Source organism: Cibotium barometz, chromosome 51, assembly GCF_041138505.1.
Source record: "Cibotium barometz isolate CiBa-2024 chromosome 51, ASM4113850v1, whole genome shotgun sequence".
Classification (NCBI taxonomy): Eukaryota; Viridiplantae; Streptophyta; class Polypodiopsida; order Cyatheales; family Cibotiaceae; genus Cibotium; species Cibotium barometz.
In genome coordinates this window covers 31,971,902-32,116,080 of record NC_141096.1, presented here as the reverse complement: position 1 = coordinate 32,116,080, position 144,179 = coordinate 31,971,902, and the positions used below count along the sequence as shown (strand labels likewise).

General features: G+C 44.3%; 1 protein-coding gene across 5 annotated transcripts; it reads left to right on the top strand.

Annotated features, from left to right (window-relative positions):
- Window positions 1–26,770: 26,770 nt before the first annotated feature.
- Window positions 26,771–125,384, top strand: LOC147609539 (Inositol monophosphatase family protein). Of its 5 annotated transcripts, none has more exons than XR_015264214.1 (9): window positions 26,771–27,014; window positions 56,397–56,496; window positions 91,711–91,813; window positions 118,446–118,699; window positions 121,658–121,717; window positions 121,904–122,316; window positions 122,402–122,477; window positions 123,318–123,407; window positions 124,740–124,781. XR_015264214.1 is itself a non-coding variant. In XM_086787399.1 (9 exons), exons 1-9 carry the CDS (start codon window positions 26,890–26,892, stop codon window positions 125,149–125,151), a joined length of 1,323 nt encoding a protein of 440 aa, XP_086643525.1. In that variant the 5' UTR covers window positions 26,771–26,889; the 3' UTR covers window positions 125,152–125,381. The 5 variants fall into 5 exon arrangements, 4 of the variants coding, with proteins under 4 accessions (XP_086643525.1, XP_086643527.1, XP_086643528.1 ...); XM_086787399.1 differs by lacking the exon at window positions 123,318–123,407 and adding an exon at window positions 125,011–125,381 and having other exon boundaries at window positions 124,740–124,790; XM_086787401.1 differs by lacking the exons at window positions 118,446–118,699; window positions 123,318–123,407 and adding an exon at window positions 125,011–125,384 and having other exon boundaries at window positions 26,796–27,014; window positions 121,658–121,722; window positions 124,740–124,790.
- Window positions 125,385–144,179: the final 18,795 nt, after the last annotated feature.

The following is a 144,179-nucleotide window of genomic DNA, read 5'->3' as shown; positions in this document are numbered from 1 at the left end:
AAAATCTCATCCACTTATACCATCCATGCAATTGAGGTCAATTGCAACCCAAGCAAGAGAGAATGTTAGTCACGACATATTTTATTTTGGATGCATCTTTTATTTATCTCATCTACCAAGACTAATGTGTTTAATCAACTATGTGCGCTGGTATGATATAGTATCATTTTTCAGGATTAATGTGTTTAATCATCTATGTGCACTGGTATGATATAGTCAGAATTAATGTGTTTAATTGGCTATGTAATTGACTAATACATGCACATGATATTGATACACACGAACATGATGCTGATATTGACACACGTGCACATGATGATGATAGTGATACATGCACATGATATTGACACACGTGCACATGATAGTGATGATGATAGTGATACATGCACATGATATTGACACACGTGCACATGATGATCATATTCATACATGCACATGATGATGATGTATGTGGCATTGATGTGTGCTAATCAAGTGGACATGATCTCAGGGGTAGGCATGACACTGAGTATCGTGGGCGATGATATGACCATTATGCTACTTATCTTCCTAGGGATCATTTGGATCCATTATATGATCATTAGGGTCTATTAGAGGATCATGATAATTTGATTGATGATGCATCGGATGCGTAATATGAGTATGTGATTAGTGATGCATCAATTTTGATGATACTCCACATGAGGTTTCAGGGGATACCTATGAGCATATGATGTACCATGAGAAGCATAGGCCTAGAAGGTTCAAAGGGCTTCAATTGTTGGTAATACACCAAAATACCATGTGACATTGGGGATACGGGCATCCGGACATTATGTTTATAGCCAACTTGGTGTGAACACTCTAAGTGTAAATAACCTCTTAGTTAGAGTCAAAAGATAGGTTTTAATGCCTATAAAGAGTATTGTACTTGGTGGTTCATTCATATCTCATTCTAAGCCATAATACAATCACCTTGTGTTGTGCCCAACTTGCGCTCTCTTGCTCTCTCTTTTCTCTCTTCTTCTCCCTCCTCCGCCATAGAGAGATTCCATCCTCCATAGCTCCATGGTTGGACCTATTAGAGACACGACGAGTCCTCATGATTAAGAGCCCACCAGCATCTTCATTAATCCATGATTATCCTCTTCCCTTCTTCTTGCACTCACAAAACCATGTCATTGTTCTTCTCCATGCACTATGCGCACCTCTTAGTCCAAGTGGCTTGTTGAGCCTCCGTTTTTGGTTTCTTTCTCATATTAAGCGTCTCCGTCATCTCTCTGTTTGTGTGAACCCATTATCTTTGCATTTTTTGCACCTTGCATTTTTAGCCCTAGACGCCATAACATCAAGATCGTTGTTGCTAGCGTTAACCTACAGGTGCTCAGTCAGTCGCCTCTTTTGCAAGGCGCTCCAAATAGTTTTGCTTGTGCCGCTGCTCGTCGACTAGTTGCTATGCGACCTTGCTCATAGCTAAAACCAAAGACTGAAGGAGTTCTGCAAATGGCGCCAGAAGACCTTCATGTGCCCAGCTTTTGAGCCCTTCTACACACAAAATGAGATCCAAGGCATTACATCCTATTCTTCTCCAATTGTGCTTCTTACATGGGGTCTTGAGAAGTTTCTCTGATGCTTGTTCCAAAGTTTATGTATTCTGCATCAACAACTTCTTCATCGATAAGAAGTGCATCACCGATTATTACTTCTTCATCAAACTCATCTACCTCAGAAGAACCATGCTCAAACCTCAAGTCTCATTAGCATGGAAATGACGCCACAAAAGAGTCTTCACCAGCATCAAGGGGAAATTCTTCCCAAGCTTTTGATCTATTTTCTATTTCATGTTGAGACAAGGGTTCTCTGCCTATCGGAATCTTTTAGAATTTTTTGGGTTTGTTATATAGCCTTGATGTTATCAAAGGTATAAGTGGCTTTCTAAACCAGCCAAGGCTAGCCCACATGTGGTCACCCCTCTATCCTAAGTGAAAAGTAATCATAACTAGATGTCTAACATCTGTCATCATAACTCGAATTGTAAACCTAATTGGAGTAAGACCTACGAGCAATAACTTGGTCATCATAACCAGTATTATAAACATTAACTATAGCTAGCATTGACATCATAGTAGCCATGGATATTTTGTTAAGGGAGGGTGTTGGAAATACACCAAAATATCATGTGACATTGGAGATATGGGCATCCGGTCATTAGGTTTATAGCCAATATGGTGTGAACAAGCTCTTAGTTAGAGTCAAAAGATAGGGTTTAATGCCTATAAAAGAATATTGTACTTGGTGGTTTATTCATATCTCATTCTCACTCATAATACAATCACCTTGTGTTATGCCCAACTTGCTCTCTCTCTTTTCTCTCTTCTTCTTCCATCCTCCATAGCTCCATGGTTGGACCTGTGATTACCAACATTAATGCCCTCTAAAGGCTTCAGATTTCAGCATTGGTGGTGGACAGATCCAAGTGTGGCACTCAATGATTGCCTATATATATGCTAAAGTTTTTGGAGAAGGCTAATGAGATCATTCCTTAGCATTTTTGAAGCTTCTTTGTGTCAAAAACAACTGGAGCTATTCTCATACAAGCAAGAGTTGGGTGGCTGCTGCGATTTTCAGCTACTAGAAGGGACCATGAATTAGTGCCAAATATGTCATAAGCTTTGGTGGTTGTCATTTTCATGACACCTTGGATGATCATAAGCATGACCCGTATGTTGGCACTTATATGAATGATGAATTTGCTTATGAGGATGAAACCTTGGATGATCATAATCTTTATTGGATGGTTGTGATCCATATACATCCAATGATGATGCTTTTCCTTTTGACCCCGCTGGTACATGTTGAGACCTATATATGTAGGAGGAGACATTATTTGTGGAGTTTCATTTTCTTGCGATTGGTTTTATTGGGGTTATCTTTTCCTTAACATAGGAGGATACCTTGCCAAGATGGCTGAGTAGATGTCAAAAATGATATTGGGTATGAGCTTGACATGAGTCCTTGATGATATTCTCCATTCATGTGAGTACACATACCTCTATGGTCTCGAGAACAAAACCTCATGGGTGGGGATGGTTTGTATAACAAAGTGAAAGAGTCTCATGTCTATTTGTGCCCAAGGCAAAGAATAAAGTGTATGTAAAAGGGGTCAAGGGCTAGGGGATAAGGTGGCCGTGCTACCCATGGACACTTTTAAGTGGGTGTGAGAAAGGGTTGTCATGTATATAAGTGAAAAAGGGGAATAATGATGTAACTAATCAGTATGCTAATCACAACTAGAGTTTTTTTCCTAATCTTAGCTATGGTGGCTTCTCCCACTCGAGAAAAAGAGTGCGCCCTTCTCTATTGATTGAAACCATGCAAACTCCAGTTAATGAGTGTTCCCCTTTCTTTCAGGGCTAGTAGATGTCATGGACGATGAGTCATAGAAACTATTAAGGCCTATGCGAAAACCACTGTGATAGCAACATATGTGTAAGCATGTACCACACGTGTCCTCAAAGGATACCTAATCTTGTCACGTTAGGCCTCACAGAATGCTCCCCATGAGTGAAAATCATGATCCTTGTATGCCATGTCGCCATGCACATCAAAAACACCAAGATCATGATCATGCATCATCCAACCATCCCAAGACTCCTGATAAGTCATGCCCATGGTTGGTGATACATGTGGCAACATCACCCACATCCTGAAACACCCCCACAATGCATAAAAGTCCTTGCTCTCGACCAAATATCCCATCACACACCAAAAATATCCCTGATGATGGAAATCGATGGGTGTGACCAATCCAAAAAAAAAAGCTCGGTATCAATGCCGATGTGTGAACAATATCCACAAATAAAGACAAGTATAGTTGTATGTGATCCTCACCTTCGATCACCACTCAGAACACTCTCTTGCATCTCCTTCCACTTTCAACTCTGAGGCTCTATATGATATTTGCTTCCCAACTTTGAGGCTTGTGACTCCAACATTTTGTGACCTTAACCGCCTCATTTTTGCCACCATGAGTGAGGTTCCCATCCCTTTTCCATGCCTTGACCTCTCGTCGCTCTCAAAAGTACATGGCTTTGACTGTGCTTGAGCTCACTCGGCAAACAAGGATGCCTATGTACCTGCTCTCACGATCTTAGTTATATCATTATCTGTCATGATTCGTCTTGACCTAAAGGTGAGAAATAATTATATCAAACAAATTAATCATGAGGAGGGATTGAAACATAAAATCTAATTATGTTTACATTGTATAGCATAAAAATTAACAAATCAAGTGCTTTGGCACCCGGATTTGAATTTTCCCTTCATAGTATCGGTGTGCTTTGAGCAAGCTCTTTGCTATCCAGATTTCTTGCATGGGCCTTCTTGAATAAAGATACGTCGAGATTCCAAACCATTGGTGAATCCCTTTGTTGAGAGAACCCCTTCGTAATTTACTCTTTAGGAACCCATTTATGAAGCGGCTTCTTTTTGGTTTTTGGATTTTCTTTTCCTTTTCTTTTGGTGAGACTCATAATTATCAATTGGGGATTGTTGACTAGAATCAACAATCGAAAAAGAAGTTGTTCTCTTCTTGTTGGTGATGCATCTCGTGTAGCAAGAATTGCAGTCTCTAGTACAAGAAGTGTTGTTTTTCCCATCGGCAACTCAAGAGTTGCATTGTTTGTTTCTTACAAATTAACGTGGCAGTTGTTTTGCACAATCCATCTTCTCCCAAGGATAACTCTATCTTGCATTGGTGGTGGATCAATGAATACTTGATTATATCTAGAGAATCCATCTAAGAAGTTGTAAGCCTCTTTTGCTACTACTCTTTCCAACACAAGCCCCGTATATGGAAGTGGGTAGTGGTCTCGAACTTTGGCAACATTCACCTTACTAAGGTTAACACACAGACTCTAAGTTTGCCATTTTTCTTTAGGCACAATTATAATTGGTGAGACCCACTTCGTATGCTTTATCTCATAAATGAATCTTACATGAATGAGTTTTTGTAGCTCATCCTTGGCCATTTTTGCACATTTGGATTCATTGGATAAGATCGTTGCTTAACTGGTTTTGCACCTTTCATGATTAGAATGGTGTGTCTGACCACTTTAAGAGGAATACCTTTCATGTTAATATACTTCCTAGAAAATATATACTCATATTTTGTGATTAAATCAAGAAACTCTCTATCTTCTTGGGGTGAGAGGTCTTTTGCAATAAACATAAGTCTTGGTTCTTCTTTGAGACCAACAAGATTAACCTCTTTCACTTTTGCAAGGCCATCATATGAAGCATTAATACCTTCCCCTGCTATGCACGAGCTTTTTTGTAGTGAACAATGTGATCTCCAATGTTATAGGACTTGAAATAGTCTGACATAGGGTGTAGATCCTTCTCTTTCAATGCAGTTTTAAGCTCCTTGATCTTTTCCTTTATCTCTTTATTGGTTTTGTCTAAAGCTTTGTTTTTGTATCTCCTAGCCAAACATAAGAGTCTAGTTTTTGTGGTATCAATTCTGTTGATGTCTCCCTTTAGTGTCATTGTGTTGACTCGTATGGAGACCTAGCTAAGCTCATCTTCCTACCACTATTTTGCAAAGGTAATTTGGGATTTGATAGCTTGGACACATCTTATCCAATGTTCGTATGTGTCCTTGAGTATAACACTAGCTATGTCCTTGAATATAACACTAGTTGTCCTTTTCTTTTTTGGTTTTGTTTATCACTGTGGATTTTTTACTTGAGCACGTATCTCGACTATTAATGAATTATCATCGCTATCCGATGTGGAGTCATGAATAGACAAGTCACTCAAAATAGTGGCTGTGTTTATTATATATAACAACATGATTTATGTGCCACATCAAGATGCCCAAACCATGTTCTCATTTTTTGGGTTAGAGTGTCCATAGTTGCCAATATGTGCATCCAATTTTCTGAATCATGAGGTTCGGGAGTAGGTGCAAATTTTCTAACTCACATGAACTCTCATCCCATCGTACATTTATTACGTGTTTGAAAAATGTTGATTATAGTGGATCTTGTCATTGTATTCAACTCATCTAAAAGAATATTTCGTGTGAGGGGATGTGTATTCAAATGTTGATTATAGTGGATCTTGTTGTTATGTTCGACTCATCCAAAAGAATATTTCATGTGAGGGGATGTGTATTCAAATGTTGATTATAGTGGATCTTGTTGTGTTCGACTCATCTAAAAGAATATTTCGTGTGAGGGGATGTGTATTCAAATGTTGATTATAGTGGATCTTGTCATTGTATTCGACTCATCTAAAAGAATATTTCGTGTGAGGGGATGTGTATTCAAATGTTGATTATAGTGGATCTTGTTGTTGTGTTCGACTCATCCAAAAGAATATTTCATGTGAGGGGATGTGTCTTCCATGTCTTGACATCCATTTTGACTGTGTGATTCACCCTTATGTCAATAGATCTGATCGATGTCCCAATCATGTGTAATAATCACGCTTGTTGCATGTAAAGACATCTAAGAATCATGTTATATAATCTTAAGCTTTCAAAATTCATGACTATAAGTGTGTATTTGAAGCCCATTACCCAAGGTTTTGATTTTAACATCAGTGAGAATTTCAATGGGTTTGGAAGTGTTCCCGTCTGTAAGATTCACTATTAGGTTTGTGTGGCCGTCGGGGGTGGGGGGGGGGAGTGGGCGGGGGGAGTGGGGGTGTTCCCCAAGACTCCCATGGGTTTGGAAGTGTTCCCATCTACAAGTTTCACTATTAGGTTTGTGTAGTCAAGGAGTGGTTTTACCAAAGACTCCCAACATAATGTTGACACTAATGCCATCATCCAGGATTGATGTTTCTTGTTTTCCTTTGTACACGATTGATAAAATTGCATTTAGTTCATCACTTTCAAAGTATTGGCATAATTTATTCATTGGTACTTTTGCAACTGAGCTTGTCCCATCCTCATGATCATCATCTTGCTCATCCACTTTAGCTTACAATTTAACATCTGTCCAATCTTTTAAATCCTTCCATAGATGCACATTTCCTTGTAAGAGTGATCCTAATAGAACTTTTATTTGCAAAGATAAGAATGATGTCAATGCCGCAATATCACAGGGTCTTTATCCTAACTTGCTAGGGGATGGGTTGGATAAGAATAATGTCAACCCTGTAGTATCACGAGGTCTATATCCCAACTCATTAGGAGATGGGCTAGATTTGGTAATTGCATATGGAAATGTTATGGATCTTTGATTTTTTTGATGGTTCTCAATATGTGGACCTTCAAGTTCACTGAAGAAATTGTCTCCTATTACTAAAAAGAGTGTCTTATCCCATAGGCAGTTTGTCCAAGCCTTCTTTTGTATCCTCAACTCTTGCATCTAAAAGAGATTTGAGTGGGTTCAAGGGGTCCTAAGTTGGTAAATTAAGGGCCTCTTGTCCAATCCATTCCGATATTTAAGGTGGATTCACTTCTTGGAAATGCTTTGGATCATGGATCTCCTCATTCTCTTCGAGTATAAGTGCCTCATACTCAATCACTTGTTCAAGTAAGGATTCAATTTCTTGTTGCAATTGTTTGACCAAAAATTGTGCTAGTTTGATCTACTGCTTGGAGTCTAGTAACAACATTCAATGGAATTGCTTGGATGACTCCATTGTTGACACTCAAAATGTTCAAACTCGTAGAGATAGGAGATTTAGTCATCAATGCAACAGTTATCTTAAGCGGGCAATCTTTGTAAAGATGAGTGACTCCACACTCATTGCGCATAGGTGCATGGTTCATAGCATTTTTACAGCGGCTGGTATTGGGTTATTTGAGAACCTAGGAGGTCTGGTGGGACACACAACAATCGTGTGGACCTTGACAATGGTAACATTATAAGGGTTATCTTCATATGTGTGTTTGCAACCTTAGTTGACTTTCCTTCTTGATAATAGATTGAAATTGGATTTGAGTACTTGTCATGTACCATGAAGTAGCTTCGTTTAGGAGTTTCTACACATACTTGACTTTCTCATGCTTAGAAACCTCATATTCTAGATGCTCTTTAATTTGCCTTATCAATGTTACTCTTAGAATAGGTGGTTGTGGAGGTAGGATAGGAAGTGGTGGGAGAGGTGCATCAAGAATATAGATTACTCCCCTTTGGTTAGCCACATTGGTGCTGATTGGACAATGTTTGTAGCTTAAGGTGCATCAAGAAGGAATCTTCATTTCTAAGCAAAAGTATGCAGGAAAAATTCTAAAGTCATTTGGCATGGTTGAGTGCAAGTCATCACTAGCTACAACCATGGAGGGTTAATGCAAAGCTTTATGTGGAAGATTCTTCTCCACTTGTGGATATGAAGGAGTATATGAGGTGGAGCTTAATATTTTTGTGAAATACACGGCCTAACATCAGCTTTGCAATTAGTGGGGAGTTTGATCTTTCTGGTAAACAATACACGGCCTAACATCAGCTTTACAATTGGTGGGGAGTTTGATCTTTCTATCCACCCAATACATAGCATGGCTGAGTGCAAGTGAGTTAAACCATGAAGGTTGATACAAAGCTTTCTAAGGAATATTCTTCTCCACTTGTGGGTAAGGAGGAGTATAGGAGGTTGGTGGGGGAGTTTGATCTCTCTGTGCAATATATGGCCTAACATTAGCTTTACAGGCAGCTGTAGTGAGGAGTTTGATCTTTCTATGCAATATATGGCATGATATCAGTTGTGCAATTGGTTATTAAATAAGCCTCGAATTAACCATTGGGAAGAAGCTAGGGATGCTAGTGTTGAAATACATCAAAGATACCATTGGGTATGGAATCACTTATTTCAAAACAGATAGTTCTTTGACTGGATTTTGTGACTTAGATTGCATAAGATATTGTGATAGCATGAAATTTATTTCCGGTTATTATTTTCTTATTAGGTTTGAAATCACATCCTCAATCAATGGCACTTTTTTCTATAGAGATTGGGTACAAGGTAGCATGCTTTGCTTCATGTGAAGCAGTTTTGTTGAGAAGGATATGGGTTTTGCTCTCAAAAGGGAGTAATAGTGTTGTTGTATAACAATCACAGTTGCATGGAAATTGCCAAGAACCCCGGTGTTTCATGCTTGCACGAGGCACATTAAGATATCATTATGTGCGTGGATGGAGAGCATGAGCTTGTCTACTGGTCCGACAATTGAGAAATGTACATACATTTTCACAAAGGCTCTATGGAGATTTGCTAGAGTGCCATCTTCATCGACTCGGTATTCGACTGAAGAGATAGTTCATGGTGGCAATTGCCAAGAACTTGGTGTTTGATGCTTGCACAAAGCAAATTAAGATACAGTATCATTATGTGCATGGATGGAGAGATGGAGCTTATCTACTACTCGACAATAGAGAAATGTACATACATTTTCACAAAGGCTCTATAGAGATTTGCTAGTGTGCCATCTTCATCGACTCAGTGTTGGACCACAGAGGTAGTTCACCTTTATAGGGGTGGACATTGAGGGGCGGGGTGTTGGAAAAGCATTTGCTCAATGCTCCACCCTTAATGTTGTTTCTATGGATGGATGTGCCCTATTATGTAAGGCCCATTTTATGAGGAGTAGCCATTGTGGTGAGCACCTCGTCATTCCCAATTTAGACACTCATTTCAGCAACAAATTCAAGAAGCAATACGGAGACTTAGGAGCACATCAAGAACAGAATAACAATGCTCTTGTCACCCCTCTGGAAGTAAGAAATGAGCGCATAAGAAGTTGTTGCTTGCAAATCATGACCTAGATGACCCATAAAATATATTAAAAAAGAGGATCAAAATTGACAAATTCACGGAATTCCATCTCACAGAATTCCAATTCAAGGAGTTCCATCTCTTACGGCTTAAGAACCTGCACTTTCACGATTTAAGCCTCATCACCTCACGGATTAAGCCATATCACATAATAGCCATTGTTAAGCTTATTGCTTACTATTCATTTGGCTAAATTAATGTAGCAGCTGCTCCATGAGTATCCATACTCATGCACTGGAGAACATTTGCACCAAAGCCTCACCATCGACAATTTCTAGATACATCTCTTGATGGGGGGGGCCATGGTGGGCGAAAGCCTAGTCAATGGTACAACCCATCACCTTGAATTTTCCTTCAAATTACAAACCTCTCCAAATGACACCACCAACTTCACAAATCAATAATCTTCAATCCTTAGTGAAGATATCTATATTAGCCTCGCAAGTCGATGTAATTCTTTCAATCTTCACCAACAAGTGACTACTTCAACATAGAGCAGTTCAATAAGAGTCTATATGACTCAATTCTCGTACTTCATGTAAATTTGCTTCATAAGAGCACTTAAATATGCATAAAAACATAAAAAGCACATGGACAAAAGAAGACAAGATCAGGTCCTACTCAACAACATTTGACAATATCGTGCCACACAAAGGGACATCATCACAAGCCAATTACTTCAAATGATGAATGTCGCTTCAATGAATCAAATGAGGAACTGAGAATCATTATCTCATTCTGATGATTAAGTCTACGTTCCTCCGGATCCTTCTCTCTCTTCTCTCCCATTATTAACATTACTTAGTGTCCCCACACTAACAAAAATCACATGTAACCTTGCCGATGATTGCCAAAAACAAAGTGAGCCAAAGAAAAGAAAAAAAAAGAAAAAAGGGCTTATACAAATATAAAAATACAATCATTCACAAAATCCCCCCACCTCGTTAGGAATTCCCAATACACCACTAACCTCTTCATTCATTAACTAGCTTTTCTTATTCCTTCCGGAGGAACAAAGACCATTGAACGTCATTCAACATCAAAGCCATCGACAAAGCTTGTTCATTCAACGCGATCACGCGGACACAATCGTCAAGGGGGAATGTTAATCCAATTCTAGGATTACGCCATTATCTTACATCAAGGAGTAACGGCGGTAGATACACCAAAGGGTCATACATTCATGATATGAAGCAATAGTATCCAAAACTACAACTTGGATGGGCGCCTGCCGTAATGGTGTGTGATGGAGTATTTATGGCGATTCCCACTTTAAGAGCATGTGGTAACAAGTTAGGGTGAAGTCCTAAGTGATGTACTTCATGGATATATTATGAGAGTAGTCATTGTAATAGCATTAGGCCTCTTATGAGCCTAAAGTGCTCGACCGACCACACAGTTTAAGTGAGTGTGAACACTTATGGCCATGTATACAAGTGAATTTCTCTCATTATACAACATACTCTCCCATTGTGCAATTGAGTCTTGCTCTTGCTAATCTCTCTCCCTAATGCATGCTAGTGAGTGTGTGTGAGTGAAGTGAGGTGAGAGGAGGGACGAGGACCCGTAGTGCAACACGGCGGTGTGACAATGCTCGTGGGAGACGCGGTGGAATTGCTTCTCAAGGAGTTGTAGAGCTTGGAGACCTCAAGGGTTATGAGCTCATTGGAAAGATTCTCTGACAATTGTGGTTCACCAGGTAATCTCTTTTTGGATGTGTTTCAAGGAGGGTTAGGGTGAGCCATAACAAATGCTAAGGCTAAAATGTAAGAAAATACACCAAGAGGAACTTGATCATAGAAATAAAGAACTTGAAGCAAGAGATATGGAGAATAATTCTAAACCAACGTTACAAACTGATGGCGTCTACCCAACCATGTATTTTGAGAAGAAGCTTTGATGGCGTCTACCCAACCATGTATTTTGACAAGAAGATTTGATTGCAATCTGGGTAGATTCTATGGCCAAAATGTAAGAGAATACACTAAGCAAAACTTGATTGCAAGAAACAAAAAACTTGAAGCAAGAGATATAAAGAATAATGCTAAAACCAAAGTTACAAACTGATGGCGTCTACCTACCCATGCATTTCGGCAAGAAACTTTGATGGTGATCTAGGTAGATTCTAGGCAGAGAGGATATGCACATATAAGGGTGCACTAATGCAATGAAGATAGATCTAAATTGAATGATCTCAATATGAAATAAGGATTATGGAACTATGCCAAATGGACCAAACTAACCACATCACCCAAATGGAACCATATTAGACTATAACTTAGACCTATGTTATGAGTACATCTTCCAAACCCATCTAAGGTGGTATGGGCACATCCAAATAGAAACCTAAGGACAAGGTGTCTAAGAAAGGTCTCCTTCTACCCAAGGATCGGCCAATCTACCCATACTGGCATGCATCCTACTTGGCATGATAGCAAGTCTACACATTCGCTATCTCCTAACCATCTGGCCACACATGGACAACATCCACCAGTTGGCAGATAGCATAACACAATGTCTACTCCTTATATTGGGGGCCTTACAAAATAGAGCAACCCGCCACTTGCATAGTGTCACTGCTATAGGTTGCTTCTTATTGATCCAAGAGGTAACTTTAAACCCAAGCGAGAAACAATAATTAGAAAATGACTTCGTGTTATCACAATCTCCTACCCAATCTGAGTCACAAAATCGAGTCAAGGTCTTGCCCGTTGTGTAAATGATATCATACCCAAGAAGATCAAACTCCCCACTGACTTCATGTAATCTAGAAGTGGAGAAGTGGCTTTGTGCCCGAGGTGTAAGTGACATCATACCCAAGAAGATTAAACTCCCCACTCATGTAATCTAGAAGTGGAGAAATGTCTTCTAGAAAACAACTTTGCCCAAGATGTAAGTGGTATCGTACCCAAGAAGATCAAACTCCCCACCAACTTCATGTAATCAAGAAGTGGAGAAGTGCCTTTCTTCTAGACAACTTTACATCAACCTCCATACTTGGCCATATAAAATGCCTTCAATATTTCTCCTAGATACTTCTACTAAGAAATGAAAATGTAATCTAGACTCAATCCCCAAACAAAAATGCCCAATCTGTCATTTCAAACTTTGAATTGAACATCTACTTGGATCTTATCTTCATTGTTCCCTATCAAAATGAGGTTGTCCATATAAAGGATTGTGATAATTTACATTTGATGGAATTTTAGAAAGTCCAATACTCACAAAATATGTATTTTTTTTGCTCGTACCAAGCTCGAGGGACTTGTTTCATCCCGTACAATGCCTTGCAACTCTACATACTTTGCCCTCTAAATTGAGTATCACAAATCCTAGGGCTACTCATTCACAATACAATTCGTCCTTAACATGTCTATTTAGAAAGAAAAACTTCACATCCATGAGCATTATATGCCACTTCATGAGCAACCAAATCTAATAGTGGGGGCGAATGTCTCTTGAAAGTTGAACCCATAGGCCTTGTGTCATCAAGATCTACCTTGTCCTTCCAAACCCACTTGGTTCCAAAACCCTTGCATCTCTCTCAACAATGCACTAGATCCCAAGTGCCGCTCATCATGATGGAATCATACTTCACATGATGGAATCATACTTCATGGCCCCATTCCAATTTGGTTCTGCCTCTACTTCCTCCAAATTTACTGGTGCATGCACTTTCATTATCTCGGCCCTCAAGGCTATATTAATAATGTGTGCTTGTGGCCTCTTCTTCTCCTCGACTATTTTTGATCGGTGAATAGCTATTGGCTCATCATCAAGAGCTACAAAGCTTTCCCATTAAAAACCTACTCCACCCTCTTTGGAACTCGCCTTGCCCCACACCCCCGGCCGCCGTTTCCACTTATTTGATCCATTTGTGTGTCTTCACACGGCTCAGGGGGGTCACTCATAAATATGTAAGCGCAACACATGGGTTCAACAGAAGGGATTTCTGAAATCTCTTTTTAACACATTTTTTACATACAAAAAGGTACCATTTAAAAATAAAAGCAGGGTATGTTTTATTTACTAGTTGAATAGAAACAGGGTATGTTTTATTCATGAAAAATTCACAAATAAAGGACTTTTAAAATAGACCTTGAACGCACGTGACACAGAGGGTTTACTTATAGTGAACCCCCCCGAGTCACGAATGCACGTGATACAGAGGGTTTACTTATAGTGAACCCTTCGAGTCATGAACGCACGTGATATAGAGGGTTTACTTATAGTGAACCCCCCTCTGAGTCACACGGTGTGCCCATTCCATTGGGCCACCCTCGTGGGCCACTTCCATTCATTCATCTGCCGCTCGCCTCACCTCCTCACTCACTCCATCATTATGTTTTGTTGTGCTAGGTCACCATTGTGCCTTCCTTGCCGCTCCACCAACCTCCACCATCTCTGTCATTCATTGAGCTCCATCGTCCATCTTCCCATCCCTACCTTGATATCATCATCAATGAGCTCCACCGTCCATCTTCCCATCCCTGGACTTTGATTCACCCTTCATCTCAACCTTGTTGTCCTCGTCATTGACCATCCTCACCTTCACCTCTCTCAAGGAGTTGTTAGGTGGCCAATCATTGGGGCTACCAATCTTCTCCGAGCCACCTTTCCGTGCTACCCCAGTTCCTCTCTAAGAGACACTCCTCACACCGTTACACCCATCCTCATCGTGTAGTATGAGTCTGCTCTGTCATTTTTGAGGCGGTGGGAGGCTGACCTATTGGCCAAGCTAGAGGAGGAGCATCATGAGGATATTGATACTCTATGCCATGGACATGAGGCAAAGATATATCGGGTTCAGGCAGAGTATGATTAGGTGATAGTGGAACTCACTACACACCATGAGCAGCCCAGGACATAGAGGCAGGGCATGACTTGGTAGAGAGGCACCAAGTGGCCACTCTCCTCGTCGATCCATAGGGCATGTTAGTGCTTCCACTACTAGTTCCACATTAGCGAGGGCCGGGGAATCCTCCGAGCACAGAGCTACTTCTTTGTAGGATTGTAGTTTAGTTTTGTGATGCCTCGATGAAGGCTGGTTGTTGCTCCTTGAAGCATGTTCTTTCACTGTGTTTTTTATGATTTGGTTGGCCATGTGAGGGCCTGCATTCATTATTTAGTTCTTAGTTCAAAAAGGTGTCTTTAATATTTTGTTCTTGGGCTTGCCGGGATCCTTGATCCCAGTGGTGCTTCCTTCTTCATCTTCACCAACTTTCCTCGCCATTATGTTATCTTCTGCATGCATTCACCGAGATGGTGAATGACATAGTGGTGGCAAACTGTAGATAGCTCCACCAAGCTCCACTCGATTAGAGTACTATGGGGCGGTCAGATTAGTGTGGGCAAGCAAGTCACTACATATAGCCCGGTGGGTTGGGTGCATACTCATTCTTGTTCTACAGCTAGGAGGTGAACACAAGCCATTTCTCTGTTGCATTTGAAAGCAAGAAGCTTGACCGTGCCCTATGTAACTACTTGGTCTATGAGCAAGAGTTACTAGCTATAAACCATGCTCTAAAAAAGTGGCGACATTATTTGTATGGCGTTACCTTTGAGGTCCACATGGGCCATAAAAGTTTGAAATGGATTTCTAGTCAAAATTAGTTAAGTAGAAAAACTCGACGGGACAGAGATCCTACAAGAATTTGACCTACAGCTCCGTTACCAGAGAGGTAAATTTAACGTAGTAGCAAATGCACTGAGTCGCATGCTGATGGTGAACAAGTTGAGTTTCACCACAATCAAGAGTAAATTCTTAGAGTCACTACATGGTGTGTGCAAGCATGATCTAGTCTTTTCATAGGTATGGCTTGTTATATGTGGCCACACTTGTTAGTAGCCTACACCTTCCTTGTTGGAAAGGAGTGCTAATCCGGAGCGTTTAGCTGAGGTTTCCACAAAAAGAAGAGCGAGCAATAGTCTGGAGTGACTATGTGAGTCTCTTGGGTTATGTATCGAGACAAAGAGCTCGGGGTGGACCCTTCACAACCACTTGACATTGGTTCATTTGGGGGTGATAAGGTTCATCAGGGAGAAAAGTATGATATTATTCCATTGACGATGAGTACCTACTCTATATAGGTAGAGTTTGTGTACCAGCTATTGGTGATTTCGGTGCCAAATTCTTATTGAAAGCCACAATAGCCCGAGTGCTGTAGAACTTAAATAAGAAACCTGACTTGTCACTCTGAAGTCATCAAGATCTCCTTATAAACAATATTGTTTGTTGTAGGTGTATAAGTTTGAAGATCATCAAATGAACACTCCACATTAGCGTTATCCTCAAGTAACACCTTCACAGCATGAGGAGACCGTGCTCGTGACAACGCGACATACAATTGCCCATGAGTAAACACTGGAGTCACCAAATACAACCCTAAGACATTTAGGGTTTGGCCTTGTGATTTGTTTATTGACATGCCAAATGCCAGCCGCACAGGAAACTGTCTCCGCCTCATGGTGAATGGTAGTTGGGCCTCGCTGCATATAAAGGTAATGCATGGAAGAAATACTCTTTCACCAACTTTAGTACCAGTGATGATTTTAGTCTCCAAGACTTTAGAGTGAAAGGTCTTACATATCATCCGTGTACCATTACAGAGTCCACGTCTTGGATCCAAGTTACGAAGCAAAATAACACGAGCTTCTAACTTTAAAACCAAGCAGTGAGGTGGATATCCGTCCCAAAGGTCGATTGTGTTCAAAAATTATGTGGAATATAGGAATGAATTTTCATCATTTTCAAGAATTGAATCTGCACTGAAATATTGCTTAGGCTCACTAGGCATTGCATCCAAAGCTGTCTTATTCACAATATCCACTTGACTGTTTATCGGAGCAAGAATAGCACGCTCACTAAAGTATGAAGCATATGTCGTAGTGATAGCCAATTCAGAGTATACCCAATGTACCAAGTCTTTAAGAGTCGATCTTTGCAAGACCATATTACTTGGTAGTGTCACCATCGTATTATTATCGCTTCAATCCACTCCATTCCCAATATTCATGACCCACTGTTTAAACTCATTGCATCCATTAGTATTGCTTGATTGAATACGCATATTTCCAGTTAACTTTAGAACTTTGATAGAGTTCCATAGAAAGGAACGACACAATGCTGCATTAACAATATCCTCACGTCTTCCCTTCATAATAACAGGCAAGATTTGTCTAAAATCTCCCCCCATTAATACAACCTTTCCACCAAATGGCTTATCTGAGAATAATACATTTTGTAAGCTCCTATCCAATGCTTCAAAAGCATAATGATGAATCATTGGAGCCTCATCCCAAATAATGAGCTTACAAACTCTCAAAACCTCCTACGTAGAAATTATCTGCCTCTCTCACTCTCTCTCTCTCTCTCTCTCTCACACACACACACACACACACACACACACACACACATGTACACACCGCACATACATTAATGAAAACACACACTATCTCCTCCCACACAAACTATCTCCTACATAGAAATTCTCAGCCTCTCTCTCTCTCTCTGTCTCTCTCTCATGCACACACACACACACTCTCTCTCTCTTCACACACACTCTCAAATGTCAGAACTCTCTCTCTCTCTCACACACACACACACACACACATGCACATGTACTAATGCAAACACACACTCTTTCCCCTACACACTCTCACACATAGACTTCCATGTCTCTGTCTCTCTCTGTGTTTCTCTCTCTCTCTCTCCCTTCCACTCACACACACACACACACACACACATGCTATCTCTCTTCTCACACACACTCCCACATATAGAAACTCTCTCTCTCTCTCTCTCTCTCTCACACACACACACACACACACACACACACACACACACATACATTCATGCACACACACAAACACACACACACAGATACATTCATGCACACACACAAACACACTTCTTTCTCATGCACACGTGCACACACACACACACACACTCTCTCTCTCTCTCTGACTCACAAAAACACACCCACATGTAAATATATATTATCTATAATATTATATTTTATTATATTTAGAGACGTATACCTATATATACATGTGCATTTATAAAATAAATAAACACATATACACATATATTATTAATATTAAATTTTAACACGTGGGGATGCATGATGAGGTGTGTTCACTTTTAAATAAGTGTATCTTATATACAATGTCTTTTGTCTTCTCTTTTGCATACATATGTATGTGATTGTGTGTGCACATACACATGTATGTGTGAATCAAGAGTAAATTCTTAGAGTCACTACATGGTGTGTGCAAGCATGATCTAGTCTTTTCAGAGGTATGGCTTGTTATATGTGGCCACACTTGTTAGTAGCCTACACCTTCCTTGTTGGAAAGGAGTGCTAATCCGGAGCGTTTAGCTGAGGTTTCCACAAAAAGAAGAGCGAGCAATAGTCTGGAGTGACTATGTGAGTCTCTTGGGTTATGTATCGAGACAAAGAGCTCGGGGTGGACCCTTCACAACCACTTGACATTGGTTCATTTGGGGGTGATAAGGTTCATCAGGGAGAAAAGTATGATATTATTCCATTGACGATGAGTACCTACTCTATATAGGTAGAGTTTGTGTACCAGCTATTGGTGATTTCGGTGCCAAATTCTTATTGAAAGCCACAATAGCCCGAGTGCTGGTCATCCCGAGATACAGAAGACCTATGCTCTCGTTAAAAGATAGTTTTATTGGCCTAGTTTGTTTAAGGACATCCAGGACTTTGTTTAAACATGAACGCCTCAAGGTTGGTAGTTTAAACATGAACGCCTCAAGGTTGGTAGTTTGCTACATCCATTGGATATTCCCAAAGGGAAATGGGAGAGTATTTCCATGGATTTTATCATTGGTTCACCTAAAAGGAATTGAGGGAATGATTCGGTTTGGGTAGTGGTTGATAAGTTGACCACAATAGTCAAGTTTATACCTTACTAAAAAGGAGGTGAAAACTCCTAATTTAACTAGATTTTTTATCGAACATCTCTACAAGCTATATGGCCTGCCCCCACAAATATAGTTTTGGATAGGGATAGAAAGTTCGATAGTCACTTTTGGAGGGAAGTCTTCAAAAAGTTAGACACTAATCTAAGTATGAGTATGGCTGATCATCCGCCATAATTTGACCAAGAGAGTAAACCAAATGTTAGAGGACATGCTTCGAGCATATGTTAGTAAAAAGCAATCCAATTGGGAGGAGTACTTGCCACATTTGGAGTTTGCTTATAATAGTTCGAAACATTTTCATGTTAATGTATGGTTTCCAGTCGAGATTTTATGTGGCCGTAGGGTACAAAAGAAGATGTAGTCTGTCAAGGATTTCCTTAAAGACATGCAAGATATGCTAAAAGCAGCAAGAGATAACATTTGTAGTGCACAAGGTCATGCAAAAACGTATGTTGACAAGAGCCGCAAAGAAGTGACATTTGAAGAAGGTGACTTTGTTTTCTTGAAAGTCCCTGCGAAGTCGGAGACTCTCAAGATGGGAAAGTGTCAAAAGCTTTCTCCTAGATATTGCGGTCTGTTTAAAATCCTTAAGAATATTCGTAGCATAGCATATAAACTTGAGTTGCCAGAGAGCTCTCGAGTACATCTTGTTTTTCATGTCAGTAAACTTCAAAAAACCCTTAACCATAAGGAGAACGTAGTTTCTCTTACTGTTCTGGTAGAATTTCTTGAACCAACGAACTTGAAAAGATTCTAGAATTTAGGGATTAGAACACAAGGCATACTGTGTACCGAGAGGCACTTGTTAAATGGAAAGATAGGGAACAAGAAGTATTTACATGGGAACATTCAAGTACCTTAACCAAGAACTATCCAAAGTTTGTTTTCACGAACAAAAACTCTTCTTAAGGGGGAGGTAATGTCATGTAGCGTGTAATGCACATGAGGCTCAACCGAGCTTCGAGTACGCACGCAAGAGTGTGGGCGGCGAGTAAGTCTAGGGTTCAGGGGTGAGTCATCCGGGTCGGAGTACCGTAGGCAATTGGGCTGGGCAGGGAGGCCACTACATATAGCCTGACGAGATGGGTGCATACTTATTCTTACTCTACGGCTAGGAGGTGAACATGAGCCATTCCTCTCTCATTCCACGTAACTGGAGTGTGTCCGCAGGAGTTCGTAGTGACCGGAACATCACAAGAAGACTTAGCAAATCCAAGACCTGTGTGCACTTAGAATTGTCCTTTTGACGGCGAGTATACTTCCCATAGTGTAACCCACTAGTTCTCTCATTACTTTATCGTAGGTGTAGAGTGAGGGGTCCCAATAGTTCATCTATAGTGGCCAAGTGTATCCAGACAGCTTATGTAGGCTTGACACTTTTCCAAGTAGGATGTATGCTTGTGCAGGCTATGTGACTGCATTAGTGAGTGTTGGACAACAAACCGAGGACACACTATTCTTGGGTTACTGGTCCTGTTTGAGGGTCTAAGATATGGTCAGTTAGTCATTTTGGACCAAGTCTTGGGTTGGTCAACGACGTGACAGACCCACGTCTATGATGCCGACCCCCTGGGTATTATATATTGACTAGTTCGGCAACCTTAGTTCATCATTGAGTTCAAGTACTTTCATAAGCAAGACATCCTATGTCCAAAGTTTGTCAAAAGAAGAGGAAGAGACATAACAACATGCCCCTCACGCTCCACCCCTACTTGCCGTTTCAAACTAGTTGGCATCAAAAGAGAGGGAGAGAGAGGGAGAGAGAGAGAGAGCAATGATAGTATGCCCACGTGCACATAAAAAACATCAAAATATTGCATGGCTGATTTTATGATTCTCTCTCACAGTATTGTTAATTATTTACTGAAACCTAAACGAAACATTTTGAAAGTTGCTTAGGAATCAATTAAATTAATGGCCAAGATAACAATTTGGGTGAATAAATAATAACTAGTATTGGACCCGCGCGTTGCTGCGGTAGAGTTCCAGAAAAAATAGGCTCAGTTTCTCCAATTTAGGTCATGTTTTAAGTAAACACAATACATTATTTCAAGTGACTTCATATATACATATCTCAAAATAACATCCATGTCTCGTAGATTTATAGCGAAAACAAAAATATCATAGTAATGTAGCATACAAAGATGCAAAAAAGGACCAATATTACATATTCTCAAAATGCACCACAAAATACGTATTCTCAGTCACAGTAATGTCAGAATCAACAAATTGAATTCTTCTCTTATGAGAAGGATCATTCATTTGTCTCCTCACAATACGCTCTCTATTGTAAAGCGGTGATCCATCCTGCACATGCTCTACTATCGATGAATGCAAAGGACCTACACAAACAAAACAACGATAAATCAAATCTCAAAAGGACCTGCACATAACGACACATAAAATCTCAAAAAAATCTTATAATAGAAAAACATAATCAAAATTACCTCGTACAACAATAGAACATCGAGTGGATGGTACATGAGGAGCTCTAGTATAAAACCCATAAAGAATACCAATGGTCATGATGGATGTAAGAAACAACCAGTCATCGGGTATTGAATACTCCTCAAATGATGCAAAGCATCTATTCATCTCTCTCCAAAACAAATAGACACCCCACCATAAACGTATCAATGTCATGCAATATCCTAAAATCAAAGCATAACAAATAGGTTATACAATTATTTATATATAGGTTCAAAAAATATTTATACAATGCCTAACAATTACACTTATACTTACCCATCCCTATAAGCATCAATCATAATCCCTGCTACGTAGTAATAGGAGCTGACCATAACGGTGGCTCTATACAGATAGACATCAGTATAGAATGTCATGTTCCATACTTTGTAATCAAGAAAAGTTATGCAAATATAGAGAATAACTCATCTACTATCCTCGACAAAGGCATGTCCAATGTAAAGGTAATCTTAGACATGTCTGTCAAAACATAAACAACAAAAATAGGTACTTTTACCATGGACAAATATGTATGAAAAAAAATCACAACAAAATTAATCAAATTGTAGAACTTAAATAAGAAACCTGACTTGTCACTCTGAAGTCATCAAGATCTCCTTATAAACAATATTGTTTGTTGTAGGTGTATAAGTTTGAAGATCATCAAATGAACACTCCACATTAGCGTTATCCTCAAGTAACACCTTCACAGCATGAGGAGACCGTGCTCGTGACAACGCGACATACAATTGCCCATGAGTAAACACTGGAGTCACCAAATACAACCCTAAGACATTTAGGGTTTGGCCTTGTGATTTGTTTATTGACATGCCAAATGCCAGCCGCACAGGAAACTGTCTCCGCCTCATGGTGAATGGTAGTTGGGCCTCGCTGCATATAAAAGTAATGCATGGAAGAAATACTCTTTCACCAACTTTAGTACTAGTGATGATTTTAGTCTCCAAGACTTTAGAGTGAAAGGTCTTACATATCATCCGTGTACCATTACAGAGTCCACGTCTTGGATCCAAGTTACGAAGCAAAATAACACGAGCTTCTAACTTTAAAACCAAGCAGTGAGGTGGATATCCGTCCCAAAGGTCGATTGTGTTCAAAAATTATGTGGAATATAGGAATGAATTTTCATCATTTTCAAGAATTGAATCTGCACTGAAATATTGCTTAGGCTCACTAGGCATTGCATCCAAAGCTGTCTTATTCACAATATCCACTTGACTGTTTATCGGAGCAAGAATAGCACGCTCACTAAAGTATGAAGCATATGTCGTAGTGATAGCCAATTCAGAGTATACCCAATGTACCAAGTCTTTAAGAGTCGATCTTTGCAAGACCATATTACTTGGTAGTGTCACCATCGTATTATTATCGCTTCAATCCACTCCATTCCCAATATTCATGACCCACTGTTTAAACTCATTGCATCCATTAGTATTGCTTGATTGAATACGCATATTTCCAGTTAACTTTAGAACTTTGATAGAGTTCCATAGAAAGGAACGACACAATGCTGCATTAACAATATCCTCACGTCTTCCCTTCATAATAACAGGCAAGATTTGTCTAAAATCTCCCCCCATTAATACAACCTTTCCACCAAATGGCTTATCTGAGAATAATACATTTTGTAAGCTCCTATCCAATGCTTCAAAAGCATAATGATGAATCATTGGAGCCTCATCCCAAATAATGAGCTTACAAACTCTCAAAACCTCCTACGTAGAAATTATCTGCCTCTCTCACTCTCTCTCTCTCTCTCTCTCTCTCTCACACACACACACACACACACACACACACACCGCACATACACTAATGAAAACACACACTATCTCCTCCCACACAAACTATCTCCTACATAGAAATTCTCAGCCTCTCTCTCTCTCTCTCTCTGTCTCTCTCTCATGCACACACACACACACTCTCTCTCTCTTCACACACACTCTCAAATGTCGGAACTCTCTCTCTCTCTCTCACACACACACACACACACATGCACATGTACTAATGCAAACACACACTCTTTCCCCTACACACTCTCACACATAGACTTCCATGTCTCTGTCTCTCTCTGTGTTTCTCTCTCTCTCTCTCCCTTCCACTCACACACACACACACACACACACATGCTATCTCTCTTCTCACACACACTCCCACATATAGAAACTCTCTCTCTCTCTCTCTCTCTCTCTCTCACACACACACACACACACACACACATACATTCATGCACACACACAAACACACACACACAGATACATTCATGCACACACACAAACACACTTCTTTCTCATGCACACGTGCACACACACACACACACACTCTCTCTCTCTCTCTGACTCACAAAAACACACCCACATGTAAATATATATTATCTATAATATTATATTTTATTATATTTAGAGACGTATACCTATATATACATGTGCATTTATAAAATAAATAAACACATATACACATATATTATTAATATTAAATTTTAACACGTGGGGATGCATGATGAGGTGTGTTCACTTTTAAATAAGTGTATCTTATATACAATGTCTTTTGTCTTCTCTTTTGCATACATATGTATGTGATTGTGTGTGCACATACACATGTATGTGTGATTGTGTAATGTCTTCATGCGTGCATGTGTTGTGCAAGTGTCTTGATTGTGTGTATGTGTTAGTATGTATTTGTTGTGTGTGTGTGTGTGCGTGTACATGGTGTGTATGTTTTTATATATGTGTATCCATAGCGAGTGTTTGCATGTACGTGTGTGTGAGCATATGAATATACTCGTGTGTACATCTATGTGTGTGCACGTGCAGGTGCATATGTGTGTGTGTGAGTGTGTGCATGTCCATGTGTGTGCACATGTACTTGTGTATGTGTGTATTTATGTGCTTGTGTGCATGTATAAACATGTGTGTATGTGCAAGCTTGAGTATGTGTGCAAGTGTGCATATCTCTATATGTTGCATGTGTGTCCATGTGTGCGAGTGTGTGTATGTGTGTTTGTATGCGTGTGTGCATGTATCATGTGCTTGTGTTTGTGTGTTATGTGTGTGTGTGTATGCATGAACATACATGTGTGTGTCGATATACATATAAATCTATTTATATATACATGCTTACATACCTATAGATACACATACATACATAATATATATACGTGTGTGTGTATGTATATTCTCTCTCTTACACATGCACATAATATATATGTTTGTGTGTGTATGTGCAAGCTTGAGTATGTGTGCAAGTGTGCATATCTCTATATGTTGCACGTGTGTTTGTGTGTTATGTGTGTGTGTGTATGCATGAACATACATGTGTGCGTCGATATACATATAAATCTATTTATATATACATACTTACATACCTATAGATACACATACATACATAATATATATACGTGTGTGTGTATATATATTCTCTCTCTTACACATGCACATAATATATATGTTTGTGTGTGTATGTGCAAGCTTGAGTATGTGTGCAAGTGTGCATATCTCTATATGTTGCACGTGTGTCCATGCATGCGAGTGTGTGTATATGTGTTTGTATGCGTGTGTGTACGTACGTATCATGTGCTGGTGTCTGTGTGTTGTGTGTGTGTGTGCATGAACATACATGTGTGTGTGTGTGTGCATGAACACACTCTTTCCCCTACACACTCTCACACATAGACTTCCATGTCTTTGTCTCTCTCTGTGTTTCTCTCTCTCTCTCTCCCTTCCACTCACACACACACACACACACACACATGCTATCTCTCTTCTCACACACACTCCCACATATAGAAACTCTCTCTCTCTCTCTCTCTCTCTCTCTCTCACACACACACACACACACACACACACACATATACATTCATGCACACACACAAACACACACACACAGATACATTCATGCACACACACAAACACACTTCTTTCTCATGCACACGTGCACACACACACACACACATACTCTCTCTCTCTCTGACTCACAAAAACACACCCACATGTAAATATATATTATCTATAATATTATATTTTATTATATTTAGAGACGTATACCTATATATACATGTGCATTTATAAAATAAATAAACACATATACACATATATTATTAATATTAAATTTTAACACGTGGGGATACATGATGAGGTGTGTTCACTTTTAAATAAGTGTATCTTATATACAATGTCTTTTGTCTTCTCTTTTGCATACATATGTATGTGATTGTGTGTGCACATACACATGTATGTGTGATTGTGTAATGTCTTCATGCGTGCATGTGTTGTGCAAGTGTCTTGATTGTGTGTATGTGTTAGTATGTATTTGTTGTGTGTGTGTGTGTGTGCGTGTACATGGTGTGTATATTTTTATATATGTGTATCCATAGCGAGTGTTTGCATGTACGTGTGTGTGAGCATGTGAATATACTCGTGTGTACATCTATGTGTGTGCACGTGCAGGTGTGCACATGTACTTGTGTATGTGTGTATTTATGTGCTTGTGTGCATGTATACACATGTCTGTATGTGCAAGCTTGAGTATGTGTGCAAGTGTGCATATCTCTATATGTTGCATGTGTGTCCATGTGTGCGAGTGTGTGTATGTGTGTTTGTATGCGTGTGTGCATGTATCATGTGCTTGTGTTTGTGTGTTATGTGTGTGTGTGTATGCATGAACATACATGTGTGCGTCGATATACATATAAATCTATTTATATATACATACTTACATACCTATAGATACACATACATACATAATATATATACGTGTGTGTGTGTATGTATATTCTCTCTCTTACACATGCACATAATATATATGTTTGTGTGTGTATGTGCAAGCTTGAGTATGTGTGCAAGTGTGCATATCTCTATATGTTGCACGTGTGTTTGTGTGTTATGTGTGTGTGTGTATGCATGAACATACATGTGTGCGTCGATATACATATAAATCTATTTATATATACATACTTCCATACCTATAGATACACATACATACATAATATATATACGTATGTGTGTGTATGTATATTCTCTCTCTTACACATGCACATAATATATATGTTTGTGTGTGTATGTGCAAGCTTGAGTATGTGTGCAAGTGTGCATATCTCTATATGTTGCACGTGTGTCCATGCGTGCGAGTGTGTGTATATGTGTTTATATGTGTGTGTGTACGTACGTATCATGTGCTGGTGTCTGTGTGTTGTGTGTGTGTGTGCATGAACATACATGTGTGTGCGTCGACATACATATAAATCTATTTATATATACATGCTTACATACCTATAGATACACATACATACATAATATATATAAGTGTGTGTATCTATAGGTATGTAAGCATGTATACAAAGATTTCATTGAAAGATGTGAGATGAGATCTTCTTAGATTCAAATTCAAAATTGCATTCGAAGATGTGAGATTTGGCTCCTCCTCACGCTTGAAGAAGGAGTGGTTATTTTGAATTAGCCCCACCTCCCTTGAAGAAGGAGTGGTTATTTTGAATTAGCCCCACCTCCTTTGCCCACGTGGAGGGAGGTGGGGTTGTCCTTAATCCTATATATAGATATATAGATATAGATATAGATATTATTAGAAAGTTGCTCGAGAATTAATTAATGCCCAAGGTAGCAAATCGGGTGATATGATTTAGCTAACTAGTAGCGATCTTCTGTGTTTATTTGCAAATTTGTTATTACCGATAAATGTTTACTAATCGACACGGAAGCCTGCCGACGAATTTGACTGATTGTATGGCGTTCTCTCAGCTTCTTCAGACGTCATTCTCGCTTTTCGGGGCTGTGCAAGTTAACTGCTATGCCTCATCTAGGTATCTGAAGGCTAAATCATGCCTTTAATTCCTTTTTATTTGTGGTTTATTCCTTTACAAACTCTCCTTATGTAGTTGAAAAGGGATGTGATTCAGACAAGCAATTGATTTTTCTATCTCCAATGTAGCATAACAACGACTTTCCATGCCTTGTGTTCTGACATAGAAGGTCTAAATTCCCTTGCCTTACAAGAGAAGGGAGAATTGAATGGCAGGTTGGATACCAAGGTCCCAATCTTGTCATATCAAAGCTTCAATTCTTTGGAGCACTCCCAGTCTAATCAATTTGCAAATTGAAGGGAGCATTGAAGGGTTCACTTTGTCTCTCTCGCTGATTACATAAGCAATGGGTGGGAAAAGCAATGTCAAGCATATGATAGCGCTAGAGTCGAAGAGGAGCACTCTCATCCACACCCGGAGGAATGCCTTTTGGTGCTCTTTGATGACCTCTGATGACCTCTCTGGAGTCCCTTTGGATCTACTCCCAGCCCATTTGAAGGGCATAGATAATACCGTCCAAATAGCACTCACTGACTTTGTTAGTGGACTTCTGAGCTTCCATGCATCGGGCATGCTAGGTTTGCCTTGCTGCAAAGTTCCCAACTGGCTCCTTCCAATGCCCTCAATACAAATAGCTGTTTCAATCTTTATTTCTATGCATTAGATCCCTACGGGATGAACTGTAAATCCTCATGTCTGTTTGTTGCCATATCTGGGCAATCATAATGAGAGTGACACTGTGTCTTCATGGTGGGGACATGGTGCCATTGGTTCCGAGTCCTTGCAATCTATTTCCCAACTTCAAGTCTATAAACGACTCTAAACCATACAAATCAGGAAATCTTCTGGGGTGGATGGGTGTTGACTTGCATGTTTGTAATTTCTGTACTATCTTGTTGGTCATGCCTTCAGCTTCCCAATGTTGCACTTCTTTCAGGTACTCTTAGTAAGCAATTGATCTTTTCCTTGCTTAAGAAAGGGCAGCAAGAGAATGAAAGGAATTACTTGCATTACATATTGTATCATGGCTGCAGAGGCTGCAAGAGTTGATTGGTTAGCCAACTGTGACAATTGTGCATGACTAGATACAAAGCTGCCCACACTGCCTTATCCTTGACTGCAGTATCCAGCAGCCCAAAATTGCAGTTCATCAGCCCAAACATGGCCTTTGATCTTGTGTAAAAGGTAGTTGCATGGGTAGGACATGCCCATGGGCATCCGTGAATGGTGGGTATGCACATGACATTCCCTTTTGCTAAACTTGGAGGATTGGGGAAAATCTTGCACCTTTTCTCCACTTTTAATTTTGTCCATTTGAAGGCTGTGCTCTATATCCTTACTGGCTCTGTCTCCAGTAGTACCTCTACTAGAGCTACTGCCTTGGTGTTGGTGTTGGACTCACACACTCACACACACAAACCTGCACATTAGGGTTAGGTGGAGGATAGAGAAGCTCGCACAGAAATGAGAGAGAGAGAGAGAGAGAGCCAAAAGTGTGGTATCCACAAAATGCAAGTCAACCCTTGCATGTGTGCCACATCCATATAATATAGAAGTACAAAATATATTATGTTAGAGTGTCCTTTCACACTTGATATCCAAGGGGAAAAACCACATGGGAAAAAGTGCCCTTGGTTAAGCCCTGTTCACACATAGCACTACCATAAGTGAGCATATGCCTACAAATCCCCCCTGTAGAGTGGAAGTGTGAACCTGTACAAGGTAGCAGATCACTCTCTGTATGAGAGTAAGCCCAAAGCTTTGCGGAAAGCTTCATACTTTTCTTGAGGTAAAGCCTTTGTGAATAGATCTGCAACATTATCCTGTGTAGGGCAGTAAGATAAACTGATCTCCCCTGCATGTAGCCTCTCTCTGACATAGTGATAATGAATCTCAATGTGCTTGGTACGTGCATGAAATACTGGATTTCGTGCCACGGCCATAGCACTCTGGCTATCAGTGAGAATGGTGGTGGGTTTCTGCTGACAACGAAGATCAGCCAATAGTCTCCTCAACCATACACAATCTACTGTAGCTGTGAAGACTGCCCTGTACTCAGCCTCACAAGTAGATGTGGCAACAGTGGGTTGCTTTTTACTCAACCAAGATATGCATGAACTGCCAAGAAAAAAACAATTCCCACTGGTGGATTGCCTGGTATCATAATCACCAGCCCAATATGAATCACTGTATGCATAAAGCTGCAAGCTGCCCCCCCTGGGATAGAACAAACCAAGATCCAGGGTACCCTTAAGACAACAAAAAATGCGTTTGACTGCTTGCCAATGCTTTATGCCTGGGCTGTGCATGAATTTTCTCAACAAAGACACCCCAAAAGATATGTCTGGCCTCGTGTTACACAAGTAAATGAGGCATCCCACTGCCTGGCTGTAAATGCCGGCCTCAAAAGGTTCTCCAATATCATGCATAGTAGGCCGTACACGTGGTTCTACCGGAGTAGAAATGGGCTTACATTCATCCATGTGAAACCTTTTTAGCAAACTTTTTATGTGCTTAGTTTGCTGCATAACAATGCCATCATCTGTATGCATAAACTGTATGCCGAGATAGTAGTGTAAAGGCCCCAAATCTGACAAATCAAATTCAGCTTTCAAATCAGCTTTGAAATCTGAAATTTGTGCTTTGCTAGTACCTGTAATGAGCATGTCATCTACATACAAGATGACTATGAGAATATCGGCATCGGTTTTCTTCACATACAATGTGCTTTCAGCTGGACTATTCACATAACCTTGGCTGGTTAGATGAGCATGTATCTTATCATACCAAGCTCTTGGAGCTTGCTTTAACCCATACAATGCTTTGTGTAACCTGCATACTTTATGTTCCTCACCAGGAACTACAAAACCAATGGGCTGATTTACATATACTTCCTCCTGTAATTCCCCATTTAAGAATGCAGTTTTGATGTCCAATTGATGCACTATCCATCCTTTATGTGCAGCCAATGCAATCACTGATCTTATTGTGGTCATTCTCGAAGTAGGAGCAAAAGTCTCTTCATAATCTATTCCCTTTTTCTGGGAGTAGCCTTTAGCCACAAGTCTTGCTTTGTACCTGTCAATAGTACCATCAGACTTTCTTTTGACTTTGTACACCCACTTTGTTCCAATGACATGCTTGCCTTTAGGCAATTCCACAAGATCCCATGTATTGTTCTTCATGATAGAAGAAATTTCAGCTTGCATAGCTTGCAACCAATGCTCATTCTCATGTGCTTCTTCATAAGAAGAAGGCTCTTCTGAATCAAAGAGACCACCCATTGCTAATGCAGACTCCCCACGATGTATATTCAAAGCATAACTAGCCCTTGTTCTACCTGTGAGTGGAGCTGCAAGTTTGCTTTCTTGCAAAGTTTTCAGCAACCATCTTGGCACTGACTTGGCTGTGTCTATGGCTGTTTGCTCTTCCCTTACAAGATCTTCCACTTCTTCCATAGAAGGGCGCTGAATGGCTGGCTGTTCCACATGTTCTACATGAGGATTTTCTTGTGTAGGGGCTGGCTCATCTGAATCCCCCCTAATTGCAATGGGTAAAAGTCCATCAAACATGTCCTGTATGTCTGTATCATTGCTTTTATACAAGGTGTACATGGGCTGTTCTGAATTTTCAGCAAATACCACATCTCTACTGACAAAAATGCTTCGTGTAGTTGGATTATAAAGACGGTATCCTTGTTGGAAAAATGGGGGAGAGACAAAGCTAAAAACTGAAACTGAAATGAGAGCAAGACTAAAAAGAAACACAAAGCTTAAACATACCTTGAGATGAGTGTAGACAAGACACAAGATTGATACTTTTATTGATGTGACACCTACAATATATAGGTGAGAAGTACAAGATAGAGCATGAGTGCATATGGGATAAATCCCTGAGTGCCACGTGGCATACACTGAGATGACCAAGACTAAAAGTACTCCTAGTGAGCACTTATTTCCAACAATCCTTTGCTCTCATTGCTGTAGCCCACAAAAATGCATTTCATTGCTTTGTCATCTAGCTTTGTTCGGAGTTGTTCTGGCACATGTGCATATGCCAAACACCCAAATGTACGCATATAATCCACTATTGGCTTTCGGCTATACCAAGTGTATCGTGTTCCAGAAGTGACTATTTCATAATCCTTTGATGGGTCTTTTACCAAACACTTCCCATCTTCAAATTCAACCTTAAAACCTTGGTTGTTTATGGCTGAGATGGAGAGCAGATTTTTCTTTATCCCTGGAACATACAATACATTTTTCATACATATATTGACACCATTGGCTGCAATAAGTATGACATTGCCAATTCCCTTTACTGGATATGTGGTATGATCTACACATGATACAGTGCGGCCATTTGAAGCATAAACCAAGTGCTGAAATACATCTTTGCATGAAGTGATGTGGCTCGAAGCACCACTATCAAAATACCATGATGCATTCTGTCAGTCAGATGCAATGCAAGACATATCATTGTCTGAAGCACTTGGTGTGCCACTAGTGCATGTGACCAAAAAAGTGTACTCTTCCTGGATTACATTAGCTGATTGCTGTGCTTTGTCATCAGAAGAGTCTGCTACTGCATTGCCTGCTTCTTTCCTTTTCTCTTTTGCAATCCGCTTCCTACATTCACTGATGTAGTGTCAAGGCTTATGGCAGTAGTGACATTTGCCCTTCTTTTTGGGCTTGTTTGCATCTCCTTTGTCAGACTTTTCACCACCAGAAGAGGGTTGTCCATGACCAGCCTTGCTAGACTGTTGTCCCCCATGCTTAAAGCTCTTTGCTTTACCCTTATCCTTGGCTGTAAATGCCTTGTCTCCACCACGGTTGCTCGATAAGTTTGCTCTTGTTTGCTCTTCCTGCAAGAGTAAACCCACCAGCTCTTCAAAAGTGACGGGATCACCACCTCCTCTCATTGAGAGGTTGAGAGGTGTGAAAGCCCAAGTAGGAAGGTGGTAAAGAATGAAGAGTGTTGGTGACCATCTGTCTGTTTGGGATAACCTCATCAATGTTGAGCAATTGTTCCTGCAAATCTTTCACTTTGGTGAGATGATCTGCCATGGAGTCACCCTCATCCCTGGTTCCTCTCCATCTCTCCCTCTCTCTCTCTCTCTATTTTCTGCGCATCTCCTTTCAGTTTGTGTGTTAATTTCCGTCGCGAAAAGAGTGCTGAATTCTGAGTATTGAAGTTACCGATTCTTCTCCGAAGCTTCCGCATATTACATTCACTGTGCGTTTTCCTTTGCTAGTCCAGGCCGCCATCTGGAGGACTCATATAAACCAACCATCAGGCCTACATCAGCACACATCAGCATTACATCTCAATATATGCCAGCGCCTACTTCAGAGCACTTATCAGCGTTTATACATCAACTCACACCAGCATTTTGCTCCAGCAGACACCTGCGTTTTGCTGCAGCTCACATCAGTGCTTGTCATCAGCCTGTCCTCCATTTTACATCTGCGTTTACATCAGCGCTTATCATCTGAGCCTTACATCGCTTACATCAGCCTGTCTCAGGCTTACATCTGCGTTTACATCAAGCACCACCTCAGCGTTTATACCTGGGCTGACATCAGCCTCACTTCAGCCTGTCTTCAGTGCTTACATCTAGGCTGACATCAGCCCTACTTTGGGACGCAACCCTCTCTGCTACTTCGGGACGCAGCCCTCTGTGCTACATCGGGACGCAACCCTCTCTGCTACTTCGGGACGCAGCCCTCTCTGCTACATCGGGACGCAGCTCTCTCTGCTACATCGGGACGCAGCCCCCTCTGCTACTTCGGGATGGAGCCCTCTCTCCTTCAGGTATGCAGCACCCGTGTCACCAGAGCGTGCACCACTTGGGACAACAGCCCTCTTTGCTTCAGGTACGCAGCACCCGTGTCATCAGAGATTGCACCGCCATCTTCGTCATCGATGTTACCTTTTTTCCGCTGCCACTATCACCTCGGAGTGCTTTGCCTCACATCGACGCATGAGCCCTCGTCATCGACCGTGCTTCATCTCCGACGTCATTCTCTGCTTCTGCACTAGTCTTCTTTTTGCTCAGAGTCACCTCTCATATGACGGCTCTTGTACATATCTGCACTCACCTTTTTATATATATTCAGTCACATATTTCATGCTCTGTGGTTTTACTCTGATCTCTCGTATATCTGGTCCTTCCGTCCTTTTGCCTTGACATGGTATCTGAGCGTTTTGCTGCAGCTCACATCAGTGCTTGTCATCAGCCTGTCCTCCATTTTACATCTGCGTTTACATCAGGTGTACATCAGCGCTCATCTGAGCCTTACATCGCTTACATCAGCCTGTCCTCAGGCTTACATCTGCGTTTACATCAGGCACCACCTCAGCGTTTATATCTGGGCTGACATCAGCCTCACTTCAGCCTGTCTTCAGCGGCTTACATCTAGGCTGACATCAGCCCTACTTTGGGACGCAACCCTCTCTGCTACTTCGGGACGCAGCCCTCTGTGCTACATCGGGACGCAACCCTCTCTGCTACTTCGGGACGCAGCCCTCTCTGCTACATCGGGACGCAGCTCTCTCTGCTACATCGGGACGCAGCCCTCTCTGCTACTTCGGGATGGAGCCCTCTCTCCTTCAGGTACGCAGCACCCGTGTCACCAGAGCGTGCACCACTTGGGACAACAGCCCTCTTTGCTTCAGGTACGCAGCACCCGTGTCATCAGAGATTGCACCACCATCTTCGTCATCGATGTTACCTTTTTTCCGCTGCCACTATCACCTCGGAGTGCTTTGCCTCACATCGACGCGTGAGCCTTCGTCATCGACCGTGCTTCATCTCCGACGTCATTCTCTGCTTCTGCACTAGTCTTCTTTTTGCTCAGAGTCACCTCTCATATGACGGCTCTTGTACATATCTGCACTCACCTTTTTATATATATTCAATCACATATTTCATGCTCTGTGGTTTTACTCTGATCTCTCGTATATCTGGTCCTTCTGTCCTTTTGCCTTGACATGGTATCTGAGCAATCGTGCGCAAAGGGATTGAAGACCTCGAGAGCACACAGCATGGATCGTCTGCCCGCACTCCCGGAGGACCGATTCTTCTTACCAGAAGATGCTTCTCCAAACTCTGATCTGGACCACATAGGGAATGGGATTGCTTACTCAGTGGAGGATCCTGTTCAAGATCATACTTTGGGAGACGATCAACCCATGCACATCACCTCTTCCACACCTCCTTTGCCTTCACAATCGCCCTCTCCGACTTCATTAGATTTTGTTTCCAGAGGGGGATACATTCTTTCTGCCATTGTGTTTGTGTGGGACCCTGGCATACTTCATCTTCTTTCATCTTCTCTCATGGTCCCCTTTTTGGCCTGAGAGGGGGTGTGAAGAAACATCACTTTTCCAGCCCTAAAAAGGGATTTTCTAGAATATTTATATTTTATATTTTTGAGGTTTTTTCTTGTCTTGGTTGCTGGCCGACTCCTGTATGGTGACCGACCAGCACCCCTCTATGCTATAAATAGCACTGCCTGATGCCTCATCACAGTGTACCACTTCATTGCCATATTAGGTACCACCGGCCACCTCCACTAGGGGTTCACTGTGCGTTTTCCTCTGCTGGTCCAGGCCACCATTTGGAGGACTCATATCAGCCAACGTTCGGCTGTTTTCTGGCACTTGCATCAGGCCTACATCAGCACACATCAGCGTTACATCTCAATATATGCCAGCGCCTACTTCAAAGCACTTATCAGCGTTTATAAATCAGCTCACACCAGCGTTTTGCTCCAGCAGACACCTGCGTTTTGCTCCAGCAGACACTTGCGTTTGTCATCAGCCTGTCCTCCATTTTACATCTGCGTTTACATCAGGTGTACATTAGCGCTTATCATCTGAGCCTTACATTGCTTACATCAGCCTGTCCTCAGGCTTACATTTGCGTTTACAATCAGGCACCACCTCAGCGTTTATCTGGGCTGACATCAGCCTCACTTCAACCTACAGGGCCACACTCCTAAAATTTAGGAGAGTTGCTATTTTTGGCCCGACTCCGATGGAAATTCTGTTCGCGTCATTACATCTGGGATTGAGCAGATACGAAGAGTTGGCAAAGTGCCTATGACATAATGTCTATTAGTTGGGATATTTTTAGAGGTAAAGATTATGGAAGGACCCATCTCTTAAATTGGGACATGTGGCAAGAAAGTGGACCAAAGTGAGACAAGTGGCCTGACACTTGTTAGAAAAAGGATCAAAGTGAGACAAGTGGCCTCACACTTGTCACTTCAGCTATTGTGTGGCTCTCCACTTGTCATCGTAACCTTCTGCCATTTTAGCTCATGGGAGGCCCAAATCTATAAATTGGAGCCCTCTCTCTTCATTAAAAAAGGCTCTCTTGCTCCACACTAGCCTCTACCACCGTTACAGGTTGCCCTAATGATGGCTACTCTCTTTCTCTCTCACTTGAAGGCTGCCCATGAAGAATACCGGCTGTTGGGGACTGTTTTGGAGGCTTCCATCGCGAAGAAATATTGCAGGCAAGGGTATTTAATCATTTATTATGATTTCTAGCCATTGTACTTGTTGTACCAGTATTTGTACTTGTTGTACAAGCCATACCAGCCCTTGTACTGGATGTACCAGCTTCTGTACTTGCTATACCACCCATTGTACCGGCTGTACCAGCTTTTGTACTTGCTGTACCTGCTGTACCAGCCACCATACCGGCTGTACCAGCCACTGTACCTACTGTACCAGCCCTTGTACTGACTGTACCAGCTTTTGTACTTGCTGTACCACCCATTGTACCGGCTGTACCAACTTTTGTACTTGTTGTACTTGCTGTACCTACTGTACCAGCCACCGTACCGGTTGTACCAGCCACTGTACCTGCTGTACCGGCTGAATGGAGAGTTGTACTTGCTGTACCCTGTCTATTTTGCATGAAGACCCGTGGTTTTTGGGGAAGAATCAGTACCCACACGGAGGTATATGGATTATATTGCTGGCTCAGCATTTCTATAGCCTATGTTCCGGCTTGGTTGCCTCGTGTTGGGCTGTGTTATGGCATTTGTATATGGATAATCCAGCATCTCCCTTGGGGAGAGTAAGGCCCTCAAAGCTTGTACATGATATTATTCTCCTTGGGTAATAAAATACTCCAAGGGGGGGGTCGGCCCATTCCGGCCTCTATGCGGTGTCACACGTGCAAGCTCCATTTTCAGCATTTGTGGATGTTTTGTCCAGCTTTATGTTTTATGCAAAGTGATGATGGATATGTGTTAAGGCTGTGGCTATGTTTAAATGTTTTAATATGCATTGATGGTATCAACAAGTGTGTCAAAGGCCCTAGTCCCCCGGGCACCCGCTGCGAGTTTCATTGGTATCAGAGCATAGGCTTTCTTGGAAGCGGAGGCTTCCTTCTATCAATAAGGAAGAGAAAAGATCTCAAGTGGGGACCACACTTACCATCATTGCTGTTAAGCATGGCCAGCCGCTTCATAGCTTATGAAGCAAGGGCATGAGCAGTAGACAGCTTGTTGATCTAAGGATTTATGAATTCACAAAATCTTATCGTGGAAGTGTGAAGTTGGCTTTATGTGCACACATTTAGCACTCTTTCCATATGGATATTGTGGATTATATTATCAAGCTTACAGACAAGCTATATGGAGATATATCTCAGGATATGTTAAGGATATGGTGACGAGATATTTCTTTTGGCTTCATGACCAACCTGGCAAAGAAAAGCTAAGTATACTTTGAGTTTGCAAAGTTGGTGCTTTTGCTATTTACTATGAAGTGTTTTTGATGTTCACTAACCCTTGTATAGCTATGCAAGGAGAAAGGTGTTGTTGTTTGCCTTGAGATGGTTTCAGGGAAACATTGTTCATGGCTCCCTTTAATGGGATGAATTCTTTTCATGGCTCTCTTTATTGGGATGGAATATATCTATGGAGATTTCTTTCTTGGACGAGATTTATATAGATATTGGGCTTCACAAGCAATTTCTACGGACGAATCTGTCCGAGTTTATAGAAAAGAAATCTTTGGTTATCTCATGGATATGATGCTTTTATGGATAAAGTCCACCTCTACTCCAAGGTGTGTGGTTAGCACGGAGTATGTGGTAAGAGTTATGGTATACAAGGATTATGGTATACAGGTCTATGGATTCGTGGACTTCTTTTCTAGGAATTTGGATCCATCCTAAGGTTTAGAATGTCACAAATCCCTATATTCTAGGGACATGCGGATGCGTGTCAGGCCTAGAAACATGCAGATACATGTATGTATTATACCTGGGCATGTGTATGGATCATATGAGTGGATGCATATGAGTCCAAGGACATGGCAGGACATTTGTGTTCTCTTGTCCTACGTGCTCTCTTGAAGATTGTTTCTACCATGTGTGGGTGGAACAATAGAGAGCAGATGGAAGGGAACATGGGCACTTCAAAGGGTAGTGACAAGCACAACATACCCTGTGTAGTGTTCTCTTGTCCTACGTGCTCTCTTGAAGATTGTTTCTACCATGTGTGGGTGGAACAATAGAGAGCAGATGGAAGGGAACATGGGCACTTGAGAGGGTAGTGTGAGTTGGTGGCCGAAATGCCTACAAACTATTGGTGGCCGAAATGCCTATAAACTATGTGTAGCAGAAATGCTTATGGAACACCAGGTTATCTATGCCTGCGAGTGATTGTTTTATCTTGTTACTTGAGCCCACCTCTCATCCAAGGTGTGTGGTCAGAGTACCAACATGGAGTGCAAGTGGTAAAGTGGACATGACGGGACTTATGTCTATGCCAAGGGTCATGTGGACCGATGTCTTGTTGGCAAGAGACTTATTTTGTCTCGCCCATTTACTTGGGACATGGATTATGATATCTGGACTTATGGGACTGTTTTGTCTCGCCCATTTACTTGGGACAAGGATTATGATATCTGGACTTATGGGACTGTTTTGTCTCGCCCATTTATTTGGGACATGATTATGATATCTGGACTTATGGGACTGTTTTTTGTCTCGCCCATTTATCTTGGGACATGATTTTGATATTGGTATTATGGAGACTTATTTAGTCTCGCCCATTTCTTTGGGACATGGATTCTTCAATTATATTGGATTTTTGAGACTGTCTCGTCTCGCCCAATCGATGGGACATGATTATATCTTGAATATATGGCTTGAAGCTTAAAGTTGCGGACAACTTTTAAGAAGCTGGGGAGGATGTCACCAGCCTGGACATTTCCCAGTCTGAAAGGGGTCTGGTGGACTCCAGGATGTCTGAATATTTGGAAAGTACAAGCTTTGGGAATGGGGGATTATCCTAGAATACAAAGGGCCACACTCCTAAAATTTAGGAGAGTTGCTATTTTTGGCTCCGATGGAAATTCTGTTCGCGTCATTACATCTGGGATTGAGCAGATACCAAGAGTTGGCAAAGTGCCTATGACATAATGTCTATTAGTTGGGATATTTTTAGAGGTAAAGATTATGGAAGGACCCATCTCTTAAATTGGGACATGTGGCAAGAAAGTGGACCAAAGTGAGACAAGTGGCCTGACACTTGTTAGAAAAAGGATCAAAGTGAGACAAGTGGCCTCACACTTGTCACTTCAGCTATTGTGTGGCTCTCCACTTGTCATCGTAACCTTCTGCCATTTTAGCTCATGGGAGGCCCAAATCTATAAATTGGAGCCCTCTCTCTTTATTAAAAAAGGCTCTCTTGCTCCACACTAGCCTCTACCACCGTTACAGGTTGCCCTAATGATGGCTACTCTCTTTCTCTCTCACTTGAAGGCTGCCCATGAAGAATACCGGCTGTTGGGGACTGTTTTGGAGGCTTCCATCGCGAAGAAATATTGCAGGCAAGGGTATTTAATCATTTATTATGATTTCTAGCCATTGTACTTGTTGTACCAGCATTTGTACTTGTTGTACAAGCCGTACCAACCCTTGTACTGGCTGTACCAGCTTCTGTACTTGCTATACCATCCATTGTACCGGCTGTACTAGCTTCAGTACTTGCTGTACCTGTTGTACCAGCCACCATACCGGCTGTACCAGCCACTGTACCTACTGTACCAGCCCTTGTACTGACTGTACCAGCTTTTGTACTTGCTGTACCACCCATTGTACCGGCTGTACCAACTTCTGTACTTGTTGTACTTGCTGTACCAGCCACCGTACCGGTTGTACCAGCCACCGTACCGGTTGTACCAGCCACTGTACCTGCTGTACCGGCTGAATGGAGAGTTGTACTTGCTGTACCCTCTCTATTGCATGAAGACCCGTGGTTTTTGGGGAAGAATTAGTACCCACACGGAGGTATATGGATTATATTGATGGCTCAGCATTTCTACAGCCTATGTTCCGGCTTGGTTGCCTCGTGTTGGGCTGTGTTATGGCATTTGTATATGGACCCGTTCACGAACATAGTGATACTGAATCTCAATGTGTTTCGTACGAGCATGAAACACAGGGTTCTTGGCGATGTGATGCAACTCTAATTGTCACACCAAAGAAGAGTAGATCCGGTAGGAGGACAGCCGAGCTCCTCCAATAATCTCCCCAACCATATCGCCTCACATGCAGCATAACAAACTGCACGGTACTCTGCCTCGGTAGAGGAACGCGCCACAGTAGGCTGCTTTTTATTGCTCCAAGAAATGGCTCCAGACCCAAGTGAAAAAATACAACCAGTGGTCGAACGCCGTGTATCTGGATCTCCAACCCAGTCTGAGTCAGACCATCCAACAAGAGTGCGTCCTTGGCCAAAATCCAGAGTGCCATGCAAGTACCGAAGAACTCTGAGAGCACACAGCCAATGCTGCTGATGGGGTTTGGATGAGAAGGAACTCAATAAACTGACTGCGAAGCATATGTCCAATCGGGAGTTACCAAACAACCGACGAGAACCCGATACTGTCCCTGATCAGTCCCTGGAGAAGCATCAAGTGAAGAAAGCTTCTCACCAATATCCATAGGAGAAGATACTGGTTTGCACCCAGTCATCTGAAATTTGTCGAGAATCTCCGGAGTGTACTTCTGCTGAGAGAAGAAAATGTCCTTTCAAGGTCTGCCAAATCTCAAAGCCAAGAAAATAATGCAAGAGGCCAAGATCCGTCATCTCAAACTCTGTCTCCAAAGCATCCATAACAGAACGGATCCGCACAGAATAAGAACCTGTAAAGATGAGGTCATCAACATAGACCACAATGATAACAATCAACCCCCTCTCAAGGAGGATATAAAGATTCGAATATGCGTGAGAACGGCGCAGGCTAAGCTTCTGAAAGAACTCATCAATCCGCTGGTACCAAGCCCGCGGAGCTTGCTTTATACCATATAAACCCTTCTTCAGCCGGTACACATGATCCTGTTTGCCCGGAACAACAAATCTTGGCGGGCTGATCAATATAGACCTCCTATGTAAGCTCTCCACTCAGGAAAGTCGACTTGACGTCCATCTGGAAAACGGGCCATCTATGATGTCCTGCAAGTGCAAGAACGGTGCGAATGGTAGTCATCTGGGCCGTCGGAGCGAAGGTCTCATCGAAGTCGACTCCAGGGCGCTGAGTGTAACCCTTGGCAACCAACCTCGCCTTGTGCTTGTCCAAGCTGCCATCAGCTCGGAACTTTGATTTGAAGATCCAACGCACACCAATCACCTTACGGTGCAGTGGCAGAGGCACCAAAATCCAAGTGCCATTCCGTTCGATAGCATCCAGCTCTGCCTGCATAGCACGATGCCAAGGCTCATGTGAAAGAGCCTCGTCTACAGAAGTGGGATGAGAAGGACCATTAATGATAGTAGACATAAGAGCATAATCAACAAACATGTTGCCCTCATGAATTTGTTTCCCTGTAACTCTGGAAGAACGCCGAAGAGAACCAGGCAGAGGAGCAGGAGGAAGCTCACGTAACCCAGAATCACGAACTGCCTGATAATATCACCCAGGTACAGATCTGCTCGAACTCGCCGGAGGAGGAGCAGGGTCATCATCATCTGACTGAGCATCCTCAGCTGGAGGTGTAACAGAAGCAGCGGGAGCAGGAGGAGGAGAAGGAGGCGGAGATGGAGCTGAAGGAAGAAGAAGCTCACCACCCCCCTCTGAAGATGTAGGAGTCTCGTCGAACACCACATCACGGCTCACAACAACTTTACCGGCCCGAGGATCATAAAGACGATATGCCTTGGACACAATGCTGTATCCGAGAAAAGTCATGCGCTGAGACTTCGAGTCCAACTTGGAGCGATGCTCCTTAGGCACATGAACATACGCCGTACACCCAAATATCCGGAAATGAACAACAAAGGGCTTCTCACCATGGAAAGCCTCATATGGAGTTTTATCGGGAAGAGCAGCAGTAGGAGACTTGTTCTGAATGTAGATAGCAATGGAAGCCGCCTCAGCCCAGAAACGTCGAGGTAGTGAAGAATGCTCAAGCATAGCACGGGCCATCTCCATAATGGTCCTATTCTTCCTCTCTGCAACTCCATTCTGTGATGGAGTATATGATGTACTAAGCTGTCTCCGAATGCCATGTGTCTTGCAATATTGCTTAAACTCCTGGGATGTGAACTCACCCCCTCCATTGGTCCTGAGAGCCTTGACCGAGTGACGGGTCTCTTTTTCCACCTCAGCTCTCCAATCACAGAAGTGCTGAAAAGTCTCATCCTTGGTCTTCAGAAAGAAAACCCAAGTATATCTGGTAAAATCATCCACCATCATGAGCATGTACAACGCCTTACTCAAAGATGCGGTACTCATAGGACCACATAAGTCTGCATGAATGAGAGCAAGTGATGTCGAAGATCTGTGTGTTGCCTTCTTTGGAAAGGCGGCTCGGTGTTGCTTCCCCTGTAAACAAGAGGAACAAGGAGTAGACGGAGCCTTGATGGTTGGTAATCCCTCAACCAACCCATCCTTCGAAGCTCGCTGCAGAAGCTGATAGCTCTAATGGCCAAACCGAGCATGCCAAAGAGCAGAAGAAGCACCAGAAGAAAGCAGAGCGGTCAACTTGTAGAGACCACTATCTTGGACTCCCTGAGCAAAGATGCTACCAGGCGCCTTATCACGAAAGGTAATCTCATAACGAGAAAAGATCACCTCCGCACCCTGAGCTGTAAGAGCACTCACTGACAAAAGGTTAAAAGCCAAATCTGGAATATATAGAACGTCAGAGAAGTACCTCTTGTCCTTGTCAAAACGGAAGATGGGGATAGTGCCATGACCATGCACTGGCACAGAAGAAGAATCACTCAGAGTGATCTCGCCTGATCTGGCAGTGAAGTCCTTGAACCAATCTCGATGGGGTGTCATATGAGCAGTAGCACCGCTATCAACAATCCAAGACCGTGACTGAGAAGTCACAAGAGCAAGTATACGCCGAGTACCTGCTAAGAGAAGAATGCCATCATCTTTCTTGGGTTGAGACACCGCCATTAAGGAAGAGTTCTTTGTTGCTTCATCACGCTTCTTCTTGTGACATTGGGGTGACTTGTGACCCTTCTTGCCACAATACTGACATTCAATGTCCTTATTCTTTGAAGATTTGTTGTCTTTATCCTTGTCGGAATCCTTGGAGTTCTTGTCAGAACCCCCTTTTCCTTTCTTTTGTTGATTCTTCCCTTTATCTTGTGCTGCCAAAGCTCCATCAGGGCCACCAGAGGTGCCAGTCCCCTCCTCAAAGCGAGACTCACTGCATAACGGAGGGGAGAATTTCCTCCCAAGTAACTGGAACAGGACGAGGAGAAGAAACAAGAGACGGAAAGTATGCATCAAACCTATCTGGAAGTTTGGAGAGCAGCCAAATAGCCATGTCCTCTGTGGAGATGTCCTTGCCACAAATAGCAAGCTCGTCCCGGAGATCTTTCATCTTCGAGATGAAAGCAGATAAAGATGGAAAGGCAGAAACTGATAAGTTCATAAGTTGCTTTTCCAACGCCAAAATCCGACCTGGAGACTTAATCTCATAGAGATCTGCAAAAGCCTTCCAAACTTCATGTGCAGCATCTGCTGTACGCACATGAGAGAGAACAGAATCCTGACAGTTCAACATCAGAAACGAGGAAACGCGTGGATCATTCGACTGCCAAATATCAATCTGTGCGTGAGTCGCACCACCAGAAGCAAGGGTGGGAGGGGTGGCATTGGCCGGTGTAACAAGCCAATCCCAAAGATCCACGCCACGCAAGGCCGATTTCACCTTCACCTTCCATAGGGTGTAGTTGAAACCATCCAACTTGGCAGACTCAGCAAACATATGAAGAGAAGTCGGTGCAGCCATCACAAAAGCTTGGGCTCAATCTCAAGAAAAAAATGCACAAACTCTGAAGTAGAAGTGTCCTCCACAGGTACCAAAAGTGCCACTAAAGCCTGAAACACCACAGACCCCCTCTGCAAAGGGGAAAGCCCACTGGAGAGGAAAACGCAGCACGCAGAAGGCTGCTGTCCTGAAAAAACAGGCCGCCTATGTCCAATCTCCACGTGGAAAAGAAAACACTGATCAAAGAGTACCTGATGGCTGTGTCGGTGAAGCCAAACTGTAGGCGAAAAGACCAGCAGGTGCTGTCCAGAAAACGCAGCAGCAAAGGGTTGCAAATCTGAGAGAAAATGCAGAGGAGAGGGTGCTGAAAACAGTGCTGAATCTGGGGCAGCAAAGAGGTTGCTAAACCTGGAGCTCTGATACCATGAAAGAGTGCACAGAGCGGAAGCAGAGTGGCACTAGAATGTGCTGAAAAGAGAGTGCAAGAGAGAGAGAGAGATGGAGAAAACTATGCTGAATATACTGAAGCAAAACAGTCCCAAGCAAGAGACACTACAAGTCTCATAAGTGAGGGAGCAAAATATGTACAAGACTGAATGAACAATGAGAGGCCAGCACCCACTATTTATAGTAGGGGTAAGCTGGCCGACTGGAGTTGCAAAACAGGCCGACTGGAGCTACTGGACAGGCCGATTGGAAAATGCCAGAAAAGCTGGGAAAAATCCCAAAAAAATACTAGAAAAAGGGGTGGCCAGCCCCCACAAGCAAGGGCCATGCAAAAGGGACCAAATGGGCACCATAAAAGAGCAGAATCTGGGGATGAATGTGCTAACACATGGACACTATGTACACCTCATTTTGGTCTCATAGACCCCTAGGGTCTTTTGAAGACGTTAATATGACTTTCTTTCTTTCTTTCTTTCTCGATGGCGTTGATGTGTCGGGGAGACCTGCCTCTGTAGCCCATCCGAACACACCACCGTGAGGAGGGAACTACCACCTAGCACCACAACCCAACGCAAACACCGAATGAATTCACCAGTACACTCGGCTGACGTCTCCTAACCTTCAGCTGACACAAGCAGATACCTGAACACACTCCAAACCCTTCAAAATAACCCAACTGACTACTGCAAATGTCCTCCCAGGTCAGCTCGGATTTCCAATGGCTTCAATCTTCACTTAAAACCTCTTAGCTGCTGACCCCAGTCAGAAATGAGTCTTCCAAGCTTCCACAGAGTTCTTCCGGTATCAGCTTTCTACGAAGACTTTCTTCTGGACTCTACTGAGCTTGTCACAGCACTCCCCTGCTGACCTCCTGGTGATAGGGAACTCACCTACCTATTTGCTTTAGTTGACTTCGTCCTGAGTCAAATCTCAACCCTCCAGTGCCTGTTGACACTTCCAATCCCTCAAACACTTCAAATCCCACCAGGACTCAACTCCCTACACTCATAGAAGCAAAAATAAGTACCATTCTTATATATATGTACAATCTTGAAGCGACCCTCCCACTTGATTTGGAACTTGGTCTGAAAAGTGTTGTCCAGCTTGTTGTTGTATATGAGCACCAGATTCCCTTCTTTGATACCTTTGTCCTTGACAGTCTCATTGAAATGCTCAGCTCTTCGATTTCTTATTTGAATATAATGATCCAAGGCTTCCTCTCTAGCTAACTGCAACTCTTGCAGATCCAACCTCTCTTTATACGCATCCAAACCACTATCTTGATGCTTGAGAAGAAACTATAAACTGGGAATGTCAACTTCAATGGTCATCATAGCCTCTGACCCAAAAACAAGATGGTAGGGTGAAAAGTCAGTAGCTGATTTGACAGTTGTTCTGTAAGCCCACAGAGCTGAGGAAACATGCAAGTCCCACTGCTTGGGATGTTCTTCCAGACACTTAGTCAGCATAGTGCACAACTCTCCATTGAATCTTTCTACTAGACCATTGCACTGTGGATAGTAAGGAGTAGAGTACCTATGTGTGATACGTAATTTCTGTATGAGCTCCTGTACAACCTCTCCTTTGAATAATCCAGGCCCCTGGTTTGTCAACAGCTCTAAAGGCATGCCAAATCTAGCACATATGTCTTCAAATACAAATTTGGTCATCTCTTTAGGCAGTTATATTCTTCACACATCTAGCTTCAGTCCATCTGGTTAGATAGTCTACTCTAGTCAAAATATAGGTCTTCCCCCTAGTAGTAGTCGGCAGAGGACCAATTACATCCAATCCTCACTTTTCAAAAGCCCCATTTGATACAATACTCTTCCTCAATTCATATTGCAAAACCTTTCGGCCTTGTTTGTGACAAGACACAGCTCCTGCACCAATGATAAACATGTTTTCGCAAACTAGGCCATACATACCCATCAGTCAAAATCTTCCTTAGTGCCGGCTTTAGGGCAAAATGCCCTCCACAGACCCCTTCATGGCAGGAGGCCATGATGGCAAAGATCTCTCCCTGTTTGGAACTCTCCTCAAAATCAAGTTGTCTTTTATATACAGTTGATCATTTAAAATAGTGTACTGTAGAGCATTCCTTATAAAACCATATTTCTGCCTTTTGGATAAAGTTGCAGGTGCATGACCTACGTAAAGAAAATCTTCAATTTCCTGTAAATTCTCTCTTCCAACATAACTGGGATAGGCCATAGTGATTGCATGCACTTCCAAATCCTTGCCCAACCCCTCTTGCTAATGCAGCTGCAGCTTGATTTTGCTCCCTCTTCACATGCTGTATCTGCATTTTCTGAAATCTATGCAACATCCTCCTTATATGAAAGTTCCACTCTTTCAATTTAGGGTTCTTGGCTTCCAAACAGCTTGAAGCTATCTAATGACCAACAAGCTATCTAATGGCCACTCCTGAGCTTCTCTTGAAAGCCCTATCAAAGAACAGTGTAAAAGCATTTGATAGCCCTGTTTTAGGATCTTTCCATCTGGGCATCTTCTTCTTTGCCATTGTTTCCTCCTTCAACACCACTGGATTTTGCCTATATGTTAGAATATCAGCTAGTGTAGCCCTAGTGTTGTCCTCCACCATGCAGGTAAATTGAAACTCTTGCAGTTTAATCAACCACTTGGACAATCTTTTAGAAGGAATGTGTGACACGATCAGATGAGGAAGCAGAGAATAATGGGTAAGAATAGTAAATGGCTTTGGGAGTAAATAGGACCTAAATTTCCTTAGAGCAAACACCATAGCCACCATCACCTGCTCTGCCTCAGAATATGTCCTCGCCCCTTGTGTCTTTGTTCTGCTGACAAAATATATAGGCCTCACATAAGAATGTTCTTTCCCGGATGTTTTGTCTAGCTTTATGTTTTATGCAAAGTGATGATGGATATATGTTAAGGTTGTGGCCATGTTTAAATATTTTAATATGCATTGATGGTATCAACAAGTGTGTCAAAGACCCTAGTCCCCCAGGCACCCGCCGCGAAGGTTGTGGCCATGTTTCAATGTTTTAATATGCATTGATGGTATCAACAAGTGTGTCAAAGGCCCTAGTCCCCCGGGCACCGCCGCGTGTTTCATTGGTATCAGAGCATAGGCTTCCTTGGAAGCGGAGGCTTCCTTTTATCAATAAGAAAGAGAAAAGATATCGAGTGGGGACCTTAGTTTCTATCATTGCTGTTAAGCATGGCCAGCCGCTTCATAGCTTATGAAGCAAGAGCATGAGCAGTAGACAGCTTGTTGATCTAAGGATTTATGAATTCACAAAATTTTATCTTGGAAGTATGGAGTTGGTTTTATGTCCACACGTTCAGCACTCTTTCCATATGGATATTGTGGATTATATTATCAAGCTTACAAGCAAGCTATATGGAGATATATCTCGGGATATCTTAAGGATATGGTGAGGAGATATTTCTTTTGGCCAACCTGGCAAAGAAAAGCTAAGTATACTTTGAGTTTGCAAAGTTGGTGTCTTGGCTATTTACTATGAAGTGTTTTTGATGTTCACTAACCCTTGTATAGCCATGCAAGGAGAAAGGTGGTGTTGTTTGCCTTGAGATGGTTTCAGGGAAACATTGTTTATGGCTCCTTTTATTGGGATGGATTATATCTATGGACATTTCTTTCTTGGACAAGATTTATATAGATATTGGGCTTCACAAGCAATTTCTATGAACGAATCTGTCCGAGTTTATAGAGAAGAAATCTTTGGATATCTCATGGATATGATGCTTTTATGAATAAAGTCCATCTCTACTCCAAGGTGTGTGGTTAGCACGGAGTATGTGGTAAGAGTTATGGTATACAAGGATTATGGTATACAGGTCTATGGATTCGTGGACTTCTTTTCTAGGAATTTGGATCCAAAGTAGGGAACGGGGACGGGGGAGGGAACGGCACTCAAAAAATACTTTTTTTTAAAATTTTTCTACTCTACACTTATTCGACTTTGGAAGTACATCAAAATGAGCACAAATTTACACTAAAATGGTAAGCTTTTGAGTCATATTAATAATTAAGTAGATACAAAATGAGTCATGACTCAAGAGTCGGGACTCGGGAGTCAGGACTAAGCCTTAAGGAGGCAAAATACATGGATGGACTCAAATGAGTCAATGACAAAAAAGTGCTGAAGACTAGAGGCTAGAGGCTAGAGCTAAGTAGTAAGGCCCATGAATCATGATCCATGAATGATCATCCACGTGAAGTGCTCGCCTCATGGTCATGGGTAGCTTGTGCCAAAGAAGCATCAAGCTCATCCTCAGTCTCATCTCATTGGCATGCTGCTCCTGCACCTCATCCTCTTGTTGCTCTTCTTGTTGACTCATCTCCCACTCGGTGAAGGAATCTGCCTTCTTGGTCACGCTCTTGCAAAGCATTCGCAAGTTCGCGTTGACGAAGACAAGGTCATTGGCACGCTCTACCCCGAGTCGGTTCCTCTTCATAGAGGCAATGTGGCTGTAGGTACTCCAAAGTTGCTCCAAGCAAGAGGAGCTAACGGCCTGGCTAAGTATCCGTGCTCTTCCCAGTGCCGGATGCATCATGAGATGAGATGAAGTACATCTCTCCGCGGGAATATGCAACCATGCCGTGATTACTCCTCTTGCGGGTGTCACTCCATCCATCCACAATGAGGGAGACTCCGTTCCTCTCCCATTGCCGCTTTGTGTTGTCGGCCGCTTGCTCTATAATGCGCTTCTCCTTGTCGAGCAATGTAGTGCGCAAGCTCTCGGATGAGGGGGGCGTATAGGTTGAGCCATACTCCCCAATCTTCTTAACCATGACCTTGAAGTATTCCGACCTATTCAAGAAAGTAATTTACTAATGAGAAGGGGACTAGGATGATGAAAACATGAATGATGAATTGGCAATGATCGATTGCACTTACCTAGCCGCTTGAAAGGCAATGTGGTCGTGGAAGAAGAAGCGGGCCACCACCATATCCACCTCCTCCTTCAACTTGGGGTTCCAATTCTCCCTAAGTGTAGATTGTCGCCGTGGGCCACGTAATGATTGAGAGGCCGTGGAGATGGAGGGTGCCGGTGTCGTGGATGGAGTAACATTCCGACTTGATGGTGAAGGTGATGGTGTGCATGATCCCGATCCACCACATGACTCCATTGTAGAGGCTTGAGTTCCTCTCCCCATCGTCGCGGGATCCACGGCCACTCGTGGTGTCCTTCTTGTCGCTTCGACCGCTTCGTAGACGCTAAGCTTGTCAAGAAGTTCCTGTCTCTTCTCGGGCGTGACATTCGTGCAAAACCTCACCTCATGCCCACTCTCATGCAAGAGGTGGGCTCGCACTTTGTCGGCGCCACCCGTTCGCCGGTACGGGCAAAGCTTGCGTACCCATGGCCGAGAACCGCCTCCATGAACGGATGTGGTGTAGTTAACCTCCTCCCACCATGTCCATCCCGTTGTCCTTCTACGAGAAGCCCCGGCATGTGAGGAGGATGCCATGGTTGAAGATGGCTTGACTCTTGAGCCTTGAGGAATGAGAGAGAGAGAGAGAGAGAGAGAGAGAGAGAGAGAGAGCCTAGAGGCTTGGAAGTTGGAAGAGTCAAGACTCAAGAGGCTTGAGGGACAGGTGAGAGCCTAGGCCCTAGAGCTTGGAACTTGGAAGTTGGAAGAGAGAAGATTCAAGAAGCTTGAGCCTTGAAAGCTTGAGCCTTGAGAGTTGTGAACTTGTGTGTGCTTGTAGCCTTGTAGAGGCTTATTCTTATATAGATAGGCAAGAGAGAGAGAGGAAAGCCTCAAGGGCAAGAGAGAGAGAGAGGGCCAAGCCTCAAAGAGCCAAGGCCCAACAGCCATAAACGGCTAGAAACGGGCAGGCAGGCGCAACGGGTTGCGATTATGGAGTGAGTGTTTCATTGTTTCCACACCATGCTTGCTGATCAGAGTTGGGATTGTATGGGAGAACATGGAAACTGTTGGGATTGGGAGAAAGGATTGCTAGAACTATGGAGAACCAGCTTTTCTGTCACCATGGTTTGTGCTCTTGAATGGCACCAGTTTGTGTGCATAGCACATGTTTCTGTGCGAGGCACTAGTTTCTTGTGCATGGCACTTTTTTAAGTGTCTTAGCACCTAGTTGGTGATTTTTATTGGCATATGATTATCTCATTGATATTGGTGATTGAGACACAATTGGCTCTTGTGCCTGTGTCTAGCATATCTTCCATGGAATTCTCACCCATTTATTTTGGGACATGATTTTGATATTGGTATTATGGAGACTTATTTAGTCTCACCCATTTCTTTGGGACATGGATTCTTCAGTTATATTGGATTTTTGAGACTGTCTCGTCTCGCCTACTCGATGGGACATGATTATATCTTGAATATATGGCTTGAAGCTTAAAGTTGTGGACAACTTTTAAGAAGCTGGGGAGGATGTCACCAGCTTGGACATTTCCGAGTATGAAAGGGGTCTGGTGGACTCCAGGATGTCTAAATATTTGGAAAGTACAAGCTTTGGGAATGGGGGATTATCCTAGAATACAAAGGACCACACTCCTAAAATTTAAGAGAGTTGCTATTTTTGGCCCGCCGACTCCGATGGAAATTCTGTTCGCGTCATTACATCCGGAATTGAGCAGATACCAAGAGTTGGCAAAGTGCCTATGACAGAATGTCTACTAGTTGGGATATTTTTAGAGGTAAAGATTATGGAAGGACCCATCTTTTAGATTGGGACATGTGGCAAGAAAGTGGACCAAAGTGAGACAAGTGGCCTGACACTTGTTAGAAAATGGATCAAAGTGAGACAAGTGGCCTCACACTTGTCACTTCAGCTATTGTGTGGCTCTCCACTTGTCATTGTTGCCTTCTCTTGCCATTTTAGCTCATGGGAGGCCCAAAATCTATAAATTGGAGCCCTCTCTCTTCATTAATAGAGGCTCTCTTGCTGCACACTAGCCTCTACCACCGTTACAGGCTGCCCTAATGATGGCTACTCTCTTTCTCTCTCTCTTGAAGGCTGCCCATGAAGGCTGTTGGGGATTGTTTTGGAGGCTTCCATCGCGAAGAAATACTGAAGGCAAGGGTATTCAATCATTTATTATGATTTCTAGCCATTGTACTTGTTGTACCAGCCTTTGTACCTGTTGTACCAGCTTCTGTACTTGATGTACCACCCATTGTACCGGTTGTACTAGCTTTTGTACTTGCTGTACCAGCCACTATACCTGCTGTACTAGTCACTGTACATGCTCTACCAACATTTGTACTTGCTACACTTGCCACCGTACCGGCTGTACCAGCCACTGTACCTCCTGTACCAGCCATTGTACCGGTTGTACCAGCCATTGTACCTGCTTTACCGGCTGAATGGAGAGTTGTACTTACTGTACCAGCTCTATTGCATGAAGACCCATGGTTTTTGGGGAAGAATCAATACCCACACGGAGGTATATGGATTATGTTGTTGGCTCGGCATTTCTACAGCTTGTGTTCCGGCTCGGTTGCCTCGTGTTGGGCTGTGTTATGGTATTTGTATATGGATAATCCGGCATCTCCCGTGGGGAGAGTAAGGCCCTCAAAGCTTGTACATGATATTATTCTCCTTGGGTAATAAAATACTCCAAGGGGGGGGTCGGCCCATTCCGGCCTCTATGCGGTGTCACACGTGCAAGCTCCATTTTCAGCATTTGTGGATGTTTTGTCCAGCTTTATGTTTTATGCAAAGTGATGATGGATATATGTTAAGGTTGTGGCCATGTTTAAATGTTTTAATATGCATTGATGGTATCAACAAGTGTGTCAAAGACCCTAGTCCCCCAGGCACCCGCCGCGAAGGTTGTGGCCATGTTTCAATGTTTTAATATGCATTGATGGTATCAACAAGTGTGTCAAAGGCCCTAGTCCCCCGGGCACCGCCACGAGTTTCAGCACCTGCCGATTAGGCATCTCCTCTACCCTCGACATCCTGCCTTTCCTCCCTCCTGGCTGCCAACGGATAAACATCCTCTCCCATTCTCTAGAGATAAGGGCACTGAGGAGATATACGACCCCTCTCCATACAATTAAAACACTGAACATTCATGTTTAGGCCTTCTCTTCCCCTGCCTCTCATAACATATCTATCTCCTACCCTAGGGGCCTCCCTGCAACAGAGTTAAGTTCAAATTCTCCATCTGCCGAGTTAGATGATTAATACCCTGCATCAGCTAATCAGAAACCATTAGGAGTACTGGAGCAGCTCCTGCTGCTATTCTCTCCCCAAGCACAACTAGCCTTCCTTCCGCCTGAACTTCCCTTTGTTTTTGAGCCAACCTCTGGAGTTTCCATTCCTTCTCTCTAGCAATTCTCAAGGCCTCTTCAAAGGTCTTGAGCCTCTTCAACTCCACTTTCTCCTTCAGGCATGAAGGGACTGGATAAACATATCTTTCTTAAGGAGACCAGGTGGGTGCTCTTTTCCCAAAGAAGTGTCCCATCTTCCCCTTAGGTCTTCAAAATGGCCCACAAATCTATCAAACACATTAGACAGGTTATGCTGTAACTTCTGAATTTCCTGCTACAAAGCATATGGGGATTCACCCTGCTTATAATGTTGCACCAAAGCCACTTTGATGTCTTCATAGGCCTGACCTTGATTTAACTGAGCTCTCCATGTTTGCAAACACCTTTTGGCATCTCCCTTCAGCAACATAGACAATAATGTCAACTTGTCCTCATCTCTATCCTTCCCAAAGGTGAATGCTGCCAATTCCATCCCTGCCGAAAGCTCCTTTGGATCCTCTCCAACGTGCCCATGGAACACCGGATATGTCATCATGGCTGCCATGTGTTCTACTGAAAACTCTCAGACCTGCAAACAAACTGAAAGGTGCTTCAAAGCCCTCCTTAGTGGGGCACCAAAACAGTGATGTGTCGGGGAGACCTGCCTCTATAGCCCGTTTGAACACACCATCGTGAAGAGGAGGGAACTACCACCTAGCACCACAACCCAGCACAAACACCAAATGAAAGTAGCAGTACACTTGGCTGACGTCTCCTGACCTTCAGCTGACACAAGCGAATACCTGAACAATCTCCAAACCCTTCAAAATAACCCAACTGACTACTCCAAATGTCCTCCCAGGTCAACTTTGACTTCAAATGGCTTCAATCTTCACTTAAAACCCCTTAGCTGACTCCAATTGGTCAGCAGCACTCTTAGCTGACACAAACGAACCAAATTTTACCTATATATTGAATTGGACAAGTGTGATCCCAGTTAGAAATGAGTCTTCCAAGATTCCTTTCTTGTATCAACTATCTTCGAAAACTTAGTTCTGGACTCTACTGAGCCTCTTAGCACTCCCCTGCTGACTCCTACTGACTGGGAACTCACCCACCTATCTGCTTCAGTTGACTTCGTCCTGAGTCAGATCTCAACCCTCCAGTGCCTACTGACACCTCCAATCCCTGAAACACTTCAAATCCCACCAGGACTCAACTCCCTACACTCACAGCTGATAGTCTCCTGACCCTGGAACACTTTTCCCTTCAATTCTGCTTGACTCCTTACAACTAACTTCTGACAGCCCTCTGATTGTCAGACGACCTGACTCAAAATCTCTTCTCTCCAACCCAGAAAAACTTATCTAATATCCTCTACTGATTCCTTCTAGGACTCAGCTGATCCTAGCTGACTCCTTTCTGACCCGATTCAGTCCTCAGCTGACACCTAGACCACTAGCTGTGCCCAACCTATCAGACTGACTTCTGACTGGTTCTGACTGCTAGCCCAGACCTCACAAGTGTTAAGCAAAACCAGACCAACGCTTCAACAATATCAGATGACCTATCTTGACACACAGTTGACTCCAACGGCCTCTGTCAGAACCTGCTAACCCAAACACAAGCTAACTGACATAGTTCTGATTCAACACAAGTCAGCTCTTCACTCAGAGTTGGTTCTTTTCAACAAACTCTATCAAAACAAGATAGATAAAACCAAAGCATAGGAATTCATCAATCCAACACAATCAGACTTCCCTGTGTATATAGAAAACTGAGCCAATCTCAACAACCCTAAGATTTTGGGATTTAACAGATAAGAGAGAATATCCTGGAACCAAGGGACCTCCACACATTTATCCCCAACAAAAATCCCATATTTTCAACTCCCCAAGACCAACAACTACAGCAAGAGCTGCAGCTATACCCTGCAAACTTCCATCAACCAGCACTGCAGAGGATTGTTGAGTAAAGCTTTGAGCTGGTCCAAGGTGCAATAGAGTTGCAGCTTGAGAGGTCCTAGGGAACCCAGCTCCTACAAGACCCTCTCTCACCTTTACAATCTCTGCTCTGGGCAGACCCAAATCTCCTCCAACAAACCCCACGTCGCCTTCTTCTCAAAATAAACAGAATTCAATAGCAAGCTATCTCTGAGCTGCTTCACAACCAAACACCTTGGCTCTCCCACGACTCTCTTCTCTGCAACCAGGCTCACACACCATGCAATTCTTCTCTCTACCCACTTCCCGCAACTATGCGCTCTCTTCGCAATCTCTCCTCCTCTGCTGTGCATGCAAGTACTCTTTCCTCTCTTGGCTGGGGTGACAACAGGTAGTTGTAATTAGCAGGTGGCCACCAACAGTTTTCTTCTAAGGTTTCTAACCATGTATCGACGATTTATTTCATTTTCTTGGGGTTGGGGTGGGCATATCTATTGGGCATTTTCTTTCGGCACAAAAAATCCTATCAGCGTGAGCACCTTCACGCCCCTCCCTTGTGCGGGTGGCCACCCTGCTGTTTGTGCTGCCCCCTGTGCACGTACATGCTGTTCACGCCCTCACCTCTGTTCATGCTGTGTGCTGCATACGTCCTGCTGGTCGCGCTGCGTGCTTCCTGCTATTCATGCTGCGAGCACACCTTTGTGTGTGCCCTAGCAGAGCTGTCCCCTGCATGTGTACCTCTGTGCGTGCTCTCCGCCTCGTTTATGCTACCCACCCTGCTCATGCCCCCAAGGGAGCAACTAGGGGGGAATAGCCAAGATGAACCTAGAGGAGCTGGAGGCATACATCAAGACTGGAAGACAACGTCAAGGAAGCAGCAGGTGTTGGACACGGTCCTGAACCAACACGAAAAACAGTTGGATGGTCTCAACAAGGAGATACAGGGCAAGAATAATAAGATTGAAGATCTGGAGGCAAAGCTGAACCCAGATGCAACAACAGGCAATGCCAGAGCCTGCCCTGATGATAGGGGAACTGCGTGGAGAAATGGTAGTCCTAAAGGCTACTGTCAAAGACCATACAATGGAGGAAGAGGAACTGAATATACAGGAGGGTCTCAGGACAGACCTGGAGGAGCTAAAGGCTGTGAGTGATAAGTTGCGGGAAGAACTGTAGACCACCAAGAAAGATTGGGTGGAGGTGGTGAAGAAGCACAAACCCCTACATAGTATCATACATGAAACTCTGGAGGAGGAGAAATACAGGAAGGATAGGGCCCTCCACGTGCGAGTGTGGGGGCCATAGGTGGGGGCTTCCCTAAGGTAGAGGCCATGACGCTTTGCCAGATGATAAGAGCCCCCCCGCCCCGCCCCGCCCCGCCTTTCCCCTTTGGAAATACATGGAGGGCAGGGAAGGATATGACACTGGAGCAGCCCCTTATCATGAGATTCCATGATGCCACTGGCAAACTGGCCTTCTTAGACAAACGGGCTGCCCTCAGGGGCACCAGGTGTACATGGGAGATGATCTCACCCCAGCACAGGTGGCACATTGGCGTGAGGCAATGGTGACAGTGCATGAGGCCCGTAGAGCGGTCAAGTGGGCTGTTTACAGAGATGGCATTGTGCGCTGTCCCAAATAGGGACGCTGGGTCTATGAGACCAAACAACTGAGGTAGCAATAGGAACTGCAATGGCACCTTGTGGTCGAATCCAAGAGGTTTGAGTGAGATTCTCACAGGCAGGGATGCCATTTTCTATACAGAGACTCATCAAAACCTTGACAGGGGTTCACCATACATAGCCGGGTTTGAGTGGGAGTCGGCTTTCCCAGGCAAGCCCCGCACATCAAGAGGGGTAGCTTTCCTCTTTAGATCCTACCTCTGATAGATTCTCAGCATCATCTGGAAGGACAAGGATGCACGATATCTTTGGGTACAACTACAGGTTACAAGCGGGGACAGAGTCATCCACATTGCTGTGTGTTATTTTGCACCGAGCCATTCCCCTTACGCCGCACAGCATGGTCAATCACTGTACATAACATTATATGGGGATACTATGGAGTTCTCACAGCTGGGGGGAAGTCCTCCTCCTCGGGGACTTCAACGCTCGGGCAGGAAGATAATAGTGTGGTACAAGTTAAAGACAAAGCTGACATCCACAAAGACTTTGGTGCAGACCATAGGATTAATGATGATGTATGTCATGATGGGTCTATGACTCAAAAAGCATAAACATGCGTTCATGTCTCCTCAATTCTCAAATTGAGTGGCCCAATTGATGCCCCCTCACATCTTGCAAAGGTGTTTTAAGCATGATCAAATCAATACAAAATCATTCTCTTCCAACTCAATTGTGTGCTTTTTTAAAATTGGTTTTTGTATTTTTGAGAGAATAAATCAAGGTTGATTCTTAAGTGGTATAAGCTTCTGCAGCAGGCAGGGTACAATGGTTGATGTCCAAAATGCATGTGGGGTGCAGGTGGACTATGTCTTCTTTGCCCTTTGAAGGGGCAGTCTATAAACGTGAACTAGAAGCAGCAATAGATGTGGTAGAAAGAGCATGTTCCCTATGCAACTCTGTATGTTCACATCTTCTCTTTTCTGGGTTTTACACTTGATATGAAGATCATTACCTCTAGATTGAATATCTAAGCCGTTAAAAATCATGCCATATTTGTATCCTTTGCATGGAAGGAACTCACTTTTTAAGCTTTTAGAAAAGGCACATAATTGCTCTCTAAATTGGGAATTTTAAGAGGACCATAGTTTCATGCCATTGATACGAGGTTGTTTTGTTAAGATTTTTTGCCATTAATAGTGCATCAAAGTGTGTAATCTGCCTTGCCGAGTTAAGATGGGCATGAACCGTAAACGTTGATTGGCTTCCAGACATTGAGTTGCATGATGGTGAGCATATAGCTTAGAGTGTTATGCAAATTTATTTATTTCTGGGAAAAAGATCCTTCAATTAGTTAATGAAAAACAGCCACAAAGGGCTAAATACAACCACGATGGGCTAGATACAACCTTGCCTCATATAAGGGCGGGAAGCAAGTGATCATAAGGGAAGAGATGCTTCTCCTCCGGCTGGCCGCTCTATGAGGAGAAGGCTATCTCATACAGGGGGAGGGGGGGGAAACGACCACATAGGTGGTCTGTAATGCCAAATGGGGTCACCGCCTCTATCTGTGAGGAACGGTAACCTCCATGTAGCTTCCCCCACTAACCGCGGAGGGTGTGAATGATATCAAGCCATATGCTCTTGATGGTCTCAGCTGGCGGAGTGTGTGTATCCTCTATGGCCTCACTGCACCTAGCCCACCAGATGTGCTAGGCTGCTATGCATCTGCAAATCTCCCATCTCTGGCATGAGCCTGGTCGCTAGTCACCTCTCGGTGAGGCTGTGACTGGTGTTGGTGTAATACGATGGTGGGAGACCTGAAGGGCTAGTCCTCCCCCATCCTCCTCATAAGTCCTGACCACTATAGCCTTGGTGGCCCAAGCGACATTACCCCAAGTGATAATCTGGGTTGATGCCCTGTGCATAGCAAAGATGCGGAGAATCCGCTGCCAAATTTGCTGAGCCTTCAGGCAATCCCAAAGGCAACGTGGCTGGGACTCTTGGGGCTGGCCGCACCACGGGCAAGCTGCTGACCTACGTCCAACTGCCATCCAAGTACCGATCGCCAAACTCCTGTGTGCCATCAGCCAAAGGAAGAGAGTGATCTTCCTTGGCCGAAAACTATCCCAAAGCCTCTTCCAGAAATCTGAAAGGAAGCGCTGTGATAGGCCCTGACACGGCCAGTGTGCTGTTGCTGCCAGTGTGCCATCTATCTCAATCATCTCGATTCTGCGGCCAAGCCGCATTGTATACGCAAAGAAGGGGACGTCTAGAGTCTCCTCCTGATGTGCGGGGTCATGCCAAGTCCACTCTCCCGGGTCTCACTGCAGCCGCGTGAGAGGTCGGCACTCCCAAATCTAAAGCCGCCATAGTCTCTCCTTGGCCACCTTGGTCGGTGCTGGATCTATGTGCCATTCCCGTGCCCGAAAACCGATCACCCTCACCCTTTGCAAGGTGCAGTTACTGAAATCCTCCAAAGGGAGCTCTGATCTCTCTAGTCTGCCCTGGGATCCAATAGAAAAAGTAAGCGGACCACTATCCTCATGTGCTCCGTGGACTGCCACAAGGATATCATGTCTGGTAAACACTCCTAACCACTCTGGGGGGGTCGGTCTGGAATAGGCATCAACCAATCTTGAGGGATAGTTGAGTCGATATCGATGCTGAGCCTATCTTGACCCCGGATCCCAGTTAGGCCTCTCTCCTGCTCCTCCAAGGGTAATTGCTTGTGTGCTATCCAATCTCCTAGAGACCTGGCTGGCCCTGTGCTCAAAGCTCTCCAAGATACATGCGACCGGGCCCCTAACATGTGGCCACTGGGTAAACGGATCAGGGGGTTCTAGACCAAAGGCTGCCGAAGCTTCTCCTCTGAGGCAATCGGTGCTATCTGTCTGAGAGTTGGGCTGAGATGATCTCAGGCCCGAAGTAAACTAGTTGCAAATCTATCCTCAAAAGTTGGGCTAAAACCATGGGCTTGCATCTCTGTGAAGATCCATCGGGTACTCTGTGGCCATGGGTCCCCAAGGCTCGGAGTGCGGGTTGAGATCCGGGCCAATAAGAAATCCTTCCAAGGCTCACCACTGGGAAGGAGTCCTCTGACAATCAACTTGCCTAGCAGGGCACGGCTCTGAATAGTAGGCTCGATGAGGCCAAGCCCCCTCTGCTACGTGGCTGGATGATCACACGCCATGCCACCTTGGCCCTGGTAGGCCTCCCGTCGCTTCCAACCCATAAGAAGTTTGTGATCAATCGCTGTACCTGGTCAATGCACACCCGAGAAAAGGCCCAACACGAAGTGATGTACCACATGGTGGCTAGAAGTACCTGGTATGCCACCACCGCTTTGCCTGCAAGAGAGAACCTTGCTGAGCTCCAATATAGAAGCTTCTTCCGAATACTTAGAAGAAGCGGAGCGAGCTGCCGCTCAGGAGAGATGTCAATGCCCACACTGGCAACTGAGATATCGAACTGGAGTGCCCCTCGGGATCCACTAGAAAGCCTCAAGTGGTCTCCAAGTCGGGGTGGGTGCTGAACCTACCCAAGAACCACACGACTTGTGCCAGTTGATCTGCGCTCCTGATGCGCGGCAGAGAATCTCCATCGCCTCCGCAAATCTGTGGAGATTCCCAACATCACCTGAAAGGAAAGGTGCTGTGTCATTTGCAAACTCTGAATCCAGCAACTCCTCTTACGTACAGAGGGGGATGCGCAATCCTTGAAGCCCGAGAAGGGGGAACCACCTACCTTGTATGCCGCCAGACCTCTCGTGTGTGTCACCGCCCGTGCAGATGGTGGGGTACTAGTGAGGAGGGATCTAAAAAGTCCGTGGCGATGGCTCTCACTTGGGGGGGATCTGAAGCAATAGCTCCATCTTGGCCACGCAACCTACGAATACCATCTCTCCTCCTGTGGGGACTAGCTATCTCAAAGAAATCCCAATGACTCTGTTGCCTGCCTGTGTCCAGAAAGAGGCCCTAGCATGATACCTGTACTCCACCCTCCTCTCCTCTATGGATCTGATCTCCGTGCGAGCGGCGGCGAGCTGACTCTCGATCCACTCGCTATCCGGGGACCTCTCCTGAAGTCGCTATAAAGAAGCAAGACGACTCCTCAAACTCCTCTTCTGCTCTCGGAAACCCTCTAATCTGCTCAGGGCTGCCTCTTGCAAGAAAGTGCTGATCTCCCCTAAGCCCTCATCCAGTGTGCACGCAATAGAGCATGAAAGAAAATCCAATCTCGCCCAAATCTGCTCTATCCTGCTGCATATCTTTGGGTCCTGAATGAGGCTATCCGAAATCCTTGAGCTCACATGCCTATCATGCCTCCAGGGGTCCTCCAGGGACAAAATAACCGGGACGTGATTAGAAAAGGAAGTACCTGCCAAAATACCAATCATACCCCCCCGGCTGCAAGCCCACTCATCAACATAAAACCTGTCAAGTCTGGAGAGGTTGGGGACAATGCTCCTCCTATCCGATCTCGAGAAGCAGAGGCTCCCAGGGCTATGCCCAAACTCGGGAAGATGCCAAGGGTCCTACCCCTTGATTGCAAGAATCATGTCCTCCCAGGCTGAATACTCTGCTCTTGAAACTGTGGCCGTGCCACCTCCAAGCCTGTCCTCTGCTGCCTCTATCATGTTAAAGTCACCACCCAAGCACCAAAAGTCAGCCTGAGGGAGGGCCTGTCGTACTAAGCTCCAGAAGAGGGCTCTACTTGCAGTAGCGTTCGGAGCATAAATGTTGAGGAAGCCAACGCTATCCTCTCCGATAGTAATGGTAATCCGCTGAGCCCGCCCCCGAACAATGACTCTTGAGCCAGTCACGGCCGGCAACAACTGCTCACTGACAGAAATACACACCCCTCCCTGTGTCCTGGAGGGGCCAAAGGATGGGGACTAGAAAGTATGACTCTTGCCTGGAAGAATCTTCCTGCATGTGTGGGTGCGTTCCTCTGAGAGATGATGCTCTTAAAGGAAAAGAATGTCTATGGGTTCCCCCACTATGACCCTCTGAAGCTCGCCTCATAGGACGCCTCATCTCTGAAAGCACTGAGGCCCCCCTAAACCCTGAATGTTCCATGAAACAATCCACATATCAATCTTGGTGTGATGCGGCACTAGTGGAACTACCCTCTCCACTCGAAGAGTCTTGGGCGAGGGTTTAGATAGGGAGTAGTCACAATCCGTGCAGGGGCGAAGACGCGCCAAATGGGCACTAATCCTGTCCTCCATGTGGCACCACTCTGTACGAGCGCGAGCATATGCATGCTACGGACTCCATCGACCACAATAGAGGTATCTGTAAGAGGGGCGAAGAGGTACCGTGACAGATGTATGCATGAAGACAAAAAGCAGCATCTCCAAGCTAGAGACTACCATCTCCCCGTCTTGGCCTCGATGAGCAGAGCCTCCAAGCTCCATCCTAGCCAAAGGCCAGAAATGGGTGAGAATGTCAGTGATGCGCAGGTCGAGTAGGTGATGAGAGAGCTCGACTACTTGGCCCTGGATGGCAGTTGCCACCATCTCAGGATCCCACTTTGTCCTTGGGGCTGCACTGAAGGGGAAAGAGAAGATCATTGCTCCATTATCTGGCGTAGAGGGCCTCGAGTGGTGGAAAACCACACATACTCGAACGGGAGTTACTGTCTTATCAAATATGTCGGTTCCTTCTGTCGGCAGACATCGGAAGAAACAAGAGTCCACTGGCTATCCTAAGATCCTTAGAGCCCTTGGCGGAAGAGCCCTCACGAGGGAAGCGGCAATGGTCATCTCTACCGGCTTAGAAAATCGGTGAATCAAGCTATGGATGGATCCGGCCGGTTGCCTCCGCTCCGAGTCAGGGGCTGTTAGGGGGCAACGAGAATGCTCCGGAGAGGCAGAAGGGGGGGGGGGGGGGGGGGGGGGGGGGGCGCTCGGATGATAAGGGTGGGGGGGGGGGGGGGTTGCGGTGGGTAGGGGCGGTGACAAAACAGGGAGAGGGGGAGGTGGCGAGGGAGGGTGGAGAGACGGAGGGGGGGGTGCAGGTGGTTGGAGGCTATTGGGAGAGATCCATCGGAGAGGAGGGTTGCGGGGAGGGGCTCGTCGGGGGCAGAGAGCGGCCGGCCGGCCGGCCTCTCAGAACACTGGGGGTCGGGGGGGGGGGGGGGGGGATCTCAACGAGGAATCGAGCACCAAACTGGAGGGGCCAGAGGGGGGACTGGCGAGGGCTCGTCACCAACGGGGAAATCTTGAGATAAATGCTCATAACGGTTCTCTGACAGGACCGAATCCTCTTGAGATCTGCCAGCCTGTCGCACGTGGCGGTGGCGCTCGGCTCGGGTGGTCGTCTGGCAGTCCGGGCGCGGACCAGCCGTCTGCCCCTCGTCGGTAGCTGAGTCATCGGGAGTCAGGGCCTGATGCTCTGCTGCCTGAGGGCCTGCCCCTCTCCCCCCTTATGAGGATTAGCACGAGAAACGGAGGGAGGAACCACTGGAGGCGGTGTCCTAGCTTGCCGCCTAGGGCAAGCTCTGGCAAGATGGCCCATCTACCTGTAGATGAAACATTGGCCTGGGAGGCCAGAATACTCCACACGCTGCTGTATGGGGTCACCCTGGAGGCTAGGAAGAGATATACACTGCGGTACTGACTCCAGCGAGGCCACACAAATACGAAGGGATGGAATCCTAGCTGCTCTTGCGAGGGCCAAGGCAGTAGTGGGGGGGGACTCCATCACTCTCAATGGCACCCCCCTATCACAGGGAGAAGAGGAAGGTATTCCTTCCCAAGGCCTGGAAAACTCATTGTCACTGGGAAACCCGAGATGCTAGCCACTGGGTCCGACGCTGGGTCGAAGCCGTGTTGCCACCATGCAAAGAAAGCCTGCGCTGTACGCAATGCAAGGGGGCTCAGCTGCATGACCCGGTCAGATGCCGTGGGCGAGTCGAATTCCACTTGGTAGTATCCGCGCCCCCCAGAGGGTGAATATCGGTGATCTTTGCAGGTTCGCCAATGAGGTTGTCCTGAAAGAGGTCCCTGAGCTGTCCGCGTGCGGGGCGGCTACCAAAAGTTTGTAGACTAGGGTGGAGGCCTCAAGAGAGGCAACTGTCATAGAGCGAGAACTTGAAAATCCACTTCGGAGAAAGAAATGCAAGCAACGGCGGCCTCGGTCGGGGACGACGGAGCGGCTGCCATGGAGTACTCTTGAGGGCGAAGACCAGAAAGGCCAAAGCTTGCCTAATAGAGCAAAGACCCCAGAAGCGTGAAGCACCAATCTGCACGGGAGAGGCGAAGCAAAGGAGCAGAGAAAAGGCGAAAGGGGGGATGGAACAGGAAAAAGAAAGAAAAAGAAAAGAAAAGAAAGAAAGGTGAAACGAAGGAGGCAGAGAAAAGGCGAAAGGGAATTTTATTTTTATTTTTTAATAATATTTGGAAAGGGGGGACGGATGTCATGTGCATGAAAATGCCATGGACATTCTCTGGAGCTAGTCCAGAAGGGGCAGCCAGAAAAAGATCAGAAGAAGACCAGAGTTAGGAGCAGGCTACAGTTTGGAGCCAGTATTGGACTGGAGAAGGACTTGGATCCCTGTCGGCTGTACAAGAGCGAAGCAGGAGCTGTCGGCTGAGACCAGAAGGGCTGTCGGCTGAATCAGAACCTAGGCGGCTACAGGCGCATCATTTTGATGATTTTATGTCCAGTTGGCTGGTCGACTGCTGGCCGGCCAGCACTTCATGAAGTCCAAAAGCCTATAAAAGGTGTAGATGCTCATCATTGTAATTCATTCAACTCTTTATGAGTTGGGTCCTTAGGGAGATTTTGGTGATGTTCACCCTTTTTACAAGGCAGCCTAGGGGAGTACCTTTTTGTACCATATGAATATACTGAACTTCCAGCCATATCTCTCTCTCTACTCTCTCTTCATGTTTGCGTTTTGCATCAGCTTGTTTCCAGTAGTGTTTAGGGCTGAAAGAAGACTCCCAGAGCTTCCGCGTGTTACAACGGAATAGTAAAAAGAAAGAAAGGGTGTCTATGCCGACCCTGGGCACTATAGATAGACTAGTTTGGCAGCCTTTGTTTATCATTGAGTTCATTGTGTTCAAGCGCTCTTGCAAGCAAGACATCCTCCCTCTAGAGTTTGTCTAGATCGCCATCAAAAACTCCTTAGCAGAGCACATGGGTGGGCAGACAGCCGTCAATTTGTAATCAAAGTTTGCAAGCTGTAATATTGTTTACTCTCCATTTCTTTCTGCAATTCAGTGCTTTTTATTGTGAAGATTGATTGCGGCAGTACAGAGGATGTTATCTGCCAGCGAGTTGCCCAGCAAACTCACTTAGACGTGACTCCAGTAGATGGGACCATAATCAGTTTTGGCACATGCGTGCATCTTAGAGTTGAGTCAGTAGCACAAAGTGCTAGGTTAGTGATCTAGAAGGGGGATTTTGTGTGAGATTTCAGTGTCATACCCTTAATAGGTGCAGAGGAGGCTTGAGGTGGTTTCTTCAGTACTGTGAGAGAAAAGTTGCTAGGAGTGGTGCTGTCACTTAGGGCTTGTATGCAGAGTCTAGAGTTGTTATTTGTTTAGCATGGGAATGCCCTCTTGTGTAGGGAGATTAAATATAAACTTTAATAATCTGCAAGGTTGAGGGCCTTGAAATACTTGTGGCCTATATGGAGCTTGGGGTGCATGTATAGATCTTTGAGAGAAAGGATGGTGGAGGTAGCTCATGCATGAGGTGGTGATGGTCGTTAATAAAGGTGGAAACACAGTGTTGATTCTTGGGTGATCGAGGGAGATCTTTTGATACAATAGAGAAGAGCTCGCTGCAGCAGTGATCTTCAGAGCAATGAACAGGGTATGAAGCTCAGTGAAGAAGCTGTGAGTAAAGGGTGATCTTTTAGCCATAATATTGGAGAGGCTCACGAGGGAGTTTGTGAATGTTTTTGGTGTGCAAGAGGTAGCAGGGGATTTGCTACATCAGCTAGAGCAATTCAAGCAGCTAGGAGATGAGTCAGTGTCAAGGGCAGCTTTAAGGTACAAGGCCTTGTTCCAGCATTGGAACCAAAGTTGAAAGTTAAGGACGTGAAGAGGGATCACCAGACATTCGTGAAGGCATATGATATTGCAATCAAGAAAGAACAAGTGTTAGGTGTGCAATCGAGGAATATACAGCTTTGGAACACCTCATAGACGGAAGCAGTGGCCACGGAAGTGAAAGATGATTCCTCAAGGGTGGAAGATAAGGTATGTAAAATTGTTGATTTAAATGCATTCAAGGTTTGTGAAGGGTCAAGGGAGGGAGTGTTGGAGAACAAGCCTTATCCAAGTACAAAAGGATAAAGGTGTGAGTAGCCTCTAAAAAAGGCTACATGTGTATGTGTGTGTGAAGATACTCTTGGAGTGGTTGACTAAAATATCTAGATATTATACCAATAATGACTTAAGCAATGATGTCATACAGGAGAGGCTCTAAGCCTGTAAAAGCATTGTACTTGATTGAAGTAATACAAGTCACATCATCGAGTCGTGAAATTTCTCTCTTTGAAGCATTGGCTACGCTAGAGAGACAGTGCCACCAGGCGCATTTTCAGGAGCCCCGGACGAAGGGGTGGCTATTTGACACATTAGTCACACCGGCATTGATGTATGGAGCAGCAGTATGGGCGCCAGGTCTTGCTACTCATTGGTGGACACAGATAGAGAGACCACAGGCCCTCATGATGGCACGCATGATACGCAGCAAACCGTCAGTACCTCATGACATTATCCGAGCAGAGTTTGCTGCGCCTCCTATGATGGTAGAGGCCATATTTCAGACTATATGCCTGCTAGACAGATTCAGAGAGATGCCACAGGACAGATTATCATACAGAGCTTTTCAGGCATCTAGACAGTTGGCTGAGGCAGGAGACAGGTCACACATTGGTTCTCACAGCATGGCCTAGACATGGATCATCTACCACCATTCCAGTATGACAGGGATGCACCACATATCCGTCTCTCTCATAGTGAGAGGAACAGAGTATTGAGACAGGATCTATGGCAGCTCTATACACGAGAGACATGGATATCGCCTACACAGCCTCTTCCACCGAAGATGCTATACTACAGAGATCACTTCATGAGTATCACTGATGATGGATTTATAGAGAGGCCTAGATACATGGAGGGCTTTTTACCACACGGCTCCCGAGTGGCTATTGGTCAGCTCAGAGTTTCATCACACCGATTGGAGATTGAGACTGGCAGAGCAGCACGGATCCCCCGAGAGGAGAGGGTATGCAGATTGTGCAGAGAGGAGGTGGAGAGTGAGGAGCATTATGTATGCAGATGCAGAGCATATACAGCCATCAGAGAGAGATATCCCATTTTATTCAGAGAGCCACATTCCCTACGCCAGATCTTTGAGACAGCAGACCAGCGCATACTGGGGAGATACATTCTAGACATACAGCGCCACAGAGAGACATTATTACAGGCTCAGACAGCTCCAGAGGGGGGGCGACAGACACAGATTACTACATTTTTTCAGAGATCCATACCCCTCCCAGCCCCTACACGGCAGGGAATTACTCTCCAGAGAGCAGAGACACTTAGAGCCCGCAGGAGACAGAGGACACCTGGCTTTCGGACACCACGCCTATACCAGAGAGAGATGACAGAGATCAGAGCTCAGTTTCACAGAGAGGGTGCGGAGCGACTGGCTCGCTTCAGAGCACACCCAGGCATGTTCTTCAGGGAGCTGTGGACACCCCCTTCACTGATGTATACCATTTTATACCCCCAGTATGGTACAGGATGGAGCTAGCTAGGTTGCATATCATGATTGTATACTCCATGCATATAGCTTTGCATTCTCCTAGTAATAGAGCTCCATCCCCTGCACACCCAGATTCAGCTTTTTTATTCAGTACTTTTTCATTTTGTTGGGATGACAGAGGATACCCCATACAGGTACTCCGATTTGTCTCATAGGCCGAGTTCGGTCTTTTGGAAGACGTTAATAAAATCTTTCTTTCTTTCTTTCTTTCTCTCTCCCCCCCCCTTACTTCTCTGTTCAACACATGCCATAGCCATGTTTGTCTTGAAGCCTCCATAGCTCTCTATTGTTCCCTTTAATTGGTATCAGAGCCCTTGTTCCAACTTGTCTAGAGCTGCTCACTGAACGACCCCTGTTGTTGCTGCACGAACGGCTGCCTCAGAACTGCCCTAGTGCCACCGTCCCACTGGCAGCAACAACCTTCAAAATAGCGCCGCACTCTCCGCCGTTACTGGTGTACCTAGGGGGCAAGTCTATTAGCTGACTCGCCTCACCTCTCCCCCCCACTAGCGCCGCACTCTCCGCCGTTACTGGTGTACCTAGTGCAGCAACAACCTTCAAGATAGCGCCGCACTCTCCGCCCTTACTGGTGTACCTAGGGGGCAAGTCTATTAGCTGACTCGCCTCACCTCTCCCCCCCACTAGCTCCTCCCAGTCCAACATCGTGCTTGTGACTTCCCTTCGCAGCCACGTACCTCAATTTGCCGATTGCTGTTGATACGATGCTGTGCGACCACTACTAACGTTAGCTACTCGACATAAGAAATCAATCAGAAAAGAAAAATTTGGGCCTTTTTTCATTTTCTGCAAATGCTGCTTAATCAGAGTTTTAGAAACGCCTGATTTGAAACGGGTTTCTTATAATACAAGACTCATATTTACAATGTCCGCCCAAGTAATGTCCGGGGGCCCAAAAGCTAGTCTAGACTAATTTCCTAGTCTAAGTATATACTACCAGCATTACACAAGTTGTAAGCTCGGTTTTGACTATCTTTCGGCATTACACAAGTCCTAAGTTGAGAGATTTCCCATAATCGTTTACATGACGCTCTTTGCACGGTACAAAAAGTATGGCTTGAAAATGTTGCTGTGTGTTCGGAGTAATGTTAGTTAATGTGGTTAACATTAACCCCTCCCTAATCATGGTTCCGTCCATAGTTGTTACGAGGCGCGCCTCTAACAGCTCAAGGCGTTCGAGGCGTACGACTGTCTGATCGAGGCATCCACAAAAAAAAATAGAAGATTATTATTATTATTTTGCTGGTTTGAGTCTTTAGACGGAGGGCCCAAGGCAGCCCCTCTCACACACTCTCTCTCTCCCTCATTCTCTCCCTCCCTCCCTTAAGCCTTTCTCAAGACCCAAAGGTCAAAGTTCAAAGTTCAAACACACTACGATGATGATGTTTTTTATACCCACTTTTGGAGCTCTCTCTATACTCTACCGGTTCATTTCAATTCATTTCATTTTACTTTGTACCCTTGAATCTTGATGATGTATCCAGATGATGAGGATGGACTATTTTGGTCTCATAGGTCATTTTGGCCTTTTGCAGACGTTTAATACAGCTTTCTTTCTTTCACACACACACTCTCTCTCCCTCTCTCATACACACCCTCTCTCTCCCTCCCTCAAGGCTCATACATACACACTCTAGTCTCTCTCTCTCTCTCTCCATAGTCAGCCTACACGGAGACGAACTGGGAACATGCCCCAGAACAGTTGGTATGATGAGGAGTGCAGAGAGATGAGGATCAGATTACAGAGAGAGGTGCTCATGGGTGTTACCACTCACAGACAGTCACGGATTACCTTCCGGCACCTAGTGCGACGGAAGAAGAGGGCTTATCTTGCTCAGTTAGAGAGGGATTTGTATCAGTTATTTATGAGTCGGGACTCAGGCGAGGCATGGAGACTATTCCATGAGCATTCACCATCACCAGCCATTACCTCCACAGAGATTTGGGGTGAGTATGCAGCATCCCTGTACACAGCAGCAGGACAGCCGCCCCTGCCAGACCCATCGGAGCCATGCCCAGAGACATGTGCTTTCTTTACTGCTGAGATGGTAAAGAAAGCTATTGACAGGATGAGGACTGGGAGAGCATATGATCATGATGGTTTGGTAGCAGAGCACTTTATTCATGCCAGAGATATGCTTGCAGAGCTTATTGCTATGATGTTTAACCGAGCCATGTGTGAGGGTTTTCCTGAGACTTGGAATATGTCCACGATTGTGCCTATCTTCAAGTCAGGGGATCCCATGCTTCCTGGGAACTATCGTACCATCATGATTGGTCACACATTGGCTAGATTATATGCATCTGTTCTTGAGCAGGAGTTGAGTAGATGGGCAGAGAGAGAGGGCATACGTGCATCAGGGCAGGCAGGGTTCAGGAGAGGTTTCTCCACTCTTGACCATATCTTGACACTCAGAGCTATTATTGAGGAGGGCAGATTATATGGCAGGAGGATTTATTGTTGCTTTGTGGATTTCCGCAAAGCCTTTGACACAGTACCGAGAGCCAGATTGATGCGCAGACTATAGGAGATGGGAGTGCCCACAGAGCTGATTTGGGGAATCATGGCTTTATACAGGACAGTTGTGGGACAGGTACGTACTACTCAGGGTATATCTGAGATGGTTCACTCCACTATTGGAGTGAAACAGGGCTGCCCCCTTTCTCCCACCTTATTTGGGATGTACGTGGATGAGGTTTCAGACTATGTAGAGCGGGAGGGTGACAGAGGAGCACAGCTAGCAGGGACATGGATTCCGCTGTTATTGTATGCTGATGATATTGTGCTGATCTCAGATTCTCCAGAGGGGATGCAGCGTCATTTGGATGCATTGCACACATTTGCACAGGACAGTGGATTGTCTGTTAACCTTGGTAAAACCAAGGTGATGGTGTTTAACACCACAGCACAGTGGGTTAGGAGGTCAATACCCACCTTTACATATGGTCAGGAGACAGTGGAGTATACAGATGCATATACTTACCTTGGTGTGGTTTTCAGTGGCCCACTATTTTCCTTGAGGAGAGCAGCGGAGACCAGATTGACCAGAGCTTATGCAGCATTGGGGAGACTAGAGAGGATGTGTTCGCAGGTTCAGTTTCACGAACCTCGAACAAAGCTCTGGCTCTTTGACACTTTGGTCACTTCAGCCATGCTATATGGAGTGGAGATATGGGGACCCTCAGTGGATCACCACAGCCGAGCTGGTAGCACTGATGGATGGAGACATATGGAGAGGCCCTTGGTTTCTATGATTTCCCGGATGATTAGGGCCAAGGCCTCCGTACCACATGATATTATCCGTGCAGAGATGGCTGCCCCCCCATTGGTGGTAGAGGCACTCACTCGATCAGTCTCCTTTATACATAGCACTTGGGCTCTCCCTAGAGACAGATATGCTCGCTTAGCCCTGGAGTCTTCACGACAGTTGGCATCACAGGGAGACGGATCATGTTGGTATGCACAGATGACAGCTTGGTTCCAGTTGCATGGCTTTAGTATGGAAAGGCTACCTCCATTTCAGTACTCTCTGGATGCACCCTCCCTCTCTCTCACACGGGCAGAGATTACCAGACTTATCAGGCAGGACTTGATTCAGCTGGACACTAGGAGGACATGGATACAGCCGACACAGGAGCTTGGTACGAAGATGGCTTTCTATAGGGATCATCTTCTCCAGCTCACGCAGGATGGGTTTGTGATTAGACCCAGCTACATGGATACTCATCTTTCTCATGGGGTACGGTGTGTTATTGGTCAGATGCGCACATCCTCACACCAGCTAGAGATTGAGACTGGCAGATTCAGAGGAGTACCAGCTGAGGCCAGGATTTGTCAGCTATGCCAGATGGAGCCAGAGACAGAGTTACATTACATATGTCACTGTCCAGTATATTATGAGATACGAGGCCGTTTTCACTGCCTGTTTAGAGAGGGTTTCGGACCACTTTCTAGAGTCATGAGATACCAGGATCAGAGATGCCTCGGATTATACTTGCTGGAGCTTCGTAGACATAGAGAGGGTCTCTTGAGAGGGACGGGATCAGAGAGGGAGACACACCTACAGAGGCAAATTACAGACTTCTTTCGACCAGAGATTGAGTAGTCAGGCCAGCAAGCATTGCAGCTAGCCCCAGAGTATAGCCGCACTAGAGGTACACTGATTGATCGGGCTATAGAGCTGGGGCGGTCCAGGCACCCCAAGATGAGAGGCCCATCTCGACACCGGCGGAGACTACAACAGAGGATCAGGACCATACTAGCACGGCATGGGAGACGTCCAGTCAGAGTACTCACCATGGAGGACATTGAGGATATCCGCCATCGACTGATGAGAGACATCTTTGGATAGTGATGTGTATGATGCTTACCTTTGTTGCTAGAGTTTTCCTCCCAGATGTTATCCATTAGGAGCTCCTCGTAACGTACTTTTCCTCTCAGTTATTTCAGTTTCAGTTAGTTGTTTTTAGCTTTTCTTACACAGACATTGTATCAAATCCACCAATTGTTGTAACCTTTTTGGTCTCATAGGTCATGTTGGCCTTTTGAAGACGTTAATATTTCATTTCATTTTCATTTCTCTCTCTCTCTCTCTCTCTCTCTCTCTCTCGCTCTCTCTCTCTCGCAACTTTCACTATATATCTATCTATCACTCTATATATATATATATATATACGTAGTGCATCCAGATGGTCATAGTGTATAGTGCATCCGGAAGGTCATAGTGCATAGTGCGTTTGGATGGTTAGTTCATCCAAATCTGGATTGAATATGAGACATCTAGAAAGTTTGCGGATCCGGATAGATTCCAAATCCGGACATTTGAAAAGTTCATGGATTTGGAGTGATTTCAAATCTAGACATCTGTAGAGCTCGCGGATCCACACTAATTTCGAATTTTATATATATATAACAGACGCCTCTAACGTCTCTAAAAAATACGAGTCTTTCGAGGCGGGTATGGTACGCGCCTCGAAAGACTCGTATTTTTTAGAGACGTTAGAGGCGTCTGTTATATATATATATATATATATATATATAGAGAGAGAGAGAGAGAGAGAGAGAGACGCCTCTAACGTCTATATAGATAGAGACGTTAGAGGCGTCTCTCTCTCACGTCTCTATCTATATAGACGTTAGAGGCGTCTCTCTCTCTCTCTCTCTCTCTCTCTCTCTCTCTCTCTCTCTCTCTATATATATATATATATATATATATATATATAACAGACGCCTCTACGTCTCTAAAAAATACGAGTCTTTCGAGGCGCGTACCATACCCGCCTCGTACCAAACGCCTCTGACACCTCTAACAACCTTGGTTCCGTCCTTGGAATCGGCAGTGAAGCTCAATGGGAGTCAGTGGTGGTAGAAGCCGTTGGAGTTCCAGTAGAAGGGACTTCGTATATTGGGTGGTACAATGGAAAGCTTTGTAGGATGTCCTGAAGGTGGTCTTGAACATGTCTTCGAAGGTGAGCAGCCGGTAGCCTTGCATCCATTGGACTCGCTTATAGTAGCCAAGTATTGGTCGACGAAGAGTGGGGCCTTCGTTGATGTCGAAGGCCATGCCTTGGGGATCTTCATCAAAAGGGTGCCAGTTTGGAAACTCCACCAAGAGGACAATGATGAGGTGGAAGAATCGAACGGTAATGACAATGTCAGGCTTGGGCAATTTGTCATAACCTTGGATAAACTTGCGCATGGTGTGAAGTATCTAGGTCTCATTGAGAAGAATGGGTGGCCGAGATGGAGGTATCCATGGGAAGTTGAACTGCAACTTTGGGTTCTTTTTCAGCTCTTTGTCAAATAGATTCTAGGTCCATCGTCATTCGATCGGAAAATAGATGGGGCTGACGCGGAGGTACTTGGAAGCATAACAATATATATAGATATTTTTCATTTGGCCTTAGGTCTAAGATCTTCCCATAGTCACACTGATTTTTCACCGCCCGTAGGCGATGCCGCCGAGGAAGCACCAAGGGGGGTTTTGAACCTAAACAGGTTTTTCCTGCATGAGATCATGTGTGATGGGAGTAGCCGAGGCTTGTGGCCTTGTGTATCCAATGCGGTCCCTTTTGTGCCCTCAACCATTGGTGGAATTTCTCCTCTAGGTAAACTTTGATGATGTAGATGTCGAGGCGATCTGTGACCCTGTTAAGATGTGGTGTGGGGTAGGGGTTCTGCCTCTGCACCATGATCCGAATGGCTTTGTCGATGTTGATTCCGTCCAGTGGGTCCTGGCTGTCGGGGGGAACATTTGGTCTTGCTCTTTGATTGGAGGTGCTGGGATTTCTCCTTCCAGTTCCCAAAGATGAGGTTGTTGCTTGTAGGCTAATCGTCTTGCAAAGTGGAGGCTTTTGTTAGTCCATTTGGGAGGTCCCGTAAGGAGGTAAGTGGTTTAGGAGACAAAAAAGGGGAGATGGTGGCATTGGAGAGGTAGCGGGTGTAACCATGGGCAGAGTGGCGGGTGTTGAAGTGGAGGCGACAGGAGGGGGAACTGAGGTTGAGGGTTGGGCGTGAAGTTCTCGTGTTTTGCCTTGGGCAAAAGCTTCTTGAGTGGGTGTATTGAAAGATGGGCTTGACGAGAGAGGATCGTGAGGTGCTCCGTTCGGGCCACCGACTTTCAAGCTTGCATGGTGCTCCTTTGGTGCCTGCTCCTAGCTGCGTGACGCGTCATTGTTGTCTTTGTCTTTGTCCATGGCAGTGTTACTGCTCTCCTCATCCTCTTCCTTCACGGAGGGTGCTGGTCCCATCGACTTGTAGAACTCACATGCCTCCCTGTACTCATCATCTGAAACATCTTGGGGTAGGCCACATGGGTAGTGTTGAACAAGTGTCACTTTTTAGTCTTTATGAATTGAAGTTGCTTCCAAATTCTATGGTACAACACTAGGATGCCAATGGGTTTGTAAATGATGCTACCCTCCGATGTTAGATGCCTGTATGTATCATCTATAACATGCCAGCCGTTATTGCGTTTCCACTGGTGGCATTGGTGATGAGGGTTGTCGATGCAAGGTAGGGGCAGAGGTCTTTGGGGACAATTGCCCTCTTCTAGGCGATCGCAGAAGGTGAGGACGTGGCACCATGATTCTTAATGATGTTTTTTTTTTGGTTTTCATTTGATAGGATACTTAAGCTTTTCCTATTCTATCTAATGATATAATCAATGCAACCTAATGGTGTTTCTACAAGATTTAATGGTGAGATTAATGCCTAAAATGAACCAAAACTCAAAAATTTAGCAAATGTAAAAAAAATGAGCTTGAATCAAAGGAAATGGAAAAGAGCACGCATTTGTATACATGCATTAAGCCTGAAGGGTTGCATCATGCTCCATTGTTTCAAGGTAATCGATTAATCAACAAAACGAATAACAAAACATGAGTTAAATAATACCAACCGGTGGATTTGCATTCCAATTGGGCTATGACAATACCCCAAATTTAAAGTATAGCAAGATAGTCCTAATCTGGGTGCTCCCCCAGCAACGGCACCAAAGATGTTCTCCGATTTGGGAATACTTAAGTCTTGCATGATAGAGAGAATGCAAGGGTCTTACCGGCTTGCACCTCTAGCCACTCTTAGTAGAGAGGGAGGAGAGAACTAGCATCATTACACTATTGCTCACCCACACAATCCTCAAGCAAGCATGCAACAAAGAAAAGAGAGTATACAAGCAAGCATCAATCACAAGAGTAAGAGAGACTCAAACTCAATTGTGAGAATGGGATTGTGTGTTTTCTCATTAGTCAAAATGTCTCATATACAAGGTTCATATTTACAATGCCCAGCCACCCAAGTAATTTATAGGTGCCCAAAAGCTAGTCTAGGCTAATTTCCTAGTCTAAGTATATACTATCGCCATTACACAAGTTGTAAGCTTGGTTTTGACTATCTTCAGGCCTTACACAAGTCGTAAGCTCGGAAATTTCTCTTAATCATTTACATGAAGCTCTTTGCGCAGCACAAAAAGTATGGCTCAAAAATGTCACCGTGTTCGGAGTAATGTTAGCCAATGTGTTAGCCATTTGACTTGGGTAAAGTGTGGTTAGAGGATCCATCTTTGTCTCCAGTGCTAGCTTCTCTTTCCAAATTTTGTAGTACGCATGGCCTCATTCTTGTATCTGTAAAATACTCTTTTGGAATACATAATTTTCTAAGGTGGGGTTGGCCCGCTCCAACCTCAATGTGTGTCTTCTCTGATTTTATGCTAAGTGAATGGTATTTTATGTTATCAACTATCGAAAGGACTCGTTAATGTGAACACAATAGTGAGAGAGTGTAACTCCGAGTGGGCCAAAAGGGGTTTCACAAAACACTTGACTGTTAATGCAATTAAACATTTAAATTGGCCACAATCTTAAACATATTCCACTGAATTCCACAAAATTGTAAAAGGGAGACGTGCACATCTGACACCACATAGAGGCCGAAATGAGAATATCCCCCTTTCCCTTTCCCTCCCTCCCTCCCTTCCCCCCCCCCCCCCCTCTTGGCAAGAGTATTTTATTACCCAAGGAGAAAAATATCATGTACAAACTTTTGGGGAGCACACGCTCCAGATTTTTATTTTTGTTTTCGGGAAAAAGATCCTTTTGTTAGTTAACAAAAAACCAACCACGAAGGGCTACATACAACCACGAAGGGCTAGATACAAACTTGCCTCCATGTATGGGGTGGAGATCAAAGGCTCTAAGGTGGAGAGAGGTGCACTTCTCCTCCGGCGGCTGGCCGCTCTTTGAGAAGGCTATCTCATACAAGAGGGGGGGGGGGGGGGGGGGGGACATGCAGGTGGTTTGTAATGCCAAGTGGGATCACCACCTCTATTTGTGAGAAAAGGTCCAGGCTGCTAGAGGCTCAAGAAAGCTTCCCATCGCTTCCGCATGCAGTCAGAACCACCCTGCAACTTCCCCATTGACTGCGGAGGGTATGAATGATGTCGAGCGAAATGCTCCCAACCAATGCACTCCACAGGCGGAGTGTGGGTACCCTCGATGGCTTCGCTGCATCGAGCTCTCCATATGTGCTTGGCCGCAATGCTGCTACAAATCTCCCATCTCTGGCACAAGCCCGGAGTCTAGTGATTAGTAGATAGGGTTGGGATTGGTACCGCCGATATGCGAAGGTGAGAGACCTAAAGGGCTATCCCCCCACCTTCCTCCTCATAAGCCATGACAACCCCAGCTTCTGTGGTCCAAGCGACAGGGCCCCATGAAATGATACGGATCGAGGTTGTGTCCATTGTGAAAATGTGGAGAATCCGTTGCCAAACCTATTGAGCCTTTGGAAGACAATGTTGTTGGCCGCACCTCAGACAAGCTGCTGGTCGACCGCCAATGGCCAACCACGTGCCAACCGCCAAGCTCTTGTGTGCCATCAACCAAAGAAAGAGGGTGATCTTTCATGGCCGAAAATTGTCCTAGAGCCTCTTCCAAAAATCTGAGAGAAATCGTTGTGAGAGGCTCTGTGACTGCTAATGTACTGTTGCTGGTGGGGTGCCCTCAAGCTCGAGCATCTGAATCCTGTGGTCTAGTTGTGCTGTGTATGTGAAAAAAGGGGTTTCCAGAGTCTGCTCCCGATCAGCAGGATCACGCCAAGTCCACTCCTCCGGGTCCCACTGGAGGCGTGTGAGGGGCTGGCTCTCCTAAATCCTTAATTGCCAGAGTCTCCTTGGCCACGTTGGCCAGCAAGGGGTCTATGTGCAACTCGTTCCTGAAATCCGATCACCCTCACCCTCTATAAGGTGCAGCCACTGAAATCCTCCAAAGGGGACTCTGATCTCTTTAATGTGCCACGGGAACCAATAGAAAAAGTGAGCAAACCACAACCCTCATCTGCACCATGGACTGACAAGAGAATATCATGCCTAGCCACTGTGGGGGGGGTCGGGTCTGGGATAGGGGTCAGTCACTCGTAGGGAATAGGAGGGTCGATGTCGAGTCTGAGTGTGTCTCTACCCCGGATCCCAGCTAGGCTTCTCTCTTGAGCCTCTGGGGGAAGCTGTCTATGTGCAAGCCAATCTCCAAGGGACCTGGCAGGTCCTATGCTTAACGCTCCCCGTGATACACAAGGTCGGGCCCCCAACATATGGCCACTGGGTAAATGGATTAGCGGGTTCTAGATCAGTGGTTGCCGAAGACGCTCCTCTAACAATCAACTTGCGCAGCAAGGCGTGGCTCTGATTGTGGGGTCAATGATGCCAGGCCCCCTCTGCGTTGCGGCTGAATGATCACTCTCCAGGCCACCTTGGCCAGGGTAGGCCTCCCATCACTGCCGGCCCACAAGAAGTTCCGGATCAACCGCTGTACTTGACCAATGCATTCTTGGGAGAAGGCCCAACAAGAAGTAATGTACCACATGGTGGCGAATTACCTGGTTCGCCACCACCACTCGACCAGCTAAGGAGAGCCTTGCAGAACTCCAGTACAAAAGGTTCTTCCAAATGCTCAGAAGAAGAGGGGCGAGCTGCTGCTCCAGGGAGATATTGATGCCCACCTGGCATCCTAGATAGCGGATTGGAGTGCCCCTTGGGATCCACTAGAAAGCCTCAGCTGGGCACCAAGTCGGGGTGGGTGCAGAGCCTATCCAAAAATCACTTGTGCCAGTTGATCTATGTTCCTGATGCATGACAAAAGATCTCGATCACCTCTGTGAATCTTTAGAGTTTCCCCACATCTCCGGATAGGTATGTTGCTGTGTCATTTGCAAACTTTGAGTCGAGTAGCTCCTCCTGAGTACGAAGGGGGAGACGCAATCCCTGAGTACGGAGGGGGAGACGCAATCCCTGGAGCCCCATCACTTGAGCTGAGAGAAAACTGCTTATGGCCTCGGCGACGACGAATAGGAAAAGGTAAGGTGCCAGTGGACATCCGTGCCGGACTGAGCGTGCCGGACTGAGCGAGAAAGGGGGAATCTATCCCATCGGACTCCCCGAATGAGGACTTGATTGTGAGAGGCTGAGTAAAGTCTTGAAACACCACGGATCCACTCCACTAGGAACCCCATCTTGTACATCGTGCCCTCGAGAAAGCTCTAGTCAACTCTATCATAAGCTTTCTCAAAGTCTAGGAGGAACACAATTAGGTCTTGCTGGCGCATCCTGGCCGAAGTTGTCGCCTCCTAGAAAGTGAAGATGTTGTCGAGAATGCTCCGATCTTGAACAGAACCTGTCTGAGTGTCATGGATCAAGTCAAGGAGCAAAGGTTGAAGTCTCTGGCTGATGGCCTTGGCCAAGATCTTGTAGGCGGTCCCAAGGAGGGTGATGGGTCTCCACTGCGAGATCTCCAATCTGTCACCACCCTCCTTAGGAATAAAGTGTATTAGACTCTGTGAAAGCCTCTTTGGCATGGCACCGACGGCAATGAAGGCACTAATCAAGGAGAACAAGAAGACATCCGATTCCAACCTCAATGAGGTGGAGAACAAACTACACCGGCACATCATGGCTCTCGAAGCACGGGTCACGAACCTCGAACAAGAGAACACGGCACTCAAGGAGGAGGTGAGTGCATTGAAAGTTGAAATGGTAGCCATCAAGAATACTGAGAAGGAAGAAGGGGAGATCAATGACAACACTCTCACGGCCATCAAAGAAGAGATCTCCAAGGAGATCACAAAGGACATGGAGGGAAAACTCGAAGCCAAGCAGTCAGGATGGGTTGAGGTGGTGAAGAAGAACATCCGTAAAGAATTGAGGGAGGAGACTCAAAGGGAAGAACACCAAATCATTCACACCACCATTGAGGAGGAGAAGATGAGGCATGCCCGCCGCCTCAACATTCGAGTCACAGGTATAGCCGAGACACCCGACTCCACTCCCGAGAAAGATGGACAGCTTCTATGCATGAAGCTCGGCTATAAGGAAGAGCACCCTCTCCCCTTCACCAAAGCATGGAGAGCCGGGAAAGACTCAACACGCAAGCGAGCCCTCATCCATCAGTTTGCAGGAGAGACGGAGAGGGTCACCTTCATGAGGAAGAGGGTCATACTACGGGGTTTAGAGGGAGCTCCTATTTTCTTGGATGATGATCTCACGAGGATGCAGCTTGAGCATAGGAGAGCTTGCATGCCACGAGTCTTACACGCGAGGAGAGAAGGCAAGAAGGCCTTCTATCGAGATGGTCGGGTCATCATTGATGGCCGGCCCATGGATTAGCGGTTTGGGGCCTATGGGACACAGACCAGGCCATTGACAGAGATACACATGGCAGTATGGAACTGTAATGGTTCACTATGGGTGTAGCTTGGACGACTGGAGCATGTTATGGTGGGGAGAGACATCATATTTCTGACAGAGACACATCAGAGCCCAGAGAGAGGGCTACCTCGAGTAGAGGGATTCCAGTGGGAGTCAGCATATAGGAGGACCACACGCCAGGGTACCTCGAGAGGGCTGGGGGGAGTAGCAGTTCTATTCAGACGAGAGCTATAGGGGAGACTGAGAGTGGTAGCACACGATCCAGAGGCCAGATACATGTGGATCAGCTTACAGCTCTCACAGGACAGGGTTATATACATAGCTCTATGTTACTTTTCCCCATTAGGATCCTCCTATGTCATTACAGAGGACATGCCACAGGAGGAGGAGACAGGAGCCTCGCCATACACTTGTCTGTCAGAGGAGATAATGCATTATTCTACACTAGGGGAAGTATTTCTTACGGGCGACTTCAATGCCCACACACAGAGCAGACAGTGTGAGGTGTATGACTATGATGACATGGAGATCCTCCACCCTGTGGATCCAGAGGAGATAGGGGCTAGTCGGGCATCAGAGGACACTGGACCAGACATAGGACATTATGGGGACCACTTACTAGAGTTGGGAGCCAGGCATCGTCTCGTTATTTATAACGGGATGCTACAGTGGCCGGGATCAGGAGGGCTGACATGCTTCCCACATGGGGGTCATACACGGACCGGAGGCACGGTGGTAGACTACAGTATGGGGTCTTTGGAGGCATCACAGCTTGTCACCTCATTCTCCATTCCACCTGGTCCTATTGGGGTAGATCATACATAGTTGGCATTTTCACTAGTCGGATCACCAGTATCACCAGCCCCCCACATACCGACGCCACACACTACCATCTACTTCACACATGACATGGCAGACATATACACTGGCAGAGTAGAGGATGGGCTCCTACTCATGGATCCCCTGGCACCTATGGATACCATTACAGCCCAGCTGGCATCACTCCTACACACGGCTGCATTACAGAGCTTCCCACATCGTGTCCACTCAGGAGAGCCTGCGAGATCTGGGACTATGCCCCAAAACAGATGGTATGATGACGAGTGCAGAGCCCTTTTCTCACGGCTCCGCATACAGAGAGCCTTGGGAGCCATCACAGAGCAGGAGTCGAGGAGAGGGATGAGGAGACTTACTCGCCGCAAAAGGCGGGCCTTCGCAGAGACACAGGAGCTAGAGATCTTTCATTTCTTCATGAGTAGAGATAGCCCTGTCTCATGGCGGCACTTCAAAGAGCCCCGGACACCGACACCTATTGCAGACCCACAGACATGGTACACATATGCAGAGGGCCTATACCACGCCCCACAGCAGCCACCTATACCTCAGCCACAAGAGCCTCGACCTACCACAGCTAGCTTCTTTACCCACTTGATGGTATAGGAAGCTATCCGCCGCCTACAGTGTGGACGGGCCGCCGACCATATGGGCTTGCAGGGTGAGCATCTCATATATGCAGTAGATTCTTTGTCTCCTTTTCTTGCACACCTGTTTAACAGGGCACTAGCAGAGGGTTTACCTGCGGAGTGGACGATGCACACCATTGTGCCGATTCACAAAACAGGGGATATGCTCGATCCGAGCAACTACAGGACGGTTGTGGTTGGCCACGTGCTAGCCAAACTCTATGGTGCAGTGTTGGAGCAAGAGCCGAGCAGGTTTACGCTCATCAGGGCAGGCAGGCTTCAGGAGAGCTTTCTCTACCACTGACCATGTATTCACTTTGAGATGTATGATTGATCAGGCCAGAGTGAGGAAGAGAAAGCTCTATTGCTGCTTTGTGGATTTTCGCAAGGCATTTGACACAGTACCACGAGAGAGGCTCTTTCAGCGCCTGCAGTCTCTTGGCATACCAGCAGATATGACATGGGGCATCTATGCATTATATGAGCAGGTTTTTGGGCGAGTTGGATGTCCAGGAGGTATGTCGGAGACTATTGCTAGCACCATTGGTGTGAAGCAAGGATGCCCACTTTCCCCCACGCTATTTGGGTTATACATTGATGAGGTGGCTGACTTCATTACACGGGGAGGTGGAGATGGACTTGATTTAGCAGGTACCTCAGTACATATTATGCTTTATGCTGATGATATTGTATTAGTGTCTGAGTCTCCAGGTGGTCTACAGCAGCATCTACATGCACTCGATGATTTCTGCACACAGAGGGGTCTTACTGTGAACCTTGGGAAAACTTAGGTTATGGTCTTTCATACATCGAGACAGGGCAAGAGTCAGCTGACATTCACTCTCGCAGGACGCCAGGTGGAGGTGGTGACATCATACGTGAACCTAGGGGTTACCTTCTCTGCACCAGCCACACGCTTCACCATGGGTTCAGCAGCCAAAGCTAGATTGACACGGGGATATGCAGCATTGGCTATGCTAGAGAGACTGCCACCAGGCGCATTTTCAGGAGCCCCGGACAAAGGGGTGGCTATTTGATACATTAGTCACACCGGCATTGTTGTATGGAGCAGCGGTATGGGCGCCAGGCCTTGCTACCCATTGGTGGACACAGATAGAGAGACCACAGGCCCTCATGATGGCACGCATGATACGTAGCAAACCGTCAGTACCTCATGACATTATCCGAGCAGAGTTTGCTGCGCCTCCTATGATGGTAGAGGCCATATTTCAGACTATATGCCTGCTAGACAGATTCAGAGAGATGCCACAGGACAGATTGTCATACAGAGCTTTTGAGGCATCTAGACAGCTGGCTGAGGCAGGAGACAGAGGATCATGGTATGCACAGGTCACACATTGGTTATCACAGCATGGCCTAGACATGGATCATCTACCACCATTCCAGTATGACAGGGATGCACCAGTGACATATCCGTCTCTCTCATAGTGAGAGGAACAGAGTATTGAGACAGGATCTATGGCAGCTCTATACACGAGAGACATGGATATCGCCTACACAGCCTCTTCCACCGAAGATGCTATACTACAGAGATCACTTCATGAGTATCACTAATGATGGATTTATAGAGAGGCCTAGATACATGGAGGGCTTTTTACCACACGGCTCCCGAGTGGCTATTGGTCAGCTTAGAGTTTCATCACACCGATTGGAGATTGAGACTGGCAGAGCAGCACGGATCCCCCGAGAGGAGAGGGTATGCAGATTGTGCAGAGAGGAGGTGGAGAGTGAGGAGCATTATGTATGCAGATGCAGAGCATATACAGCCATCAGAGAGAGATATCCCATTTTATTCAGAGAGCCACATTCCCTACGCCAGATCTTTGAGGCAGCAGACCAGCGCATACTGGGGAGATTCATTCTAGACATACAGCGCCACAGAGAGACATCATTACAAGCTCAGACAGCTCCAGAGGGGGGACGACAGACACAGATTACTACATTTTTTCAGAGATCCATCCCACTCCCAGCCCCTACACGGCAGGGAATTACTCTCCAGAGAGCAGAGACACTCAGAGCCCGCAGGAGACAGAGGACACCTGGCTTTCGGACACCACGCCTATACCAGAGAGAGATGACAGAGATCAGAGCTCAGTTTCACAGAGAGGGTGCGGAGCGACTGGCTCGCTTTAGAGCACACCCAGGCATGTTCTTCAAGGAGCTGTGGACACCCCCTTCATTGATATATACCATTTTATACCCCCAGTATTGTACAGGATGGAGCTAGCTAGGTTGCATGTCATGATTGTATACTCCATGCATATAGCTTTGCATTCTCCTAGTAGTAGAGCTCCATCCCCTCCACCACTCATTGTACTTATTGCACACTCAGATTCAACTTTTTAGTTCAGTACTTTTTCATTTTGTTGGGATGACAGAGGATACCCCATACAGGTACACCGATTTGTCTCATAGGCCGAGTTCGGTCTTTTGGAAGACGTTAATAGAATCTTTCTTTCTTTCTTTCTTTCTTTCTAGCATAGTACCTGTACTCCCTCCTCTCCTCAATGGATCTGATCTTCATACGGGCGGAAGCAAGCTGACTCTCAATCCATAGGCTATGGGGGAACGCTCCTAAAGATGTTGCAGAGAAGCCACACCCCTACTCAAGCTCCACTCCTGCTCACGAAATCCCTTCGATCTTCTCTGTGTTGCCTCTTGCAAAAGTGAGTTGATCTCACCAAGGCTCACATCCAAAGTGCATGCGGGCAGAACTTGAGATAAAATCTAGTCCCGCCCATATCTACTCTATCCTATTGCAGATCTCGGGGTCCTGTATGAGGCTATCTGGAATCTTAGTGCCGGCATGCATGTCCTGTCTCCAGGGGTCCTCTAAGGACAGAATAACCGGAGCATGATCAGAGAAAGTGGTGCCTGACTAGATGCCAATCATGCCCTGATGACTGCAAGCCCACTCATCCACATAGAATCTATCAAGTCAAGAGAGGTTGGGCTAGTGCTCTTCCTATCGTACCGTGAGAAGCACAGGCTCCCGAGGCTGTGCCCAAACTCTGGTAGATGCCAAGGGTCCTGTCCCTTGAGTGCCAGGATCACCTCCTCCCATGCAGAGTACTATGCGCCTGAGATTGTAGCCATGCCTCCTCCGATTGTGTCCTCTTGACTTGATCATGTTAAAGTCTCCACCCATGCACCAAAAATCAGCTTGAGGAAGGGCTTGATGGATTGTACTTCAGAAGATGGCTTTACCTACTGCAGCGTTCGGGGCATAAACATTGAGGAAGCCCACGCAGACCTCTCTAATCCTAATGGTGACCCACTACACTCGCCTAGAGACTATTACACCTGAGCCTGTCGGTGCTGGCAAGAGCTGTTCGCTGACTAAAATACAAACTCCTTCCTGCGTTCCTGAGGGGCCAAAAGAGGGAGACCAAAAAGTGTGGCTCCTCCCTGGTAAAATCTTCTTGCGGCGACGGGTACGCCCCTCAAAAACATGGTGCTCCTGGAGGAAAAGAATGTCGATGGGTCCTCCAACTGTAGCTCTGTGAAGCTCTCCTCTGAGGACACCTCGCCTGTGAAAGCATTGAGGCCCCCCCTAAACCCTGAATGCTCCATGAGACTATCCGCATATCAATCTTTGTGGGAGGCGGAACTATCGGAAGTGCCCTCCAGTCAAAGAGTCTTGGCGTGGGTTTCGATGGGGGATAATCGCAATCGGTCTTGGGGCAAAGACGCGCCAAGTGGATGTGGATCCTGTCCTTCATGTGTTGCCACTCCATCCCGAGTGCGAGAGTAGGCACACTCTTAACTCCATCGATCACAATGAAGGTATTTGTAAGAGGGGGGGAGGGGTATTGCAGCTGAGATATGACGGAACACAGAGAGCAGCACCTCCAGGCTAAAGGATACCACCTCCCTGTCCTGATCTCTAGGGCTTGAGCCTCCTAGCTCCATCCGAGCCAGAGGCCAGGGTGAGCACATTGGTGATGCGCATATCATGAAGATGGTGTGAGAGCTCTACTGCCTGCCCCTTGATGGTGGCAGCCATTGACTCTGAATCCCACTCCATCCCCGGGATTGCACTCAAGGGAAAGGAGAAGATCATTGCACCACTCTCTAGCGTAGATGGTCGGGAATGATGAAACACCACACAAATTTGAATGGGAACCACTGTCTCCTCGAAAATATTAGTTCCTTCCACTGGAAAACATCGGAAGAAACTGTAATCCACGGGCAGCCCCAAGATCCTGGGGGCCCACCTGGGGACTCTGGCGGGAGAGCCCTCACCGGGGAACGACTATGGTCATCTCTACTGGCTCCAAGGATTGATTAATCAAACAGCAAACGGAGCTCACCGGCTGTCTCCTCTCCGGGTCGGGCGTTGTCAGAGGGTGGCGGGAGTGCTCTGGAGAGGCAGAGGGAGGGGGGAGTGTAGGCTCGGAGGAAGAGGACGGGCCAGGGGGGGACTGCTACGGGAAGGGTTGGAGGCGAGGATGGAGGATGAGGATGAGGAGGAAAGAAAGAAAGAAAGATTTTATTAACGTCTTCCAAAAAACCGAACTCGGCCTATGAGACAAATCAGTGTACCTGTGTGGGGTATCCTCTGTCATCCCAACAAAATGAAAAAGTACTGAACTAAAAAGCTCAATTTGGGTGTGCAATAAGTACAATGAGTGGGGGAGGGGATGGAGCTCTACTACTAGGAGAATGCAAAGCTATATGCATGGGGTATACAATCATGATATGCAAACTAGCTAGCTCCATCCTGTACCATACTGGGGGTATAAAATGGTATACATCAATGAAGGGGGTGTCCACAGCTCCCTGAAGAACATGCCTGGGTCTGCTCTGAAGAGAAAGAGGGAAGGAGGGGGGGGAGGGTGGGGGGGGGAAGGGTAGGAGGCGGAGAAGAGGGAGATAGGAGCGGCTGGGAGTGATCCATCGGAGAGGGAGGGGTTCGCCGGGGCTTCAGTGGGGCCATATGCATCTGTATACTCCACTGTCTCCTGACCATATGTAAACGTGGGTGCTGACCTCCTAACCCACTGTGCTGTGGTGTTAAACACCATCACCTTGGTTTTACCAAGGTTAATAGACAATCCACTGTCCTCGGCAAACGTGTGCAATGCATCCAAATGACGCTGCATCCCCTCTGGAGAATCTGAGATCAACACAATATCATCAGCATACAATAACAGCGGAATCCATGTCCCTGCTAGCTGTGCTCCTCTGTCACCCTCCCGCTCTACATAGTCCGAAACCTCATCCACATACATCCCAAATAAAGTGGGAGAAAGGGGGCAGCCCTGTTTCACCCCAATAGTGGAGTGAACCATCTCAGATATACCTTGAGTAGTACATACCTGCCCCACAACTGTCCTAAATAAAGCCATGATTCCCCAAATCAGCTCTGTGGGCACTCCCATCTCCTGTAGTCTGCGCATCAGTCTGGCTCTCGGTACTGTGTCAGCTTTGCGGAAATCCACAAAGCAACAATAAATCCTCCTGCCATATGATCTGCCCTCCTCAATAATAGCTCTGAGTGTCAAGATATGGTCAAGAGTGGAGAAACCTCTCCTGAACCCTGCTTGCCCTGATGCATGTATGCCCTCTCTCTCTGCCCATCTACTCAACTCCTGCTCAAGAATAGATGCATATAATCTAGCCAATGTATGACCAATCATGATGGTACGATAATTCCCAGGAAGCATGGGATCCCCTGACTTGAAGATAGGCACAATCGTGGACATATTCCAAGTCTCAGGAAAACCCTCACACATGGCTCGGTTAAACATCATAGGAATAAGCTCTGCAAGCATATCTTTGGCATGAATAAAGTGCTCTGCTACCAAACCATCATGATCATATGCTCTCCCAGTCCTCATCCTGTCAATAGCTTTCCTTACCATCTCAGCAGTAAAGAAAGCACATGTCTCTGGGCATGGCTCCGATGGGTCTGGCAGGGGTGGCTGTCCTGGTGCTATGTACAGGGATGGTGCATACTCACCCCAAATCTCTGTGGAGGTAATGGCTGGTGATGGTGAATGCTCATGGAATAGTCTCCATGCCTCGCCTGAGTCCTGACTCATAAATAACTGATACAAATCCCTCTCTAACTGAGCAAGATAAGCCCTCTTCTTCCGTCGCACTAGGTGCTGGAAGGTAATCCGTGACTGTCTGTGAGTGGTAACACCCATGAGCACCTCTCTCTATAATCTGATCCTCATCTCTCTGCACTCCTCATCATACCAGCTGTTCTGGGGCATGTTCCCAGATCGTCTCTTTGTAGGCTGACTATGGGGATATGCCTCTGATGCTGCAGCGTGAAGCGTCTCTATCAATATTTGAGTGAGCTCATCTAATGGCCGTCTCGGCTCCTCGGCACATAAGCGTATGTATATCTCATTCGTGTACACGGTGTCAGTCTCCCTCGTAAAGGTATAAGGAGTGTGTGTGGAGACCTGTCCCAATGGAGCTGTGCTGAACTGAAATGTGAGAGTGAAGGACAAGATAGCATGATCCACTGCTAGTCCAACCGGCCTAGTGCCTACCATAAAATCTTGAAAAGAGGGAATGAGACTGGACTGAGCCATAACATAGTCCACTGTACTAGCACCATGCCGATGTGGAAAGCAAGTGAAACCGCCCGCTGCCGGGAATCTCTGTAGGCCATTCAGGATGGCCAATCCATGTGCAGTCCCCATGTCTATCAAATACCGCCCATACTCAGTGTGTTCCTCATCCTGTGAGAGTCTAGATAGGCCCATATCCCTAACATCAAGCTCCCTCAACATCTCCTCTGAGGTATCATAAAATACTGTCTGGTTATGGGCGGTCCTGGCATTGAAGTCCCCCAGGAGAATGATGTCACCATCCCTGGAGAACTCCCAAATGTCATCATCCAAGGACCAAAATAGAAAAGGGAGACTGCCCGCTAGGTGATGCATACACTGATGTACTAGGAGCAAAATAGCATATAGCAATGTAGAGATATGTGCCGGTCTCTGCCCTCAGTCTAACCCACATGTACCTAGGCTGCTCATCTCTGCGGACTATATGTAGGCTGCAGCTCCTCTCTAAACAATACTGCCACTCCTCCTGAGCCTCGTCCTCTATGCTCTAAACGATCTCCTGTCTACAAGCTGTCTCCCATCGGTATCCACTAACATGTGGCATGGACTGTCGAGGAGCCTGATGCGTCTCAGAGTAGAAGATGATGTCCCTCCCAGTGAAACTATCCTCAAAAGCCCCTACATCAAGGCGTAGAGATCCATTACAATTCCAAGTAGCAACTTTGAGTGTAGTCCCATAGGTCTCGCGCCGTCATGAAGAGCGCCTCTCCATAATCACCACTCTACCATCTCTATAGAAGGCCACTTTCCCTTTCTCTCGGGCTGCCCTTATCTCGGGCATAACTTCTTTCATGTGGGCAAGCTGCGAGAGTGTGAGGTCATCTCCAAGAAATATTCCCGTCTTCTTGAGTGTAGGACGTCTCTTCAAGAAGTCGTCCTTCGCTTCCATGGAGGGGAAACGAATGATAAGTGCTCTCTCCTCAGAAGATTCGCCACTACCTTCTCTCTTCTTTCCCACTCTCCATGCCTTTGTGTGCGTGGCTTCAATGCCCATCATAGAGAAGAGCTCCTTGGTTTCCCCTTCCGCATCATCACGGTCTTTTAGACCGGACACTCGTACATGGAAGGCCCGGGTCTTCCTCCTTTGCTCCTCTTCGAGGGTCATGTTGATGATGGTGGGAGTGGGGATGGGTGGGGATTCTTTACCTTTCCCTTTTTTGGCGACCTCGATCCATTTCTCCGCCTCGTCCATCTTCTTTTGTGTCTCTGTGGTCACCTCCACCCATGAAGATGTCTTCTCTTTATGTTGCTCCTCCTCCTCTCAAATGATCCTCATTTGTTCCTTGATGGTATTCAGCTCTTCAATCAAGGAGGGCTGAAATTTTCCATCCTCAAGCTTGCCTTGTGAAGTGGCTTCCAACTCCTTTTTGAGGGTTGAGATTTCAGCCACTTGACTTTTAGCATGCAATTTGGCCTCCACTAGTTCCTCCTTTAGGGGTGAAATCTCAGCCTCTTGCCTGGATGTTCTCTCTTCGAGCTCTTGGGTTTTGTCAAATCCCTTCTCGAGTTTGGAGAGGCGGTTTATGATTGCGGTAACGGAAGAGTCGACCATCTTCTTGTTTTCTTTGATAATTGTGCTGAGCTTGTCCTCCACCTTCACGAGCTCCTCTTTAACTCCGGTCTTGGCCATGACTTTTTGCAGTACTTCCCACAGCCAATGGACTGGAATTTAATCCATGACACCTGCGCGAAACAGCAGCAGGAGGGGGGTCAAGCCATGTAGAGAAAAGATTCAACAGTAGGGCAATGGCGGGGCTGCGTGTGCAGGCGGGGGCAGGGGAATGCACAGGTGGTGTCAGGTGTGCAGGCAGGGGCAGGAGGTGCAGCAAAAAAGGGGGGGGGGGCGGGGGGAAGAACAGGCAGAGGGGTAGCGAGCAGAGGGGGAAGGCGGGGGCTCACAGGACAGGCGGAAGGTAGAGAAGAGGGGGGGAGGCGGGGGCTGAGAGGACAGGCGGGAGAGAGAGAGGAGAGGAGGCGAGGGGCTGGCGGGAGGAGGGGGGGGGGCGCAGGGGCAGAGAGGGCAGGAGGCGTAGCAAAGAGGGGGGGGGGTGTAGCGGGCAGAGGGGTATGCGCAGCAGAGAGAGCGAGGGGCTGGCAGGCAGGAGGAGGGGAGGCGCAGAGAGAGAGAAATGAAATGAAATGAAATGTTATATTAACGTCTTCAAAAGGCCAAAGTGACCTATGAGACCAAAGTTACAACCATGTGACATTTGATACATTGTCTGGAAAAGAAAAGAAAGAATTGAAGGTAAGTATCTAGCCCTACAATACATCAGTAGGGAGCATCCGGAAGCAGCAACTAGGGAGAGTGGGAAGCTAATGCTACTAGGTCAGAGGGGGGGGGGGAGAGAGAGAGAGAGAGAGAGAGAGAGAGGGCGGGAGGGAGGGTTGGCGCAGAGGGGGCGAGGGGCTGACGGGAGGGGGGGAAGGGGGTGGGGGGGCGCAGAGGGGTCTGGCGCAGAGGGGAGAGATGAGATATTCAAGCCAAGAGAGCAAGTTCTCAAATGGTATTGACTGTGATAACGAATCCACCCAAATACATGCTTTTATAGGCACCAAGGCCTTATCTTTTGACCCTAAATAAGAGGGTGTTCACACCTAGTACATTCACACCACTAAGGGCACTTGACGAGACCCCAAGCTAACTCCGAAATACCCAACGGATGATAATGTATACAGGAGGTTGGCTTTTTGATATACTTAGCCACCAACACTAAACCAGATATTAATTATGCAGTTGGGGTGCTAAGTCATTTCCTTCTGAACCCAAGGAGAATCATTGGAGAGTTGGTCTTTGTGTTCTTAGATATTTGTAACCCAAGCTTATAGCATTACCTACAAGAGAGGTTCCTTTTTGAGTGCTACGCTGATTCAGATTGGGTAGGAGATCTAGACTCCAGATGCTCAACTACAGGATATTGCATTACGATTGGTTCGGGGCTCGTTTTTTTGGACACACAAGAAGCAACCAATGGTGGTTCTATCATCCACTGAGGCATAGTTCCTATCATACTCGTATGATTGGTGAAGCAATGTTTGCTAACGTATGATAAAACGGCGTATGAAACTCGCCTATCATTCTTGCTCCTTTTTTTATTGCTGAAAGTGACACCGTGGCTGGTCTGCACCTTGTAGGTACCAGGATCATACTTTATCATACCTATCATTCTCATTGACGTATGGTAGTATGAAACCTATGATTGGAACTATGCACTGAGGTAGAGTATAGGGCAGGTTGTGCAGCTACTTGTAAGTCCATATGGCTAATGAGGCTTCTTGATGATTGTCATGTGCACACCCGTGCCATTGCCTAATCCTCAGCATGAACAGCATAATCCCTGATAAATACAGCATTTAGGACAGCATACAACATTTAGGACAGCATGTTAAGCATCATGGAGGGCATGGGAACCCAGGCGGTAGCCATAAGAAGCATCCATACAGCAGTCGGCAGCCAAAAGGGTACCCAAGCAGGCAGGTGGCCAGTCTCATTCAGTTGGCCAGCAGATGGGGCAAGCATCGAAGTCAGTGGAGCATTTATAATAATATTTTTTGCAATATTTGTCCAGCAAACAGGCCGACAGCAGTTGACTTGGCCAACCAGCACCTCTAGCCCATATTTAGCATTTGCATTCATTCATTCACCTTTTGAAGAAGTTAGAAGTTAGAAGAAGCATGTAGAAGGCCAAAGGTCATCCCAATGGGGTAGACCAAGGGCCTTGAATATGTACAGACTTTATGTCACCTTTTTGTACCATAATACAAGAAGACCCTGACACCAACTCTCTCTCTCTCTCTCTCTCTCTCTCTCCTCTATTTTAATCATGTTTAATCAGCATCTTGTTCTTAATCAAGCTTAGGGCTGTGGATTAGTAAAGCAAGGCCCCACGCTTGCAACAATGATGTTGGATGTGATCAAGATGAGGCTACTACTATACATAGTGTAGCTAGAGTAGCTTGGGGATGGCCAAGCATTGTGTCTTCCATGCCCAGACTGAGCATGTAGAGGTGAAAGTACCATTTCATCCTAGAGAAGATTCTCGTAAATAAAGTTTTTTGTGGAGTATTGTCCTGTTGTGGACTGTGGCTCATCTTTATACAAGGCATTCATTGCCTTGGGACCAACTGGAGCACCTCTTCAGGGCCCAGGCGAGTTGGTGTTGGCCCACAACTAGGATTTGAGGGGGGTGTTATAGGTTGATTGGATGGGGGTAGCTCCCATATATGAGCCTCCACGGAGGGCATTTGGGAATTTGCACCGTTCGGCATAGGAGCAGGGGCTTATTAGGCCTTTTTTTTTCTTTTTTAATTGATTTAATGCATTGGTGTGAGTTGAGCCTTGTTGGGCACCTTTTGGCCACTCTTTTCACTTCCCAGCTGGGCGCCTTGCTGGCCAGAACCTGGTAGCCCTGTTGGCTAGCTCCCTGGCAGTCATGCAGCTGCAAGGAACCTCCTACTTGCTGCAGCCTTCCTTCCAAATTAGCCACCTTGCAGAATAGCCCCGTTTACCTCCGCTTACCTCATCTAAGTGCCCCGCTTACCTCGTCTAAATGCTGCTTGCCTCCTTGTTCAACACCGTTTTGACATCCGCACTACACTAGATAGCTGACCTGCTGTAAATTGCCCTCAGATGGCTGTCTTGAGCTGCTATGCCTTTTGGCTGCATATAGAATGGGTGCCTGTCTTCCCCCTTCAACTCACTCACTGAAGGCAACCTATCCCACACAAGTGAAGGATTTCTGTTTGTAGCCTACGACATTGTAACAAAGGTTTTTAATGTAAATCACATTTTTCGTCAAGTAGTTGCTTTAATTGCTGTAAGTCCTTTCACTAGGATTCCCTATCTGGACTTGTGCTAGCTGCTACATTTTTTAAACATTGTTTGGGGTCCATTCCCCCACATGGCTGGCATGGAGATCATGTAGCACCATTCTTTTTGGCCTCTGGGATGCATCTATCTGCCACTGAAAGTTTTTTTTTTTCCCCTGAACATTTAATAGCAGGCATTTGAAAGCTTTAGATCTGTATTTGAACGCATGCGAGGTCTACCTGCCATATGAAGCTTGTCTGTATCATTGGGTTTTGAATAGGTGCGCAGTTCTGTGATTATGAAGGGCAAAGAGCAGGTGAACAAGAGCGACCAAAGTCCAGTTACGGTTGCAGATTTCGGTGTCCAATCACTTGTTAGCATGGGTATGGACTTCTATGACTTCTGATTCTACAATGTTATCACACTTTAGTTTTTGTCAAGTTTCGAAAACAATCTGAACTTTCCATTGGTATATCTTTTTGCCGTATTAGCAGATTTGTATATTTCTTCTGAAGTCTTTGTCCAAGTTGTGGCTAGCTGGATCATATGTATGTATGTATATATATAGAGAGAGAGAGAGAAAGAGAGAGAGACGCACACACATGCACATATATGTATATGTATGTGTATGTATGTATGTATATATGTGTGTGTGCACATGTTTCATCGTATATGGAAAAGTAAGCTTCCCCTCAAGCAGTGGGCCTTTCTGTGGCGATGTCTGGTGGGAGCCCTCCCAGTGGATGTCTTGGCTGCCCAACGTATTGTTTCCTCGGTTTGCCCTACGTGTTCGCATCCGCGTGAGACGGTCCTGCATCTTCTTTGGGCTTGTCCTACCGCTTGAGATTTCTTAGCTCGTTTGACAACTCTTCTCCATGCCCGGTTTCCTAGCCTTTCCTTTGGTAGGCACTTTTGGCTGTTTGGTAGATATCCCTCTACCCCCGATTATGCTCTCTTTTTTCCGTGGTGCCATTATTGGGCCTTATGGAGTTTATACCATGCCTGCAACACTCAATTGTTTGGGCACACTTCGGTGGATGTCTTCGCCTTTTTCAGATTCTCCTTGCTCCAGTCTCTCCAAGATGCCCACTTTCTTGGAGACCTTTCCACGGCCCAGTTGGACGTGTTTTATCATTGTTTCTAGTTTTCCGTTGTCGTGCCATGGCACGTCTATGGTGTGAAACCATGCATGTGAGGCCATTAAATGCAAATTCAGATGCATGGGATTAAGTGCCACAGTGTACATGATATTCCGAGGGCTAGCAGAAGTCCCTGTGCCTGTGCACATATGGAATGCGTGGCGTGTGGAGAGTTTGGCCCGGGGATGCCTTGGCAGATGTACAGACTGGATGGTTTTGCTGTAGGCTTGTTACAGGCTTGTCCGAAGTGTGCTTTGCTGGAGGTGGTATCAGCTGTTTGACAGCTCTGAATATGTATGCGTCCCTTTAAATGGAGTGGGCATTGGAAGGCTGTATTTGAAGTGGGCATGGAAGCATGGACAATTAGGAAAGAAAGGGCCAGTGTTGCCAAAAGCATTGGTGTGAAATAGAAGGAATAAGGGTGGCCATCTCTTAGGCTTTTTAAATAAAAAAATAATGATTAATGTGCCAATAAAACAATACCCACATGGCTACTTGTTTGGATGCCAGCGCTGCTTTGCCGGGTGAAAAGAGGTTCGCGGTGTGAAGTTGAGGGCCGGAGGGACCTGGTCATTCGGAGGGAGCCGCCTAGTAGACGGAGCTCTGGACGTGTGCAGACGCAAGCAGGCAACAGGAGCACTGGTGGTGTGTGGCTAGGCGTAGCAGGAAGGTCTCTCTGGAGGGGACAGAGCAAGTAGAGGGAAGGTGGCCGTTTTTTTTCTTGGTATTGAGCTGGCGAAGACGTGCAGAGGAGCCGCCTTGGGGTGAGCTACTGAAGCTGCAGGCCTAGAGGATAAGTGGTGACGGCTGGAAACGTAAGAGAGAGTGAAGCCCCGGGTTCTGCAGACAGGCGAAGAAGGATACTGCCAAAGAGAGGAGCTGCCGCTTTTGAGGTGGTGTGGCCGTCTTGCAACCGGATGCTGCTGAAGAGAGGGCTACAGAGCAGTGCTGAGGAGTAGGTGATTACTGGGATAAACATATATTTTGTTGGTGTGCAGTGTTACTGTCATGTATCTTGTGTTAGAATTAGGTCCAGATGTTGATGAGTTGTACTTTGAAGATTCCACACTCTTTGAAGTTGTATTTTCCAATAGTTCTTCTGGTTACTGGACAGTGGTAATTTATATAAAAGAGGGGGAGTGGGCAAATTGTGAATGGATACTAGAAGAGGACGGTTCTGAGGGCATCTTGGATGTCCAGCTATGTAGAGATGAGGATTTCTACTAAAGTATAGGTTTGTTTTGTGTTATCTCTCTGGTGTGGGTGAGTGGTGAAGTGTAAGAAGTGTTTCCAGCTTCTGTTGGTGGTGCTCCTTGAAGAGATATATATTCTGTTTCCTTGCTGGGATTTGAAGCTACTCTCACAGCCAGAAGTCTCGCACTTGCCCAGCGATACCGCCCACGTCACGACAGATTTGGTGAACCCGACGTGAAACTGCTGGGGTGAGAGTTAGTGGTGAAATACACAGTGCAAGCTATGGCTGAGAATCCTGAGGGACAGGGGGTTCATTTTGACCCCGGGGTTATGCAAATGTTTCAGATGTGTACTATGTATATGCAACAGCAGCAAGCGGCCGAGAGGGGGCAAATTTCCACGACTAAAGCACTGCAGTCAATCGTGAAAAAGGTGGATCAATTTGATGGTAAAGACATCACAAAGTACCTGCGCAATTACACAAAGGAAATGGAGCTAAACAGGGTGACTGAGGAGGATATGGTTCGAAGCTTTGAGCTGGTATGTGTTCCCGAAATAAGAGAGCGCATAAGAGGATTACAGACAGCACATGGTGGCAGAAATTGGGAGGAGTTTAAGCTTGCTTTGAAGGATGATTATTTCATGGAGGATTCCGAGCGGGTGACCAAGCGAACTTTCTTGGAGTGGGTTACAAAACCCAAAATTGGAATTTCTGCCACAGAGTTGCTAAGAGAGTTTGAGAAGCGCTATGCCCAGCTGTCAAGGATAGAGCGCACAACCTTAGACAGGGAAAAAACAGAGCTCTTCTTACAAGCAGTTGAGAAAGATCTCCAAGAAAAACTGAAAATTCTCCTTGAGGATAAGGATACAGAGCATGGGCTAAAGAATGATTGGAATGATGTCGAGGATGCGGTCACCATGCTAGCAAAGCGGCAGCGAAGGAGGGATATTGATGATGAGCTTGGTAACTCCTATAACTGTTACCCCTGAGAATCTACCAAAACCTGCTGCTGCAATCCCAAAGGTAGAAGGGCCGATAGATGAGCTTATTAAGGGCATACGAGACCTAAAGTTGAAGATGTCCAGGATTGAGGAAAAAGGGCTACCATTAGGGCAGGCTTCTATGCAAAAGCCTCAAAGCAAGGAAGGGTTTACATTCAGATGTATATGGTGTGATGACCGAGAACATGCGAAAAAAGACTGTGCCAGCTATAAGGAAGCCCTCAAAAACCAACTTGTATTTTTCAAAGATGGAAAAATCCACCTTACAGAGACTGGTCTTCCGTTAAGCACAAACTTTGGGAAAGGAGGAATGAAAAAGCTGGTTGAGGATATGACTGCTAGCCATGCCATCTCTATGGTTGAGGCAGCAACCTATGGGTTAAAGGCCAGTCAATCAAAGCAGGAATCTGAGAAGGATGAAGACTATGACAGTGAAGATTTTTGGCCATTAACAATGGAGCTAATTGCGTCAAAGAAGGTGTCTAAGCAGACTTTGCATGAGGCAGGAGACTGTATACGTCTTGAGACTGGCTGGGAAGAACCTGTGGATTCTCAATCTGTTCATGCCTACATTGCAAAATGCCAGAATAATGAGGCACAGGTAGAGGAAAAGCGTAAGAGGGAAAATGACGAAGGAGATGCCATAGATGATGGTTATGATGCTTCTATGAATGCTTTGCCATGTTTGTTTGATAGTGTTCAAGGTGTTGATGATATGCATGTTGCTAATGATGTTATGGAGGATAGTGCATATGTGACCGGAAGTCATATGAATGTTGTTTCAGAGGATGTTTGCTTTGCAGATGGTGGTTTTTGTTTGGAGTTTCTCTTTCAAGACAAGGAGGTTTTGTTAGAGGATCAGTTTAGTGAAGTTAATGTTTATGTGGATGAGTCTATTGCTCAAGACAGTAAGGATCTTGGGATGGCTCAGCTGTTTGATGATGATGAGTTTCTATTTGCAAACATCGGTAACCAACAATCTATGAATGAGGCTTCTTGCACTCTTGATGATGCTAGAGATGTGTTTTGTTTACATGGCAAAGATGATGCTTTTGATGTTTATGCTATTGATGGACCGGGACATTTTGATGTAGCATCACACCTTGATTTTCTTGCACCAGTTTGCATAGATGCATGTGAAGCATGTAAAGGCTTTGACAGCATATTGGTGGTGAAGATAGATGAGGAGGTAATATGCAAAAGAGCACAATGTGATGAATGGCTTGCTATGATGCCATTATGTGTATTTGAACCAAGGATATGGTATAAGGCAATGGAGCAGGCTCATGTGGAATGCAAATGGGTATTTGATCGTGGTATATGGATTGTTGGCAACCATGACAAATGTATTTGGGGATTGAATGCAGAACAATGGTGGATAATCAGGAAGGCTTTGTTTTTTTTACTTGTTTGATATTTATGGATACCAAAGCTTGGTTTGAAACACTTTAAAGTGTTCCAAACATGGGGGTTGGCTAGATGACAGGTTCTTTTTTGCTGATTAATGTATGAAGATGACATTCAGATATATGTGGATCTTGATGATGACTTGGCACATACCGGAGGATGTGCAGGTTTAGAGGGGGTGGATGTCGTGCCATGGCACGTCTATGGTGTGAAACCATGCATGTGAGGCCATTAAATGCAAATCCAGATGCATGGGATTAAGTGCCACAGTGTACATGATATTCCGAGGGCTAGCAGAAGTCCCTGTGCCTGTGTACGTATGGAATGCGTGGCGTGTGGAGAGTAATGCCCGGGGATGCCTTGGCAGATGTACAGGGTGGACGGTTTTGCTGTGAGCATGTACAGGCTTGTCTGGAATGTGGGTTACTGAGGTGGTATCAGCTGTTTGGCAGCTTTGAATGTATGCGCGTCCCAAGAAATGAGTGGGATTTCGCAGGTTGTATTTGAAGGTGTGGAAGCATGAAGGGCAATTGAATATTGATGTGGCTAAGGTTGCCTTTAAATTGGTGTGAAAAGGAAGGAATAAGGGTGGCCATCTCTTAGGCTTTTTAAATAAAAAAATAATGATTAATGTGCCAATAAAACAATAGCCACATGGCTACTTGTTTGGATGTCAGCGCCGCTTCGCCAGCACGTGAAGAGAAGGTTGGCGAAGAAATCCAGTCGGCGGGCCGGGTGAAAAGAGGTTCGCGGTGTGAAGTTGAGGGCCGGAGGGACCTGGTCATTCGGAGGGAGCCGCCTAGCAGACGGAGCTCTGGGCGTATGCAGACGCAAGCAGGCAAGAGGAGCACTGGTGGTGTGTGGCTAGGCGTAGCAGGAAGGTCTCTCTGGAGCGGACAGAGCAAGTAGAGGGAAGGTGGCCGTCTTTTTTCTTGGTATTGAGCTGGCGAAGACGTGGAGAGGAGCCGCCTTGGGGTGAGCTACTGAAGCTGCAGGCCTAGAGGATAAGTGGTGACGGCTGGAAACGTAAGAGAGAGTGAAGCCCCGGGTTCTGCAGACAGGCGAAGAAGGATGCTGCCAAAGAGAGGAGCTGCCGCTTTTGAGGTGGTGTGGCCGTCTTGCAACCGGATGCTGCTGAAGAGAGGGCTACAGAGCAGTGCTGAGGAGTAGGTGATTACTGGGATAAACATATATTTTGTTGGTGTGCAGTGTTACTGTCATGTATCTTGTGTTAGAATTAGGTCCAGATGTTGATGAGTTGTACTTTGAAGATTCCACACTCTTTGAAGTTGTATTTTCCAATAGTTCTTCTGGTTACTGGACAGTGGTAATTTATATAAAAGAGGGGGAGTGAGCAAATTGTGAATGGATACTAGAAGAGGACGGTTCTAAGGATATTTTGGATGTCCAGCTATGTAGAGATGAGGATTTCTACTGAAGTATACGTTTGTTTTGTGTTGTCTCTCTGGTGTGGGTGAGTGGTGAAGTGAAAGAAGTGTTTCCAGCTTCTGCTGGTGGTGCTCCTTGAAGAGATATATATTCTGTTTCCTTGCTGGGATTTGAAGCTACTCTCACAGCCAGAAGTCTCGCACTTGCCCAGCGATACCGCCCACGTTACGACAACTACTCTCACAGCCAGAAGTCTCGCACTTGCCCAGCGATACCGCCCACGTAAGTCGTAACGTGGGCGGTATCGGTGGGCAAGTGCGAGACTTCTGGCTGTGAGAGTAGCTTCAAATCCCAGCAAGGAAACAGAATATATATCTCTTCAAGGAGCACCACCAGCAGAAGCTGGAAACACTTCTTTCACTTCACCACTCACCCACACCAGAGAGACAACACAAAACAAACGTATACTTCAGTTGAAATCCTCATCTCTACATAGCTGGACATCCAAGATATCCTTAGAACCGTCCTCTTCTAGTATCCATTCACAATTTGCCCACTCCCCCTCTTTTATATAAATTACCACTGTCCAGTAACCAGAAGAACTATTGGAAAATACAACTTCAAAGAGTGTGGAATCTTCAAAGTACAACTCATCAACATCTGGACCTAATTCTAACACAAGATACATGACAGTAACACTGCACACCAACAAAATATATGTTTATCCCAGTAATCACCTACTCCTCAGCACTGCTCTGTAGCCCTCTCTTCAACAGCATCCGGTTGCAAGACGGCCACACCACCTCAAAAGCGGCAGCTCCTCTCTTTGGTAGCATCCTGCTTCGCCTGTCTGCAGAACCCGGGGCTTCACTCTCTCTTACGTTTCCAGCCGTCACCACTTATCCTCTAGGCCTGCAGCTTCAGTAGCTCACCCCAAGGCGGCTCCTCTGCACGTCTTCGCCAGCTCAATACCAAGAAAAAAAACGGCCACCTTCCCTCTACTTGCTCTGTCCGCTCCAGAGAGACCTTCCTGCTACGCCTAGCCACACACCACCAGTGCTCCTCTTGCCTGCTTGCGTCTGCACACGCCCAGAGCTCCGTTTGCTAGGCGGCTCCCTCTGAATGACCAGGTCCCTCCGGTCCTCAACTTCACACCGCGAACCTCTTTTCACCCGGCCCGCCGACTGGACTTCTTCGCCAACCTTCTCTTCACGTGCTGGTGAAGCAGCGCTGGCATCCAAACAAGTAGCCATGTGGCTATTGTTTTATTGGCACATTAATCATTATTTTTTTATTTAAAAAGCCTAAGAGATGGCCACCCTTATTCCTTCTATTTCACACCAATGCTTTTGGCAACACTGGCCCTTTCTTTCCTAATTGTCCATGCTTCCATGCCCACTTCAAATACAGCCTTCCAATGCCCACTCCATTTAAAGGGACGCATACATATTCAGAGCTGTTAAACAGCTGATACCACCTCCAGCAAAGCACACTTCGGACAAGCCTGTAACAAGCCTACAGCAAAACCATCCAGTCTGTACATCTGCCAAGGCATCCCTGGGCAAAACTCTCCACACGTCACGCATTCTATATGTACACAGGCATAGGGACTTCGGCTAGCCCTCGGAATATCATGTACACTGTGGCACTTAATCCCATGCATCTGAATTTGCATTTAATGGCCTCACATGCATGGTTTCACACCATAGACGTGCCATGGCACGACATCCACCCCCCTCTAAACCTGCACATCCTCCGGTATGTGCAAGTCATCATCAAGATCTACATATGTCTGAATGCCATCTTCATACATTAATCAGCAAAAAGAACCTGTCATCTGGCCAACCCCCATGTTTGGAACACTTTAAAGTGTTTCAAACCAAGCTTTGGTATCCATAAATATCAAAGAAGTAAAAAAAACAAAGCCTTCCTGATTATCCACCATTGTTCTGCATTCAATCCCCAAATACATTTGTCATGGTTGCCAACAATCCATATACCACGATCAAATACCCATTTGCATTCCACATGAGCTTGCTCTATTGACTTATAACATATCCTTGGTTCAAATACACATAATGGCATCATAGCAAGCCATTCATCACATTGTGCTCTTTTGCATATTACCTCCTCATCTATCTTCACCACCAATATGCTGTCAAAGCCTCTACATGCTTCACATGCATCTATGCAAACTGGTGCAAGAAAATCAAGGTGTAATGCTACATCAAAATGTCCCGGTCCATCAATAGCATAAACATCAAAAGCATCATCTTTGCCATGTAAACAAAACACATCTCTAGCATCATCAAGAGTGCAAGAAGCCTCATTCATAGATTGTTGGTTACCGATGTTTGCAAATAGAAACTCATCATCATCAAACAGCTGAGCCATCCCAAGATCCTCACTGTCTTGAGCAATAGACTCATCCACATAAACATTAACTTCACTAAACTGATCCTCTAACAAAACCTCCTTGTCTTGAAAGAGAAACTCCAAACAAAAACCACCATCTGCAAAGCAAACATCCTCTGAAACAACATTCGTATGACTTCCGGTCACATATGCACTATCCTCCATAACATCATTAGCAACATGCATATCATCAACACCTTGAACACTATCAAACAAACATGGCAAAGCATTCATAGAAGCATCATAACCATCATCCATGGCATCTCCTTCGTCATTTTCCCTCTTACGCTTTTCCTCTACCTGTGCCTCATTATTATGGCATTTTACAATGTAGGCATGAACAGATTGAGAATCCACAGGTTCTTCCCAGCCAGTCTCAAGACGTATACAGTCTCCTGCCTCATGCAAAACCTGCTTAGACACCTTCTCTGACGCAATTAGCTCCATTGTTGATGGCCAAAAATCTTCATTCTCATAGTCTTCATCCTTCTCAGATTCCTGCTTTGATTGGCTGGCCTTTAACCCATAGGTTGCTGCCTCAACCATAGAGATGGCATGGCTAGCAGCCATATCCTCAACCAGCTTTTTCATCCCTCCTTTCCCAAAGTTTGTGCTTAACGGAAGACCTGTCTCTGTAAGGTGGATTTTTCCATCTTTGAAAAATACAAGTTGGTTTCTGAGGGCTTCCTTATAGCTGGCACAGTCTTTTTTCGCATGTTCTGGGTCATCACACCATATATATCTGAATGTAAACCCTTCCTTGTTTTGAGGCTTTTGCATAGAAGCCTGCCCTAATGGTAGCCCTTTTTCCTCAATCCTGGACATCTTCAGTTTTAGGTCTCGCATGCCCTTAATAAGCTCATCCATCGGCCCTTCTACCTTTGGAATTGCAGTAGCAGGTTTTGGTAGATTCTCCGGGGTAACAGTTATAGGAGTTGCCGAGCTCATCACCATTTTATCCCTCCTTCGCTGCCGCTTTGCTAGCATGGTGACCGCATCCTCGACATCATTCCAATCATTCTTTAGCCCCTGCTCTGTATCCTTATCCTCAAGGAGAATTTCTAGTTTTTCTTGGAGATCTTTCCCAGCTGCTTGTAAGAAGAGCTCTGTTTTTTCCCTGTCTAAGGTTGTGCGCTCTATCCTTGACAGCTGGGCATAGCGCTTCTCAAACTCTCTTAGCAACTCTGTGGCAGAAATTCCAATTTTGGGTTTTGTAACCCACTCCAAGAAAGTTCGCTTGGTCACCCGCTCGGAATCCTCCATGAAATAATCATCCTTCAAAGCAAGCTTGAACTCCTCCCAATTTCTGCCACCATGTGCTGCCTGTAATCCTCTTATGCGCTCTCTTATTTCGGGAACACATACTAGCTCAAAGCTTCGAACCATATCCTCCTCAGTCACCCTGTTTAGCTCCATTTCCTTTGTGTAATTGCGCAGGTACTTTGTGATGTCTTTACCATCAAATTGATCCACCTTCTTCACGATTGACTGCAGTGCTTTAGTCGTGGAAATTTGCCCCCTCTCGGCCGCTTGCTGCTGTTGCATATACATAGTAAACATCTGAAACATTTGCATAACCCCAGGGTCAAAACGAACCCCCTGTCCCTCAGGATTCTCAGCCATAGGTTGCACTGTGTATTTCACCACTAACTCTCACCCCAGCAGTTCCACGTCGGGTTCACCAAAGCTCGCGTGACGTGTGCGGTATTGCTGGGCAAGTGCGAGACTTCTGGCTGTGAGAGTAGCTTCAAATCCCAGCAAGGAAACAGAATATATATCTCTTCAAGGGGCACCACCAGCAGAAGCTGGAAACACTTCTTACACTTCACCACTCACCCACACCAGAGAGACAACACAAAACAAACCTATACTTCAGTAGAAATCCTCATCTCTACATAGCTGGACATCCAAGATGCCCTCAGAACGGTCCTCTTCTAGTATCCATTCACAATTTGCCCACTCCCCCTCTTTTATATAAATTACCACTGTCCAGTAACCAGAAGAACTATTGGAAAATACAACTTCAAAGAGTGTGGAATCTTCAAAGTACAACTCATCAACATCTGGACCTAATTCTAACACAAGATACATGACAGTAACACTGCACACCAACAAAATATATGTTTATCCCAGTAATCACCTACTCCTCAGCACTGCTCTGTAGCCCTCTCTTCAGCAGCATCTGGTTGCAAGACGGCCACACCACCTCAAAAGCGGCAGCTCCTCTCTTTGGCAGCATCCTTCTTCGCCTGTCTGCAGAACCCGGGGCTTCACTCTCTCTTACGTTTCCAGCCGTCACCACTTATCCTCTAGGCCTGCAGCTTCAGTAGCTCACCCCAAGGCGGCTCCTCTGCACGTCTTCGCCAGCTCAATACCAAGAAAAAAAACGGCCACCTTCCCTCTACTTGCTCTGTCCGCTCCAGAGAGACCTTCCTGCGCCTGCTTGCGTCTGCACACGCCCAGAGCTCCGTCTGCTAGGCGGCTCTCTCCGAATGACTAGGTCCCTCCGGCCCTCAACTTCACACTGCAAACCTCTTTTCACCCGGCCCGCCGACTGGACTTCTTCGCCAACCTTCTCTTCACGTGCTGGCGAAGCGGCGCTGGCATCCAAACAAGTAGCCATGTGGCTATTGTTTTATTGGCACATTAATCATTATTTTTTTATTTAAAAAGCCTAAGAGATGGCCACCCGTATTCCTTCCTTTTCACACCAATTTAAAGGCAACCTTAGCCACATCAATATTCAATTGCCCTTCATGCTTCCACACCTTCAAATACAACCTGCGAAATCCCACTCATTTCTTGGGACGCGCACACATTCAGAGCTGCCAAACAGCTGATACCACCTCAGTAACCCACATTCCTGACAAGCCTGTACATGCTCACAGCAAAACCGTCCACCCTGTACATCTGCCAAGGCATCCCCGGGCAAAACTCTCCACACGCCACGCATTCCATATGTACACAGGCACAGAGACTTCTGCTACCCCTCGGAATATCATGTACACTGTGGCACTTAATCCCATGCATCTGGATTTGCATTTAATGGCCTCACATGCATGGTTTCACACCATAGACGTGCCGTGGCACGACACCGTTGTAGCTGCTCCATGTTGGGGCAGCTATGAATGTACATTGCATTTATAATGAAACAATGGTTTTCACAAAAAAGAAAAGTGGTGTGCATGCATAGTGGTTTTCACCAAAAAAAAAAGAGTGTGTGCACATGCACGTGCACACACACACACACACACATATATATGTATGTATATATTGCATGCATGTATGTATGTATGTATGTATATACGTATGTGTGCATGTGTGTGTAAATATATATACGTAGGTGTGTGTGTGTGTCCACAACCCCCTCCAGAAGGTTTATCTCCACCTCAGCAAAGAGGGAGTTGTGCAACCTGTCAACAAGGTGGTTAACACAAGAGATGGGGTTAAGATGCAGGAAAAGTTAAAGGGTAAGGCCTCGATGCATAATGGAACTCCGACAAATATAAGATTCCTCCTCAGCCTGAATAATGAATAAGCTTTTACCTCAATCCCCTGTAATCATTCCCTATTTCAAAATACAAGAAAATATTATTTTTCCTTGTTTTTGTCTAGAGAGAAGAAAAATTCTATAGAGAGGTAATTCAATATTGAGATATTTTTGATATAAAAATTCTCCTAATATCAAAAATATATTTCCCTGAAACAAAAGTTCAAAATAAATTCTCCAAGGTGCATTAGGAATGAATTAAAAATGATATAAGTGACCTTAGCCTAAGGGTCAAGATTTTTAAAAATTTCTGGATTATGGTCCAATTAAGATTCCTATGTAAAACAACAATTATTGGAAAGGACAAAGTAAAAGGGAAGGTTGTCAAAGATGGATTCGTGACTCCAAAGAAAACAACCAAGTAGCGGCCCTAGTGTAATATCATATCTGGAATTGGATTGAGCCACAAACTACATGAGGTCAGAATCAAAATCCTTTTATAGATGTTGTGTCTAGAAACTGGGTGGAAGTCTATAAGGAGGCACACAAATTATAGATAAAGATGATGTTATGTGGCATGTATTACAGGATGCTGCTGGTGACCATAGCATGGATGTGAATTAGCTTTCTTTTACTTTTTCTGAAAGAGATGTCAATGACTCCAGTAAAGTGTGTGACTTACAATGTTCAGGGCCTCTGTGAACCAAAATGGAGGTGTTTCTGGCACGATGTAAATAGAATGAAGCTTGATGTGTTGTGTATCCAAGAAACATAATCAGCATGGGTTTGGTGTGGTTAGACTGGGCACTTTGTTGGTTATGATATATTTTATGTGGGAACTAGTAGTTATTCACGGGTTGTCTTTCCTTGTAAGGCATGAGTTGTAGCTAGTGCTTGAATTCAATGATCCTCATGAGAGATGGATGGTTATGCAATGTATGTTGCAGGGAGAAGTATATGAGTTTGCAGGACTTTATGCTTCTCAACTGTCATCTACGAGACAAAGATTGTGGCAAACTTTTGCCTCCTACCCTTGGCTCACACATGCTTGTGTGTGGGGATTTCAATAACTCCCCCAGAGATGAAGATAATACTTCCCATGCATCTCATATGCTGGTGAATGAAAGACATGAATGGCGTAATTTCATTCTTCAGACGGATGCTAGTAATATGTGGCTGGCCAATATGGTACATGTACTTGGATTTGTCAATCACTATTGGGCACGTCCTGATAGATGTTACATTCTAAATGCTCGGCAGCATGATGCATTCACATGCAAGCTATGGCTGGATTATGCTGCTCAATTGACTGATCATGTACCTTTATGGATGGGCTTGTATTTTCAAATGCCTGTCCACGAACCTGCATTGCAGCATCAAAGCCTTTTGCTTGTTAACAACAACTATCTTACGCGTAGCATATTTAAGGCAATGGTGAAGGATGCTATTGCGCCACTTCGGGGTCAATTGATAGAATTTATGGATGTAGCTTGGTATTTCTTTTCTCATCGCATGCAAACTATCCTTGCAGACTATGGTAGATGGTACATGGGAGAACAAAGGCAAAGGGTGGATGATGCAAAAAAGAAGCACAATCATTGACAAAACTTAGCCATTCTCATGCATTATGAGATGTCCAATAGATGGTATCGTGCGAGGCCAAAACTTGTATTACTTTGGATGAGCAAAGGAAGATACAAAAATGGCAGGTAGGGCGCGCTACAAAGCCTTCTTTAAAAGTCTACATGTGGATAGACGAAGGCAAAAGATTGCTTGAACTTAAAAAAGCTAATGGGCATTGGACGAGCACAAAAGCTGAGCTTGCAGACACGTGTGTAACATTTCGCTCGGATTTCTGAGCATCCTTCACAAATCACAGAAGATGTTCAAAATGCAAGGCGTGAATTCTTGGCATGTGTAAACCCTATATTGACTAATGGGGATGCCATACGTTTTGATGCATTGTTTTGAGAATCTGAATTTGGAATATGAATTAAAAGACATGGGTCATTGGAAATCTTGTGGATGGGATGGCTTGACATTTTGGGAGGATATGAAGAACCCAATTCTATATATGATTAATGTTGCATGGATGAGCGGTGAAATGCCAGCATCGTGGAAAGAAGGGTTGGTTACATTGGCTCTCCTGAAAAGGAATTGTGTGAAACGCTGAATGAATGGAGCCCAATCACTTTAATGCCTATGATATATAGGCTAGCCACCAAAATGATAGCCAACCGCTTGAAAGGTGTTTTGTATGATGGATTGCATCCTGAACAATATGGTTTTGTGCCACGAAGGCAAATAATAGATAATATTGCTAATGCCTATATCGCTATGGAATATGCCAAATATACAAAACAAGATGTGCTAATCATGCAAGTGGATTTGGCGAAGGCATTTGATAAAATGCAATGGGATTACATAGCTGCTGTAATGGTTGCTTTGGGATCCAGAACAAAAATGCAGCATGTAATCTATTGGTTGTATAGGGATAGCACTGCCCAATGTATTCTGGGTAAGTATCTCTCCAAACATTGGACATTGGGAAGATCGGTAAGACAAGGTTTCCCTTTGAGTTCATTACTATATGCAATTGCTACGCGTTCATTGCTCTTGTACATTGACAAATTGACGCAAACAAGACAGCTCCATGACCGGCAGAAACCGGATGGAACTCACTTTATGACATAGGCCTATGCAGATGACTCTTTCTTCATGTCTAAAAATGATCCAACTCATCTCACACACATTATGAGTGTCTTAGAGTTGTTTGGTAATGCTGTGGGATTTTATATAAACTTTGAGAAGTCAAAGTTGATTCCGTTACACTTTATGCATTGGCACCACCTTCTATGGCCATGTCAAATAGTTCAGCCAAATCAAATGGTAAGTCATCTTGGATACTCACTGGAATGGGATATGACGGTCAAGAAGGCGGGACAATGGGTACTGCAGAGGCTCAAAGCGAAACTTGCTCATTGGAAGCTATCTACATGGCCCCTGCATCCGAGATTATGCATTGTACAATCATTGATCATGGCTTATGTTCAATTTGACTTGCCATTGCTTGTTTGGAGAAAGTAAGATTTGTACACTTTCATGTCTGAAGCTTTGGAATTGTTCCAAGACAAATAAAAAAGCCTTGAGACTGTTGCGTCGCAATTGTGTTTGTTCGCCGAAGATGCATGGTGGTTTGAATATTTTCAATATTCACTACCATGTTTTAGCTCGAAAAGCTACCATGATTCCAGTGTTTTTTTAGCAAGGGCAGCCTTGGGCAATCATGCTTGCAACTATGTGTATAGGCATGAAAACTATGGCTTATGGAATTTGGGTGAATTCATGTTGAAAAGGAGTGTGAGGCCGTTTTGAGGGCCGCAGTGGGCTGTCCATATGCTACAAGAATGATGCAAGATTGGAATACCGCATTGAAAGACCTTAAATGGGTGGGACATGATCTGCAATTGGTAACTCTATGCGACTGGAAAGTCTGTATGGCTTATGGAATTTGGGTGAATTCATGTTGGAAAGCGGTGTGAGGCCGTTTTGAGGGCCGTAGTGGGCTATCCATATGCTACAAGAATGATGCAAGATTGGAATACTGCATTGAAAGACCTCAAATGGGTGGGACGTGATCTGCAATTGGTAACTCTATGCGACTAGAAAGTCTGCATTGGTCCTTTTTGTTTGTAGAACCGCTAGCTATGTAAGAGCCATGTAAAGCATGCTTTTTGGCATCCTTGGGTATATGCACGCTTGATGATGTTGTGGATGATACAAGGAATGTGCTATCCTTTCCGCAGGCGTGCAATGACCATAACTTGGTTTTGCATCATAGACCGATTTGGAGGAAGATTAAAAGGTTATTGCAGCCATATGAACCATTGCCTCCACTTGTTGAAAATGACAGGCTGCATGACTGGAAAGTGAAAGGGCAAACCAATAATGCTTGGAGATTACATTTGGATAAGATAACTGCAACTAGCATGTATAACCATTTGCTTCCACCACCTTGGATTCACGCACATGGCAACACTCTATGGGGTATGCAAAAGAGTGAAAGATGGTGGAAAAAAACCTGGAGGGTATATAGAAAAGTAAGCTGCCTTTAAAGCAAAGGTTGTTTCTTTGGCGCTGTTTAGTGGGTGTCCTCCTTGTTTGTGGAGATGCTCGCTAAAAGAGGGATAGCTAGAGCCACCTCCTACAGATATGGAGCTCGTTCTGAAACTGTACTATATCTGTTATGGCATTGTTTGAAGACAAGGGAGTTTCTTCGATGATTGGCAGATGACACTTTATGGACAATATTGAAGATGAGATGTTTGGGCAGATGCCTCTAGAAGCATATGCTTACTTTAAGATGAATTTGCGACAATTTCACCAAAACTGCTTACAATTGGAGGACATTGCTTTTAGATAGTTCAAGGTGTTTTTTCCATTGCTTTTGAAGTTCTTTGAAGAGAGAATTATGCCGAGTCCATCTCCTATATTGTACATAAGTTATAGTAGAAGCATGGTTTTCACAAAAAAAAAAGTGTGTATACACACACACACACACACACACACACACGTGTGTACAGACACATACGTACATATATGTATATACATATGTATATAATGACGTTAGTGGGGATGTCGTAGTATCTAGTCCATACTATGCATAATGGAGTTGATGGTTATATAGTCTTGTGGGTTGACTACCATGAGTATATAACATGCACGTTCCTAAAAGGTAAATTTGGGCATGTTCCTGGATTCATCTAGGTATATAATTCAGCCGTATTAGCGGACAAGGAGATTTCACATTGTGAATTTTTCGTTTGAGTTGCAGCCAGTTGATATTCTGCATATTCTTTCTATCTTTAGCAGTGCATTTTCCCTATCAACTACTTATTTACTGCACTAGTTCTTTCTATTGGCTACTTCCCTTAGTGCTAGGCTTCATTATGGCTGAGTCTACCCTGCATCTCCGGAGGTTTGACAGAAACTCAGTACGAAGGCCTTTGTGTGAATATATGCTCTTATGTTTGTGTGTGTGTGTGGAGTGCGTGTGTGAGAGCATATCTTGATACAAAGTTCTACACCCACTATCGGGCACTGATAACGTTAGTGGGGATGTCGTAGTATCTAGTCCAAACTATGCATAATGGAGTTGATGGTTATATAGTCTTGTGGGTTGATTACCATATAACATGCACGTTCCTAAAAGGTGAATTTGGACAATGTTCTTGGATTCATCTAGGTATATAATTCAGCCGTATTAGCGGACATGCAGATTTCACATTGTGAATTTTTCGTCCGAGTTGCGGCCAGTTGATATTGTGCATATACTTTCTATCTTTAGCGGTGCAATTGCCCTATACTCTCTTTGGCCTATCCCCCATTTCAAAAAGCTGACCCCTCCCCTGCATACCAAGCTCAACGCAAGGTGGCACATCAGCTATCAGGTGGGACCGAAGACAGTGGGAGTTCAGATTCGGCAAAATATGGAGTAGCACCATCCCCCCCAAGATGTCTTGTTTGCTTTGGCTGATTCTCCATCAAGCACTGTGGACTAACGAGAAAGCTCACGGGATAGGCATCGGGGATGGGCAGTGTCACATGCACTCTGCATAGTGCATGGTGACAAGCTTGCTCATCATCATCAGTGCAACATTGTATAGTATTAGTTCCATTTAGGATGATATTTGTCGTACGCTGTGACCCCATTGTAATCCTCAGTCCAGGATAAGTCAGGCACGAGCTATGTAGGTCATTCTCAGCCATAGTCAGTCAATTAGTCAGTCTAAGTCCCTTAACCCACTTAAAGAGACACATTCATGCATATACAGTCAATAGAAACCTTGGGGTTTGCATCAGAAAGCATCTTGCATATTGCACATCATTCATGCATAGCATCTTGACCATTGCAGGAACCTCAGATAGCATCCAGGATTTATCTAGGATTTTTGGTATTTTTCCCAGCATTTTATACATCATTTAGACATTTTATTTGGACATGTGCAGTCGGTCAGCACTGTAGCCAGCCGACTGACACATCTTGTCCATATAAATAGAAGCTTTGCATAATCATTTAGTCATTCATCATATTCAGTTAGAGAGCCATCAAGCGCTTGTTATCCTCAGCCTCAGGAGCATAAGCGATTGCAGTTTCAGCCCTCTCTCTTCAGCGTTTGTCTCCTACAGCCCTAGGCGCCTCAAACACATGAGCATTCAGCCATCTACATCAGTAAAACACATCAGTTCAGCATTCAGCCATCATTCAGCCTTGCGTTTTCTGCATCCATACAGTTTTCAGCATTCATCCATTCATCGTTTTGCTCTAGCCACTTGGTGAAAGTAAAACGCAACATTGTCATTCATATACAACATTCATATATAGTATAGAACAGTCCCGAACAGCCCCTCTCTCAGCCCTAGCTTTGCATCCCTCCCTCATACCATTGGGAAGAGTGCATAGGCTCTAGATTGGACATCTTTGGTGCTTCTACAGCACTGCACAGTTCAGCCCAACACTTGGTCTTCAGAGGTCTTGCGTTTGGCTTATCGTTAGTCACACCGTCAGTCTCTTTAAAGATAATAAAGCAAATACTATCTCGGTAACAAGATAAGGGGCCCTTCAGTGGGTAATTTGGGACCCCATACGGTGTACAATTCTCATCTCTCTCTCTCTCTCTCATCTCTCTCTAAAGTTTGAAGTATTAAAGTGGATTGCTAAACTCGTGAAACTTAGGATACAGAAGAAGACGGTGTGAGCATGTGTGACAAGATCCTCCAATAGGAAGACTTCCACTGCATGTTACATTGGTATCAGATTGAGCTTGTCCACACACACCATATCCTAGCGTGAGGGCATCCTTGGATGGTCAGATTGCGTTCTGGCACGACCATCGACTTCATCATCATGTCTACAGAGGAGAGTACTCATCAGCCGGAAGACATCTCCCCCGAAGGAGACCTTGCTCTTCCGTCTACCACAGACACCGTAGCTCTTCTTAGAGCTCAGAACCAGCTGCTCATGGAGCGTCTCCAATTCTTGGAGGCAGCAGCAGCACGTCCTCCTCCGCCTCGAGCAGCACCCGACTACATCTCCCTCTTCTTTCAGATGGAATAACAAAGGAGAGAAGATGAGGCCCAAAGGAGAGAAGAAAAAGCAGAAGCAGAAGCTAGAAAGCAACAAGAAAAAGCAGAAAGACGGGACTACGAGGAAGCCCAACGCAGGATCGACGAAGACCGGCGTCAGGCTGAACTCACCGCTCGGGAGCACCAACGAGAGCTCGATCGAGAACGTATGTTACTCGAGCACCAAAGGAAAAAGGAGGCCATCCATCTTGAGCATCCCCAGCCTCAGGTGCCACCAGCCACCAGCAGTCCGCAGCATCAACTACCGTCATTCGCAGTCAACCAAATTTCAGTAAGTATGATGGTAAGTGTGATCATTTAGCAGTAAATCAGGTTATGCATCAATTTACTACTCATTTTCCATTAGCTAGGATCACAGATCCTCATGATAGAGTCCACGCAGCGGCTCCCCATCTCACTGGTGAGGCAGTCACTTGGTGGCAGCATTGGTCTAATCTCTATACAGACCAGACCACAGGTATCATAGCTTTCAGTTGGGATACCTTTGTCCATGACCTGAAGATCCTCCCGCCCCAGTACATGACCGATCTGGCAGATGAGTTCTATGGACTCAGACAGAACGGATCCCTAGTGCTTCAGTTTTCCGGAAAGGTTATTACTTTAGCACAGCAGTTAGGGTTATCTGCGCAGGCCAAGATGGAGCAATTCATTCGTGGATTGTATCCTAACATTCGGTTCACAGTTCGTAACTTTGAACCCAATACATATGACCGGGCTTTGACTCTCGCTCAGAATGAAGAAATGAAGATGAACGGAGGCAAGCCCAAGCAGTCATCACAGTCCAGTACCAAACCCCAACAGGGGAAGGGTAATTCGTCTTCTAAAGACACTAAGACAGACAACAGTCCTAGCTCTAGTTCAGGGGGTAAGGAATCCAAGCCTAAGAAAACCCCCAAGGAAAAGGCTAAAGCAGGCATTACTGGAGGCTATCTTCCTCCAGAGGAGAAAAGACAGTATCAGTCAGAAAACCGATGTTTTTCTGTCATACCATTGGGCATGGTAAGAAGGATTGTCCAAAAAGGCAAGCGGAGCAAGCCTCCAAAGAGCCTTTTGCCACAATTGCCGCAGTATCCCCCGCTCCTCCAGACCCGCCTGCTACCACCAATGCAGTTCAGATCTTACCTTCTATGCATCCCATGCCATCCGTGGTACTTGATGCTAAGCAGGAGGGTGAGACGACAACCACACAGAAAGCCTGATCCGAGCTTATGGCTCTGCCAAGGGCCGACAGTTCATAATCCTTTTTGACATGGGCAGTTCTGAGGACGCCATCTCTCCCCAATTGGCTACCAACATGAGCTGTACCTTAGTGCCCTATCATTTGGAGGTAGACGGGTTTACACCTGGTCTACGCACCCATATTTCTCAGAAGGCACAGCAATTTGCCTTTGACGTTCAGAAGGCCTCATTCCAGCGAGATTTCATTGTCTCTCCTCTTTTGGGATGTGACATGATCTTAGGAATCCAGTGGTTTCGTTAGTATGAGTCTATTCCCAATTGGGAGCAGGACACCTTTATTATCTCTAAAGGTTTTCCTGAGCCTGTCATGATTCGGGGGGATAGGAGCATTCTTGGCATTCCTATGATTTCTCATCTCCAGGCCAAATGAGCTATTCGCAAGGGAGCAGCAGGAGCATTGATTTATGCTCAGATAGCTTCTATCTCATCGATAACCGCTGTCTCATCTTCTTCAGTCCCTTAGTTGGCAGATCTCCTTTCTCATTCAGACATTTTTAAGGATGATCTCCCACCCAGTATCCCACAGTTAGCAGAACCTCCTAGCAAGTTTCCTCTTGTCTTTCCAAGACTTTCATGGGCAAGCTAGAACAGCAGTCAGTTCTTGAACATTTGAAACCTGTTCCTTATGGACGCATTTTCACAGTCATCACAGACCACCAAGCACTTCAGTGGCTCCCGACGATGCCAAGTGCCTAGTGGAGTGATCAGCACACTCGACAGGGTCAGCTCTTCCATCAGGTTGGAGGAATGATCAAGTACATCCTTGGTTAGCATAATCCAGTAGCAGATGGGTTAGCATAATCCAGTAGCAGATGTTCTTAGTAGAAAGACCAGCATCCAGACCATTCAGGAGTCTACCATTCTCAACATCTTTGGAAAAGACTTAAATAACATAGAAGATCAGTATGTCGATTCCGCATAGTTTGCTCCTCAACCCAGTTTGGCCCTCAGTTTTGAACTTGGCCATTATTCAGTTCATAGACAGGCAAGTAAGTTTAGACGAGATATCCACTTCAAGAAAGGGGATAGGGTCTATCTGTGCATCATGAAACAAAGATTGAAACAAGTGGGCAAACGTTGTCCCAAGCTTTCATTCTGTAGTTTTGGACCTTTCCCAATAGTCAAAAAGTTAAGTCATGTCTCCATGAAGTTGAAATTGCCTAATAGTTGGACGATGCATGATGTTTTCCATGTTTCTTGGCTAAAAGCATATGTTGGACCAGAAGTGTTTGATGTTTCAGATGAACAGCAGCCAGACGTGGTATACGAAGCAGAAGTCATTGAGCCTGAGTAGATCCTTCTTCATCGTTGGAAGCATGGTTCCGGTCGACGGATACGTCAGTTCTATACGAAATTCCGAGATCGAGGCACCCACAAAGCTGTATGGCTAGATGAGGAGTTCTTTCAAGAGTACCCCCAGTTGTTGGCGGACTATTTGGAAGCTATGAACCTGCCGCCAAGCTAAGCAGGAGGGAATGTCACGTGCACTCTGCACTGTAGTGCATGGTGATAAGCTGGCTCATCGTCATGAGTGCAACATTGTACAATATTAGTTCCATTTAGGATGATATTTGTCATACGCTGTGACCCCATTGTAATCCTCAGTCCAGGATAAGTCAGGCACGAGCTACGTAGGTCATTCTCAGCCATAGTTAGTCAGTCAGTCAGTCTAAGTCCCTTAACCCACTTAAAGAGACGCATTCATGCATATACAGTCAATAGAAACCTTAGGGTTTGCATCAGAAAGCATCTTGCATATTGCACAGCATTCATGCATAGCATCTTGACCATTGCAGGAACCTCAGATAGCATTCAAGATTTATCTAGGAATTTTCTGGTATTTTTCCCTGCATTTTTAGCATTTTATACATCATTTAGACATTTTATTTGGATATGTGCAGTCGGCCAGCACTGTAGCCAGCCGACTAGCACATCTTGTCCATATAAATAGAAGCTTTGCATAATCATTTAGTCATTCATCATATTCAGTTAGAGAGCCATCCAGCGCTTGTCATCCTCAGCCTCAGGAGCATAAGCGATTGCAGTTTCAGCCCTCTCTCTTTAGTGTCTGTCTCCTATAGCCCTAGGCGCCTCAAACGCATGAGCATTCAGCCATCTACATCACTAAAACGCATCAGTTCAGCATTCAGCCATCATTCAGCCTTGCGTTTTCTGCATCCATACAGTTTTCAGCATTCATCCATTCATCGTTTTGCTCCAGCCACTTGGTGAAGGTTTGGACATCTTTGGTGCTTCTACAGCAGTGCACAGTTCAGCTCAACACTTGGTCTTCAGAGGTCTTGCATTTGGCTTATCGTCAGTCACATCGTCAGCAGTCTCTTTAAAGATAATAAAGCAAATACTATCTTGGTAACGGGATAGGGGGCCCTTCAGTGGGTAATTCGGGACCCCATACGGTGTATAGTTCTCATCTCTCTCTCTCTCATCTCTCTCTAAAGTTTGAACTATTAAAGTGGATTGCTAAACTCGTGAAACTCAGGATACAGCAGACGGTGTGAACATTTGTTTAATTGCTAAACTCGTGAGACTCGGGATACAGCAGACGGTGTGAACATTTGTGTGACAGGCTCCTCCAATACGAAGACTTCCGGTGCATGTTACAGGCAGTGTCCAAGATGTAGGGTAAGCCCGGAAACGATCCCTCACTTGTTCATTTCTTGTCCATCAAACTCAAAGGTGCTTCAACTCCTGGCCAAACTTATTACCCCTTCCCACCTGAAGGACCTAAATTGGAAGGAGCTACTCCTAGGAGAAAGCTATGGCATGTCCTTCGACTTGTGGAATTCTGTTAGAGCCACCTATATCTGGACAGTCTGGGTCAATAGGAACCAGTGGGTCTTCCAACGTGTACAAGGAGATATGGTCATCGGCCTGAAACAAGGGTTGTCTGTGCAGATGAGGATGGCATCGAAGGAGTCCAAGACAAAACTGCTGAAGGAGATCACAGAGCTCGAAACTCTCCAAATGGCAAGAATGGACCTGGAATTGATCATCACGAGTAACAAAGAGGTGATAGAGGTAGCCAAAGAGACTGAGTTCAAAAAGAAAGAGTCAATGACATGGAACTTCAGGGACAAGAAGTTGATTCAGGTCATATTGGAACGAGTAGAGCTGCAAGCTGCTTTGTAACAAGTTAAGCTTCTTTAAAAAAGGTTTTTGTAAAACCCATTCCCCTTTTATAATATAATTTCAGTCCTTTCAAATATATATATATATATATATATATATATATATATATACATATATATCTATACATATAACACATACACACACACACGCACGCACACACACATACATACATACATACATACATATATCTATATATATACATATACATATACATATACACATACATACATACACGCACGCACGCACGCACACACACATACATACATACATTCATACATATATCTATATATATATACATACATATATATCTATATATATATACATATACATATACATATACATACATACATACATATATATATATACACACACACACACACACACACACACACACATATATATATATATATATATACACACACGTATATATATATGTATATGTATATGTATATATAGATATATATGTATGTATATATGTATATATATGTATGTATATATAGATATATATAGATATATAGATATATAGATATATATACAAAGATCTTCCAAATGGCCGACTGCTTTGTTCAATATGATTCACCTCAAAGGTCTGATAATGGGCGCAACCTGGGACCTCATATGACGGTCCAGCTAAGGTTAAGGAAGTAAACTTGGCAAGCCCGGGTGAAGACCCGAGGCCCATATTCGTTGTTGCAGAATACCTTTCAAAGGAAGAAGAGGTCGAGCTCATCGACTCATCCCTGGAAGTGCTCAACCAAACTTCTCTGAGGAGGAAGAGACCTACTAGCGGTTGCTTTGAGGAATATGCCAAGCACCCAACCCAGCTTCCCCATTTGGGTGAGGCATTGATGAAGCAGGTCAATGGACACACGATCCATTCTTTGATGAAGAACAACGGTAAAGTCAAGCACAAGCTCCTTTACTACACAAGTCCCTGGTATAGAGCCATTATTTTTGACCCCATGGTGGTGTAGAAGTTAGAGCTACTCAGATTGGGGAGATTACCCACCCTGGAGCCTTGGGGCCTGGACCTCTACATGTCACTATTTTGCACTGAGACTCATGACGTGAATCAGCACACTGGCGAATATATCTATATATACATATATAATATATATATATATATATATATACATATATGTGCTCCACCAAACTTCTCTGAGGAGGAAGAGACCTACTAGCGGTTGCTTTGAGGAATATGCCAAGCACCCAACCTAGCTTTCCCATTTGGGTGAGGCATTGATGAAGCATGTCAATGGACACACGATCCATTCTTTGATGAAGAACAACCGTAAAGTCAAGCACAAGCTCCTTTACTACACAAGTCCGTGGTATAGAGCCATTATTGTTGACCCCATGGTGGTGTAGAAGTTAGAGCTACTCAGATTGGGGAGATCACCCACCCTGGAGCCTTGGGGCCTGGACCTCTACATGTCACTATTTTTCACTGAGACTTATGACGTGAATCAGCACACTGGCGAATATATCTATATATACATATATACATATATATACATATATATATATATATATGTATATATATATACATATATACATATATACATATATATCTATATATTTATATATATCTATATATACATACATATATATACATATATACATATATATATATGTATATGTAAATGTACATATATGTGCATATACATATACATATACATATATGTGCATATACATGTATATGTATATATGTATATAATTGTATATGTATATATAAGCCGACCTAATCTGGGAGCTAGGATGCTCAAGGATTATGAAAGCAACCTGACTATAAGGGTCAAAGGCTTATAATAAGTAATAAGTGAGTTATAAGTGAATAATCCCATAAGTACATATGATATATATACTCATGGGATTAGATAATATATATAGCTATAATAAGTCATAAGTGAGTTATAAAGTGAATAATCCTATAAGTATATAATATATATATACACATATATGTACATATATGTCATATATACATATATATGTACATACATACATACATATATATGTGTGTGTGTGTGTGTGTGTGTGTGTGTGTGTGTGTGCGCGCCAAAAGATAAGGCTACTTTCAAGCCTATAAAAAATGCATTGTTCTTGGTGAAGGTTCATGTTTGATTAATCTAATCAACATCATCGAGTCGTATAGATATTCTCTCTTAAGCATTGTTATATATTACTCTCTCATTTATTGGTGCTTTCTGGATTTCAGCAAAGCTTTTGATACTGCACCCCGAGCCCGCCTCCTACACCCGTCTATAGGAGTTAGGAGTCCCATCTGACCTGGTTTGGAGCATCATCGCCCTCTCTAAGTCCATCACCGGACGAGTGAGAGACACAAGAGGTACATCACAAGAGATTTCCAGCACTAATGGGGTGAAACAGGCCTCTACATTGATGAGATCTCGAGCTTCATTGAGGGATTAGGCGGGGTTGGTTCCACGATGGCATGCAGATGACATCCTCCTCCTCTTAGATTAGCCGAGGGGCTTCAGAGACAGTTGGATGCCTTACATGATTTCTGCACTCAACGGGACCTCTCTGTTAACCTTGGTAAAACCAAGGTAATGGTCTTCAATACCTCCCGCCCCTTAAGATCCAGATTGAGCTTCAGATACAGAGGGGATCCTGTGGATATTGCCTCATCCTATGTCTACCTTGGTGTCACTTTCAGTGGCCCACGCTTCACCATGCTTCCTGCAGCACATGCCAAAGTGACATCAGGATATGCAGCCTTGAGCTTACTTGAGTGGTAGTGCTTCCAGGCACATTTCCAGGAGCCCAAGACGAAGGGTTGGCTCTTTGACACCATCGTCACACCAGCCTTGATGTATGCAGCAGCCCTCTAGGGGCCAGATTTATCCGATGTGGATTGGCAGCGAGTTGAGAGGCCCTAGGTCCTTATGTTCTTACGTATGATCCAAAGCAAACCATTAGTCCCACACTAGATTATCTAGGCAGAGTTTGTTGCAGCCCCGATGGTAGTGGACGTAGTCTTCTAGGTAGTCACATACCTCCCATCGCGTCAGTCACATGGTTCCCCACAGGTACCCAAGGCTTGCCCTAGAGTCCTCAAGATAGCTAGCACTCTAGCACCACTTTGGAGTATGGTATGCCTTAGTTTCCACTTGGTTCTCAGTGTTTGAGCTCCGCATGGACCGCCTACCACCCCTTCAGTACAGTTTGGACTCCCCTTTTCTTCGGCTCTCTCACAAGGACACTAATCAAGTTATCCAGTTAGATCTTCTCAGCCTCTGCACATGAATCACACCTTTGGACCACCCAACGAAGATGTACTTCTACTGAGATCACTTTCTCACGCTCACTGATAATGGATTCGTTTTTGTTGAGTTTGGGAAATAAGCTGAACTTTGCATTGGTATCTCTCCTTGGATGACATTCTATAACAGTTTGTGTTGGAATCTTCTTCTTGTTTTGCAGAGCTTGGATTGCTTTTCCCTTCCATTCCTCTTATTGCAGAAGAGGATGCCGGTTTTCTCAGATTGGAGCTCAAAGAAAGAGGAGGCAAAAGAGAATACGAACCCCCTCTACTGGACATGGTTGTAGAGGCTGTGTTGAAGGTGGCATCTCCGGGAGTTCAACCTGTCAGAAGCAGTTCTGTTCTGGAAGCAATTGATAGGGGTGGAGAGTTCAGTTCTAATACCCAATCGACTAAAGAAATGCCCACATTTTGGGTGAGTATTGTTCTGTGGTATCGCATTGATGTATAACTAATGATCTTTGATAAAACATTCAGAAAGGAACTACCATGATCGTTGTCTTGCAGCTCTTGATTTCAGTCTCTCTACAGTGTATATATATACCATGGTGGTGGTCCTCGATGCTCTACAGGCTCTCGGCGGTGGTTGTCTTTAAAACAATCAGCAAGGAACTACGATGGTTTCTGTCTATGCAGCTCTAGATTGCAGGCTCTGCACAGGGCGTGAAGAGGAGGATTAGGGCATAGAACATATCATAGACCCTTAATCGTTCCACCAATGCACTTCAATAAATATTGAGGGAGGCTTGAAATTTGTTGTATGCCTTTTCTCTTACGTATTTTTGTGATTTGGAACCTTAGCATATCTACATGGAGCCAAAAACTACCCCTCTTTTCCATCTTGTCTGTCACCCTGAACCTTCTAGGCTGCAGATTTTAGTAATCAAGCTATTAGACGAACTGCTAGGTTGAGCTAAGATTTTTGGCTTGATCAAGCGAAGGTGTGGAATGCATATGCATAGTGAGCGAAGAATGAAAGATCAAATTATAAGGATCGCCCTTTTCATGATTGATGTAAGTGCCCTCTATGGCCTCACTGCAGTGAGCACGCCAAATGTGCCATGCTGCAATGCTACCAATGATCTCCCACCTCTGATAGGTGCCTCGTACTCCTCCCCTCCAGGTTGCTGAAAACGGGTTGCCGTGATCCTGCGTGAGAGAGTAGAAGGGGAGGCTGTGTTGCATCTCCTCATATGCAAGGGCTGGTGCTGACTCAGAGGCCCAGGCAACCGGCCCTCCAGGTAATGGTGCGGGCAGATGAGGGGAGCCTGGTTGGTATCATGGCAGGCACCACATTATCTGACCACGACCGTCCTCCTTCACTTAGAGGACCCCTGGCGACTAGAGAGACAACCAAGTGTATGCAATGCGCATCCCGGAGAGCTTGATACAGGACTCCAAGATCAGCACTCAGATTTTAGAGATATGGGACACTCACCTTCAGGCAGGGTTGAGCTGCATTGGATCTTGACTCGGGCCTTAGAGAGATCAGCTTGCTTTTACAGAGGGCAGCCCAAGATAGACTTGTGGTGTACCGAGAGCAGGAGAGGAGCCTTCGCAGGAGTCTAGCCTCGCTTTTCAGAGATTGCAGGAGCAGACCCCAGCTGGAGTCACAGATGGAGACAGCCCGCACAGAGACCTGTTTGATAGAGGAGAGGAGGGAGGATTTGAGGTACCATGCCGGTGCATCTTTCTGGACCCAGGCAGGAGACAGGTTCACGAGGGATTTCTTTGAGATTACAGGTCCTCACCGCTGCCGAGATGGGGTCTACAGGTTGAGGGGTCCAGACGGCTCCATCGAGTCAAATCCCCCACACGTACAGGCCATTGCCTAAGAGTTCTACCGAGGGCTCCTCTCGGCCGGTGCCCTCACCCCACAGATTGAGGCCACAAGAGCAAGAGTATGGCAGCACACACGCAAGGTGGTCTCCCCAGGTCTACAGAGGTTCTTGAGCTCCCCCCTCTCACGCAGCGAGCTGAGTGATGCCTTGCACGCCTCGCAGGCCTGGAGTGGACGGCCTACGGGTTTCTCTTTTCCTTCATCATTGAGATCTCATGGAGGATGGCTTTAAGGCTGCCTTCAATAAGATCATGATCACTGGTCACATGCCGGAAAGGCTCTCAGAGGTACTCATTCACCTGATTCCCAAGGAGGGTGGTGACCGTTTGGATCACTGGCACCCCATTACCCTCTTTGGCAGTGCCAAGATCCTTGCCAAAGCCATTAGCTGCCACCTTCAGCCTCACCTCCTAGATCTGATTCATGTCACAGAGACGGGTTCATCCAGGATAGGATCATCCTGGACAGCATATTCACTTTTTTGGAGGTGACTGCCTTCCGCGGCAGGAGAATAATGTGGTGCTGCTCCTGGATTTTGAGCAAGCCTATGATAGAGTGGATTGTGCTTTCCTTGAGGGCACCATGCTTCGGATGGGATTCTCTGCAGGATGGATCCGGGGAGTATCTGCTCTTTATTCTGCCGCCCACAGCCAGGTTCTTATAAAGGGGGGGCACATGGGACATTCGTCAGGGGTGGCAGGTCTAAAGAGTCATCATCTCCCCATCAGATCGCAGGAGGAGCTCCTAGACTTTGAGTTTGCAGACGATACAACTGCCTACCTCTCAAGAGAGGAAGGGAATCCATAGAGATTTACGCAGGCGATAGAGGACTTCTGCTAGGCCGCAAGCACCCAAATCAATTGGCACAAGTCATGTGGCTTTTGGGTTTGTTCTTCACCCACCCCGGCTTGGTGTTGAGTTCAATCTTTCCAGTGAATACTCAGCGGCACCCCGGTAAAATATTTGGGATGTGTGGTGGGGATTGATATCTCGCCAGAGCAGTAGCTTGCCCCCTACATCTGAGCATTCGAAAGAAGCTTCTCTACTGGAGCTCTCCCTAGCTGGTCACATGGAGGTGGCCAACCAGGTGCTCATGACCACCATGTGGTTCATTACTTCCTGCTGGGCATTCTCCTGTGCATGCATTGGACAGTTGCAGTGGCTGATCTGGAACTTCCTCTGAGCTAGGACTGATGGCCGTCCCACGTGGTCCAAGGTGGCCTGGCAAGTCATTACTCAGGCTCGTCATCATGGTGGCATGGTATCAGTTTGTTAATATTAATAAGGAACCTTTCATATGCTTACTGAAAATCATTGAAAGACTGCAGTTGCTGAAAGTGTGACTATAAGCATTGTCTCTCTAGCCAATGCTTCCTGTTGCATTGTGTATAGGCCAACCAATGTTCACATTATATTGACTGGGTTGATACTTTTTTTTTTCTTGTAGTTCTAGTTGTGTTTTCTTAACTATTTTATAATACTGCCTAGGTTATGTGCTAACATTTTTATCATTTCAATTGAATCTCTCCTCAGGTGCTCGATCCCATAGATGGAACTCGTGGGTTCTTGGAAGGTGGAGATGCCTTGTATGTGGTACAGTTAATGTCACTTGCTTGTTGCACTATTTTTATGCATTTCACATTGAAAGTTGTGAGGTGTTTGTGGAGGTGATGGCTGAATTTTTTTGTCTAATTGGCATAAGCATGAATCAAGATATACACCCATTCAAGTTATGGAACCATGCCATTAATAACTTTTTACACAATTTGTGACATCCAGATTGGTTTGGCATTGGTGGTAGAGGGCAAACTGGTACTTGGAGTCATGGGCTGTCCATGCCTCACACATGCCAACATGGCATTATCGATGTCAGGTAAACGCATGATTTGGTCGTTGGACAAGATAACAAAAGGAGGCAAGCTACAAAGCATGGGAAATGATGGAGTTCTCATGGCTGCTTACAATGGCCATGGAAGCTGGGTGAAACCTCTAGATTTTGAAGCAACAGGGGCAAACAAGGTCTTGTTTGGGCAAAACTTTGTTCAGAGCTTGGTGGATGGAAGCCTTATGTTGGACAATGCATGGTTTGGTCTATCACGACATGAATACTGGGCTTTGTCTCCTTTGGCACGTATTGTGGATCCAAAACGTGTTAGAAATGAAGACTTTGCCCTTCCTTTTTGTTGTGGAAGGTACTTCCACTTCTCTATTCATGTATCATAATGAATTGCTGGCAACAGCTTTACTCATTTTGTTGGGGCCATCTTTGTGTTGCAGCCTTTGCAAATACCTGGCTGTGGCCATTGGAGCTGTTTCAGTTGTTTTGCTTCCTCAAACCAATACATTTGTCAAGGTAAGTAATTCCCTTCCCACTTAGTGTACTCCGTTGAAGGTCAAGTGCGCAGATTTTTAGCTACAATGGTTTACCATTTCCTTGCTCGTCTAGATAGTTGAGTGTCACCAAAGCGTCAAAATACAGGTTGCTGACATGCAAAAAACGCAATGCAATGCCCCCCCCAAAAAAGGTGACGTAGCATTGATGACATGGTGATGCTGACATGGCACTACCATGTGGCAGGGTGGCAGGATGGCAGCGCAGGGCCACCTTACAGGTTGGAATGATGCGACTAGCTTTTGGAAAGCAAAAGATTAAAAGCTTTTTAAATACTAAAAATAGTGTGGTCGGAATAGCCTTGGACCCCCCCCCCCAACCCTTCTTTCCAAGTTATATTAGATAAAACCCCTTAGAGGAGTCCTGAGTATTAAGTTCTTAGAGCTAGAGAGCTCTTTTGTCTTTTTACATGTCTCAACAATGAGAGATTAGCTGAATTTATAGTTCTTGCCTAAAAGCACTTTAAAACTCCCTTATAGTCCAAAAAGCATCTTTTTAAAAGTAAAAGCTCTTCTCTTTTTAGTATTTAAAGAGCTTTTAATCTTTTGCTTTCCAAAAGCTAGTCACATCATTCCAAGCATGTAAGGTGGCCCTGTGCTACTATTTTGCCACGTGGCTGTGCCACGAGATGGTATTGCCATGTGACTTTTCCGCCTCCCCCCTCCTTTTTTTTTTTTTTTTTTGCGCGTTGCATTGCGTTTTTGCATGTCAGCAAGTTGTATTTTGATGCTTTGGTGACATTGGGTATAATGTATCACATGACTGATTTCTTGAAAGGTGGCCTACTTTGTACTTGATCAGGTATAAGTGCTTGGGATCCTAGAAATGTTGGTCAGAGACAACTCAAGTGACTCCTCACAATCAAATATGTACATAACTATCAAAGGACAGGTGAAGCCCTAATGATGTCTTTCTTGGGTTGAAGTTCCTTCTACCCAAGCTCCTTTCTCACAAGGACCGAAGACACGGGTTTTCTAATAGCTAGTGCGTGTATATTTCAACAATTGCTAGTGGGCCACGCTTTTAGGTGAAGATGGTATAGGTACAGGTTGCAAGTGCCTCGTCCAAGCCAGATGGGTTTTCGCAAAAAGGCGTGTACGATCCGTGGGGCCTAAATGTAGTTTTTCATGGATTAGCGAGGATGGTTCCGCCTGGACACTTTTTTTAAAGAGATTGCCATTTGCCATAGAATCTGAGGTGGTGTCCATCGGACATCCGGATGTTTGTGAATCCCCCCTTAGCTCTAGTATTAGACTGCATTGGAGAAGAGACAAATTGGTGGAGCCAAGTGGACATACCCTATGCTCTAGGACTCCTGTTGCAGAGCTTAATCCTTGCTACTACCAATACCATTCTTTGAAGGAGGGTTGGGATGAGAGAAAAGGGACGCAAGGAGGAGCTTTTTCAGAGGAAGAAAATGGTTTGGTGATGTTACAAAATAGAGTCATATGCCATTTGAGTCTAAGCGTTCATTGCCCACCTTCATCATTCCAATACTGCATCTCATGATGAGTTTAGAGACCTTTGAGCTGATGAGAAATCATTGATGAAGAGGAAATACAACAGTGCTTGATATATGGGGCTTTCTTAAAGTTCATGCCCAAGTTTGATGTGTGATTAAGGAGAAGAATGCATCCTGAGAGTTCGGCTATTCACCACCTCTCAGGATGCATCCCGCATCATCACCTTGGGGCTAGTCACACGGGTGACAGTCAGGGCCCTTAGGCTGCCACTTGGAAGAATCACACTTTTTCACATGGGAGTTCTTTACTGATCAAGATTTTTCATGTTAGAGAATTGGAAATCCTTGTGAGAGACTTTGTATTGATTTGGAAGCAGCTAAGCATTGTAAAAAATGTCTTTTCGAACCATTGAAAATAAAGGATGCTCAAAATTAATTGAGATTTCAGCACTAAACATTATTATATGAATGCTGGGATTAAAGTAAAATGCATAGTTTGTCCTTTGAAAATAAAGATCCAAACCCAAGTAAAATATGCAGTTTTGGTCCTTCGAATATAAAGAGATTGCCAAATTTTAACTGTGACTTTTAAATTTCAGAGTGGAAAAATACACCACAGACTGGTTTTTTGAGCATGGTGCATAGGAATTACGTCAGAAGCTACATGCCATTTTAGTTACTGAAAAAAATCTTTTAAAAGTCATGAAGGAGACTTTGAACATTCAATGGCCTCTCTCTGACAGACTGTTTGCATTGTGCAGGTGTGGGACCATGCAGCTGGGGTGATATGTGTCTTGGAAGCTGGAGGAAAGGTTAGTGAGTACCCATGCCTCCTATGTACAAGCCAAAGCAGCTCTCATGCAGAATCGGACGTGATTGTGCGGCGTATTCTCTCAGTGAAAATACTGCACTATACTTGATTGTGCTTAGCTTACTAGTTGCAACTTCGTACTTGATTTTAAAATTAACACAGATGCTTTCAAGTCTCTGCTGCTTCCATTTGATTATGCCATTGTATTCTCATGCATACAGGTTACAGATGGTGAAGGGTCAGACATAGAGAACTACCTATGCAAAGGGCACAGAACATTTGTGCCTGCAGGTGAGAGCATACTAGTGACAAATGGCCACTTGCATGAGATAACACTGGGAGGCCTTTCTAAACAGGCTTGATGAAAGCTAGGCTGACGGAGCAGAATGTTCTCACGTGTTTAGTACGTAGTGTTGGTGGTCATTGCACGCCATTGAGTTTTCATACCCTTTATCTAAGTGATAGGTTACTCCACTGAAGATGTCATTCTCTTTACTTTATCTAAGTGAAGGCCAAATATTACAATGTTAACAATGAAAAAACTTGAGAGCGATTAATGGAAATGAAAAATGAGTTTTCTCTAGAATTGGATTTTGGGATTGAACCTGCAAGATTGCCATAGTTTTGCAATTGTGACTCTTAACACAAATCAAGAATGACACAGAATGTGCAATCATAGACTAAACTGTGCATCCTCACGTATCTCACATATTCCATCTCGTATAAGTAAAAAAAAAAAGGCTACTTATACATGTGATTCTTGTAACCACCCGAGTTTGTGACCCCACTAGACAATGGGAAGGAAAGTTACCATCTTTGCCTCTATTGAGGAGGGTTGCATCAATGTGAAGGTACTTTATGGATTTAGTATCTACACTTGTTGGATATTATTTCATTTACTCTATTGTTGAGGCATGTAATTGCATAATTGGGGACATAGGTTCTTTTTGGACTTTAAAGATGATACCATTATAGGGTTTGCTACCCGAGTCATGGAACATATAGGTTAGAGATATGGATCACCTTTCTTGTACGAGACACAACTCAAGACAAACTCATCAAGGCAAGAACCATTTCCAAAAACTTTTTATTAAGAATGCAGGGCAATGCTGCGCTTAAGTCAAATAACGAGGAGAGTCAAGGACATTTAGCGAGACCAAGACCTCGGCCTAATGGAGTCTTATGACTTTGAGAGAGCTAGGAGTATGTAAGAACTTATCGAATGATCTCTCGGTGATGACCCACAACATTGCATATCAAGGATTCTTCGTATTATGTTAACTAGAGAGAAGGAGATGACAAAGAGGGTAGAGGGGGTTGTGGAATGCATAGTTTCACCATCTTCTCTCTCATAAAATGAGGCTCTCAACAAGATTTGTAACCCTATTGCATTGTTAAAGAAAGAGCTTCCAACCCTTGTAGAGGTAGACATAGCAAGAGCGACTAGAGATTCATCATATTAGACATGCACATGCTTAGTTTCATGTGAACTCTTCCTGCCCTCACTTGCATGTAGCCTATTTGCCATGGTGCCAAACCTACATAAACCATCTCTTAACTATTTGACCATCGTTGTGTGGCATTGATGTGCCTCTTGGATTGCTCAAACACAAAGTAGCTTCTCCTTATAAAGGGACCCTTACAAAATAGAGCAACAACACTTGCATACTCACAATGATGAGGGTGAAGCATTGACTTCCCATAGACTTCACTTGGAGTTCACATGGGTGTTGTGATAGTGAAAAGCACCATTGTAGTCCAAGATACGGGTTGCACATTTCTAGTTTCTAGGAGGTGCCCATGATTGCTACTAACCCCTTCATAATGGGACTGAGAGAGAGAGAGAGAGAGAGAGAGAGAGAGACGAATTTTTAAATAAATTATTGGAAGGATGTCTTGACAAATTTTGGGTTTTATCAATTAAAAAACTTATTGTATATTTGAGCATTTGAAGAGATGAAAAGATATAAGGCCGTGCAAAAGTTACATTTTAACATTTATGAGTCCTTTAACATGCCTAATAATGTAAATTTGTGTTCTAGGTCACATGAGCTTGATATGTTATTTTTTATTTGTTTTCTCATTGAAATAATGTAACTAACTATTTTCAATAATTAATGTGACTTATGTATTGGACTCCGGACTTACTAGTTTCTACAAGAGAGTCCTCAAGACTATAACAAGCTTGCCTTTTGTTGTTGTTGTTGTTGTTGTTGTTGTGTGTGTGTGTGAGAGAGAGAGAGAGAGGGAGGGAGAGAGGGATGACAAAAAAGTGTTGAATGTAAATGTGACATATAAAAAGGAATGGGATTCTAATGCATGGATACAAAAAGGAAATGGAGGGTTTTTATGCTTTGCTTAAACAAAAACTAACCTCTCCTCGTAAACGGGGCCTTATAAAATAGAGCAACCCATCACTTGCACGTATCAAGCTGAGGTACTTGGGGCACCTGTTTGGGTCTTGCAACCCAAGGACCAATATGTCCCTAGAAGATCTTCCTCTACCTAGTAGTGCGGTATTGCAACCGATACTTGCATGTAGTCTTCTTCTTCTTTCTTTTTCATGAGGTATTATTTCATTCCTAGTCGCACATGGGAGTTTCACCCGGCTACATACACACCCGAGTACCGCAAGGGGGTACCACCCTTCCAAATATTGGCCACTTTATAGGCAGTGGACAAGCCGCGACGGGAGGAACCCAAAATTTAGTCGCTTGGCCGATTAGAGTGAACACCCTGCATAGCTTTGAAAGAACTGGGTGTGTTGCAAGTTGAGTCACAATCTTTGATGTCCATGGAAACCATCGTCCCAAGCATTGCATGTAGTCTATTTGGCATGGTGCCAAACCTACATGAGTAGTCTCTTAACCATCCAACAATCTATGGCCAACCTTGGTGTTTAGGCATAACACGTTGGGCATCGCGGCTTTGTTAAAAAACAAATTGGTTTCTCCTCAGGGGGCTTTTCAAAATAGAGTGACCCCATACACGTGTGGTCATAATGATGAGTGTGGAGCACTTATTTCGACGTGAATAGAGTGCACTTGGTTTTTGTATCATCGAAGCTCCCTTTTGAATCATCCCTTTGGAATCAAACTACATGAAGAGATACGGGTTGTAACATTTTTAGTTTATAGGAGGTGCCAATCACTTCTTCCAACCCCTTAGGCTGGTGGGCGATGGGGCTGCACCAATAGAGAGAGAGAGAGAGAGAGAGAGAGAGAGAGAGAGAGAGATTAACAATCCTCTTCTAAATGTATGCCTTTTTATTCTTGTGCTTATCTATTATTCTCTTTTTGGTAAATCCATGAACAATATATTATCAATGAAATTTACATGAGAGTCTCCAAAACGGAGAGCCTCAACGAGAAATCAGAAGCAAAGAGAAACTATTTCTAGGCATGACTGATGAAGATCTTCTTGGTGGCAAGCATCATAAACAGATTGCCGTAAGGAGCTTCTAAAATACTGATAAGATTGCTGCATTTGAAGAGATGAAAAGACACAAGGCCATGCAAAAGTTATATACTAACATTTATGAGCCTTTTAACATGCCTAATAATGTAAATTTGTGTTCCAAGTCACATGAACTTGATATGTTATTTTTTATTTGTTTTCTCATTGAAATAATGTGCCTAACTATTTTCAATAATTAATGTAGACTCAAGACCTACTAGTTTTTACAAGAGAGTCCTCAAGAGTACCAAGCTTGCCTTTTCTTGTGGTTGTCATTGTTGTTGTTGTTGTTATTGTGAGTGTGTGTGTGTGTGTGTGTGTGTGTGTGTGTGTGTGTGTGTGAGAGAGAGAGAGAGAGAGAGAGAGAGGATGACAAAAAAGCGTTAGAAAGTAAACGTAACATATAAAAAGAATGGGATTCTGATGCATGGATACAAAAAGGAAATAGAGGTTTTTTTTACTTTGCTTAAACAAAAAGTAGCCTCTCCTTGTAAACGGGACCTTATAAAATTTAGCAACCCATCACCTGCACATATCAAGCTGAGGTACTTGGGGCACCTGTTTGGGCCTTACAACCCAAGGACCACTATGTCCCTTGAAGATCTTCCTCTACCTAGGTGCAACTGATGCTTACATGTAGTCTTCTTCTCTCTTTTTTTTCATTAGGTCTTATCCCATTCCTAGTCGCACACATGAATTTCACTCGGCCACACACACACACACACACACACACACCATACTAACTACACACACACACACCCGAGTACCACAAGGGGGTACCACACTTCCAAATATTGTAGGCAATGGACAAGCCGAGAGATGAACCCCGCCCATTAGTCGCTCTGCCAATTGGTGTGAACACCATGTGCACAGCTTTGGAAGACATTAGGCGAATTTTGGACTCAACTTTGGGCCTTTTTTCTCTAGAGAGAGAAAGGCTTTCGACCAATAGGAAGAGAGCCACCGTAACGGAACTTTTGATAATTAGACATTTTTCATATATTCTTTATATGAATATATTGTTATTAAAGAAATATGAAATGCATTTGACCACACTTTATAATGTCATTTCTTTAATATATATGAAAAATAGAGTGTTGTTAGCTCATTTAATGAATCTCAGCTCATTTAATAAATCTCAGCTCATTTAATGAATGGTTTTCAATCTAAAAATTTCCCTCATTCAGCTCATTCAATAAAAGTGCTTTTTTCCTCTAAAAATTTAAATGTTCTCTTTGAAGTTCCTACATCATTTAATGAATGGATTTCCCTCTAAAAATTTCGTAAGTTTTGGAGGTTATCTCTTCTGCCATCTCATCTTCTTCCATCTTCTTACATCTACTTTTATTTTCTATTTGCTTCCATGGAAACCAGACGTCCTAGGCATCCCTGTTCCTCTACTAGAGGTATTATAGTATACAACAGTTTTGATATGGATAATCAAAGGTGGATTCCTACCATAGTCTCTATTGGTAGTTGGATTATGTTGCAGACTAGGAAGCAAAAAAAAAAAAGAATTTCATCGACACTTACAAAGGCAGAGTTCACGACTTCAAACTCTCTGACACAGGTAGGAGCATTAAGGAAGTCCTTATATAACATGCCTACATGCACTTAGAACTGCGTCTGCATTGTTTACCTGATGGAATCCCACTCCATAGACCAAACTATAAATAAATGTTTTTACATTATGTTTATGTAATGTGTTTCATTTCTATACTTATGCTTCTCTTGTATTCGTCTGTATAGATATATATCCTTCAAACTTGGTTGACTGGCAGCCTATAGATAGTATTGTGGGAATCGTCGATGTTTTTCATGCATCTATTGGTGAGCAGCTATACAAAGAAACATCCAGCAGGTCTTTGGCAGAGAGAGGAGTTTTCTTTTATAATGAATTTTACATGGCACCTCATAGTGTTACAGGTTATGGATCTTTGAAAGCATTACCACTGCCTTCATTCGATAGTCCAGAATGGCCCATACCAACAGCAGAAACAAGTGAGTGCTTTAGATTAAAGATATACCAAGACGTGCAAAGGTGTATAAGACCAATATACCATCATACCCCTTGGTTTGCAAAGAAGTATGGTAGTTTATCAATATGGTCAACCCAGGGAATGGAGAAAACACATTATCAAGCACGCCGGGTATTTCAATCATACAAGACATGGTGGAGGAGCACAAAAAGCTAACAGTTCAGAGGAATTACATTAGTGGACATATAGGAAGCTTGTACGCAAAGCCAAAAAGAAGCAGCAGTTCAAAGCATCCCAAATTAATAAAGCAGTAAAACTTGTGAATAAAGAAAGAAAACAAGATATATGGAGGAGATCTAATGCAATTATTAAGCATGCAAAATGGCGAGTAACAAAACAAAGAAATGGGAAGATTTGGATACCCATAGATCCATGATTAACATTTCAAATTCAGAAATGATCATATGCAAAACTGTCATGACATTACACAAGAGAAAATATTATTACAAGAGATAGGAATATACTACTACTCAACCTGCTCACTAACATCCTTGGGTGCATGAAGCCTTGCCCTTTTTGAAGATGGCTCTACAACTTCTTGTAACTGGCAAACTGGAGGAACCATCGGTTTTGTGAATCTCAGAAGCTCCCTCCTTTTGTCATAATCACTTAGCATATTGGGATCCTTAATCCCACATGCCAATCCATAAGCAGTATAGGGTAAGTAATATTTACTCCTTAGTGCATAGACTCCAGGGCCTTGCCCAAAGATTTGCAATGCTAATAACTTCTCCAAAAGCATGACTTTGTCTGCATTCCACCTGACGGGATATGCCCCAAGGTGTCTGGATAATGTCTTGATTGCAAACAAAGGAAATTCTGCATTGTCTTTCGAGAATTTCTTGTGGAATATAATGAATTGTGGAAACTTCAATCGGCTTATGTACTCTCCTAGTGCTGAGTCCATTCCGAGTCCTCCCACACGTTTGCCTGCTTCACGACTGAGAAACTCATCGTCAAACACAACCAGCTGCAAAACAATATTGTCGATGAGCCAACACAACAAATAGAATAAGCTACTCAGCACACGATAAAAAGTAATTAACAAGTAAACACACCTTCTGATTTTCATCATTAACAAGTAAATCATTTGTCCATATATTGATTGTTGAGTTAGTGTCTTGGACCGGCGATGAGGATGCCCCTTCCCTTCCCATGTGTGAAATATTAAGTCTTTTCTGAATAGCCTGAAATTCCCCTTCAGAGTGGGAAGGTTGGATTCATTGCTTTTTACATCCTTGTACATCATGGATAATGTGTCGGCAGCAGAATGGAACTCACTATCCTTAACATTTGAATCCAATAAGAGATACTTATCCAAATCTGGATCCACAAAATCTTCATCTTCCTCAAGATTTTGTGCAATGATGGCCAGACAGTAGTCTTCCCTTATGTCAAAGAGAGCTTGAATATCTGTAATTAACAAATATTCTTTGCTACCAATAGGAAATGTGGGGAGTAGTGGGGTTGGAATGTCCCCTGCTTCCTCTATCATAGAGGGATGCTCGTCACCTGTAATAACCACTAAGGTGTCTTCTCTTCTGAGCGCATCAATATCCAACTGCTCACTTAAGTCCCTCTCTACAGCCAAGTTTATCTCCTCTCCACAATCTCTTGAACTTCATCTTCTGCTCTTGGAGGTTCCTCTGTCTTCTCCTCAACTTTTTCATTTGCAACTTCTTCATCCTCAAGCAGCACATGCAGGTAGCAGATAAATCCATAGTGGTAAGCAACGAGACGACACTTGCGATTGTAAATGGGGCACTTTACTGTGTGTCTTCTTCTTATCATCTGGCACCTTTAAAACATCCCTGTTTAACTTTTGTCTCTCAGGGTTGTTGAAGGCACGATATCATTCACGTGCACGTACTGGAAACCGTCAAACATGACTGTACCACTCAAAGTGGTCTGCTGAAATTGCTGCCCTTTCTCCTCAAGATACGAATGAGCAGAAATGATCATGTCTTCGATGGAGAAATTGAAATTAAACATGCGTGAGATTGGACACCGTCAAACATGAATGTACCACTCAAAGTGGTCTGCTGAATTCTCCTCAAGATACGAACGAGCAGAAACGATCATGTCTTCGATGGAGAAATTGAAATTAAACATGCATGAGATTTGAGGATGGCGATGATGCTGCCGAACTTTATACAGGAAGTCGAACAACTTTTCATTTGGGGTTTCTTGAAGGCCAGCATCAGACTCAACCTCAATCCCAAAAGGTTCCATCTACAAGCCAGGAAATATGTCAGGAAACGACGAAAGTTTTGTGTAAGATAATAAAGGATTAGCCAAGATCAGTATAACGCGATAAGCGTTGGAGAAATCTCACCGACATCTCTAGTCACGTTGTAGTAATTTGATGAAATATTAGTAAGAAAATGAAATTGCAAGGAAAAATGTGCCAAAATCACTGCAACACGATACATGTGGGAGAATTCCCAAGGAGCCCTCTCCACGTTATAGTGATTTGATGCAATATTTCAAAGAGGCAATGACGATTGTAAAAAAATCACTACAAGAACGACAGTAGGACAAATCACTATAACGCGATATGGGTGGGAGAGTTCTCACCGACTCCCCTCTTCGCGCTGTAGTAATTTGATCAATTATTTGTAAGAAAAAAATAATTTCTTAAAAATCTAAACGATGAAATCTTTGAAAAAGTAAAAAAAGAATGGCAGTAGGACAAATCACTATAACGCGATATGCTTGAGAGAGTTCACACCAAGACCTCTTCTCGCGTTGTAGTGCTTTCAAGAAATTTATGCAAGCAAATTACCATTGTGGACAAAATCACTACAACGCGATATGGGTATGTTAGTTCCCACCGAGATCCCTCTTCGCATTGTAGTGATTTGATGAAATATTTGGGAGAAATAAATTAAATTCTTAAAAATCTAAAAGCAGCAATCTTTGATGAAATATTTATAAAACAATTATACAACTTCAGCTGAATTGAAACACAAAAATATTCGAAAACATACCGCGAAATTCACTAGGATGAGCAAGAAGCAACCAATGAAGTTGACTGTGAGAGAAAGAAGCAGGGTGAAGGTGATGACTGCGAGAAAAATTGCACGAGATGACTGCGAGAAAAATTGCACGAGAGCAAGATGCAACGAATAATGAATGCTGGTCACCTTTCATTAGATATTGGGTCCAACGAAAGGCAATGTCTGACAAGTCACTACGACGCGAAGAATGAATTACGATTTTTTGTGATGTAGCCATATCGCGTTATAGTGTTTTGGACATACTTTCTTGTCCTATACATTGTTCTGTGTCGTGTATATTATCTATTACTTATTTCCATGACCTACTTTGTGAAATGAAATGCTCTGTGCAAGAAATCACTACAGCGCGTTGAGGGTATGACGATTAGGTATGATATGCCTCTATCGCGATGTAGTGATTTGGACCTATTTTATCGTCATAGGTGTGGTTAGGTTATATTGGGTCAAACGAAAGGCAATGTATTAAATGTTATATTCAATCATATATATCATGTTTTACCTACATTCATTAGATATTGGGTCAAACGAAAGGCAATGTCTGACAAGTCACCACGACGCGAAGAATGAATTACGATTTTCTTTATGTAGCCATATCGCATTATAGTGTTTTGGACATACTTTCTTGTCCTATACATTGTTCTGTGTCGTGTATGTTAGCTATTACTTATTTCCATGACCTACTTTGTGAAATGAAACGCTCTGTGCAAGAAATCACTACAGCGCGTTGAGGGTATGACGATTAGGTCTGATATGCCTCTATCGCGAATGTAGTGATTTGGACCTATTTTATCGTCATAGGTGTTGTTAGGTGTATTGTTCTTGTGTTATTTTGTCAAATGAAAGGGTCTATTTGAGAAATCAATACAACGTGAGGAGTTGAAGTAAATTTTGTCTGAAGTACCCATATCGCGTTGTAGTGATTTGAAGCTAATTCGTTATCCAAGTTAACTTTTTCAATAGTTTTTGTATTATTGTCCTATGTATTTATTGAGAAGCTTATCACGTAACATTATGACTATTTTTAGATGGCGCGTACGAAGAAGATTGCAAGGCTCTCATCTACAGATGATCCTCAATTAGGTAGAGAAGCTTGTTCGGGAAGAAAGAAAATTTTTGCACTGCGCTCAATGAGGAGATGCAGATATGACCAACATAGATCCGTCCTTCTTGAACTAAGGAAGGTGGAGAAACATATGCATTGCGCGTTCCGAAGTTGCCATTCCAGCATGTAGTCCGGTCTATATGCGAGAATTTTTGCATTAATATGCGTTGGCAGGCCTCTGCCCTAGGATGTTTGCAAGAGGCTACCCTAGGATGTTTGCAAGAGGCTACGGAAGACGGCTTGTCAAGTTTTTTCAAGATAGCTATGTCCTTGCCGCGCATGCACACAGAATCACTGTGATGCCGAAAGACATGAACTCGCTTCGTTTGCTCAGGTTCAGATATGACCGTACGCTGGAGCCCCCCGCTCTGCTTAGTGACAAGAGAATGAAGGGAATTTTGGAAATGCCGCCTTTGACGAAGAAAGTTAAGATCACAGAAGTGATAGAGGCTAGTCATTCACGTGACACAAGGCTCACGCGACCAAGCCAGGATGCAAGAGCTCCAAGAATTGCGGTTAAAGAAATCGGCTATTCGGGAAATGCATAAGTCGAATGTGAGAGATTTAAGTTATTTTGTCCCCTCGTTTCACGTTAGACTTCCGGTACGAGGCACCGCGAAATTTTTCCCCTTCGATGATGCGGAGGAGATTGATGTTTTATCCAATGTTTTAAGAGGTCAACGATAGAATTGTCATAACAGTTCTAAGGTTTGCTACGTCCTTTTCATCATCGTGATTGTAAAGTGGGTTGCTTGTCCAAAGTAACTAATATAATGTAATCTTGTGCGGCTTGGTTATATCAAATCTCCCATTCAATGTTCAAAATCGTGTATATATTGTAGATTCTCTTCTTTCCTCGGTTCTTACTGCACAACATACTTCATTGGTTGATGTATGTTCGTGGTTTAGTTCGATAAATTTCGATGTAGCTCAAATAATCCTAATGGCATACAATGAAGAGTAAGTGACATGCAATCTCATTTATAGTCTTAGTATTGTGACCTATATTTACTATATATTTTTGATGTTACTTCTGATACTCCCTTCCCGCTTCCACCTCCCTTTGAACTTTGAATTGTTGTGCTGCCTTTCCTTCGAAAGGTCTACCATTCTACACCACTACCTCATTGTGCAGTAACCTCTTCTTTTCCAAAACTGCTCCCTTGATCCAGTTTGGCTTAGAGTAAGATGTTTCTTGTCAACTATGTGTCTGCCTACTTTCTCTTTCTTGAAACTTCACTTTGTTATCTTGTTTACATTACTTTGCTGTGGTTACAGATTCACAAGGTATCCATGGTGAATAAAAACTATGGTCGTTCTTGTGGAAGACGCTCTGTGGATGATAATGCTATGAAGGCAGAATTATACCACACATCCTTACCCTGTCGACCTGCTTCTTTTATTTCTTCGGTAGAGAATTCAAGTACAGTCAAAACGGAAGGAACTTGGGAAAGGTTTACTGTTTCGAAAGGAGCATGGGTGCTCATGCAACCTAGTAAAAGAAAGAGACCCCAGACAAAAAATATTTTCTTGGCATCATGGAAGGGAAGAGTACGAGATTTTAAAATCACCAGAGGAAAGATATCGGTGAAAGAAATTTTGATTCAGCATGTGTACATGCATAAAGAACTTGTCTTGCGAGACTATCCAAATGATCTTCCGCAACACAGGCCTAATTGTATATTTTTCTATTGTGGTTTTGTTCGTTATGAGGTGCATGGATTTTTAAGACAAAGCTTTCTTTCTTTGCTTATTGATATTCTTGTGTTATTTTATTTCAGATTTATACCCTTCATCGTATGAGACATGGCAAAACATCGATTGTATTCTGGGATTTATAGATGTTTTGCATGGATCGATAGGAGAACAACAATACGAAGGTCGATGTGCAACAGAGCTAGCTCAATCCGGTATATTTTTTACTGATCATTTTTATCAGTTGTTGCTGGACAATGCAAACACACATGGTGTGTTAAGAAAACAAGACCTTCCAGCATGGAATTCAGTGGATTGGCCTCTCCCACATTTTAGTGTTACAGAGGCATATAGAGCCAAGCTTTTCAAAGAAGTACAGAAAGCTCTTAGGCCCAATATTGCCACAAGGATAATAAAAATTTCTTTGTGCATGCCTCTCACAGTTTTTGTAGACTTGTTTAATACCTTTCCAGTGAAGGTTTCAAAAACAATGTTCACAGTTAAAGCAACAAGTCTGGCATGCATGCCACAATTTTTGGATAAAGGTTGGGATAAGAAGACATGTAGTTCAGTGTTTTGTGAGGTTGTCCAACCTTCTATGCAACTGAAGTACATGGTTGCATCACAAAATTTCATTTTTTCTTTTTATTATGCTCCATTGTCTCCTCTACTACCCTTGGAGCATCTGTTTGCTGTTGCTCCATCATTTCCTCAATAACATCAGCAGCAACAGGTCCTTGTTCTTGTGGCTTCTCCTCATCAGCACTAGGTCCTTGTTCTTGTGGCACCACATCTGCATCATCTGTGTCATCAAGGTGTATGACACCTTCTCGGACTTTAGAGCTCTCACCTAACTCGACAATAGCTGGTACAATAGGTTTGGGGAAGGCATACTTCAAAAACTTCCAAATTATATCAGCTCTGAAACTATACACATAGCTCGAGTTGAAGCTATCTTCTCTCATCTGCAATGAGATATGATGATTTAGAACACTTTGTACCAATATCAAATTTTTTGAAGCTAAATGAAAATTATTTTTTCTTACAAGCTCTGGCTGTCCTATCTCAAAATAGCTTGAAAGTATATATTTGGCACTAATCAGCACTCTCCAGCCACAGCTACTTGAATCATCTTGTTGTGGTGTCTGGATAGTTGGAAAGATATGTTAGAAACTGTTAATGTCTGAACAAAATAAAATTATTCAATAAGTTCAAAGGCATAGCATGAAATAGACATCAGTAGAGGGAGCAACTTTCTACCTCTAAATCTATTGGCTCTATTGAATCCAAAAGATTGACATTAGGAGGACACTGATCCAATGCATCTAGAAGTCTTCTAATACAACTGCAATACATATAATTCAGTTAGTGTGCATTAAATCCAAATAATGAAGTTTAAAGTTAAAAATAGCACACAAACCACTTACAATTTAACCTCTCTGTGTGTGTTTCTAAGAGAGTTGAATAAAAAGCATTGCTTCTGCTGGATGTCAATAGAAGCAAAGCTCCAGTGGTCACTGCATAAGGAAAAAAGCATTAAGAAATCAAAGGCTACAAGAGTACTCAATCTTGAAGGAAAATCCCAAAAGAAGCAGCCACACACATACTTGTTATGGTATGGAAGTAGCAAAATATCAACATGATCAAAATCACAGTGTCTGAACCAATTGGAAATATCCATGGGAGTTTCCTTTGGATCTCTTAACTTGAAGGAAATTGCAGGATCAATAATATAAACTGTATGCTGTACAGCATGGTTCAGCCAGCTTCTCATCATGCTACATTGGACAAAACAATAATTAAGGTAAGGTGTAAGGGAGGAGGTACAATAAGGATTGTTTTGCAAACAAATGTAAAATAAAAGACACTTACTAGAGCATTGCAAGAATGATAGTATCTGAGCAATACTCATTCTTATGAGCCAATGCTGCCAAGCATGCTCTTGTCAAGTCAAAATTATTCTCTGAAAAATCATCTTCAATATGGACAACTATGTTAGGGCCCAGCTCCTGCAACCTTCTCTGTATCTGTAGCTCCATCTGTACAGTCTCCACATTTATAGCAGACTTGGATTCCTCTATTTGCTGCTTCAGTGACTCCTCATAAGCAGCTTTCCCTCTGGTGCTCATTGAGTGGGTCACTTCAACAACCTTCACCTTGTCTGCCTTCAATTTCCTTGTAGGTGGAATTAATAATATGTCTCTCATTTTAATGTCCTGCCATTCCACAGGATGGACCAGCTTGTCATACCTCCACCTCACTCTGGACAATGTGTTGAAGTCCTTGGCCATTAGAGTTACCCTGTGAGCATGGGCTGCTACAAGCATTGCATCTTCAAAGTACTTCTCCAAGTAATCCTCTGCCATTTCCTGTAAGGAAAGAATGGCAGTCCTGTTCCACCTGAAACCAAGGTGCCAGCTATCACAAATTTCTCTCACTAGCCTCTGAAAAGGTGCCTTGGGGATTGCAAAGCCTATAGCTTTTTGCTGTTTCCTGATCTCCTTTAGCACACCAGCAGAATGCTTTAACCTCTTGGACTTTTGCTGTAGCATGCTCATTGGCTTTCCCTTCCTGCCATGTTCAACTCTTCCTTTTGTAGGCACACTAGATTCCTTGACATCAGCCCCAGCTGCTGCTGCTGCAAGCCCTGGCCCCTTGCCAGAACTCCTTGCAGTTGCCTTGGTTCTTGCCATCACTCTGAAAAGGTCCATACAAAGCAATAGTAAAAGATTAGAAACATGGAGAACATAGAATGATTAAAGAAGGTGATGACAACTTGGATGAAGCAAAATTGAACAATTTGCAACAAAAGGCGATTATGAAGATTTGAAATTTGTAACAGCTCAAAATCGCGTTTTTCTGCAAATGCTTGAAACAACATGCTTTTGCATTCATATGATGAATTCTCTATCTTTCCAACTATAAACAATATGTATTGTGTTTATAGAAGAACTATGCAGGCTTGAAATGGGTGGATGAAGAAGCATTTTAAAATTTGCAACAAAATGCGATTTGAACTATTTTGAGATTTCTAAAATCCTCTCCTCGCGTTTTGCTGCAAATTCTAGAGACAACATACTTCAGCATGCCTTTAGTCATTTCAGTGTGTATGCAGCTTGGTGCAACATGGATTGAGCCTATGGACATCAAGAAGTGATCAAACTCTCATTCAACAGGGCCAAATAAAAAGTCTTCCTGCTTCTACATGCAGTGGAGAAAATCTAAAAAATGCATATAATATTTATCATAATATGTAACCTACATCACATCAATCAATTCCTTACCCTTATATACTATTAAACAAGAAGAAGAGGAAAAAGATTTTCTTACTAACCTGGAAGCTATCTGCAAGTGTTCTGTGCTGATGATGAGTATCCTGTGCTGGGTATGAACCTCTGCTGCTGGTCTAGATGCTGATGGTGTGGAGTAGGGAGGTAGAGATGCAAGAGAACTGAGTTAGGAGAGTAGATTATTACAAAATACAAATAATGGAGTTATTAATACCACACGTGTGAGATATAGTCGTTTTTTAACACGTGTGGGTCCCACCAAATCTTTTGGGATTTGAAATTTGTGGGTCACTTTTTGCCTTGGAAATTGTGCCAATCATGATTTCATAATTAGATCCATTAACACTTTTCCCTCCCCGTATTCCATCCCTGCCAGCACCCTCCCATCATCCTCTTCTCTCCCACTTTGACCACTTTCTACCCAACACACTCCATCCACTCTGCAACCTGTCTGAAGACTACTACCATTACCAGATCTCCAGGTTACCAGTGCTACAGCTCAGTTTTGGAAGAGAGCAGGACAATCTCCAGGGCTATTCCATCAGTATGGAAGAGGAAAAGAAAGGTCAGAGATCTATACCATTTCCAATGTTTTCTGACATATATTTCTTCCATCTGTAGAATTCTTAAATCTCAGTGCCTAGAAATCTGGCAGATCACCCTAGGATTTGATTAGAGATGGATATGAGTAGGATTTAGAATTTTGCAACAAAATGCGATTAGAGAGGTTTATGTTTTCCAAATGCTCCAAATCGCGTTTTCCTGCAAATTCTGATATTTGTTTTAGTTTTTATTTTTTCTCCTTCTTTTAATCTCTTTTGCACTGGGGAATTCCTCCTTGCATCATTTACTGTCCTGAACATTGTGAGATATCCCTAGCATTTGATTGGAAATGGATGTCAGTAGAAATTCAGAATTTGCAACAAAATGCGAGGAGAGCACTTTACATTTTTCAAATGGATCTGCATCGCGTTTTGTTGCAAAGTCTTGTGTCTCTTTTGGTTTTTACTGTTTGCTCATTGTTTTGCTTTCTATGTCCATGGAGATGTCTTTCTTGATGATGAGAAATGTTTCTGCTTTGGAACAGTTGATCCTCAGGCCCCTCCTTTCAAGAGGAAGTTGGACTTCTCTGCTGCTATACTCAGACCACAGCAATCACCAGGTGATTCATGTGTGCTGATGAAGAGTTTTGTTTGGTGATATCCTATACATTATCTGATTGCATATGTGAGCATATAGAATTCAGTTATATAAATTTTGCTTCAGGCAAAAGCAAGAGACTAGAGCAGAAAGGTGAGTCTTCCCTTTCAAAACAAAGGGAACCAGAAGAGGACAAATCTCCAGATTTGCTCCTATTTGACTTTCTTCACAAGTGCAAGGCTCAAAGGAACTTCCACATATACCACAGTATTTTCAACAGGGAGTTCACTATGAGCTCTCTTTTGGACCATCACAGAGATTTCCTTTCAGACCATTGGGATACCTTCAAACAACTGACAGAGGCAGGAAGGATTGTGGAAGGTGAAAAGGTTTTTGTGCATTTAAATCATATTGTCTCCATTGACAAGCTGAGGTACCATGTGAATAGAAGGTTTGACAGCCTGCCTGAGGAATATAAATTCAGTTGTAACTTGCACACCAGAAAGTGTAGAGTGCTTGAGGAAAACATGGCATTCCTTATGTACATTGTCTTTCAACAGCAATCTCTAGAAGAGCAAGGGCAGGAGACTGAAGAAGAAGATATATCTGTAGCAGAGGTAAAAGAGGATATTCCTATGGCAACAGATATAGCAGAGCAGGAAGAAGATATCAACCTCGAGGATGAGGGGCTGCAAGTGGCTGCTCTTGACCTTGTTCAACTAAGGACTGAAACTCTTAGGGCAGCACAGCCAGTTGAAGACTTTGATGTTCAGAGCAGCAACTATGCAGTGCCCATGCTTCCAGGTGTCTTGATTGGTGGTAAAGATTATGTTTTCCTCCATGATATAGAGTGTATGTTCAATTTGAGGGAGGACTATGCCATTTCCCTTATTGCCCAGGCTTCAAGGCTTGACAAGGAGGTTGGCATAGAGGATGACCATTCACTGCTAGCTTTGGAAACAACCTTTGATCCTGCAGAGGCCCTTACTATTTGTTTCAAAGAGGCTGAAAGTTTCCAAGAGCCAGATGAAGCTGCCTTCCAGCTCACCCAGGAAGCTATGAATCTCTCATCACTTCATAAGGAAAAACTTAAAGAAGAGGATGGACTGGAGGGGAGAGGAATAAATCTTTGGAAAGATGAACTTCTTGTTGCTGATGAAAATGAGAGGGTATGATATTATTACTTCAAATCAAATACTTTATGTTGTGTTTAAATGTTTTGTAGTTATGTATCATTGTCTCACTATAATCTTTTGATACATGGCAGCTACAAATTGAGGATGACACATTCCTCCAGAGATCAAGTGGAAGCAGGCCAGCTGGGTTTGGCAAAATGTCAAGCCTAGCTCATTATATTCATGATCTAGGTAGTGCTAAGATCTTGATTTACCATAGGCAGTTGAGCAACAATGGAGAAGCCATTGTTTACTTCTTTAAATGTTTGTCTAGGGTATTAGGTGGACATGATCTTCCATGGCAAAAGGAAAAGATCATTTTAATAGAGAGGTTGTCCGCCATAGATATATTTGGGGATTATGTGAATAAGCAGGCCTCTAGGGCCTCTTACTTTTTGTCTTACACTTCTTATGCATTAGCATGTGGTGTTAAGGAGCCCAAATGTCTAGAGGGCTATGGAAAACACAAGCTCATAAGGTTTCGAGAGCCACCCATGATTGCATCAGGCCACACAATCCAAGAAGAAGAACACGTGGAGATAGCTGAAGACAAGGATACCCCTCTCAGACAAGCAACAGAGGCAAGCATTGATAAACAGAAAGTCGACATCAAGCCAATAAGGAAGAAAAAGAGTCCAATCAAGTTCAAAAAGAGAGTTCCGACTCGCAAGCCTTGGGAGTAATAGGATTTAGTCATCAAATATAGCACAAACATTATGTTGAAGTTGAACTGATTTGTACAAAGTCTTTGATCCTCATCAGTTCCTTGTCCGTACGGACGATCAGTACCCTTTTTGCATTTGTCCCATCACCGTACGACACTTCAGTACTCTTCCCACACTCAAAAGCTTCTAAAAGTGTTTGACACTCAGTATTTTATTGGTAAGGATCAACAGTATGTCTAGCATAATTAAGTAGTATTGATTGAATTTTTTGTGTGTTAATATATGGATGTATTGATGCTTGTTAATATAGATCACATGTTTCACAAAAGACTTACTTTTGATGGAGTCTCAAAACATATAGGCATTACACCAAGAGTCACTTGTTCCACAGAATAAAAATCTATTGATTGAGTTTGAAAACATGTGGACATAACACCAATAAGTTACAAACTGCTATTCATGTTTACTTGTCCATTTATGGTTTCTAAATATCTTCGAATCCCTCCACTGTCTATGTCTCTCTGCTGCCATTGAATTGTCCAAAGTTTGTCTTCGTCTTTGCTTTTGGGCTAGAATAAAAGCAAGCTTGACTTTGGAGCTAGCAACTTTTCTTTTAGCATGCAGCCTTTGTAGAATGCCTCGGTAAAACCATTGGAAGACTTCCTTCAGACTATTTGCCTTTTGACTCCCTCCATAGTGTTGTGTGTGTCTGAAAAATGCATTACGTGCCATGTAGTGAGACTTCTCCATGCCTTGGGTAGACCAAATTGCTGGGCATCCATACTTTTTGACAAAATAGGGAAGGTGGTTGTAGATGATATGCTGTTTTCACAAAGACATAAGAATGCATAGTAAGTTATAAAAGAAAAGAGGATCACACTTAAGTAAAAGAAGAAGACATCACTTTACCATGTAGTGAGTTATATTGCAGGCTGTCCATGCGTCTTTCATTGACTTCTCAAAATGTTTTATTGCCTCTTCAAAGTTCTTGTAATCACTCTTTGTCCATGTTACATTGTCACAGAACATGAAGAGTTGATCAAGAGACCTCCACACCTCTGCCTTCACATTTCGTGCTTCCCCATCTGCCTCATGATCTTTCACGGCATTATGGACTTGCTTCCACAATCCATAACTAATCCTTGAAACTGTTTTACCTTGCCTTACTTGCTTACTATTGTGTTTGGGTCGAGACAAGAATCTTCTTGCCTTAACACCACCAATAGAGGGCTTGATTGGTACCTCCTTGCCATTGCTAGACTTTTTAAAATCCTTTGTGATATGAACATCACCTCCATGCAGACCTATATCGGATAACACTTTTTCCAATGCATGAAGAGCATCCTTTCTATTTCTTTCGGGACGGAGTTTCCAAGCAAGTCCAATATACAAAAATACCAATTTCTCAATAATTCGACATAGAGCATGCAATGTGCATATGTGAACATTACATAGTGGAATGTCAAGAATGGCCTTGAAGTCAGGGTCAACTTTATCTCTATTAGGTGCTCTCTTCCACCATTTAGAATCCATTACTTGCGCTGATTCTTTGCAGTAAAGACAAGGAGACTTTGAGTTACCTCCTTTACTAACGTTATACATGCACTTAAGTGTTTTAAGATCCCCCGCCATGTGCCACTCTACTTGAAAATCACCTTTTCCTGCAACATGGAGATTCTCTCCTTGCACCTGTCTTTTAATTATTCTTGGTATTTCCGTGTGGTGAAACACCCAATCTAGTGTTTCATGGTCTTTTGTCTTTACCTGTGATTATACAAAACAAAAGTCTTACTATAAAAGATTTGAAA

Excerpts from the sequence above, each read along its gene's own strand:
- LOC147609539 (XM_086787399.1), top strand. The coding sequence starts at position 26,890 with ATGTTTACTAATCGACACGGAAGCCTGCCGACGAATTTGACTGATTGT. Across the intron at positions 27,015-56,396 it reads AACTGCTATGCCTCATCTAG|GTGGACTATGTCTTCTTTGC; the intron begins GTATCTGAAGGC and ends TGTGGGGTGCAG. Across the intron at positions 121,718-121,903 it reads GTGGAGATGCCTTGTATGTG|ATTGGTTTGGCATTGGTGGT; the intron begins GTACAGTTAATG and ends TGTGACATCCAG.